Source organism: Gorilla gorilla, chromosome 4 (assembly GCF_029281585.2).
Source record: "Gorilla gorilla gorilla isolate KB3781 chromosome 4, NHGRI_mGorGor1-v2.1_pri, whole genome shotgun sequence".
Classification (NCBI taxonomy): domain Eukaryota; kingdom Metazoa; phylum Chordata; class Mammalia; order Primates; family Hominidae; genus Gorilla; species Gorilla gorilla.
This window is the reverse complement of record NC_073228.2, coordinates 195,160,545-195,304,723: the sequence shown is the minus strand read 5'-3', so window position 1 is coordinate 195,304,723 and position 144,179 is coordinate 195,160,545.

The window sequence follows — 144,179 nt, the reverse complement described above, 5'->3', positions numbered from 1 at the left end:
CTATCTCTATAAACAAGGAAATATCTACACCTCTATCTCTGTAAACATGGAAATATCTACACCTCCATCTCTATGAACATTGAAATACCTACACTGCCATCTGTATAAAGATGGAAATACCTACACCGCCATCTGTATAAACATGGAAATATCTACACCGCTATCTGTATAACGATGGAAATATCTACACCACCATCTGTATGAATCTTTAAATACCTACACCACTATCTGTATAAATTTGGAAATGTCTACACCGCTATCTCTATAAACATGGAACTATCTACACCGCTATCTGTATAAACAACAAAACTTCTACACCTCTGTCTCTATAAACATGGAAATATCTAAAGCGCTATGCAAATCAACATTGAAATAACTACACCGTTATCTCTATAAACATGGAAATATCTACACTGCCATCTCCATAAACATGGAAATATCTACAACGCCGTCTGTATAAACATGGAAATATCTGCACCGCTATCTGTATAAGGATGGAAATATCTACACCGCCATCTGTATGAACATGCATATATCTACACCACTTACTGTATAAACGTGGAAAGCTCTAAACCGCTATCTCTATAAACATGGAAATATCTACACCGCTATCTGTTTAAACTAGGAAATATCTACACGTCTATCTCTGTAAACATGGAAATATCTACACCGCTATGACTATTTACATGGAAATAACTACACCGCTATCTCTATAAACATGGAAATATCTACACCGCCATCTCTATAAACATGGAAATATCTACACTGCCATCTGTATAAACATGGAAATATCTACACCACCATCTGTATAAACATGGATACATCTACACTGCCATCTGTATAAAGATGGAAATATCTACACAGCTATCTGTATAAACATGAAAATAACAACACCGCCATCTCTATAAACATGGAAACACCTACACTGCCATCTGTATAAACATGGAAATATCTACACCGCCATCTGTATAAAGATGGAAATATCTACACCGCCGTGTGTATGAACATGGAAATATCAACACCGCCATCTTTATAAAAATGGAAATATCTAAACCGCCATCTGTATAAAGATGGAAATATCTACACCGCCACCTGTATAAGCATGGAAATATCTACACCGCCATCTCTATAAACATGGAAATATCTACACCGCCATCTGTATGAACATGGAAATATCTACACTGCCATCTGTATAAATATGGAAATATCTACACCGCCATCTGTATAAACATGGAAATATCTACACTGCTATCTGTATAAGGATGGAAATATCTACACCACCACCTGTATGAAGCTTTAAATATCTACACCGCCATCTGTATAAATTTGGAAATGTCTTCACCGCTATCTCTATAAACATGGAAATATCTACACCGCTATCTGTATAAACATGGAAATATCTACACCGCCACCTGTCTAAAGATGGAAATGTCTACACCGCCATCTGTATAAATATGGAAATATCTACACAGCTATCTGTATAAACATGGAAATTTCTACACCGCCATCTCTATAAACATGGAAATATCTACACCGATATCTGTATAAACGTGGCAATGTCTACACCGCTATCTCCATAAACATGGAAATATCTACACCGCTATTTGTATAAACAAGGAAATACCTACACCTCTATCTCTATAAACATGGAAATATCTACACCACTATGCCTATTAACATGGAAATAACCACAAAGCGATCTCTATAAACATGGAAATATTTACACCGCCATCTCTATAAACATGGAAATATCTACACTGCCATCTGTATGAATATGGAAATATCTACACCGCCATCTATATAAACATGGATATATCTACACCCCCATCTGTATAAAGATTTAAATATCTACACCGCCTTCTGTATAAACATGGAAATACCTACACCGCCATTTGTATAAAGATGGAAATATCTACACACCTATCTGTATAAACATGGAAATATCTACACCGCTATCTGTATTAACATGGAAATATCTACACCGCCATCTCTATAAACATGGAAATATCTACACCTCCATCCCTATAAGCATGGAAATATCTACATCGCCATTTGTATAAACAAGGAAATATCTACACCTCTATCTCTATAAACATGGAGATATCTACACCGCTATGCCTATTAACATGGAAATAACTGCAACGTGATCTCCATAAACATGGAAATATTTACACCACCATCTCTATAAACATGGAAATATCTACACTGCCATCTGTATAAACATGGAAATATCTACACCTCCATCTATATAAAGATGGATATATCTACACCGCCATCTGTATAAAGATGGAAATATCTACATCGCCTTCTGTATAAACATGGAAATATCTACAACAACATTTGTATAAAGATGGAAATATCTACACAGCTATCTGTATGAACATGGAAACATCTACACCGCCATCTCTATAAACATGGAAATATCTGCACCACCATCTGTATAAACATGGAAATATCTACACCGTCATCTGTATAAACATGGAAATATCTACACCGCCATCTGTATAAAGATGGAAATATCTACACCGCCTTGTGTATGAATATGGAAATATCTACGCCGCCATCTGTATAAAGATGGAATTATCTAAAACGCCATCTGTATAAAGATGGAAATATCTACACCGCCACCTGTATAAGCATGGAAATATCTACACCGCCATCTGTATAAACATGGATACTTCTACACTGCAATCTGTATAAAGATGGAAATATCTACACAGCTATCTGTATAAACATGAAAATATCTACACCGCCATCTCTATAAACATGGAAATAGCTACAATGCCATCTGTATAAACATGGAAATATCTACACCGCCATCTGTATAAAGATGGAAATACCTACACCGCCTTGTGTATGAACATGGAAATATCTACACCGCCATCCCTATAAAGATGGAAATATCTACAACGCCATCTGTATAAAGATGGAAATATCTACACCGCCAACTGTATAAGCACGGAAATATCTACACCGCCATCTCTATAAACATGGAAATATCTACACTGCCATTTGTAGAAAGATGTAAATATCTACACAGCTATCTCTGTAAACATGGAAATATCTACACAGCTATCTGTATAAACATGGAAATATCTACACCACCATCTCTATAAACATGGAAATATCAGCACTGCCATCTGTATAAACATGGAAATATCTACACCGTCATTTGTATAAACATGGAAATATCTACACCGCCATCTGTATGAACATGGGAATATCTACACCGCCATCTGTATAACGATGGAAATATCTACACAGCTAACTGTATGAACATGGAAATATGTACACCGCTATCTGTATAGAGATGGGAATATCTACACCGCCATCTGTATAAACATGTAAATATCTTCACCGCCATCTGTATAGAGATGGGAATATCTACACTGCCATCTGTATAAACATGTAAATATCTTCACCACCATCTCTATAAACAAGGAAATATCTACACCTCTATCTCTGTAAACATGGAAATATCTACACCGCCATCTCTATGAACATGGAAATATCTACACCGCTATCTGTATAAACGTGGCAATGTCTACACCGCTATCTCTATCAACATGGAAATATTTACACTGCTATTTGTATAAACAAGGAAATATCTACACCTCTATCTCTATAAACATGGAAATATCTACACCGCTATGCCTATAAACATGGAAATAACTACAACGTGATCTCTATAAACATGGAAATGTTTACACCGCCATCTCTATAAACATGGAAATATCTACACTACCATCTGTATAAACATGGAAATATCTACACCGCCATCTATATAAACGTGGATATATCTACACCCCCATCTGTATAAAGATGGAAATACCTACACCGCCTTCTGTAAAAACATGGAAATATCTACACCGCCATTTGTATAAATATGGAAATATCTACACAGCAATCTGAATAAACATGGCAATATCTACACCGCTATCTGTATAAACAAGGAAATATCTACACCTCTATCTCTATAAACATGGAAATATCTACACCGCTATGCCTATTAACATGTAAATAACTACACCGCTATCTCTATAAACATGGAAATATCTACACCGCCATCTCTATAAACATGGAAATACCTACACCACCATCTGTATCAAGATGGAAATATCTACACCGCCATCTATATAAACATGGAAATATCTACACCGCCATTTGTATAAAGATGTAAATATCTACACAGCTATCTGTATAAACATCGAAATATCTACACCGATATCTGTATAAGCATGGAAATATCTACACCGCCATCTCTATAAACATGGAAATATCTACACCGCCTTCTGTATAAACATGGAAATATCTACAACGTCATCTGTATAAACATGGAAATATCTACACCGCCATCTGTATGAACATGGGAATAACTACACCGCCATCTGTATAACGATGGAAATATCTACACAGCTAACTGTATGAATATGGAAATATGTACACCGCCATCTGTATAGAGATGGAAATATCTACACCGCCATCTGTATAAACATGTAAATATCTTCACCGCTATCTCTATAAACAAGGAAATATCTACACCTCTATCTCTGTAAACATGGAAATATCTACACCGCCATCTCTATGAACATGGAAATACCTACACTGCCATCTGTATAAAGATGGAAATACCTACACCGCCATCTGTATAAACATGGAAATATCTACACCGCTATCTGTATAACGATGGAAATATCTACACCACCATCTGTATGAATCTTTAAATACCTACACCGCTATCTGTATAAATTTGGAAATGTCTACACCGCTATCTCTATAAACATGGAACTATCTACACCGCTATCAGTATAAACAAGGAAACATCTACACCTCTGTCTCTATAAACATGGAAATATCTACACCGCTATGCCAATCAACATTGAAATAACTACACCGTTATCTCTATAAACATGGAAATATCTACACCGCCATCTCCATAAACATGGAAATATCTACAACGCCGTCTGTATATACATGGAAATATCTACACCGCTATCTGTATAAGGATGGAAATATCTACACCGCCATCTGTATGAACATGGATATATCTACACCACTTACTGTATAAACGTGGAAAGGTCTAAACCGCTATCTCTATAAACATGGAAATATCTACACCGCTATCTGTTTAAACTAGGAAATATCTACATGTCTATCTCTGTAAACATGGAAATATCTACACCGCTATGCCTATTTACATGGAAATAACTACACCGCTATCTCTATAAACATGGAAATATCTACACCGCCATCTCTATAAACATGGAAATATCTACACTGCCATCTGTATAAACATGGAAATATCTACACCACCATCTGTATAAACATAGATACATCTACACTGCCATCTGTATAAAGATGGAAATATCTACACAGCTATCTGTATAAACATGAAAATATCTACACCGCCATCTCTATAAACATGGAAACACCTACACTGCCATCTGTATAAACATGGAAATATCTACACCGCCATCTGTATAAAGATGGAAATATCTACACCGCCTTGTGTATGAACATGGAAATAACACCGCCATCTGTATAAAAATGGAAATATCTACACCGCCATCTGTATAAAGATGGAAATATCTACACCGCCACCTGTCTAAGCATGGAAATATCTACACCGCCATCTCTATAAACATGGAAATATCTACACCGCCATCTGTATGAACATGGAAATATCTACACTGCCATCTGTATAAATATGGAAATATCTACACCGCCATCTCTATAAACATGGAAATATCTACACCGCCATCTCTATAAACATGGAAATATCTACACTGCCATCTGTATAAACATGGAAATATCTACACCACCATCTGTATAAACATAGATACATCTACACTGCCATCTGTATAAAGATGGAAATATCTACACAGCTATCTGTATAAACATGAAAATATCTACACCGCCATCTCTATAAACATGGAAACACCTACACTGCCATCTGTATAAACATGGAAATATCTACACCGCCATCTGTATAAAGATGGAAATATCTACACCGCCTTGTGTATGAACATGGAAATAACACCGCCATCTGTATAAAAATGGAAATATCTACACCGCCATCTGTATAAAGATGGAAATATCTACACCGCCACCTGTCTAAGCATGGAAATATCTACACCGCCATCTCTATAAACATGGAAATATCTACACCGCCATCTGTATGAACATGGAAATATCTACACTGCCATCTGTATAAATATGGAAATATCTACACCGCCATCTGTATAAACATGGAAATATCTACACTGCTATCTGTATAAGGATGGAAATATCTACACCACCACCTGTATGAAGCTTTAAATATCTACACCGCTATCTGTATAAATTTGGAAATGTCTTCACCGCTATCTCTATAAACATGGAAATATCTACACCGCTATCTGTATAAACATGGAAATATCTACACCGATATCTGTGTAAACATGGAAAAATCTACACCGCTATCTCTGTAAACATGGAAATATCTACACCGCCACCTGTCTAAAGATGGAAATGTCTACACCGCCATCTGTATAAATATGGAAATATCTGCACAGCTATCTGTATAAACATGGAAATTTCTACACCGCCATCTCTATAAACATGGAAATATCTACACCGATATCTGTATAAACGTGGCAATGTCTACACCGCTATCTCCATAAACATGGAAATATCTAGACCGCTATTTGTATAAACAAGGAAATACCTACACCTCTATCTCTATAAACATGGAAATATCTACACCACTATGCCTATTAACATGGAAATAACCACAAAGCGATCTCTATAAACATGGAAATATTTACACCGCCATCCCTATAAACATGGAAATATCTACACTGCCATCTGTATGAATATGGAAATATCTACACCGCCATCTATATAAACATAGATATATCTACACCCCCATCTTTATAAAGATTTAAATATCTACACCGCCTTCTGTATAAACATGGAAATACCTACACCGCCATTTGTATAAAGATGGAAATATCTACACACCTATCTGTATAAACATGGAAATATCTACACAGCTATCTGTATTAACATGGAAATATCTACACCGCCATCTCTATAAACATGGAAATATCTACACCTCCATCCCTATAAGCATGGAAATATCTACATCGCCATTTGTATAAACAAGGAAATATCTACACCTCTATCTCTATAAACATGGAGATATCTACACCGCTATGCCTATTAACATGGAAATAACTGCAACGTGATCTCCATAAACATGGAAATATTTACACCACCATCTCTATAAACATGGAAATATCTACACTGCCATCTGTATAAACATGGAAATATCTACACCTCCATCTATATAATGATGGATATATCTACACCGCCATCCGTATAAAGATGGAAATATCTACATCGCCTTCTGTATAAACATGGAAATATCTACAACACCATTTGTATAAAGATGGAAATATCTACACAGCTATCTGTATGAACATGGAAACATCTACACCGCCATCTCTATAAACATGGAAATATCTGCACCACCATCTGTATAAACATGGAAATATCTACACCGTCATCTGTATAAACATGGAAATATCTACACCGCCATCTGTATAAAGATGGAAATATCTACACCGCCTTCTGTATGAATATGGAAATATCTACGCCGCCATCTGTATAAAGATGGAATTATCTAAAACGCCATCTGTATAAAGATGGAAATATCTACACCGCCACCTGTATAAGCATGGAAATATCTACACCGCCATCTGTATAAACATGGATACTTCTACACTGCAATCTGTATAAAGATGGAAATATCTACACAGCTATCTGTATAAACATGAAAATATCTACACCGCCATCTCTATAAACATGGAAATAGCTACAATGCCATCTGTATAAACATGGAAATATCTACACCGCCATCTGTATAAAGATGGAAATACCTACACCGCCTTGTGTATGAACATGGAAATATCTACACCGCCATCCCTATAAAGATGGAAATATCTACAACGCCATCTGTATAAAGATGGAAATATCTACACCGCCACCTGTATAAGCACGGAAATATCTACACCGCCATCTCTATAAACATGGAAATATCTACACTGCCATTTGTAGAAAGATGTAAATATCTACACAGCTATCTCTGTAAACATGGAAATATCTACACAGCTATCTGTATAAACATGGAAATATCTACACCGCCATCTCTATAAACATGGAAATATCAGCACTGCCATCTGTATAAACATGGAAATATCTACACCGTCATTTGTATAAACATGGAAATATCTACACCGCCATCTGTATGAACATGGGAATATCTACACCGCCATCTGTATAACGATGGAAATATCTACACAGCTAACTGTATGAACATGGAAATATGTACACCGCTATCTGTATAGAGATGGGAATATCTACACCGCCATCTGTATAAACATGTAAATATCTTCACCGCCATCTGTATAGAGATGGGAATATCTACACTGCCATCTGTATAAACATGTAAATATCTTCACCACCATCTCTATAAACAAGGAAATATCTACACCTCTATCTCTGTAAACATGGAAATATCTACACCGCCATCTCTATGAACATGGAAATATCTACACCGCTATCTGTATAAACGTGGCAATGTCTACACCGCTATCTCTATCAACATGGAAATATTTACACTGCTATTTGTATAAACAAGGAAATATCTACACCTCTATCTCTATAAACATGGAAATATCTACACCGCTATGCCTATAAACATGGAAATAACTACAACGTGATCTCTATAAACATGGAAATGTTTACACCGCCATCTCTATAAACATGGAAATATCTACACTACCATCTGTATAAACATGGAAATATCTACACCGCCATCTATATAAACATGGATATATCTATACCCCCATCTGTATAAAGATGGAAATACCTACACCGCCTTCTGTAAAAACATGGAAATATCTACACCGCCATCTGTATGAACATGGAAATATCTACACTGCCATCTGTATAAATATGGAAATATCTACACCGCCATCTGTATAAACATGGAAATATCTACACTGCTATCTGTATAAGGATGGAAATATCTACACCACCACCTGTATGAAGCTTTAAATATCTACACCGCTATCTGTATAAATTTGGAAATGTCTTCACCGCTATCTCTATAAACATGGAAATATCTACACCGCTATCTGTATAAACATGGAAATATCTACACCGATATCTGTGTAAACATGGAAAAATCTACACCGCTATCTCTGTAAACATGGAAATATCTACACCGCCACCTGTCTAAAGATGGAAATGTCTACGCCGCCATCTGTATAAATATGGAAATATCTGCACAGCTATCTGTATAAACATGGAAATTTCTACACCGCCATCTCTATAAACATGGAAATATCTACACCGATATCTGTATAAACGTGGCAATGTCTACACCGCTATCTCCATAAACATGGAAATATCTAGACCGCTATTTGTATAAACAAGGAAATACCTACACCTCTATCTCTATAAACATGGAAATATCTACACCACTATGCCTATTAACATGGAAATAACCACAAAGCGATCTCTATAAACATGGAAATATTTACACCGCCATCCCTATAAACATGGAAATATCTACACTGCCATCTGTATGAATATGGAAATATCTACACCGCCATCTATATAAACATAGATATATCTACACCCCCATCTTTATAAAGATTTAAATATCTACACCGCCTTCTGTATAAACATGGAAATACCTACACCGCCATTTGTATAAAGATGGAAATATCTACACACCTATCTGTATAAACATGGAAATATCTACACAGCTATCTGTATTAACATGGAAATATCTACACCGCCATCTCTATAAACATGGAAATATCTACACCTCCATCCCTATAAGCATGGAAATATCTACATCGCCATTTGTATAAACAAGGAAATATCTACACCTCTATCTCTATAAACATGGAGATATCTACACCGCTATGCCTATTAACATGGAAATAACTGCAACGTGATCTCCATAAACATGGAAATATTTACACCACCATCTCTATAAACATGGAAATATCTACACTGCCATCTGTATAAACATGGAAATATCTACACCTCCATCTATATAATGATGGATATATCTACACCGCCATCCGTATAAAGATGGAAATATCTACATCGCCTTCTGTATAAACATGGAAATATCTACAACACCATTTGTATAAAGATGGAAATATCTACACAGCTATCTGTATGAACATGGAAACATCTACACCGCCATCTCTATAAACATGGAAATATCTGCACCACCATCTGTATAAACATGGAAATATCTACACCGTCATCTGTATAAACATGGAAATATCTACACCGCCATCTGTATAAAGATGGAAATATCTACACCGCCTTGTGTATGAATATGGAAATATCTACGCCGCCATCTGTATAAAGATGGAATTATCTAAAACGCCATCTGTATAAAGATGGAAATATCTACACCGCCACCTGTATAAGCATGGAAATATCTACACCGCCATCTGTATAAACATGGATACTTCTACACTGCAATCTGTATAAAGATGGAAATATCTACACAGCTATCTGTATAAACATGAAAATATCTACACCGCCATCTCTATAAACATGGAAATAGCTACAATGCCATCTGTATAAACATGGAAATATCTACACCGCCATCTGTATAAAGATGGAAATACCTACACCGCCTTGTGTATGAACATGGAAATATCTACACCGCCATCCCTATAAAGATGGAAATATCTACAACGCCATCTGTATAAAGATGGAAATATCTACACCGCCACCTGTATAAGCACGGAAATATCTACACCGCCATCTCTATAAACATGGAAATATCTACACTGCCATTTGTAGAAAGATGTAAATATCTACACAGCTATCTCTGTAAACATGGAAATATCTACACAGCTATCTGTATAAACATGGAAATATCTACACCGCCATCTCTATAAACATGGAAATATCAGCACTGCCATCTGTATAAACATGGAAATATCTACACCGTCATTTGTATAAACATGGAAATATCTACACGGCCATCTGTATGAACATGGGAATATCTACACCGCCATCTGTATAACGATGGAAATATCTACACAGCTAACTGTATGAACATGGAAATATGTACACCGCTATCTGTATAGAGATGGGAATATCTACACCGCCATCTGTATAAACATGTAAATATCTTCACCGCCATCTGTATAGAGATGGGAATATCTACACTGCCATCTGTATAAACATGTAAATATCTTCACCACCATCTCTATAAACAAGGAAATATCTACACCTCTATCTCTGTAAACATGGAAATATCTACACCGCCATCTCTATGAACATGGAAATATCTACACCGCTATCTGTATAAACGTGGCAATGTCTACACCGCTATCTCTATCAACATGGAAATATTTACACTGCTATTTGTATAAACAAGGAAATATCTACACCTCTATCTCTATAAACATGGAAATATCTACACCGCTATGCCTAAAAACATGGAAATAACTACAACGTGATCTCTATAAACATGGAAATGTTTACACCGCCATCTCTATAAACATGGAAATATCTACACTACCATCTGTATAAACATGGAAATATCTACACCGCCATCTATATAAAGATGGATATATCTACACCCCCATCTGTATAAAGATGGAAATACCTACACCGCCTTCTGTAAAAACATGGAAATATCTACACCGCCATTTGTATAAATATGGAAATATCTACACAGCAATCTGAATAAACATGGCAATATCTACACCGCTATCTGTATAAACAAGGAAATATCTACACCTCTATCTCTATAAACATGGAAATATCTACACCGCTATGCCTATTAACATGTAAATAACTACACCGCTATCTCTATAAACATGGAAATATCTACACCGCCATCTCTATAAACATGGAAATACCTACACCACCATCTGTATCAAGATGGAAATATGTACACCGCCATCTATATAAACATGGAAATATCTACACCGCCATTTGTATAAAGATGTAAATATCTACACAGCTATCTGTATAAACATCGAAATATCTACACCGATATCTGTATAAGCATGGAAATATCTACACCGCCATCTCTATAAACATGGAAATATCTACACCGCCTTCTGTATAAACATGGAAATATCTACAACGTCATCTGTATAAACATGGAAATATCTACACCGCCATCTGTATGAACATGGGAATAACTACACCGCCATCTGTATAACGATGGAAATATCTACACAGCTAACTGTATGAATATGGAAATATGTACACCGCCATCTGTATAGAGATGGAAATATCTACACCGCCATCTGTATAAACATGTAAATATCTTCACCGCTATCTCTATAAACAAGGAAATATCTACACCTCTATCTCTGTAAACATGGAAATATCTACACCGCCATCTCTATGAACATGGAAATACCTACACTGCCATCTGTATAAAGATGGAAATACCTACACTGCCATCTGTATAAACATGGAAATATCTACACCGCTATCTGTATAACGATGGAAATATCTACACCACCATCTGTATGAATCTTTAAATACCTACACCGCTATCTGTATAAATTTGGAAATGTCTACACCGCTATCTCTATAAACATGGAACTATCTACACCGCTATCAGTATAAACAAGGAAACATCTACACCTCTGTCTCTATAAACATGGAAATATCTACACCGCTATGCCAATCAACATTGAAATAACTACACCGTTATCTCTATAAACATGGAAATATCTACACCGCCATCTCCATAAACATGGAAATATCTACAACGCCGTCTGTATATACATGGAAGTATCTACACCGCTATCTGTATAAGGATGGAAATATCTACACCGCCATCTGTATGAACATGGATATATCTACACCACTTACTGTATAAACGTGGAAAGGTCTAAACCGCTATCTCTATAAACATGGAAATATCTACACCGCTATCTGTTTAAACTAGGAAATATCTACATGTCTATCTCTGTAAACATGGAAATATCTACACCGCTATGCCTATTTACATGGAAATAACTACACCGCTATCGCTATAAACATGGAAATATCTACACCGCCATCTCTATAAACATGGAAATATCTACACTGCCATCTGTATAAACATGGAAATATCTACACCACCATCTGTATAAACATGGATACATCTACACTGCCATCTGTATAAAGATGGAAATATCTACACAGCTATCTGTATAAACATGAAAATATCTACACCGCCATCTCTATAAACATGGAAACACCTACACTGCCATCTGTATAAACATGGAAATATCTACACCGCCATCTGTATAAAGATGGAAATATCTACACCGCCTTGTGTATGAACATGGAAATAACAACACCGCCATCTGTATAAAAATGGAAATATCTACACCGCCATCTGTATAAAGATGGAAATATCTACACCGCCACCTGTCTAAGCATGGAAATATCTACACCGCCATCTCTATAAACATGGAAATATCTACACCGCCATCTGTATGAACAAGGAAATATCTACACTGCCATCTGTATAAATATGGAAATATCTACACCGCCATCTGTATAAACATGGAAATATCTACACTGCTATCTGTATAAGGATGGAAATATCTACACCACCACCTGTATGAAGCTTTAAATATCTACACCGCTATCTGTATAAATTTGGAAATGTCTTCACCGCTATCTCTATAAACATGGAAATATCTACACCGCTATCTGTATAAACATGGAAATATCTACACCGATATCTGTGTAAACATGGAAAAATCTACACCGCTATCTGTGTAAACATGGAAATATCTACACCGCCACCTGTCTAAAGATGGAAATGTCTACACCGCCATCTGTATAAATATGGAAATATCTGCACAGCTATCTGTATAAACATGGAAATTTCTACACCGCCATCTCTATAAACATGGAAATGTCTACACCGCCATCTGTATATATATGGAAATATCTGCACAGCTATCTGTATAAACATGGAAATTTCTACACCGCCATCTCTATAAACATGGAAATATCTACACCGATATCTGTATAAACGTGGCAATGTCTACACCGCTATCTCCATAAACATGGAAATATCTACACCGCTATTTGTATAAATAAGGAAATACCTACACTTCTATCTCTATAAACATGGAAATATCTACACCACTATGCCTATTAACATGGAAATAACCACAACGCGATCTCTATAAACATGGAAATGTTTACTCCGCCATCTCTATAAACATGGAAATATCTACACTGCCATCTGTATGAACATGGAAATATCTACACCGCCATCTATATAAACATGGATATCTCTACACCCCCATCTGTATAAAGATGGAAATATCTACACCGCCTTCTGTATAAACATGGAAATACCTACACCGCTATCTGTATAAACATGGAAATATCTACACCGCCATCTCTATAAACATGGAAATATCTACACCTCCATCCCTATAAGCATGGAAATATCTACATCGCTATTTGTATAAACAAGGAAATATCTACACCTCTATCTCTATAAACATGGAGATATCTACACCGCTATGCCTATTAACATGGAAATAACTGCAACGTGATCTCCATAAACATGGAAATATTTACACCACCATCTCTATAAACATGGAAATATCTACACTGCCATCTGTATAAACATGGAAATATCTACACCTCCCTCTATATAAACATGGATATATCTACACTGCCATCTGTATAAAGATGGAAATATCTACATCGCCTTCTGTATAAACATGGAAATATCTACAACACCATTTGTATAAAGATGGAAATATCTACACAGCTATCTGTATGAACATGTAAACATCTACACCGCCATCTCTATAAACATGGAAATATCTACACCGCTATCTGTATAAGGATGGAAATATCTACACCACAATCTGTATAAAGATGGAAATATCTACACAGCTATCTGTATAAACATCGAAATATCTACACCGATATCTGTATAAGCATGGAAATATCTACACCGCCATCTCTATAAACATGGAAATATCTACACCGCCTTCTGTATAAACATGGAAATATCTACAACGTCATCTGTATAAACATGGAAATATCTACACCGCCATCTGTATGAACATGGGAATAACTACACCGCCATCTGTATAACGATGGAAATATCTACACAGCTAACTGTATGAATATGGAAATATGTACACCGCCATCTGTATAGAGATGGAAATATCTACACCGCCATCTGTATAAACATGTAAATATCTTCACCGCTATCTCTATAAACAAGGAAATATCTACACCTCTATCTCTGTAAACATGGAAATATCTACACCGCCATCTCTATGAACATGGAAATACCTACACTGCCATCTGTATAAAGATGGAAATACCTACACCGCCATCTGTATAAACATGGAAATATCTACACCGCTATCTGTATAACGATGGAAATATCTACACCACCATCTGTATGAATCTTTAAATACCTACACCGCTATCTGTATAAATTTGGAAATGTCTACACCGCTATCTCTGTAAACATGGAACTATCTACACCGCTATCAGTATAAACAAGGAAACATCTACACCTCTGTCTCTATAAACATGGAAATATCTACACCGCTATGCCTATCAACATTGAAATAACTACACCGTTATCTCTATAAACATGGAAATATCTACACCGCCATCTCCATAAACATGGAAATATCTACAACGCCGTCTGTATATACATGGAAATATCTACACCGCTATCTGTATAAGGATGGAAATATCTACACCGCCATCTGTATGAACATGGATATATCTACACCACTTACTGTATAAACGTGGAAAGGTCTAAACCGCTATCTCTATAAACATGGAAATATCTACACCGCTATCTGTTTAAACTAGGAAATATCTACATGTCTATCTCTGTAAACATGGAAATATCTACACCGCTATGCCTATTTACATGGAAATAACTACACCGCTATCTCTATAAACATGGAAATATCTACACCGCCATCTCTATAAACATGGAAATATCTACACTGCCATCTGTATAAACATGGAAATATCTACACCACCATCTGTATAAACATGGATACATCTACACTGCCATCTGTATAAAGATGGAAATATCTACACAGCTATCTGTATAAACATGAAAATATCTACACCGCCATCTCTATAAACATGGAAACACCTACACTGCCATCTGTATAAACATGGAAATATCTACACCGCCATCTGTATAAAGATGGAAATATCTACACCGCCTTGTGTATGAACATGGAAATAACACCGCCATCTGTATAAAAATGGAAATATCTACACCGCCATCTGTATAAAGATGGAAATATCTACACCGCCACCTGTCTAAGCATGGAAATATCTACACCGCCATCTCTATAAACATGGAAATATCTACACCGCCATCTGTATGAACATGGAAATATCTACACTGCCATCTGTATAAATATGGAAATATCTACACCGCCATCTGTATAAACATGGAAATATCTACACTGCTATCTGTATAAGGATGGAAATATCTACACCACCACCTGTATGAAGCTTTAAATATCTACACCGCTATCTGTATAAATTTGGAAATGTCTTCACCGCTATCTCTATAAACATGGAAATATCTACACCGCTATCTGTATAAACATGGAAATATCTACACCGATATCTGTGTAAACATGGAAAAATCTACACCGCTATCTGTGTAAACATGGAAATATCTACACCACCACCTGTCTAAAGATGGAAATGTCTACACCGCCATCTGTATAAATATGGAAATATCTGCACAGCTATCTGTATAAACATGGAAATATCTGCACCGCTATCTGTATGAACATGGAAATATCTACAGCGTTATCTGTATGAACATGGAAATATCTACACAGATATCTGTATATCAATTGAAATATCTACACTGCTATCTCTATAAACATGGAAATAACTAAACCGCTATCTGTATGAACATGGAAATATCTACACTGCCATCTCTATGAACATGGAAATATCTACACCGCTATTTGTATGAACATGGAAACATCTACACCGCCATCTGTATGAACATGGAAATATCTTCACCGCCATCTGTATGAACATGGATATATCTACACCGCCATCTGTAGGAACATGGAAATATCTACACCGACATTTGTATGAACATGGAAATATCTACACTGCCATCTCTTTATACATGGAAATATCTACACCGCCATCTGTATGTACATGGAAATATCTACACTGCCATCTGTACAAACATGGAAATATCTTCACCGCCATCTCTATAAACATGGAAATATCTTCACCGCCATCTGTATAAACATGGAAATAACTACACCGCAATCTCTGTAAACTTTGAAATATCTACACCGCCATCTGTATGAACATGGAAATATCTACACCGCCATCTGTAGGAACATGGAAACATCTACACCGCCATCTGTATAAACATGGAAATATCTACACCGCCATCTCTATAAACATGGAAATATCTGCCCCGCCATCGGTATAAAGGTGGAAATATCTACACCTCCGTCTCTATAAACATGGAAATATCTACAATGCCATCTGTATGAACTAGGAAATATCTACACCGCCATCTCTAGAAACGTGGAAATATCTGCACCGCTATCTGTATGAACATGGAAATATCTACACTACTATCTGTATAAAATTGGGAACATCTACACCGCTATCTCTATAAACATGGAAATATCTACACCGCTATCTGTATAAACCAGAAAATATCTAGACCGCCATTTCTAATAAACATGTAAATATGTACACCGCTATCAGTATAAACATGGAAATACCTACACAGCTATGCGTATCAACATGGAAATACCTACACCGCTGTCTCTGTAAACATGGAAATATCGAAACCGCCCTCTGTATAAACATGGAAATATCTACACCGCCATCTCTATAAACATGGAAATATCTACAACGGAATCTGTATGAACATGGAAATATCTACACCGTCATCCGTATGAACATGGAAATATATACACTGCTATCTGTATATACATGGAAATATCTACACCGCTATCTGTATGAACATGCAAATACCTACACCGATATCTGTATGAACATGGAAATATCTACACTACCATATCTATGAACATGGAAGTATCTACACCGCCATTTGTATGAACATGGAAATGGAAATATCTACACCGCCATCAGTATGAACATGGAAATATCTTCACCGCCATCTGTATTAACATGGATATATCTACACCGCCAAGTGGATGAACATGGAAATATCTACACCGCTATCTGTATGAACTTGGAAATATCTACACAGCTATCTGCATATACATGGAAATATCTACACAGCTTTCTCTATAAACATGGAAATAACTACACCGCTATCTCTATAAACTTTGAAATTTCTACACTGTCATCTGCATGAACCTGGAAATATCTACACCGCCATCTGTAGGAACATGGAAACATCTACACCGCCATCTGTATTAAGATTGAAATATCTGCACCGCTATCTGAATAAACATGGAAATATCTACACCGCTATCTGTATAAACATGGAGATATCCACACCGCTATCTGTGTAAACATGGAAATATCTACACCGCCATCTGTATAAACTTATAAATATCTACACCGCCATCTATATAAACATGGAAATATCTGCACCGCCATCTGTATAAACATGGAAATATCTACACCTCCATCTCTATGAACATGGAAATATCTACAACGCCATCTGTATGAACATGGAAATATCTACACCGCCATCTCTATAAACGTGGAAATATGTACACCGCTATCTGTATGAACATGGAAATATCTACACTGCTATCTGTAAAAAATTGGGAATATCTACACCGCTATCTCTGTAAAGATGGAAATATCTACACCGTTATCTGTATAAACCAGAAAATATCTAGACCGCCATTTCTATAAACATGTAAATATCTACACCGCTATCTGTATAAACATGGAAATATCTACACAGCTATGCATATTAACATGGAAATATCTACACCGCTGTCTCTGTAAACATGGAAATAACTAAACAGCCCTCTGTAAAAACAAGGAAATATCTACGCCGCCATCTCTATGAACATGGAAATATCTACACCGCCATCTGTATGAACATGTATATATCTTCACCGCCATCTGAATGAACATGGAAATATCTACACCGCTATCTGTTTGAACATGGAAATATCAACACCGCTAACTGTATGAACATGGAAATACCTGCACCGCTATCTGTATGAACATGGAAATATCTAAAGCGCTATCTGTATGAACATGGAAATATCTACACAGCTATCTGTATATCAATGGAAATATCTACACTGCTATCTCTATAAACATGGAAATATCTACACAGCTATGCGTATCAACCTGGAAATATCTACACCGCTGTCTCTGTAAACATGGAAATATCTAGACCGCCCTCTCTATAAACATGGAAATATCTTCACCGCCATCTCTATAAACATGGAAATATCTACAACGCCATCTGTATGAACATGGAAATATCTACACCGCCATCTCTATAAACGTGGAAATATCTGTTCCTCTATCTGTATGAACATGGAAATATCTACACTGCTATCGGTATAAAATAGGGAATATCTACACTGCTATCTCTATAAACATGGAAATGTCTACACCGCCATCTGTATAAACCAGAAAATATCTAGACCGCCATTTCTATAAACATGTAAATATCTACACTGCTATCAGTATAAACATGGAAATATCTACACAGCTATGCATATCAACATGGAAATATCTACACCGCCATCTGTATGAACATGGAAATATCTTCACCGCCATCTGTATGAACATGGAAATATCTTCTCCGCCATCTGGATGTACATGGAAATATCTACACTGCTATCTATATGTACTTGGAAATATCTACACTGCTATCTGTATAAAAATGGAAATATCTACACAGCCATCACTGTAAGCATGTAAATATCTACACCGCTATCTGTATAAACATGGAAATATATACACCGCTATCTGTATAAACATGGAATTACATACACCGCTATCTCTATAAAGTTGGAAATAACTACACCACTATCTGTATAAACATGGAAATATCTAGACCGCCATCTCTATAAACTTGGAAATATCTACACCGCCATCTGTATAAACAAGGAAATATCGATACCGATTTCTGTATAAACATGGAAATATCTACACTGCTACCTCTATAAACTTGGAAATATCTACACCGTTATCTGTATAAACACGGCAATAACTACACCGCTATCTCTATAAACATGGAAATATCTACACCGCTATCTGATAAGCTTGGAAATCTCTACAGTGCTATCTGTAAAACAGGGAAATATCTACACCGCTATCTCTCTAAACATGGAAGTATCTACACTGCTATCTGTATAAACATAAAAATACCTACACCGCTATCTGTATGAATATGGAAAAATCTACAACTCTATCTCTATAAACATGGAAATAACTACACTGCCTTCTGCATAAACATGGAAATACTTAAAACGCCATCTCTATTAACATGGAAATAACTACACCTCTATCTTTATAAACTTGGAAATAACTACAGCGCGATCTGTATGAACATGGAAATATCTACACCGCTATCTGTATGAACATGGAAATATCTACACCACTATCTGTATGAACATGGAAATAGCTACACAGCCATCTTTATGAATATGGATATATCTACAGCGACATCTGTATAAACAAGGAAATATCTACACCGCCATCTATATAAACATGGAAATATCTCCACCACAATCTGCATAAACATGGAAATATCTACACCGCCATCTCTATAAACATGGAAATATCTACACCGCTATCTGGATAAACATGGAAATACCTACACCGCTATCTGTATTAACATCGAAATATCTACACCGCCATGTCTATGAACATGGAAATATCTACACCGCCATCTGTATGAACATGGAAATATCTACACTGCCATCTGTATAAAGATGGAAATATCTACACCGCCATCTGTGTAAACAGGGAAATATCTACACCACCATCTCTATAAACATTAAAATATCTACACTGCCTTCTGTATAAGCATGGAAATATCTACACTGACATCTGTATAAACATGGAAATATCTACACCACCATCTGTCTGAAGATGGAAATATCTACACCGCAATCTATTTAAACGTGGAAATGTCTACATCGCTATCTGTATAAACATGGAAACATCTACACCGCTATCCGTATAAACAAGGAAATATCTACATCTCTATCTCAATTAACATGGAAATATCTACACCGCTATGCCTATTAACATGTAAATAACTACACCGCTATCTGTATAAACATGGAAATATTTACACCGCCATCTGTATAAACATGGAAATATCTACAACGCCATCTGTATAAACATGGAAATATCTACACCGCCATCTGTAAAAACATTTAAATATCTACACCGCCATCTGTATAAAGATGGAAATGTCTACACATCCATCTGTATAAACATGGAAATATCTACACCGCCATCTGTATGAACATGGAAATATCTACACTGCCATCTGTATGAAGATGGAAACGTCTTCACCACCGTCTGTATAAACATTTAAATATCTACACTGTTATCTGTATAAGGATGGAAATATCTACACCACCATCTGTATGAACATGTAAATATCTACACCGCTGTCTGTATAAAAGTGGAAATGTCTACACCGCTATCTCTGTAAACATGGAAATATCTACACCACTGTCTGTATAAACAAGGAAATATCTACACCTCTGTCTCAATAAACATGGAAATATCTACAACGCTATGCCTATTAACATGGAAATAACTACACCGGTATCTCTATAAACATGGAAATATCTACACCACCATCTGTATCAACATGGAAATATCTACACTGCCATCTGTATAAACATGTAAATATCTACACAGCCATCTGTATAAACATGGAAGTATCTACACCACTATCTGTATAAACACGGAAATATCTACACCGCCATCTCTATAAAGATGGAAATAACTACACCGCGATCTCTATGTACATGGATATATCTACACCGCCATCTGTATAAAGATGGAAATATCTACACAGCTATCTGTATGAACATGGAAATACCTACACCGCTATCTGTATAAACATGGAAATATCTACACAGCCATCTGTATAAACATGGAAATATCTACACCGCCATATCTATAAACATGGAAATATCTACACCGCCATCTGTATGAACATGGAAATATCTACACTGCCATCTGTGTAAAGATGGAAATATCTACACAGCTATCTGTATAAACATGGAAATATCTACACCGCCATCTCTATAAACATGGAAATATCTACAACGCTGTCTGTATGAACATGGAAATATCTACACCGCCACCTGTGTAAAGATGGAAATATCTACACAGCTATCTGTATAAACATGGAAACATCTACACCTCTATCTGTATAAACAAGGAAATATCTACACCACAATCTCTATAAACATGGAAATATCTACACCGCCATCTGTATAAACATGGAAATATCTACACCGCCATCTCTAAAAACATGGAAATAACTACAGCGCCATCTGTATGAACATGGAAATATCTACACCGCCATCTGTATAAACATGGAAATATCTGCACCGCCATCTGTATAAACATGGCACTATCTACACCGCCATCTGTATAAAGATTTAAATACCTACACAGCTATCTGTATAAACATGGAAATATCTACACCGCTATCTGTATAAAAATGGTAATATCTACATCGTTATCTCTATAGACATGGAAATATCTACACCGCTATGCCCATTAACATTGAAATAACTACACTGCTATCTCTATAAACATGGAAATATCTACACCGCCATCTGTATGAACATGGAAATATCTACACTGCCATCTGTATAAACATGGAAATATCTACAAAGCCATGTGTATAAACATGGAAATATGTACACCGCCATCTGTAAAAACATGGAAATACCTCCACCACCATATCTATAAACATGGAAATATCTACAACGCCATCTGTATGAACATGGAATTATCTACACTGCCATCTGTATAAAGATGGAAACCTCTTCACCGCCGTCTGTATAAATATCAAAATATCTACACCGGTATCTGTATAAGGATGGAAATATCTACACCACCCTCTCTATGAACATGTAAATATCTACACCGCTGTCTGTATAAATGTGGAAATGTCTACACCGCTATCTCTCTAAACATGGAAATATCTACACCACTATCTGTATAAACAAGGAAATATCTACACCTCTGTCTCTATAAACATGGAAACATCTACACCGCTATGCCTATTAACATGGAAATAACTACACCGGTATCTCTATAAACATGGAAATATCTACACCGCCATCTGTATGAAGATGGAAATATCTACACCGCCATCTGTATAAACATGGAAACATCTACGCAGCCATCTGTATAAACATGGAAGTATCTACACCACTATCTGTATAAACATGGAAATATCTACACCGCCATCTCTATTGACATGGAAATACCTACACGACCAGCTGTATAAACACGGAAATATCTACACCGCCATCTCAATAAAGATGGAAATAACTACACCGCCATCTGTATGAACATGGAAATATCTACACCGCCATCTGTATAAGGATGGAAATATCTACACCGCCATCTGTATGAACACGGAAATATATACACCGCCATCTGTATAAAGATGGAAATATCTACACAGCTATCTGTATGAACATGGAAATACCTACACCGCTATCTGTATAAACATCAAAATATCTACACCGCTATCTGTATAAGGATGGAAATATCTACACCACCCTCTGTGTGAACATGTAAATATCTACACCGCTGTCTGTATAAACGTGGAAATGTCTACACCGCTATCTCTCTAAACATGGAAATATCTACACCACTATCTGTATAAAGAAGGAAATATCTACACCTCTGTCACTATAAACAAGGAAATATCTACACCGCTATGCCTATTAACATGGAAATAACTACACCGGTATCTCTATAAACATGGAAATATCTACTCCGCCATCTGTTTGTACATGGAAATATCTACACCGCTATCTGTATAAACATGGAAATACCTACACAGCCATCTGTATAAACATGGAAGTATCTACACCACTATCTGTATATACATGGAAATATCTACACCGCCATCTCTATTGACATGGAAATACCTACACCACCAGCTGTATAAACACAGAAATACCTGCACCGCCATCTCTATAAAGATGGAAATAACTACACCGCCATCTGAATGAACATGGAAATATCTACACCGCCATCTGTATAAGGATGGAAATATCTTCACCACCATCTGTATTAACATGGAAATATCTACACCGCTATCTCTATAAACGTTCAATTGTCTACACCGCTATCTCTGTAAACATGGAAATATCTACACCGATATCTGTATAAGCAAGGACATATCTACACCTCTATCTCTATAAACATGGAAATATTTACACCACCATCTCTATAAAAATGGAAATAGCTACACCGCCATCTATATAAACATGGAAATATCTACACCGCCATCTGTATAAACATGGAAATATCTACACCGTCATCTGTATAAACATGGAAATATCTACACCGCCATCTGTATAAAGATGGAAATGACTACACCGCCATCTGTATAAAGTTGGAAATATCTACACCGCCATCTGTATGAACATGGAAATATCTACACTGCCCTCTGTATAAAGATGGAAACGTCTTCACCGCCGTCTGCATAAACATGGAAATATCTACACCGCCATCTGTATAAAGATGGAAATGTCTACACAGCCATCTGTATAAACATGGAAATATCTACACCGCCATCTGTATGAACATGGAAATATCTACACTGCCATCTTTATAAAGATGGAAACCTCTTCACCGCAGTCTGCATAAACATGGAAATATCTACACTGCTATCTGTATAAACATGGAAATATCTACACCACAGTCTCTATAAACATGGAAATACCTACACCGCCATCTGTATAAACATGGAAATACCTAAACCGCCATCTCTAAAAACATGGAAATAACTACACCGCCATCTGTATGAACATGGAAATATCTACACCGCCATCTGTATAAACATGGAAATATCTGCACCGCCATCTGTATAAACATGGCACTATCTACACCGCCATCTGTACAAAGATTTAAATATCTACACAGCTATCTGTATAAACATGGAAATATCTACACCGCTATCTGTATAAACATGGAAATATCTACATCGCTATCTCTATAGACATGGAAGTATCTACACCGCTATGCCTATTAACATGGAAATAACTACACCGCTATCTCTGTAAACATGGAAATATCTACACCGCCATCTGTATGAACATGGAAATATCTACACTGCCATCTGTATAAACATGGAAATATCTACACAGCCATGTGTATAAACATGGAAATATCTACACCGTCATCTGTAAAGACATGGAAATATCTACACCGCCATCTCTGTAAACACGGAAATATCTACACCGCAATCTGTATGAACATGGAAATATGTACACTTCCATCTGTATGAAGATGGAAACGTCCTCACCGCCGTCTGTATAAACATCGAAATATCTACACCGCTATCTGTATAAGGATGGAAATATCTACACCACCGTCTGTATGAACATGGAAATACCTACACCGCTATCTGTATAGACATGGAAATACCTACACCGCCATCTGTATAAACAGGGAAATATCTACACCGCCATCTCTATAAACACAGAAATATCTACACCGCCATCTGTATGAACATGGAAATATCTACACCGCCATCTGTGTAAAGATGGACATATCTACACAACTATCTGTATAAACATGGAAATATCTACACCGCTATCTGTATAAACATGGAAATATCTACACCACAATCTCCATAAACATGGAAATATCTACACCGCCATCTGTATAAACATGGAAATATCTACACCGCCATCTCTAAAAACATGGAAATTACACCGCCATCTGTATGAACATGGAAATATCTACACCGCCATCTGTATAAACATGGAAATATCTGCACCCCCATCTGTATAAACATGGCACTATCTACACCGCCATCTGTACAAAGATTTAAATATCTACACAGCTATCTGTATAAACATGGAAATATCTACACTGCTATCTGTATAAATATGGAAATATCTACATCGCTATCTCTATAGACATGGAAGTATCTACACCGCTATGCCTATTAACATGTAAATAACTACACCGCTATCTCTATAAACATGGAAATATCTACACCGCCATCTGTATGAACATGGAAATAACTACACTGCCATCTGAATAAACATGGAAATATCTACACAGCCATGTGTAGAAACATGGAAATATCTACACCGTCATCTGTAAAAACATGGAAATATCTACACTGCCATCTCTATAAACATGGAAATATCTACACCGCCATCTGTATGAACATGGAAATATCTACACTGCTATCTGTATAAAGATGGAAACGTCTTCACCGCCGTCTGTATAAACATCGAAATATCTACACCGTTATCTGTATAAGGATGGAAATATCTACACCACCGTCTGTATGAACATGTAAATATCTACACCGCTGTCTGTATAACCGTGGAAACGTCTACACCGCTATATCTGTAAACATGGAAAATCTACACCACTATCTGTATAAACATGGAAATATCTACACCGCCATCTGTATAAAGATGGAAATGTCTACACAGCCATCTGTATAAACATGGAAATATCTACACCGCCATCTGTATGAACATGGAAATATCTACACTGCCATCTTTATAAAGATGGAAACCTCTTCACCGCAGTCTGCATAAACATGGAAATATCTACACCGCTATCTGTATAAGGATGGAAATATCTAAACCACCATCTGCATGAACTTGTAAATATCTACACCGCCGTCTGTATAAAGATGGAAATGTCTACACAGCCATCTGTATAAACATGGAAATATCTGCACCGCCATCTGTATGAACATGGAAATATCTACACTGCCATCTGTTTAAAGATGGAAACGTCTTCACCGCCGTCTGCATAAACATGGAAATACCTATACTGCTATCTGTATAAACAAGGAAATATCTACACCTCTGTCTCTATAAACATGGAAATATCTACACCACTATCTGTATAAACAAGGAAATATCTAGACCTCTGTCTCTATAAACATGGAATTATCTACACCGCTATGCCTATTAACATGGAAATAACTACACCAGTATCTCTATAAACATGGAAATATCTACACAGCCCTCTGAATGAACATGGAAATATCAACACCGCCATCTGTATAAACATGGAAATATCTACACAGCCATCTGTATAAACATGGAAGCATCTTCACCACTATCTGTATAAACATGGAAATATCTACACCGCCATCTCTATAAACATGGAAATACCTACACCACCAGCTGTATAAACTCGGAAATATCAACACCGCCATCTCTATAAAGATGGAAATAACTACACCGCCATCTGTATGTACATGGAATTATCTACACCGCCATCTGTATAAAGATGGAAATATCTACACAGCACTCTGTATAAACATTTAAATATCTACACCGCTATCTTTATAAACATGGAAATATCTACACTGCTACCTCTATAAACATGGAAATATCTGCACTGCAATCTGTATAAACATGGAAATATCTACACCACCATCAGTCTGAACATAGAAATATCTACACCGCTATCTATTTAAATGTGGAATTGTCTACACCGCTATCTGTATAAACATGGAAATGTCTACACCGCTATCTGTATAAACAAGGAAATATCTACACCTCTATCTCTATACACATGGAAATATCTACACCACTATGTCTATTAACATGTAAATAACTACACCGCTATCTCTATAAACATGGAAATATTTACACCGCCATCTCTATAAACATGGAAATATCTACACCGCCATCTGTATAAACATGGAAATATCTACACAGCCATCTGTATAAACATGGAAATATCTACACCACCATCTCTAAAATCCTGGAAATAACTACACCGCCATCTGTATGAACATGGAAATATCTACACCGCCATCTGTATAAACATGGAAATATCTACACTGTCATCTGTATAAACTTGGCACTATCTACACCGCCATCTGTATAAAGTTTTAAATACCTACACAGCTATCTGTATAAACGTAGAAATATCTACACCGCTCTCAGTATAAACATGGAAACATCTACATCACTATCACTATAGAGATGGAAATATCTACACCGCTATGCCTATTTACATGGAAATATCTACAGTGCTATCTCTATGAACATGGAAATATCTACACCGCCATCTGTATGAACATGGAAATATCTACACCGCCATCTGTATAAACATGGAAACATCTACACAGCCATGTGCATAAACACGGAAATATCTACACCGCTATCTGTATAAACATGGAAATAACTACACCTCCATCTCTATAAACATGGAAATATCTACACTGCCATCTGTATGAACATGGAAATATTTACACCGCCATCTGTATAAAGATGGAAATATCTAAACCGCCATCTGTATAAACATGGAAATATCTACACCGCTATCTGTATCAGGATGGAAATATCTACACCACCATCTGTATTAACATGGAAATATCTACACCGCTATCTGTATAAGCGTGGAAATGTCTTCACCGCTATCTCTATAAACATGGAAATATCTACACCGATATCTGTATAAGCAAGGAAATACCTACACCTCTATCTTTATAAACATGGAAATATCTACACCGTTATGCGTATTAACATGGAAATAACTACACAGATATCTCTATAATTTGGAAATACCTACACCGCCATCTCTATAAACATGGAAATATCTACACCGCCATCTGTATAAACATGGAAATATCTACAATGCCATCTGTATAAACATGGAAATATCTACACCGCCATCTGTATGAAGATTGAAATATCTACAAAGATATCTGTATAAAAATGGATATATCTACACCGCCATCTGTATAAACAAGGAAATATCTTCACCACCATCTATATAAACATGGAAATATCTCCACCACAATCTGCATAAACATGGAAATATCTACACCGCCATCTCTATAAACGTGGAAATATCTACACCACTATCTGTATAAACATGGAAATATCTACACCGCCGTCTATAAATACATGGAAATATCTACACCACCATCTGTATAAACATGGAAATATCTACACCGCCATCTCTATAAACATGGAAATATCTACACCGCCATCTGTATGAACATGGAAATCTCTACACCGCCATCTCTATAAACACGGAATTATCTACACAGCTATCTGTATAAACATAGAAATATCTATACCGCTATCTGTATAAACATGGAAATATCTACACCACAATCTCCATTAACATGGAAATATCTACACCGCCATCTGTATAAACATGGAAATATCTACACCGCCATCTCTAAAAACATGGAAATTACACCGCCATCTGTATGAACATGGAAATATCTACACTGCCATCTGTATAAACATGGAAATATCTGCACCCCCATCTGTATAAACATGGCACTATCTACACCCGCATCTGTACAAAGATTTAAATATCTACACAGCTATCTGTATAAACATGGAAATATCTACACTGCTATCTGTATAAATATGGAAATATCTACATCGCTATCTCTATAGACATGGAAGTATCTACACCGCTATGCCTATTAACATGTAAATAACTACAACGCTATCTTTATAAACATGGAAATATCTACACCGCCATCTGTATGAACATGGAAATAACTACACTGCCATCTGAATAAACATGGAAATATCTACACAGCCATGTGTAGAAACATGGAAATATCTACACCGTCATCTGTAAAAACATGGAAATATCTACACTGCCATCTCTATAAACATGGAAATATCTACACCGCCATCTGTATGAACATGGAAATATCTACACTGCTATCTGTATAAAGATGGAAACGTCTTCACCGCTGTCTGTATAAACATCGAAATATCTACACCGCCATGTCTATGAACATGGAAAAATCTACACCGCCGTCTGTATGAACATGGAAATATCTACACCGCTATCTGTATAAACGTGGAAATGTCTACACTGCTATCTCTATAAACATGGAATTATCTACACCGATATCTGTATAAGCAAGGAAATATCTACAACTCTGTCTATATAAACATGGAAATATCTACACCGTTATGCTTACTAAGATGGAAATAACTACACAGCTATCTCTATAAAGGTGGAAATATCTACACTGCCATCTCTATAAACCTGGAAATATCTACACCGCCATCTGTATAAACATGGAAATATCTACACCGCCATCTGTATAAAGATGGAAATATCTACACAGCTATCTGTTTAAACATGGATATATCTACACCGCCATCTGTATAAACAAGGAAGTATCTACACCGCCATCTATATAAACATAGAAATATCAACACCACCATCTGCATAAACATGGAAATATCTACAGCGCCATCTCTATAAACATGGAAATATCTACCCCTCTATCTGTATAAACATGGAAATATCTACACCGCCGTCTCTACAAACATGGAAATATCTACACCACCATCTGTATAAACATGGAAATATCTATACCGCCATCTCTATAAACATGGAAATATCTACACCACCATCTGTATGAACATGGAAATCTCTACACCGCCATCTCTATAAACATGGAAATATCTACACAGCTATCTGTATAAACATGGAAATATCTACACCGCTATCTGTATTAACATCAAAATATCTACACTGCCATGTCTATGAACATGAAAATATCTATACCGCCATCTGTATGAACATGGAAATATCTACACTGCATTCTGTATTAAGATGGAAATATCTACACCGCCATCTGTGTAGACATGGAAATATCTACACGGCCATCTCTATAAACATGAAAATATCTACACCGCCTTCTGTATAAGCATGGAAATATCTACACCGCCATCTGTATAAACATGGAACTAGCTACACCGCCATCTGTATAAAGATGGATATATCTACACAGCTATCTGCATAAACATTTAAATATCTACACCGCTATCTTTATAAACATGGAAATATCTACAGTGCTATCTCTATAAACATGGAAATATCTGCACTGCCATCTGTATAAACATGGAAATATCTACACCACCATCTGTCTGAACATTGAAATATCTACACCGCTATCTATTTAAATGAGGAAATGTCTACACCGCTATCTGTATAAACATGGAAATATCTACACCGCTATCTGTATAAACAAGGAAATATCTACACCTCTATCTCTATACACATGGAAATATCTACACCACTATGCCTATTAACATGTAAATAACTAGCCCGCTATCTCTATAAACATGGAAATATTTACACCGCCATCTCTATAAACATGGAAATATCTACACCACAATCTGAATAAACATGGCACTATCTACACTGCCATCTGAATAAAGATTTAAATATCTACACAGCAATCTGTATACACATGGAAATATCTACACCGCTATCTGTATAAACATGGAAATATCTACATCGCTATCTCTATAGACATGGAAATAACTACACCGCTATGCCTATTAACATGGAAATAACTACACCGCTATCTCTATAAACATGGAAATATCAACACCGCCATCTGTATGAACATGGAAATATCTACACCGCCATATGTATAAACATTGAAATATCTACACAGTCATGTGTATAAACATGGATATATCTACACTGCTATCTGTATAAAGATGGAAATATCTACACCTCCATCTCTATAAACATGGAAATATCTACACTGCCATCTGTATGAACATGGAAATCTTTACAACGCCATCTGTATAAAGACGGAAATATCTACACCGCCATCTGTATGAACATGGAAATATCTACACCGCTCTCTGTATCAGGATGGAAATATCTACAACACCATCTGTATTAACATGGAAATATCTACACCGCTATCTGTATAAACGTGGAAATGTCTACACCGCTATCTCTATAAACATGGAAATATCTACACCGATAGCTGTATAAGCAAGGAAATATCTACACCTCTATCTCTATAAACATGGAAATATCTACACCGTTATGCGTACTAACATGGAAATAACTACACAGATATCTCTATAAAGGTGGAAATATCTACACCGCCATCTCTATAAACATGGAAATATCTACACCGCCATCTGTATAAACATGGAAATATCTACACCGCCATCTGTATAAACATGGAAATGTCTACACCGCCATCTGTATGAAGATGGAAATATCTGCACAGCTATCTGTATAAACATGGATATATCTACACCGCCATCTGTATAAACAAGGAAATATCTACACCGCCATCTATATAAACATGGAAATATCTACACCACCATCTGCATAAACATGGAAATATCTACCCCGCTATCTGAATAAACATGGAAATATCTACACCGCCATCTCTACAAACATGGAAATATCTACACCACCATCTGTATAAACATGGAAATATCTATACCGCCATCTCTATAAACATGGAAATATCTACACCGCCGTCTGTATGAACATGGAAATCTCTACACCGCCATCTCTATAAACATGGAAATATCTAAACAGCTATCTGTATAAACTTGGAAATATCTACACCGCTATCTGTATTAACATCGAAATATCTACACTGCCATGTCTATGAACATGGAAATATCTACACCGCCATCTATATGAACGTGGAAATATCTACACTGCCATCTGTATTAAGATGGAAATATGTACACCGCCAACTGTGTAAACATGGAAATATCTAAACCACCATCTCTATAAACATGAAAATATCTACACCGCCTTCTGTATAAGCATGGAAATATCTACACGGCCATCTGTATAAACATGGAACTAGCTACACCGCCGTCTGTATAAAGATGGAAATATCTACACAGATATCTGTATAAACATTTAAATATCTACACCGCTATCTTTATAAACAAGGAAATATCTACACCGCTATCTCTATAAACATGGAAATACCTGCACTCCCATCTGTAAAAACATGGAAATATCTACAACACCATCTGTATGAACATTGAAATATCTACACCGCTATCTATTTAAACGTGGAAATGTCTACACCGCTATCTGTTTAAACATGGAAATATCTACACCGCTATCTCTATAAACAAGGACATATCTACACCTCTATCTCTATAAACATGGAAATATCTACACCACTATGCCTATTAACATGTAAATAACTACACCGCTATCTCTATAAACATGGAAATATTTACACCGCCATCTCTATAAACATGGAAATATCTACACCGCCATCTGTATAAACATGGCACTATCTACACCGCCATCTGAATAAAGATTTAAATATCTACACAGCTATCTGTATACACATGGAAATATCTACACCGCTATCTGTATAAACATGGAAATATCTACATCGCTATCTCTATAGACATGGAAATATCCACACCGCTATGCCTATTAACATGGAAATAACTACACCGCTATCTCTATAAACATGGAAATATCTACACCGCCATCTGTATGAACATGGAAATATCTACACCGCCATATGTATAAACATGGAAATATCTACACAGCCATGTGTATAAACATGGATATATCTACACTGCTATCTGTATAAACATGGAAATATCTACACCTCCATCTCTATAAACATGGAAATATCTACACTGCCATCTGTATGAATATGGAAATATTTACACCGCCATCTGTATAAAGATGGAAATATATACACCGCCATCTGTATAAACATGGAAATATCTACAACACTATCTGTTACAGGATGGAAATATCTACACCACCATCTGTATTAACATGGAAATATCTACACCGCTATCTGTATAAACGTGGAATTGTCTACACCGCTATCTCTATAAACATGGAAATATCTACACCGATACCTGTATAAGCAAGGAAATATCTACACCTCTATCTCTATAAACATGGAAATATCTACACCGTTATGCGTACTAACATGTAAATAACTACACAGCTATGTCTATAAAGGTGGAAATATCTACACCGCCATCTCTATAAACATGGAAATATCTATACCGCCATCTCTATAAACATGGAAATATCTACAACGCCATCTGTATGAACATGGAAATCTCTACACAGCCATCTCTATAAACATGGAAATACCTACACAGCTATCTGTATAAACATGGAAATATCTACACCGCTATCTGTATTAACATCGAAATATCTACACTGCCATGTCTTTGAACATGGAAATATCTACACCGCCATCTGTATGAACATGGAAATATCTACACTGCCATCTGTATTAAGATGGAAATATCTACACCGCCATCTGTGTAAACATGGAAATATCTACACCGCCATCTCTATAAACATGAAAATATCTACACCGCCTTCTGTATAAGCATGGAAATATCTACACCGCAATCTGTATAAACATGGAACTAGCTACACCGCCATGTGTATAAAGATGGAAATATCTACACAGATATCTGTATAAACATTTAAATATCTTCACCGCTATCTTTATAAACATGCAAATATCTACACCGCTATCTCTATAAACATGGAAATATCTGCACTGCCATCTGTACAAACATGTAAATATCTACACCACCATCTGTCTGAACATTGAAACATCTACACCGCTATCTATTTAAACGTGGAAATGTCTACACCGCTATCTGTATAAACATGGAAATATCTACACCGCTATCTGTATAAACAACGAAATATCTACACCTCTATCTCTATATACATGGAAATATCTACACCACTATGCCTATTAACATGTAAATAACTACACCGATATCTCTATAAACATGGAAATATTTACACTGCCATCTCTATAAACATGGAAATATCTCCACCGCCATCTGTATAAACATTGAAATATCTACACCGCCATCTGTATAAACATGGAAATATCTACACCGCCATCTCTAAAATCCTGGAAATCACTACACCGTCATCTGTATGAACATGGAAATATCTACACCGCCATCTGTATAAACATGGAAATATCTACACTGTCCTCTGTATAAACATGGCACTATCTACACCGCCATCTGTACAAAGTTTTAAATACCTACACAGCTATCTGTATAAACATGGAAATATCTACACCGCTATCTTTATAAACATGGAAACATCTACATCACTATCACTATAGAGATGGAAATATCTACACCGCTATGCCTATTTACATGGAAATAACTACAGAGCTATCTCTATAAACATGGAAATATCTACACCGCCATCTGTATGAACATTGAAATATCTACACCGCCATCTGTATAAACATAGAAACATCTACACAGCCATGTGCATAAACATGGAAATATCTACACCGCTATCTGTATAAACATGGAAATATCTACACCTCTATCTCTATAAACATGGAAATATCTACACCGTTATGCATACTAACATGGAAATAACTACACAGCTATCTCTATAAAGGTGGAAATATCTACACCGCCATCTCTATAAACATGGAAATATCTTTACCGCCATCTCTATAAACATGGAAATATCTACACCGCCATCTGTATGAACATGGAAATCTCTACACCGCCATCTCTATAAACATGGAAATATCTACACAGATATCTGTATAAACATGGAAATATCTACACCGCTATCTGTATTAACATCGAAATATCTACACTGCCATGTCTATGAACATGGAAATATCTACACCGCCATCTGTATGAACATGGAAATATCTACACTGCCATCTGTATTAAGATGGAAATATCTACACCGCCATCTGTGTAAACATGGAAATATCTACAGCGCCATCTCTATAAACATGAAAATATCTACACCGCCTTCTGTATAAGCATGGAAATATCTACAACGCCATCTGTATAAACATGGAACTAGCTACACCGCCATCTGTATAAAGATGGAAATATCTACACAGCTATCTGTATAAACATTTAAATATCTACACCGCTATCTTTATAAACATGGAAATATCTACCCCGCTATCTCAATAAACATGGAAATATCTGCACTGCCATCTGTATAAACATGGAAATATCTACACCGCCATCTGTCTGAACATTGAAATATCTACACCGCTATCTATTTAAACGTGGAAATGTCTACACCGCTATCTGTATAAACATGGAAATATCTACACCGCTATCTGTATAAACATGGAAATATCTACACCGCTATCTGTATTAACATCGAAATATCTACACTGCCAAGTCTATGAACATGGAAATATCTACACTGCCATCTGTATTAAGATGGAAATATCTACACCGCCATCTGTGTAAACATGGAAATATCTACACCGCCAATTCTATAAACATGGAAATATCTACACCGCCTTCTGTATAAGCATGGAAATATGTACACCGCAATCTGTATAAACATGGAACTAGCTACACCGCCATCTGTATAAAGATGGAAATATCTACACAGCTATCTGTATAAACATTTAAATATCTACACCGCTATCTTCATAAACATGGAAATATCTACACCGCTATCTCTATAAAGATGGAAATATCTGCACTGCCCTCTGTATAAACATGGAAATATCTACACCACCATCTGTCTGAACATTGAAATATCTACACCGCTATCTATTTAATCGTGGAAATGTCTACACCGCTATCTGTATAAACATGGAAATATCTACAACGCTATCTGTTTAAACAAGGAAATATCTACACCTCTATCTCTATACACATGGAAATATCTACACCACTATGCCCATTAACATGTTAATAACTACACCGCCATCTCTATAAACATGGAAATATTTACACCGCCATCTCTATAAACATGGAAATATCTACACCGCCATCTGTATAAACATGGAAATATCTACACCGCCATCTGTATAAACATGGAAATATCTACACCGCCATCTGTATAAAGATGGAAATATCTACACAGCCATCTGTATAAACATGGAAATATCTACACCACCGTCTGTATGAACATGTAAATATCTATACCGCTGTCTGTATAAACGTGGAAATGTCTACACCGCTATCTCTGTAAACATGAAAATGTCTACACCACTATCTGTATAAACAAGGAAATATCTACACCTCTGTCTCTATAAACATGGAAATATCTACACCGCTATGCCTATTAACATGGAAATATCTACACCGGTATCTCTATAAACACGGAAATATCTACACCGCCATCTGTATGAACATGGAAATATCTACACCGCCATCTGTATAAACATGGAAATATCTACACAGCCATCTGTATAATCATGGAAGTATCTACACCACTATCTGTATAAACATGGAAATATCTACACCGCCATCTCTATAAAGATGGAAATAACTACACCGCCATCTGTATGAACATGGAAATATCTACACCGCCATCTGTAAAAGGATGGAAATATCTGCACCGCCATCTGTCTGAACATGGAAATATCTACACCGCCATCTGTATAAAGATGGAAATACCTACACAGGTATCTGTATGAACATGGAAATAACTACACCACTATCTGTATAAACATGGAAATATCTACTCTGCCATCTGTATAAACATGGAAATACCTACACCGCCATCTCTATAAACATGGAAATATCTACACCGCCATCTGTTTGAGCATGGAAATATCTACACCGCCATCTGTATGAAGATGGAAATATCTACACAGCTATCTGTATAAACATGGAAATATCTACACCGCCATCTGTATAAATATGGAAATATCTACACCACAATCTCTATAAACATGGAAACATTTTCACCGCCATCTGTATAAACATGGAAATATCTACACCACAATTTCTATAAACATGGAAACATCTACACCGCCATCTGTATAAACATGGAAATATCTACACCGCCATCTCTAAAAACCTGAAAATAACTACGCCGCCATCTGTATGAACATGGAAATATCTACACCGTCATCTGTATAAACATGGAAATATCTACAATGCCATCTGTATAAACATGGCACTATCTACACCGCCATCTGTATAAAGTTTTAAATATCTACACAGCTATCTGTATAAACATGGAAATATCTACACCGGTATCTGTATAAACATGGAAAAATCTACATCACTATCTCTATAGAGATGGAAATATCTAAACCGCTATGCCTATTTACATGGAAATAACAACATTGCTATCTCTATGAACATTGAAATATCTACACCGCCATCTGTATGAACATGGAAATATCTACACCGCCATCTGTATAAACATGGAAATATCTACACAGCCATGTGTATAAAGATGGCAATATCTACACCGCTATCTGTATAAACCTGGTAATATCTACACCTCCATCTCTATAAACATGGAAATATCTACACTGCCATCTGTTTGAACATGGAAATATTTACACCGTAATCTGTATAAAGATGGAAATATCTACACCTCCATCTGTATAAACATGGAAATATCTACAACGCTATCTGTATCAGGTTGGAAATATCTACACCACCATCTGTATTAACATGGAAATATCTACACCGCTGCCTGTATAAACGTGGAAATGTCTACTCCGCTATCTCTTTAAACATGGAAATATCTACACCAATATCTGTATAAGCAAGGAAATATCTACACCTCTATCTCTATAAACATGGAAATATCTACACCGTTATGCGTATTAACATGGAAATAACTACACAACTATCTCTATAAAGGTGGAAATAGCTACACCGCCATCTCTATAAACATGGAAACATCTACACCACCATCTGTATAAACATGGAAATAGCTACACAGCCACCTGTATAAACATGGAAATATCTACACCGCCATCTGTATAAAGATGGAAATATCTACAAAGCTATCTGTATAAAAATGGATATATCTACACCGCCATCTGTATAAACAAGGAAATATCTACACCGCCATCTATATAAACATGGAAATATCTCCACCAGAATCTGCATAAACATGGAAATACCTACACCGACATCTCTATAAACATGGAAATATCTACACCGCTATCTGTATAAACATGGAAATATCTACACCGCCGTCTCTGAATACATGGAAATATCTACACCACCATCTGTATAAACATGGAAATATCTACACCGCCATCTCTATAAATATGGAAATATCTACACCGCCATCTGTATGAAGATGGAAATATCTTCACTGCCACCTGTATTAAGATGGAAATATTTACACCTCCATCTGTGTAAACATGGAAATATCTACACAGCCATCTCTATAAACATGGAAATATCTACACCGCCTTCTGTATAAGCATGGAAATATCTACACCGCCATCTGTATAAACATGGAACTAGCTACACCGCCATCTGTATAAAGATGGAAATATCTACACAGCTATCTGTATAAACATTTAAATATCTACACTGCTATCTTTATAAACATGGAAATATCTACACCGCTATCTCTACAAACATGGAAATATCTGCACTGCCATCTGTATAAACATGGAAACATCTACACCACCATCTGTATGAACATTGAAATATCTACACCGCTATCTATTTAAACGTGGAAATGTCTACACCGCTATCTGTATAAACATGGAAATATCTACACCGCTATCTGTATAAACAAGGAAATATCTACACCTCTATCTCTATACACATGGAAATATCTACACCACTATGCCTATTAACATGTAAATAACTACACCGCTATCTCTATAAACATGGAAATATTTACACCGCCATCTCTATAAACATGGAAATATCTACACCGCCATCTGTATAAACCTGGCACTATCTACACCGCCATCTGAATAAAGATTTAAATATCTACACAGCTATCTGTATACACATGGAAATATCTACACCGCTATCTGTATAAACATGGAAATATCTACATCGCTATCTCTATAGACATGGAAATATCTACACCGCTATGCCTATTAACATGGAAATAACTACACCGCTATCTCTATAAACATGGAAATATCTACACCGCCATCTGTATGAACATGGAAATATCTAAACCGCCATATGTATAAACATGGAAATATCTACAGAGCCATGTGTATAAGCAAGGATATATCTACACTGCTATCTGTATAAACATGGAAATATCTACACCTCAATCTCTATAAACATGGAAATATCTACACTGCCATCTGTATGAACATGGAAATATTTACACCGCCATCTGTATAAAGATGGAAATATCTACACCGCCATCTGTATAAACATGGAAATATCTACACCGCTATCTGTATCAGGATGGAAATATCTACACCACCATCTGTATTAACATGGAAATATCTACACCGCTATCTGTATAAACCTGGAAATGTCTACACAGCTATCTCTATAAACATGGAAATATCTACACCGATACCTGTATAAGCAAGGAAATATCTACACCTCTATCTCTATAAACTTGGAAATATCTACACCTTTATGGGTACTAACTTGGAAATAACTACACAGCTATCTCTATAAAGGTGGAAATATCTACACCGCCATCTCTCTATACATGGAAATATCTACACCGCCATCTGTATAAACATGGAAATATCTACACCGCCATCTGTATAAACATGGAAATATCTACACCGCCATCTGCATAAAGATGGAAATATCTACACAGCTATCTGTATAAACATGGATATATCTACACCGCCATCTGTATAAACAAGGAAATATCTACACCATCATCTATATAAACATGGAAATATCTCCAACACAATCTGCATAAACATGGAAATATCTACACCGCTATCTCTATAAACATGGAAATATCTACACAGCTGTATGTATAAACATGGAAATATCTACACCGCCGTCTATAAATACATGGAAATATCTACACCACCATCTGTATAAACATGGAAATATCTACACCGCCATCTCTATAAACATGGAAATATCTACACCGCCATCTGTATTAACATGAAAATCTCTACACCGCCATTTCTATAAACATGGAAATATCTACACAGCTATCTGTATAAACATGGAAATATCTTCACCGCTATCTGTATTAACATCGAAATATCAACACCGCCATGTCTATGAACATGGAAATATCTACACCGCCATTTGTAGGAACATGGAAATCTCTACAACGCCATCTCTAAAAGATGGAAATATCTACACCGCCGTCTGTATAAACATGGAAATACCTACACCGCCATCTCTATAAACATGGAAATATCTCCACCGCAATCTGTACGAACATGCAAATATCTACACTGCCATCTGTATAAAGATGGAAACGTCTTCACCGCCGTCTGTATAAACATCGAAATATCTACACCGCTATCTGTAGAAGGATGGAAATATCTACACCACCGTCTGTATGAACATGTAAATATCTGCACCGCTGTCTGTATAACTGTGGAAATGTCTACACCGCTATCTCTGTAAACATGGAAAATCTACACCACTATCTGTATAAACAAGGAAGTGTCTACACCGCCATCTGTATGAACATGGAAATATCTACACTGCCATCTGTATAAAGATGGAAATATCTACACCGCCATCTGCGTAAACATGGAAATATCTACCCCGCCATCTCTATAAACATGGAAATATCTACACCGCCTTCTGTATAAGCATGGAAATATCTACACCGGCGTGTGTATAAACATGGAAATATCTACACCGCTATCTGAATAAACATGGAAATAACTACACCGCCATCTCTATATACATGAAATTACCTACACCGCCATCTGTTTGAACATGGAAATATTTACACCGCCATCTGTATAAAGATGGAAATATCTACACTGCCATCAGTATAAACATGGAAATATCTACACCGCCATCTCTATAAACATGGAAATGTCTACACCGTCATCTGTATTAACATGGAAATATCTACACTGCCATCTGTGTAAAGATGGAAATATCTACACAGCTATCTGTATAAACATGGAAAAATCTACACCGCCGTCTATAAATACATGGAAATACCTACACCATCATCTGTATAAACATGGAAATATCTACACTTCCATCTCTATAAACATGGAAATATATACACCGCCATCTGTATGAACATAGAAATATCTACACTGCCATCTGTATTAAGATGGAAATATTTACACCTCCATCTGTGTAAACATGGAAATATCTACACAACCATCTCTATAAACCTGGAAATATCTACACCGCCTTCTGTATAAGCATGGAAATATCTACACCGCCATCTGTATAAACACGGAATTAGCTACACCGCTATCTGTATAAACATGGAAATATCTACACCATAATCTCTATAAACATGGAAATATCTACACCGCCATCTGTATAAACATGGAAATATCTACACCGCCATCTCCAAAAACATGGAAATAACTACACCGCCATCTGTATGAACATTGAAATATCTACACCGCCATCTGTATAAACATGGCGCTATCTACACTGCCATCTGTATAAAGATTTAAATATCTACACAGCTATCTGTAAAACCTTGGAAATATCTACATCGCTATCTCTATAGACATGGAAATATCTACAACTCTATGCCTATTAACATGGAAATAAGTACACGGATATCTCTATAAACATGGAAATATCTACACCGCCATCTGTATGAACATGGAAATATCTACACTGCCATCTGTATAAACATGGAAACATCTACACCGCTATCTGTATCAGGATGGAAATATCTACACCACTATCTGTATGAACATGGAAATATCTACACCGCTATCTATATAAACGTGGAAATGTCTACACCGCTATCTCTATAAACATGGAAATATCTACACCAATATCTGTATCAACAAGGAAATATCTACACCTCTATCTCTATAAACATGGAAATATCTACACTGCCATCTGTATAAAGATGGAAATATCTACACCGCCATCTCTGTAAACAGGGAAATATCTACACTGCCATCTCTATAAACATGGAAATATCTATACCGCCATCTGTATAAGAATGGAAATATCTACACCGACATCTGTATAAACATAGAACTAACTACACAGCCATCTGTATAAAGATGGAAATATCTACACAGCTGTCTGTATAAACATGGAAGTATCTACACCGCTATCTTTATAAACATGGAAATATCTACACCGCTATCTCTATAAACATGGAAATATCTGCACTGCCATCTGTATAAACATGGAAATATCTACACCACCATCTGTCTGAACATGGAAATATTTATACCGCTATCTATTTAAACGTGTAAATGTCTACGCCGCTATCTGTATAAACAAGGAAATATCAACACCTCTATCTCCATAAACATGGAAATATCTACACCGCTATGCCTATTAACATGTAAATATCTACACCGCTATCTCTATAAACATGGAAATATCTACACCGCCATCTCTATAAACATGGAAATATCTACACCGCCATCTGTATAAACATGGAAATATCTACACCGCCATCTCTATAAACATGGAAATATCTACACCGCCATCTGTATAAAGATGGAAATGTCTACACAGACATCTGTATAAACATGGATATATCTACACCGCCATCTGTATGAACATGGAAATATCTACACTGCCATCTGTATAAAGATGGAAACGTCTTCACCGCCGTCTGCATAAACATGGAAATATCTACACTGCTATCTGTATAAGGATGGAAATATCTACACCACCATCTGCATGAACATGTAATTATCTACACCGCTGTCTGTATAAACGTGGCAATGTCTACACCGCTATCTCTGTAAAAATGGAAATATCTACACCACTATCTGTACAAACAAGGAAATATCTACACCTCTGTCTCTATAAACATGGAAATATCTACACCGCTATGCCTATTAACATGGAAATAACTACACCGGTATCTCTATAAACATGGAAATATCTACACCGCCATCTGTATGAACATGGAAATATCTACACAGCCATCTGTATAAACATCTAAGTATCTACACCACTATCTGTATAAACATGGAAATATCTACACCGCCATCTCTATACACATGGAAATACCTACACCACCAGCTGTATAAACTCGGAAATATCTACACCGCCATCTCTATAAAGATGGAAATAACTACACCGCCATCTGTATGTACATGGAAATATCTACACCGCCGTCTGTATAAGGATGGATATATCTACACCGACATCTGTATGAACATGGAAATATCTACACCGCCACCTCTATACACATGGAAATACCTACACCACCAGCTGTATAAACACGGAAATATCTACACCGCCATCTCTATAAAGATGGAAATAACTACACCGCCATCTGTATGCACATGGAAATATCTACACTGCCATCTGTATAAGGATGGATTTATCTACACCGACATCTGTATGAACATGGAAATATCTACACCTCCATCTGTATAAAGATGGAAAATCTACACAGCTCTCTGTATGAACATGGAAATACCTACACTGCTATCTGTATAAACATGGAAATATCTACACCGCCATCTGTGAAAACATGGAAATATCTACACCGCCATCTCTATAAACACGGAAATATCTACACCGCCATCTGTATGAACATGGAAATATCTACACCGCCATCTGTGTAAAGATGGACATATCTTCACAGCTATCTGTATAAACATGGAAATATCTACACCGCTATCTGTATAAACATGGAAATATCTACACCACAATCTCTATAAACATCGAAATATCTACACCGCCATCTGTATAAACATGGAAATATCTTCACCGCCATCTCTAAAAACATGGAAATAACTACACCGCCATCTGTATGAACATGGAAATTTCTACACCGCCATCTGTATAAACATTGAAATATCTGCACCGCCATCTGTATAAACATGGCACTATCTACACCGCCATCTGTGCAAAGATTAAAATATCTACACAGCTATCTGAATAAACATGGAAATATCTACACCGCTATCTGTATAAACATGGAAATATCTACATCGCTATCTCTATAGACATGGAAGTATCTACACCGCTATGCCTATTAACATGGAAATAACTACACCGCTATCTCTATAAACATGGAAATATCTACACCGCCATCTGTATGAACATGGAAATATCTACACTGCCATCTGTATAAACATGGAAATATCTACACAGCCATGTGTATAAACATGGAAATATCTACACCGTCATCTGTAAAAACATGGAAATATCTACACCGCCATCTCTATAAACATGGAAATATCTACACCGCCATCTGTATGAACATGGAAATATCTACACTGCCATCTGTATAAAGATGGAAACGCCTTCACCGCCGTCTGTATAAACATCGAAATATCTACACCGCTATCTGTATAAGGATGGAAATATCTACACCACCATCTGTATGAACATGTAAATATCTACACCGCTGTCTGTATAACCGTGGAAATGTCTACACCGCTATCTCTGTAAACATGGAAAATCTACACCACTGTCTGTATAAACAAGGAAATATCTACACCTCTGTCTCTATAAACATGGAAATATCTACACCGCTATGCCTATTAACATGGAAATAACTACACCGGTATCTCTATAAACATGGAAATATCTACACCGCCATCTGTATGAACATGGAAATATCTACACCGCCATCAGTATAAACATGGAAATATCTACACAGCCATCTGTATAAACATGGAAGTATCTACACCACTATCTGTATATACATGGAAATATCTACACCGCCGTCTCTATAGACATGGAAATACCTACACCAGCAGCTGTATAAACACGGAAATATCTACACCGCCATCTCTATAAAGATGGAAATAACTACACCGCCATCTGTATGAACATGGAAATATCTACCCTGCCATCGGTATAAACTTGGCACTATCTACACCGCCATCTGTTTAAAGATTTAAATATCTACACAGCTATCTATATAAACATGGAAATATCTACACCGCTATCTGTATAAACATGGAAATATCTACACTGCCATCTGTATGAACATGGAAATATTTACACCGCCATCTGTATAAAGATGGAAATATCTACACCGCCTTCTGTATAAACATGGAAATATCTACACCACTATCTGTATCAGGATGGAAATATCTACACCACCATCTGTATTAACATGGAAATATCTACACCGCTAACTGTATAAACGTGGAAATATCTACACCGCTATCTCTATAAACATGGAAATATCTACACCGATATCTGTATAAGCATGGAAATATCTACACCGCTATCTCTATAAACATGGAAATATCTACACCGATATCTGTATAAGCATGGAAATATCTACACCTCTATCTCTATAAACATGGAAATATCTACACCGTTATGCGTTCAAACATGGAAATAACTACACAGCTATCTCCATAAAGGTGGAAATATCTACACCGCCATCTCTATAAACATGGAAATATCTACACCGCCATCTGTATAAACATGGAAATATCTACACCGCCATCTGTATAAACATGGAAATATCTACACCGCCATCTGTATAAAGATGGAAATATCTACACAGCTATCTGTATAAACGTGGATATATCTACACCGCCATCTGTATAAACAAGGAAATATCTACACCGCCATCTATATAAACTTGGAAATATCTACACCACCATCTGCATAACCATGGACATGTCTTCACCGCCATCTCTATAAACATGGAAATATCTACCCCGCTATCTGTATAAACATGGAAATATCTACACCGCCGTCTCTAAAAACATGGAAATATCTACACCACCATGTGTACAAACATGGAAATATCTACACCGCCATCTCTATAAACATGAAAATATCTACACCGCCATCTGTGTGAACATGGAAATATCTACACCGCCATCTCTATAAACATGGAAATATCTACACAGCAATCTGTATAAACATGGAAATATCTACACCGCTATCTGTATTAACATCGAAATATGTATAACGCCATGTCTATGAACATGGAAATATCTACACCGCCTTCTGTATGAACATGGAAATAACTACACTGCCATCAGTATAAAGACGGAAATATCTACACCGCCATCTGGTAAACATGGAAATATCTACCCCGCGATCTCTATAAACATGGAAATATCTACACCGCCTTCTGTATAAGCATGGAAATATCTACTCCGACATGTGTATAAACATGGAAATATCTACACCGCCTTCTGTATAAGCATGGAAATATCTACTCCGACATTTGTATAAACATGGAAATATCTACACCGCTATCTGAATAAACATGGAAATAACTACACCGCCATCTCTATAAACATGGAATTATCTACACCGCCATCTGTATGAACATGGAAATATTTACACCGCCATCTGGATAAAGATGGAAATATCTACACCGCCATCTGTATAAACATGGAAATATCTACACCGCCATCTGCGTAAGGATAGAAATATCTACACAGCTATCTGTATAAACATGGTAATATCTACACCGCTATCTGTATAAACATGGAAATATCTACACCACTATCTCTATAAACATGGAAATATCTACACCGCCATCTGTATAAACATGGAAATATCTACACCGCCATCTCCAAAAACATGGAAATAACTACACCGCCATCTGTATGAACGTGGAAATATCTACACCGCCATCTGTATGAACATGGAAATATCTACACCGCTATCTGCATAAACTTTTAAATATCTACACCACTATCTCTGTAAACATGGAAATATCTACAACACCAACTGTAGGAACACGGAAATATCTACACTGATATCTCTATAAACATGGAAATATCTTCACAGCCATCTGTAGGAACATGTAAATATCTACAACGCCATCTGTATAAACATGGAAATATCTACACCGCCATCTGTATAAACATGGAAATATCTACACCGCCATCTGTATAAAGATGGAAATATCTACACCGCCATCTCTGTAAACAGGGAAATATCTACACTGCCATCTCTATAAACGTGGAAATATCTATACCGCCTTCTGTATAAGAATGGAAATATCTACACAGACATCTGTATAAACATGGAACTAGCTACACCGCCATCTCTATAAAGATGGAAATATCTACACAGCAATCTGTATAAACATGGAAATATCGGCACCGCTATCTTTATAAACATGGAAATATCTACAGTGCTATCTCTATAAAGATGGAAATATCTGCACTGCCATCTGTATAAACATGGAAATATCTACACCACCATCTGTCTGAACATGGAAATACTTATACCGCTATCTATTTAACCGTGGAAATGTCTACACCGCTATCTGTATAAAGAAGGAAATATCTACACCTCTATCATCATAAACATGGAAATATCTACACCGCTATGCCTATTAACATGTAAATAACTACACCGCTTTCTCTATAGACATGGAAATATTTACACCGCCATCTCTATAAACATGGAAATATCTACACCGCCATCTGTATAAACATGGAAATATCTACACCGCCATCTCTATAAACATGGAAATATCTACACCGCCATCTGTATAAAGATGGAAATGTCTACACAGCCATCTGTATAAACTTGGAAATATCTACACCGCCATCTGTATGAACATGGAAATATCTACACTGCCTTCTGTATAAAGATGGAAACGTCTTCACCGCCATCTGCATAAACATGGAAATATCTACACTGCTATCTGTATAAGGATGGAAATATCTACACAACCATCTGCATGAACATGTAAATATCTACACCGCTGTCTGTATAAACGTGGAAATGTCTACACCGCTATCTCTGTAAACATGGAAATATCTACACCACTATCTGTATAAACAGGGAAATATCTACACCTCTGTCTCTATAAACATGGAAATATCTACACCGCTATGCCTATAAACATGGAAATAACTACACCGGTATCTCTATAAACATGGAAATATCTACACCGCCATCTGTATGAACATGGAAATATCTACACCGCCATCTCTATAAACACGGAAATATCTACACCGCCATCTTTATGAACATGGAAATATCTACACCGCCATCTGTGTAAAGATGGACATATCTACACAGCTATCTGTATAAACATGGAAATATCTACACCGCTATCTGTATAAACATGGAAATATCTACCCCACAATCTCTATAAACATGGAAATATCTACACCGCCATCTGTATAAACATGGAAATATCTACACCCCCATCCCTAAAAACATGGAAATAACTACACCGCCATCTGTATGAACATGGAAATATCTACACCGCCATCTGTATAAACATGGAAATATCTGCACCGCCATCTGTATAAACATGGCACTATCTACACCGCCATCTGTGCGAAGATTTAAATATCTACACAGCTATCTGTATAAACATGGATATATCTACACCGCTATCTGTATAAACATGGAAATATCTACATCGCTATCTCTATAGACATGGAAGTATCTACACCGCTATGCCTATTAACATGGAAATAACTACACCGCTATCTCTATAAACATGGAAATATCTACACCGCCATCTGTATGAACATGGAAATATCTACACTGCCATCTGTATAAACATGGAAATATCTACACAGCCATGTGTATAAACATGGAAATATCTACACCGTCATCTGTAAAAACATGGAAATATCTACACCGCCATCAGTATAAACATGGAAATATCTACACAGCCATCTGTATAAACATGGAAGTATCTACACCACTATCTGTATATACATGGAAATATCTACACCGCCGTCTCTATAGACATGGAAATACCTACACGAGCAGCTGTATAAACACGGAAATATCTACACCGCCATCTCTATAAAGATGGAAATAACTACACCGCCATCTGTATGAACATGGAAATATCTACCCTGCCATCGGTATAAACTTGGCACTATCTACACCTCCATCTGTTTAAAGATTTAAATATCTACACAGCTATCAATATAAACATGGAAATATCTACACTGCTATCTGTAAAAACATGGAAATATCTACACCTCCATCTCTATAAACATGGAAATATCTACACTGCCATCTGTATGAACATGGAAATATTTACACCGCCATCTGTATAAAGATGGAAATATCTACACCGCCTTCTGTATAAACATGGTAATATCTACACGGCTATCTGTATGAACATGGAAATATCTACACCACTATCTGTATAAACATGGAAATATCTACACGGCTATCTGTATGAACATGGAAATATCTACACAGATATCTGTATAAACATGGAAATATCTACACCACAATCCCTATAAACATGGAAATATCTACACCGCCATCTGTATAAACATGGAAATATCTACACCGCCATCTCCAAAAACATGGAAATAACTACACCGCCATCTGTATGAACATTGAAATATCTACACCGCCATCTGTATAAACATGGCGCTATCTACACTGCCATCTGTATAAAGATTTAAATATCTACACAGCTATCTGTAAAAACTTGGAAATATCTATATCGCTATCTCTATAGACATGGAAATATCTACACCTCTATGCCTATTAACATGGAAATAACTACACGGATATCTCTATAAACATGGAAATATCTACACCGCCATCTGTATGAACATGGAAATATCTACACTGCCATCTGTATAAACATGGAAACATCTACACCGCTATCTGTATCAGGATGGAAATATCTACACCACTATCTGTATGAACATGGAAATATCTACAACGCTATCTATATAAACGTTGAACTGTCTGCACCGCTATCTCTGTAAACATGGAAATATCTACACCAATATCTGTATCAACAAGGAAATATCTACACCTCTATCTCTATAAACATGGAAATATCTACACTGCCATCTGTATAAAGATGGAAATATGTACACCGCCATCTCTGTAAACAGGGAAATATCTACACTGCCATCTCTATAAACATGGAAATATCTATACCGCCTTCTGTATAAGAATGGAAATATCTACACCGACATCTGTATAAACATGGAACTAACTACACAGCCATCTGTATAAAGATGGAAATATCTACACAGCTGTCTGTATAAACATGGAAATATCTACACCGCTATCTTTATAAACATGGAAATATCTACACCGCTATCTCTATAAACATGGAAATATCTGCACTGCCATCTGTATAAACATGGAAATATCTACACAACCATCTGTCTGAACATGGAAATATTTATACCGCTATCTATTTAAATGTGGAAATGTCTACGCCGCTATCAGTATAAACAAGGAAATATCAACACCTCTATCTCCATAAACATATAAATATCTACACCGCTATGCCTATTAACATGTAAATATCTACACCGCTATCTCTATAAACATGGAAATATCTACACCGCTATCTCTATAAACATGGAAATATCTACACCGCCATCTGTATAAACATGGAAATATCTACACCGCCATCTCTATAAACATGGAAATATCTACACGGCCATCTGTATAAAGATGGAAATGTCTACACAGCCATCTGTATAAACATGGAGATATCTACACCGCCATCTGTATGAACATGGAAATATCTACACTGCCATCTGTATAAAGATGGAAACGTCTTCACCGCCGTCTGCATAAACATGGAAATATCTACACTGCTATCTGTATAAGGATGGAAATATCTACACCACCATCTGCACGAACATGTAAATATCTACACCGCTGTCTGTATAAAAGTGGCAATGTCTACACCGCTATCTCTGTAAAAATAGAAATATCTACACCACTATCTGTAGATACAAGGAAATATCTACACCTCTGTCTCTATAAACATGGAAATATCTACACCGCTATGCCTATTAACATGGAAATAACTACACTGGTATCTCTATAAACATGGAAATATCTACACCGCCATCTGTATGAACATGGAAACATCTACACAGCCATCTGTATAAACATCTAAGTATCTACACCACTATCTGTATAAACATGGAAATATCTACACCGCCATCTCTATACACATGGAAATACCTACACCACCAGCTGTATAAACTCGGAAATATCTACACCGCCATCTCTATAAACATGGAAATAACTACACCGCCATCTGTATGTACATGGAAATATCTACACCGCCATCTGTATAAGGATGGATTTATCTACACCGACATCTGTATGAACATGGAAATATCTACACCTCCATCTGTATAAAGATGGAAAATCTACACAGCTCTCTGTATGAACATGGAAATACCTACACCGCTATCTGTATAAACATGGAAATATCTACACCGCCATCTGTATGAACATGGAAATATCTACACCACCATCAGTATAAACATGGAAATATCTACACAGCCATCTGTATAAACATGGAAGTATCTACACCACTATCTGTATATACATGAAAATATCTACACCGCCGTCTCTATAAACATGGAAATACCTACACCAGCAGCTGTATAAACACGGAAATATCTACACCGCCATCTCTATAAAGATGGAAATAACTACACCGCAATCTGTATGAACATGGAAATATCTACCCTGCCATCGGTATAAACTTGGCACTATCTACACCGCCATCTGTTTAAAGATTTAAATATCTACACAGCTATCTATATAAACATGGAAATATCTACACCGCTATCTGTATAAACATGGAAATATCTACATCGCTATCTGTATAAACATGGAAATATCTACACCTCCATCTCTATAAACATGGAAATATCTACAGTGCCATCTGTATGAACATGGAAATATTTACACCGCCATCTGTATAAAGATGGAAATATCTACACCGCCTTCTGTATAAACATGGAAATATCTACACCACTATCTGTATCAGGATGGAAATATCTACACCACCATCTGTATTAACATGGAAATATCTAAACCGCTAACTGTATAAACGTGGAAATACCTACACCGCTATCTCTATAAACATGGAAATATCTACACCGATATCTGTATAAGCATGGAAATATCTACACCTCTATCTCTATAAACATGGAAATATCTACACCGTTATGCGTTCTAACATGGAAATAACTACACAGCTATCTCCATAAAGGTGGAAATATCTACACCGCCATCTCTATAAACATGGAAATATCTACACCGCCATCTGTATAAACATGGAAATATCTACACCGCCATCTGTATAAACATGGAAATATCTACACCGACATCTGTATGAAGATGGAAATATCTATCCAGCTATCTGTATAAACATGGATATATCTACACCGCCATCTGTATAAACAAGGAAATATCTACACCGCCATCTATATAAACATGGAAATATCTACACCACCATCTGCATAAACATGGACATATCTTCACCGCCATCACTATAAACATGGAAATATCTACCCCGCTATCTGTATAAACATGGAAATATCTACACCGCCGTCTCTAAAAACATGGAAATATCTACACCACCATGTGTATAAACGTGGAAATATCTACACCGCCATCTCTATAAACATGGAAATATCTACACCGCCATCTGTGTGAACATGGAAATATCTACACCGCCATCTCTATAAACATGGAAATATCTAGACAGCAATCTGTATAAACATGGAAATATCTACAACGCTATCTGTATTAACATCGAAATATGTACACCGCCATGTCTATGAACATGGAAATATCTACACCGCCATCTGTATGAACATGGAAATAACTACACTGCCATCTGTATAAAGACGGAAATATCTACACCGCCATCTGTGTAAACATGGAAATATCTACCCCGCGATCTCTATAAACATGGAAATATCTACACCGCCTTCTGTGTAAGCATGGAAATATCTACTCCGACATGTGTATAAACATGGAAATATCTACACCGCTATCTGAATAAACATGGAAATAACTACACCGCCATCTCTATAAACATGGAATTATCTACACCGCCATCTGTATGAACATGGAAATATTTACACCGCCATCTGGATAAAGATGGAAATATCTACACCGCCATCTGTATAAACATGGAAATATCTACACCGCCATCTGCGTAAGGATAGAAATATCTACACAGCTATCTGTATAAACATGGAAATATCTACACCGCTATCTGTATAAACATGGAAATATCTACACCACTATCTCTATAAACATGGAAATATCTACACCGCCATCTGTATAAACATGGAAATATCTACACCGCCATCTCCAAATACATGGAAATAACTACACCGCCATCTGTATGAACGTGGAAATATCTTCACCGCCATCTGTATGAACATGGAAATATCTACACCGCTATCTGCATAAACTTGGAAATATCTACACCACTATCTCTGTAAGCATGGAAATATCTACAACACCAACTGTAGGAACACGGAAATATCTACACTGATATCTCTATAAACATGGAAATATCTTCACAGCCATCTGTAGGAACATGTAAATATCTACAACGCCATCTGTATAAACATGGAAATATCTACACCGCCATCTGTATAAACATGGAAATATCTACACCGCCATCTGTATAAAGATGGAAATATCTACACCGCCATCTCTGTAAACAGGGAAATATCTACACTGCCATCTCTATAAACATGGAAATATCTATACCACCTTCTGTATAAGAATGGAAATATCTACACAGACATCTGTATAAACATGGAACTAGCTACACTGCCATCTCTATAAAGATGGAAATATCTACACAGCTATCTGTATAAACATGGAAATATCGGCACCGCTATCTTTATAAACATGGAAATATCTACACTGCTATCTCTATAAACATGGAAATATCTGCACTGCCATCTGTATAAACATGGAAATATCTACACCACCATCTGTCTGAACATGGGAATATTTATACTGCTATCTATTTAAGCGTGGAAATGTCTACGACGCTATCTGTATAAAGAAGGATATATCTACACCTCTATCATCATAAACATGGAAATATCTACACCGCTATGCCTATTAACATGTAAATAACTACACCGCTATCTCTATAAACATGGAAATATCTACACCGCCATCTCTATAAACATGGAAATAGCTACACTGCCATCTGTAAAAAGATGGACATATCTACACCGCCATCTGTATGAACATGGAAATATCTACACTGCCATCTGTTTAAAGATGGAAACGTCTTCACCGCCGTCTGCATAAACATGGAAATACCTATACTGCTATCTGTATAAACAAGGAAATATCTACACCTCTGTCTCTATAAACATGGAAATATCTACACCACTATCTGTATAAACAAGGAAATATCTACACCTCTGTCTCTATAAACATGGAAATATCTACAACGCTATGCCTATTAACATGGAAATAACTACACTGGTATCTCTATAAACATGGAAATATCTACACCGCCATCTGTATGAACATGGAAACATCTACACCGCCATCTGTATAAACATGGAAATATATACACAGCAATCAGTATAAACATGGAAGTATCTACACCACTATCTGTATAAACATGGAAATATCTACTCCGCCATCTCTATAAACATGGAAATACCTACAGCACCGGCTGTATAAACTCGGAAATATCTACACCACCATCTCTATAAAGATGGAAATAACTACACCGCCATCTTTACGTAGATGGAAATATCTACACCGCCATCTGTATAAGGATGGAAATATCTACACCGACATCTGTATGAACATGGAAATATCTACACCGCCATGTGTATAAAGATGGAAAATCTACACAGCTCTCTGTATGAACATGGAAATACCTACACCGCTATCTGTATAAACATGGAAATATCTACACCGCCATCTGTATATAACACGGAAATATCTACACCGCCACCTCTATAAACATGGAAATATCCACACCGCCATCTGTATAAAGATAGAAATATCTACACAGCTATCTGCATAAACATGGAAATATCTACACCGCCATCTGTGTAAAGATGGATATATCTACACAGCTATCTGTATAAACATGGAAATATCTACAACGCCATCTGTATAAACATGGAAATATCTACACCGCCATCTCTAAAAACCTGGAAATAACTACACCGCCATCTGTATGAACATGTAAATATCTACACCGCCATCAGTATAAACATGGAAATATCTGCACCGCCATCTGTATAAACATGGCACTATCTACACCGCCATCTGTACAAAGATTTAAATATCTACACAGCTATCTGTATAAACATGGAAATATCTACACCGCTATCTGTATAAACATGGAAATATCTACATCGCTATCTCTATAGACATGGAAGTATCTACACCGCTATGCCTATTAACATGGAAATAACTACACCGCTTTCTCTATAAACATGGAAATATCTACACCGCCATCTCTATGAACATGGAAATATCTACGCTGCCATCTGTATAAACATGGAAATATCTACACAGCCATGTGTATAAACATGGAAATATCTACACCGTCATCTGTAAAAACATGGAAATATCTACACCGCCATCTCTATAAACATGGAAATATCTACACCGCAATCTGTATGAACATGGAAATATCTACACTGCCATCTGTATAAAGATGGAAACGTCTTCACCGCCGTCTGTATAAACATCGAAATATCTACACCGCTATCTGTATAAGGATGGAAATATCTAAACCACCGTCTGTAAGAACATGTAAATATCTACACCGCAGTCTGTATAACAGTGGAAATGTCTACACCGGTATCTCTGTAAACATGGAAAATCTACACCACTATCTGTATAAACAAGTAAATATCTACACCGCCATCTGTATGAACATGGAAATATCTACACCGCCATCTGTGTAAACATGGGAATATCTACCCCGCCATCTCTATAAACATGGAAATATCTACACCGCCTTCTGTATAAGCATGGAAATATCTACACCGGCATGTGTATAAACATGGAAATATCTACACCGCTATCTGAATAAACATGGAAATAACTACACCGCCATCTCTATAAACATGAAATTATCTACACCGCCATCTGTATGAACATGAAAATATTTACACCGCCATCTGTATAAAGATGGAAATATCTACACTGCCATCTGTATAAACATGGAAACATCTACACCGGCATCTCTATAAACATGGAAATATCTACACCATCATCTGTATGAAAATGGAAATATCTACACCGCCATCTGTGTAAAGATTGAAATATCTACACAGCTATCTGTATAAACATGGAAATATCTACACCGCTATCTGTATAAACATGGAAATATCTACACCACAATCTCTATAAACATGGAAATATCTACACCGCCATCTGTATAAACATGGAAATATCTACACTGCCATCTCCAAAAACATGGAAATAACTACACCGCCATCTGTATGAACATGGAAATATCTACACCGCCATCTGTATAAACATGGCGCTATCTACACCGCCATCTGCATAAAGATTTAAATATCTACACAGCTATCTGTATAAACATGGAAATATCTACATCGCTATCTCTATTGACATGGAAATATCTACACCTCGATGCCTATTAACATGGAAATAACTACACCGATATCTCTATTAACATGGAAATATCTACACCGCCATCTGTATGAACTTGGAAATATCTACACTGCCATCTGTACAAACATGGAAATATCTACACCGCTATCTGTGTCAGGATGGAAATATCTACACCACCATCTGTATGAACATGGAAATATCTACACCGCTATCTATATAAACGTGGAAATGTCTACACCGCTATCTCTATAAACATGGAAATATCTACACCGATATCTGTATCAACAAGGAAATATCTGCACTTCTGTCTCTATAAACATGGAAATATCTACACTGCCATCTGTATAAAGATGGAAATATCTACACAGCCATCTTTGTAAACAGGGAAATATCTACACTGCCATCTCTATAAACATGGCAATATCTATACCGCCTTCTGTATAAGAATGGAAATATCTACACCGACATCTGTATAAACATGGAACTAGCTACACCGCCATCTGTATAAAGATGAAAATATCTACACAGCTATCTGTATATACATGGAAATATCTACACCGCTATCTTTATAAACATGGAAATATCTACACTGCTATCTCTATAAACATGGAAATATCTACACCACCATCTGTCTGAACATGGAAATATTTATACCGCTATCTATTTAAATGTGGAAATGTCTATGCCGCTATCTGTATAAAGAAGGAAATATCTACACCTCTATCTCCATAAACATGGAAATATCTACACTGCTATGCCTATTAACATGTAAATAACTACACTGCTATCTCTATAGACATGGAAATATTTACACCGCCATCTCTATAAACATGGAAATATCTACACCGCCATCTGTATAAACATGGAAATATCTACACCGCCATCTCTATAAAAATTGAAATATCTACACCGCCATCTGTATAAAGATGGAAATGTCTACACAGCCATCTGTATAAACATGGAAATATCTACACCGCCATCTTTATTAACATGGAAATATCTACACTGCCCTCTGTAAAAAGATGGAAACGTCTTCACAGCCGTCTGCATAAACATGGAAATATCTACACTGCTATCTGTATAAGGATGGAAATATCTACACCACCATCTGCATGAACATGTAAATATCTACACCGCTGTCTGTATAAACGTGGAAATGTCTACACCGCTATCTCTGTAAACATGGAAATATCTACACCACTATCTGCATAGACATGGAAATATCTACACTTCTGTCTCTATAAACATGGAAATATCTACACCGCTATGCCTATTAACATTGAAATAACTACACCGGTATGTCTATAAACATGGAAATATCTACACCGCCATCTGTATGAACATGGAAATAGCTACACCGCCATCTGTATAAACATGGAAGTATCTACACCACTATCTGTATAAACATGGAAATATCTACACCGCCATCTCTATACACATGGAAATACCTACACCACCAGCTGTATAAACTCGGAAATATCTACACCGCCAATTCTATAAAGATGGAAATAACTACACCGCCATCTGTATGTACATGGAAATATCCACACCGCCATCTGTATAAGGATGGATATATCTACACCGACATCTGTATAAACATGGAAATATCTACACCGCCATCTGTATAAAGATGGAAAATCTACACAGCTCTCTGTATGAACATGGAAATACCTACACCGCTATCTGTATAAACATGGAAATATCTACACCACCATCTGTATGAACATGGAAATATCTACACCGCCAACTCTATAAACACGGAAATATCTACACCGCCATCTGTATGAACATGGAAATATCTACACCGCCATCTCTGTAAAGATGGACATATCTACACAGCTATCTGTATAAACATGGAAATATCTACACCGCTATCCGTATAAACATGGAAATATCTACACCACTATCTCTATAAACATGGAAATATCTACACCGCCATCTGTATAAACATGGAAATATCTACACCGCCATCTCTAAAAATATGGAAATAACTACACCGCAATCTGTATGAACCTGGAAATATCTACACCGCCATCTGTATAAACATGGAAATATCTGCACCGCCATCTGTATAAACATGGCACTATCTACACCGCCATCTGTGCAAAGATTTAAATATCTACACAGCTATCTGTATAAACATGGAAATATCTACACCGCTATCTGTATAAACATGGAAATATCTACATCGCTATCTCTATAGACATGGAAGTATCTACACCGCTATGCCTATTAACATGGTAATAACTACACCGCTATCTCTATAAACATGGAAATATCTACACCTCCATCTGTCTGAACATGGAAATATCTACACCGCCATCTGTATAAAGATGGAAATATCTACACAGCTATCTGTATGAACATGGAAATACCTACACCGCTATCTGTATAAACATGGAAATATCTACACTGCCATCTGTATAAACATGGAAATATCTACACCACCATCTCTATAAACATGGAAATATCTACACCGCCATCTGTTTGAGCATGGAAATATCTACACCGCCATCTGTATAAAGATGGAAATATCTACACAGCTAACTGTATAAACATGGAAATATCTACATCACAATCTCTATAAACATGGAAATATCTACACCGCCATCTGTATAAACATTGAAATATCTACACCGCCATCTCTAAAAACCTGAAAATAACTACACCGCCATCTGTATGAACATGGAAATAACTTCACTGCCATCTGTATGAACATGGAAATATCTACACCGCCATCTGTACAAACATGGAAATATCTACACTGCCATCTGTATAAACATGGCACTATCTACACCGCCATCTGTATAAAGTTGTAAATATCTACACAGCTATCTGTATAAACATGGAAATATCTACACCGCTATCTGTATAAACATGGAAACATCTACATCAATATCTCTATAGAGATGGAAATATCTACACCGCTATGCCTATTTACATGGAAATAACTACAGTGCAATCTCTATAAACATGGAAATATCTACACTGCCATCTGTATGAACATGGAAATACCTTCACCGCCATCTGTATGAACATGGAATTATCTACAATGCCATCTGTATGAATATGGAAATATCTACACCGCCATCTGTATGAACATGGAAATATCTGCACTGCTATCTGTATCAAGATGGAATCGTCTTCACCGCCTTCTGTATAAACATGTAAATAACAACACCGCTATCTCTATAAGGATGGAAATATCTACACCACCAAATGCATGAACATGTATATATCTACACCGCTGTCTGTATAAACGTGGAAATGTCTACACCGCTATCTCTGTAAACATGGAAATATCTACACCACTATCTGTATAAAGAAGGAAATATCTACACCTCTGTCTCTATAAACATGGAAATATCTACACCGCTATGCCTATTAACATGGAAATAACTACGTTATCTCTATAAACATGGAAATATCTACACTGCCATCTCTATAAACATGGAAATCTCTACACCGCCATCTGTATAAACATGGAAATATCTACACCACCATCTGTATAAGGATGAAAATACCTACACAGCTATCTGTATTAACATCGAAATATGTATACCGCCATGTCTATGAACATGGAAATATGTACACCGCCATCTGTATGAACATGGAAATAACTACACTGCCATCTGTATAAAGACGGAAATATCTACACCGCCATCTGTGTAAACATGGAAATATCTACCCCGCGATCTCTATAAACATGGAAATATCTACAAAGCCTTCTGTATAAGCACGGAAATATCTTCTCCGACATGTGTATAAACATGGAAATATCTACACCGCTATCTCAATAAACATGGAAATAACTACACCGCCATCTCTATAAACATGGAATTATCTACACCGCCAACTGTATGAAAATGGAAAAATTTACACCGCCAACTGTATAAAGATGGAAATATCTACACCGCCATCTGTATAAACATGGAAATATCTACACCGCCATCTCTATAAACATGGAAATATCTACACCGCCATCTGTATGAACATGGAAATATCTACACCGCCATCTGTATAAGGATGGAAATATCTACACCGCCATCTGTATGAACATGGAAATATCTACACCGCCATCTGTATAAGGATGGAAATATCTACACCGCCATCTGTATGAACATGGAAATATCTACACCGCCATCTGTATGAACATGGAAATATTTACACCGCCATTTGTTTAAAGATGGAAATATCTACACCGCCATCTGTATAAACATGGAAATATCTACACCGCTATCTGTATCAGGATGGGAATGTCTACACCAACATCGGTATTAACATGGAAATATCTACACCGCTATCTGTATAAAGGTGGAAATGTCTACACCGCTATCTCTATAAACATGGAAATATCTACACCGATATCTGTATAAACAAGGAAATATCTACACCTCTATCTCCATAAACATGGAAATATCTACACCGTTATGCGTATTAACATGGAAATAACTACACAGCTATCTCTATAAAGGTGGAAATATCTACACTGCCATCTCTATAAACATGGAAATATCTACACAGCCATCTGTATAAACATGGAAATATCTACACCGCCATCTCTACAAACATGGAAATATCTACAACGCCATCTGTATAAACATGGAAATATCTATACCGCCATCTGTATAAACATGGAAATATATACACCGCCATCTGTATAAAGATGGAAATATCTACACAGCCATCTGTATAAACATGGAAATATCTACACCACCATCTGTATGAACATGTAAATATCTACACCGCTGTCTGTATAAACCTGGAAATGCCTACACCGCTATCTCTGTAAACATGGAAATATCTACACCACTATCTGTATAAACAAGGAAATATCTACACCTCTGTCTCTATAAACATGGAAATATCTACACCGCTATGCCTATTAACATGGAAATATCTACACTGGTATCTCTATAAACACGGAAGTATCTACACCGCCATCTGTATGAACATGGAAATATCTTCACCGCCATCTGTATAAACATGGAAATATCTACAAAGCCATCTGTATAATCATGGAAGTATCTACACCACTATCTGTATAAACATGGAAATATCTACACCGCCATCTCTATAAAGATGGAAATAACTACTCCACCATCTGTATGAACATGGAAATATCTACACTGCCATCTGTGTAAAGATGGAAATATCTACCCAGCTATCTGTATGAACATGGAAATACCTACACCGCTATCTGTATAAACATGGAAATATCTACACTGCCATCTGTATAAATATGGAAATATCTACACTGCCATCTCTATAAACATGGAAATATCTACACCACCATCTGTTTGAGCATGGAAATATCTACACCGCCATCTGTATAAACATGGAAACATCTACATCACTATCTCTATAGAGATGGAAATATCTACACCGCTATGCCTATTTACATGGAAATAACTACAGTGCAATCTCTATAAACATGGAAATATCTACACCGCCATCTGTATGAACATGGAAATATCTTCACCGCCATCTGTATGAACATGGAATTATCTACACTGCCATCTGTATGAATATGGAAATATCTACACCGCCATCTGTATGAACATGGAAATATCTGCACTGCTATCTGTATCAAGATGGAAACGTCTTCACCGACTTCTGTATAAACATGTAAATAACTACACCGCTATCTGTATAAGGATGGAAATATCTACACCACCAAATGCATGAACATGTAAATATCTACACCGCTGTCTGTATAAACGTGGAAATGTCTACACCGCTATCTCTGTAAACATGGAAATATCTACACCACTATCAGTATAAACAAGGAAATATCTACACCTCTGTCTCTATAAAAATGGAAATATCTACACCGCTATGCCTATTAAGATGGAAATAACTACACCGGTATCTCTATAAACGTGGAAATATCTACACCGTTATGCGTTCTAACATGGAAATAACTACACAGCTATCTCCATAAAGGTGGAAATATCTACACTGCCATCTCTATAAACATGGAAATAACTACACCGCCATCTGTATAAACATGGAAATATCTACACTGCCATCTGTATAAAGATGGAAATATCTACACAGCTATCTGTATAAACATGGAAATATCTACACCGCTATCTGTATTAACATCGAAATATGTATACCGCCATGTCTATGAACATGGAAATATCTACACCGCCATCTGTATGAACATGGAAATAACTACACTGCCATCTGTATAAAGACGGAAATATCTACACCGCCATCTGTGTAAACATGGAAATATCTACCCCGCGATCTCAATAAGCATGGAAATATCTACACTGCCATCTGTATTAACATGGAAATATTTACACCGCCATCTGTATAAACATGGATATATCTACACCGCCATCTGTATAAACAAGGAAATATCTACACCGCCATCTATATAAACATGGAAATATCTACACCACCATCTGCATAAACATGGACGTATCTTCACCACCATCTCTATAAACATGGAAATGTCTACCCCGCTATCTGTATAAACATGGAAATATCTACACCGCCGTCTCTAAAAACATGCAAATATCTACACCACCATGTGTATAAACATGTAAATATCTACACCGCCATCTCTATAAACATGGAAATATCTACACCGCCATCTGTATGAACATGGAAATATCTACACCGCCATCTGTATGAAGATGGAAATATCTACACAGCTATCTGTATAAACATGGAAATATCTACACCGCTATCTGTATTAACATCGAAATATGTATACCGCCATGTCTATGAACATGGAAATATCTACACCGCCATCTGTATGAACATGGAAATAACTACACTGCCATCTGTATAAAGACGGAAATATCTACACCGCCATCTGTGTAAACATGGAAATATCTACCCCGCGATCTCTATAAGCATGGAAATATCTACACCGCCATCTGTATAAGCATGGAAATATCTACTCCGACATGTGTATAAACATGGAAATATCTACACCGCTATCTGAATATACATGGAAATAACTACACCGCCATCTCTATAAACATGGAATTATCTACACCGCCAACTGTATGAACATGGAAATATTTACACCGCCAACTGTATAAAGATGGAAATATCTACACCGCCATCTGTATAAACATGGAAATATCTACACCATCTCTATAAACATGGAAATATCTACACCGCCATCTGTATGAACATGGAAATATCTACACCGCCATCAGTGTAAAGATGGAAATATCTACACAGCTATATGTATGAACATGGAAATACCTACACCGCTATCTGTATAAACATGGAAATATCTACACCGAAATCTGTATAAACATGGAAATATCTACACCGCCATCTGTATAAGCATGGAAATATCTACACCGCCATCTGTATAAACATGGAAATATCTACACAGCCATCTGTATAAACGTGGAAATATCTACACTGCCTTCTGTATAAACATGGAAATATGTACACTGCCAACTCTATAGACATGGAAATACCTACTCCACCAGCTGCATAAACACGGAAATATCTACACTGCCAACTCTATAAAGATGGAAATAACTACACCGCCATCTGTATGAACATGGAAATATCTACACCGCCATCTGTATAAGGATGGAAATGTCTACACCGCCATCTGTATGAACATGGAAATATGTACACCGCCATCTGTATAAAGATGGAAATATCTACACAGCTATCTGTATGAACATGGAAATACCTACACCGCTATCTGTATAAACTTGGAAATATCTACACAGCCATCTGTATAAATAAGGCACTATCTACACCGCCATCTGTATAAAGATTTAAATATCTACACAGCTATCTGAATAAACATGGAAATATCCACACCGCTATCTGTATAAACATGGAAACATCTACATCGCTATCTCTATAGAGATGGAAATATTTACACTGCTATGCCTAATAACATGGAAATATCTACACCGCCATATCTAAAAACATGGAAATAACTACACCGCCATCTGTATGAACATGGAGATATCTACACCGCCACCTGTATGAACATGGAAATATCTACACCGCCATCTGTATAAAGATTTAAATATCTACACCGCTATCTGTATAAACATGGAAATATCTACACCGCTATCTGTATAAACATGGAAATATCTACACCTCCATCTCTATAAACATGGAAATATCTACATTGCCATCTGTATGAACATGGAAATATTTACACCGCCATTTGTATAAAGATGGAAATATCTACACCGCCATCTGTATAAACATGGAAATATCTACACCGCTATCTGTATCAGGATGGAAATGTCTACACCACCATCGGTATTAACATGGAAATATCTACACCGCTATCTGTATAAAGGTGGAAATGTCTACACCGCTATCTCTGTAAACATGGAAATATCTACACCGATATCTGTATAAACAAGGAAATATCTTCACCTCTATCTCTATAAACATGGAAATATCTACACCGTTATGCGTATTAACATGGAAGTAACTACACAGCTATCTCTATAAAGGTGGAAATATCTACACCGCCATCTCTATAAACATGGAAATATCTACACCGCCATCTGTATAAACATGGAAATATCAACACGGACATCTCTATAAACATTTAAATATCTACACCGCCATCTGTATAAACATGGAAATATCTACACCGCCATCTGTATAAACATGGAAATATCTACAACGCCATCTGTATAAAGATGGAAATATCTACACAGCTATCTGTATAAACATGGATATATCTACACCGCCATCAGTATAAACAGCGAAATATCTACACCGCCATCTATATAAACATGGAAATATCTAAACCACCATCTGCATAAACATGGAAATATCTACACCGCCATCTCTATAAACATGGAAATAACTACTCCGCTATCTGTTTAAACATGGAAATATCTACACCGCTATCTGTATTAACATCGAAATATCTATACCGCCATGTCTATGAACATGGAGATATCTACACCGCCATCTGTATGAACATGGAAACATCTACACTGCCATCTGTATAAAGATGGAAATATCTACACCGCCATCTGCGTAAACATGGAAATATCTACACCGCCATCTGTATAAACATGGAAATATCTACACCGCCATCTCTATAAGCATGGAAATATCTACACCGCCATCTGTATAAACATGGAAATACTAACACAGCCATCTGTATAAACATGGAAGTATCTACTCCACTGTCTGTATAAACATGGAAATAACTACACCGCCATCTGTATGAACTTGGAAATATCTGCACCGCCAGCTGTATAAACATGGAAATATCTACACAGCCATCTGTATAAACATGGAAGTATCTACTCCACTGTCTGTATAAACATGGAAATAACTACACCGCCATCTGTATGAACAAGGAAATATCCACACCGCCATCTGTATGAGGATGGAAATATCTACACCGCCATCTGTATGAACATGGAAATATCTGCACAGCCATCTGTATGAACATGGAAATATCTACCCTGCCATCGGTATAAACATGGCACTATCTACACCGCCATCTGTTTAAATATTTAAATATCTACACAGCTAAATGTACAAACATGGAAATATCTACACCGCTATCTGTATAAACATGGAAATATCTACATCGCTATCTCTATAGACATGGAAATATCTACACCGCTATGCCTATTAACATGGAAATATCTACACCACTATCTCTATAAACATGGAAATAGCTACACCGCCATCTGTATGAACATGGAAATATCTACACCGCCATCTGTATAAACATGGAAATACCTACACAGCCATGTGTATAAACCTGGAAATATCTACACCGCTATCTGTATAAACATGGAAATATCTACACCTCCATCTCTATAAACATGGAAATATCTACACTGCCATCTGTATGAACATGGAAATATTTACACCGCCATCTGTATAAAGATGGAAATATCTACACCGCCTTCTGTATAAACATGGAAATATCTACACCGCTATCTGTATCAGGATGGAAATATCTACACCACCATCTGTATTAACATGGAAATGTCTACACCGCTATCTGTATAAACGTGGAAATGCCTACACTGCTATCTCTATAAACATGGAAATATCTACACCGATATCTGTATAAGCAAGGAAATATCTACACCTCTATATAAACATGGAAATATCTACACCGTTATGCATTCTAACATGGAAATAACTACACAGCTATCTCCATAAAGGTGGAAATATCTACACTGCCATCTCTATAAACATGGAAATATCTACACCGCCATCTGTATAAATATGGAAATATCCACACCGCCATCTGTATAAACATGGAAATATCTACACCGCCGTCTGTATGAAGATGGAAATATCTACACAGCTATTTGTAAACATGGATATGTCTACACCGCCATCTGTATAAACAAGGAAATATCTACACCGCCATCTATATAAATATGGAAATATCTACACCACCATCTGCATAAACATGCATATATCTACACCGCCATCTCTATAAACATGGAAATATCTACCACGCTATCTGTATAAACATGGAAATATCTACACCGCTGTCTCTAAAAACATGGAAATATCTACACCACCATCTGTATCAACATGGAAATATCTACACCGAAATCTCTATAAACATGGAAATATCTACACCGCCATCTGTATGAACATGGAAATATCTACACCGCCATCTCTATAAACATGGAAATATCTACACAGCTATCTGTATAAACATGGAAATATCTACACCGCTATCTGTATTAACGTCAAAATATGTATACCGCCATGTCTATGAACATGGAAATATCTACACCGCCATCTGTATGAACATGGAAATAACTACACTGCCATCTGTATAAAGTCGGAAATACCTACACTGCCATCTGTGTAAACATGGAAATATCTACCCCGCGATCTCTATAAACATGGAAATATCTACACCGCCTTCTCTATAAGCATGGAAATATCTACTCCGAAATGTGTATAAACATGGAAATATCTACACCGCTATCTGAATAAACATGGAAGTAACTACACCGCCATCTCTATAAACATGGAATTATCTACACCGCCAACTGTATGAACATGGAATTATTTACACCACCAACTGTATAAAGATGGAAATATCTACACCGCCATCTGTATAAAGATGGAAACGTCTTCTCCGCCGTCTGTATAAACATGGAAATATCTACACCGCTATGTGTATAAGGATGGAAATATCTACACCACCATCTGTATGAACATTTAAATATCTACACTGCTGTCTGTATAAACGGGGAAATGTCTACACCGCTATCTCTGTAAACATGGAAATATCTACACCACTATCTATATAAACTAGGAAATATCTACACCTATGTGTCAATAAAAATGAAAATACCTACACCGCTATGCCTATTAACATGGAAATAACTACACCAGTATCTCTATAAACACGGAAATATCTACACCGCCACCTGTATGAAAATGGAAATATCTACACCGCCATCTCTGTAAACATGGAAATATCAACACCGCCATCTGTATGAACATGGAAATAGCTACTCAGCCATCTGTATGAACATGGAAGTATCTACACCACTATCTGTATAAACATGGAAATATCTACACCGCCATCTCTATAGTCATGGAAATACCTACACCACCAGCTGTATAAACACGGAAATATCTACACCGCCATTTCTATAAAGATGGAAATAACTACACCGCCATCTGTATGAACACGGAAATATCCACACTGCCATCTGTATAAGGATGGAAATATCTACACAACCATCTGTATGAACATGGAAATATCTACACCGCCATCTGTATAAATATGGAAATATCTACACAGCTATCTGTATGAACATGGAAATACCTACACCGCTATCTGTACAAACATGGAAATATCTACACCGCTATCTGTACAAACATGGAAATATCTACACCGCTATCAGTATAAACATGGAAATATCTACACCGCTATCTCTATAAACATGGAAATATCTACACCACAATCTCTCTAAACATGGAAATATCTACACCGCCATCTGTATAAACATATAAATATCTACTCCGCCATCTCTAAAAACATGGAAATAACTACACCGCCATCTGTATGAACATGGAAATATCTACACCGCCATCTGTATGAACATGGAAATATCTACACTGCCATCAGTATAAACATGGCACTATCTACACCGCCATCTGTATAAAGATTTACATATCTACACAGCTATCTGTATAAACATGGAAATATCTACACCGCTATCTGTATAAACATGGAAATATCTTCAACGCTATCTCTATAGACATGGAAATATCTACACCGCTATGCCTATTAACATGGAAATAACTACACCACTATCTCTATAAACATGGAAATATCTACACAGCCATCTGTATGAACATGGGAATATCTAAAACGCCATCTGTATAAACATGGAAATATGTACACAGCCATGTGTATAAACATGGAAATATCTACACCGCTACCTGTATAAATATAGAAATATTTACACCTTCATCTCTATAAACATGGAAATATCTTCACCGCCATCTGTATGAACATGGATATATCTACACAGCCATCTGTGTGAACATGGAAATATCTACAGCACTATCTTTATGAACATGGAAATATCTACACCGCTATCTGTATGAACATGGATATATCTACACAGCCATCTGGATGAACATGGAAATATCAACACAGCAATCTGTATAAACATGGAAATACCTACACCGCTATCTGTATAAACATGGAAATATCTACACAGCTATCTGCATAAACATGGAAATATCTGCAACGCAATCTCTATAAACATGGAAATATCTACACCGCCATGTGTATAAACATGGAAATATCTACAACGCCATCTCTAAAAACATGGAAATACCTACACCGCCATCTGTATGAACATGGAAATATCTACACCGCCATCTGTATAAACATGGAAATATCTGCACCGCCATCTGTATAAACATGGCACTATCTACACTGCCATCTGTATAAAGCTTTAAATATCTACACAGCTATCTGTATAAACATGGAAATATCTACAACGCTATCTGTATCAACATGGAAATATCTACATTGCTATCTCTATAGACATGGAAATATCTACAAAGCTAGGCCTATTAACGTGGAAATAACACCGCTATCTCTATAAACAAGGAAATATCTACACCGCCATCTGTATGAACATGGAAATATCTACAATGTCATCTGTATAAACATGGAAATATCTACACAGCCATGTGTATAAACATGGTAATATCTACACCGTCATCTGTAAAAACATGGAAATATCTACACCGCCATCTCTATAAACATGGAAATATCTACACCGCCATCTCTACAATCATGGAAATATCTAAACCGCCATCCGTATGAACATGGAAATATCTACACCGCTATCTCTATAAAGATGGAAATATCTACACCACCATCTGTTTAATCATGGAAAGAGCTACACCGCTATCTGTATTAAGATGGAAATATCTACACCGCCATCTCTATAAAGATGGAAATATCTACACTGCCATCTGTGTGAACATGGAAATATCTACACCGCTATCTGTGTAAACATGGAAGTATCTTCACCGCTATCTGTATAAACATGGAAATATCTACACCGCTCTCTGTATAAATATGGAAATATCTACACCGCTATCTGTATAAACATGGAAATTTCTTTACCGCCATCTGTATAAACATGGAAATAGTTACACCGCTATCTCTATAAACATGAAAATATCTACAACGCTATCTGTGTAAACTTGGAAATGTCTACACCGCTTTCTGTGTAAACAAGGAAATATCTCCACGGCCATCTGTATAAACATGGAAATATCTACACCGCCATCTGCATAAACATGGAAATATCTACACCGCCACATGTATAAACATGGAAATATCTACACCGCTATGTGTATAAACATGGAAATATCTACACCGCCATCTGTATAAACATGGAAATATCTACACCGCCATCTCTATAAACATTGAAATATCTACACTGCCATCTGTATGCACATGGAAATATCTACACCGCCATGTGTATAAGGATGGAAATATGTACACCGCTATCTGTATGAACATGGAAATATCTACACCACCATCTGTATAAACAAGGAAATATCTATAATGCCATCTCCATAAACATGGAAATATCTACTCCGCTATCTGTATAAACATGGAAATACCTACACCGCTATCTGTATAACATGGAAATATCTACACCACTATCTGTATAATCATGGAAATATCTTCAGCACTACCTGTATAAAAATGGAAATATCTGCAGCGCTATCTGTAAATACAAGGAAATATCTACACCGCCATCTATATAAACATGTAAATGTCTACATTGCCATCTGTATAAACATGGGAATATCTACACCGCTATCTGTATATACATGGAAATATCTACACCGCTACTTGTATGAACATGGAAATATCTACACTGCTATCTGTAAAACAGGGAAATATCTTGACTGCTTTCTATATAAACATGGAAATACCTACACTGCTATCTGTATAAACACGGAAATATCTACACCGCTATCTGTACAGACATGGAAATATCTACACCGCCATCTGTATGAACATGGAAATGTCTTAACCGCCAACTCTATAAACATGTAAATATCTACACCGCCCTCTGTAGGAACATGGAAATATCTACACTGCTATCTGTATGAACATGGAAATATTTACACCGCCATCTGTATGAACATGGATATATCCACACAGCTATCTGCATGAACATGGAAATATCTACACAGTTATCTGCATATACATGGAAATATCTACACAGATATCTCTTTAAACATGGAAATAACTACACCGCTATCTGTATGAACATGGAAATATCTACACCGCCATCTGTATGAACATGGAAATATCTGCACCGCCATCTGTATGAACATATAAATATCTACACCGCCATCTGTATTAAGATGGAGATATCTACACCACTATCTGTATAAACATGGAAATATCTACACCGCTATCTGTATAAACATGGAAATATCTACACCGCTACCTGTATAAACATGGAAATATCAGCACCGCTATCTGTACGAACATGGAAATATCTACACTGCTATCTGTATGAACATGGATATATCTACACAGCCATCTGGATGAACATGGAAATATCTACACCGCTATCTGTGTAAACATGCATACATCTTCACCGCTATCTGTATAAACATGGAAATATCTACACCGCTATCTGTATGAACATGGAAATATCTACACCGCTATCTGTTTGAACATGGAAATATCTACACCGCTATCTGCCTGAAAATGGAAATATCTACACTTCTATCTGCATATACATGGAAATATCTACACAGCTAGCCCTTTACACATGGAAATAACTACACCGCTATCTGTATGAACATGGAAATACCTGCACCGCCATCTGTATGAACATATAAATACCTACACCGCCATCTGTATTAAGATGGAGATATCTACACCGCTATCTGTATAAACATGGAAATATGTACACCGCTATCTGTATGAACATGGAAATATTTGCACCGCCATCTGTATGAACATATAAATATCTACACCGCCATCTGTATTAAGATGGAGATATCTACACCGCTATCTGAATAAACATGGAAATATCTACACCGCTATCTGTAAGCATTGAAATATCTACACCGCTATCTGTATAAACATGGAAATATCTACACCGCTACCTGTATAAACATGGAAATATCAGCACCGCTATCTGTATGAACATGGAAATATCTACACCGCTATCTGTATGAACATGGAAATATCTACACCGCTATCTGTATGAACATGGAAATATCTACAAAGCTATCTGAATGAACATGGTAATATCTACACCGCTATCTGTTTGAACATGTAAATATCTACACCGCTATCTGCATGAAAATGGAAATATCTACAAAGCTATCTGCATATACATGGAAATATCTACACAGCTATCTCTTTACATATGGAGATAACTATACTGCTATATCTATAAACATGGAAATATCTACACTGCCATCTGTATGAACATGGAAATATCTGCACCGCCACCTATATGAACATATAAATATCTACACCGCCATCTGTATTAAGAAGGAAATATCTAAACCGCTATCTGTATAAACATGGAAATATCTACACCGCTGCGTGTATAAACATGGAAATATCAGCACCGCTATCTGTAGGAACATAGAAATAGCTACACAGCTATCTGTATGAGCATGGAAATATCTACACCACTATCTGTATGAACATGGAAATATCTACACCGCTATCTGTATGTACATGGATATATCTACACAGCCATCTGGATGAACATGGAAATATCTACACCGCTATCTGTGTAAACATGCATACATCTTCACTGCAATCTCTAGAAGCATGGAAATACCTACACCGCTATCTGTATGAACATGTAAATATCTACACCGCTATCTGTTTGAACATGGAAATATCTACACCGCTATCTGCATGAAAATGGAAATATCTACACAGCTATCTGCCTATTCATTGAAATATCTACACAGCTATCCCTTTACACATGGAAATAACTACACCGCTATCTGTATGAACATGGAAATATTTTCGCCGACATCTGTATGAACATGGATATATCTACACAGCCATCTGGATGAACATGGAAGTATCTACACCGCTATCTGTATGAACATGGAAATATCTACACCGCTATCTGTGTAAACATGCATACATTTTCACCGCTATCTGTATAAACCTGGAAATGTCTACACCGCTATCTGTATAAACATTCCAATATCTACACCGCTATCTGTATAAACATGGAAATATCTACACCGCTACCTGTATAAACATGGAAATATCAGCACCGCTATCTGTATGAACATGGAAATATCTACACCGCTATCTGTATGAACATGGAAATATCTACACCGCTATCTGCATGAACATGGAAATATCTACAACGCTATCTGTGTAAACATGCATACATCTTCACTGCAATCTCTATAAGCATGGAAATATCTGCACCGCTATCTGTTTGAACATGGAAATAACTACACCGCTATCTGCATGAAAATGGAAATATCTACACTGCTATCTGCATATACATGGAAATATCTACACAGCTATCCCTTTACACAAGGAAATAACTACACCGCTATCTGTATGAACATGGAAATATCTGCACTGCCATCTGTATGAACATATAAATACCTACACCGCCATCTGTATTAAGATGGAGATATCTACACCGCTATCTGTATAAACATGGAAATATATACACCGCTATCCGTATGAACATGGAAATATCTGCACCGCCATCTGTATTAAGATGGAGATATCTGCACCGCTATCTGAATAAACATGGAAATATCCACACCGCTATCTGTATAAACATTCAAATATCTACACCGCCATCTGTATAAACATTTAAATATCTACACCGCTACCTGTATAAACATGGAAATATCAGCACCGCTATCTGTATGAACATGGAAATATCTACACCGCTATCTGTATGAACATGGAAATATCTACAAAACTATCTGAATGAACATGGAAATATCTACACCGCTATCTGTTTGAACATGTAAATATCTACACCGCTATCTGCATGAAAATGGAAATATCTACAAAGCTATCTGCATATATATGGAAATATCTACACAGCTATCTCTTTACATATGGAAATAACTACACTGCTATATCTATAAACATGGAAATATCTAAACTGCCGTCTGTATGAACATGGAAATATCTGCACCGCCACCTATATGAACATATAAATATCTACACCGCCATCTGTATTAAGAAGGAAATATCTAAACCGCTATCTGTATAAAGATGGAAATATCTACACCGCTGCCTGTATAAACATGGAAATATCAGCACCGCTATCTGTATGAGCATGGAAATATCTACACCGCTATCTGTATGAACATGGAAATATCTACACCGCTATCTGTATAAACATGGAAATAACTACACCGCTATCTGTATGAACATGGAAATATCTACACCGCTATCTGTATGAACATGGAAATATCTACACGGCTATCTGTTTGAACATGGAAATATCTACACCGCTATCTGCATGAAAATGGAAATATCTACACTGCTATCTGCATATACATTTAAATATGTACACAGCTATCTCTTTACACATGGAAATAACTACACTGCTATCTGTATGAACATGGAAATATCTACACCGCCATCTGTATGAACATGGAAATATGTGCACCGCCATCTGTATGAACATATAATTATCTACACCGCCATCTGTATTAAGATGGAGATATCTACACTGATATCTGTATAAACATGGAAATATCTACAGCGCTCTCTGTATAAACATGGAAATATCTACACCGCTATCTGTATAAACATGGAAAAATCTACACCACTACCTGTATAAACATGGAAATATCAGCACCGCTATCTGTATGAACATGGAAATATCTACACCGCTATCAGTATGAACATGGAAATATCTACACCGCCATCTGTTTGAACATGGAAATATCTACACCGCTGTCTGCATGAAAATGGAAATGTCTACAAAGCTATCTGCATATACATGGAAATATCTACACAGCTATCTCTTTACACATGGAAATAACTACACCGCTATGTCTATAAACATAGAAATATCTACACGGCCATCTGTATGAACATGGAAATATCTACACCGCTATCTGTGTAAACATGCATACATCTTCACCGCTATCTGTATAAACATGGAAATATCTACACCGCTATCTGTATGAACATGGAAATATCTACACCGCTATCTGTTTGAACATGGAAATATCTAAACCGCAATCAGCATGTAAATGGAAATATCTACACAGCTATCTGCATATTCATTGAAATATCTACACAGCTATCTCTTTACACATGGAAATAACTACACCGCTATCTGTATGAACATGGAAATATCTTCACCGCCATCTGCATGAACTTGGATATTTCTACACAGCCATCTGGATGAACATGGAAATATCTACACCGCTATCTGTATGAACATGGAAATATCTACACCGCTATCTGTGTAAACATGCATACATCTTCACCGCTATCTGTATAAACCTGGAAATATCTACACCGCTAGCTGTATAAACATGGAAATATCAGCACCGCTATCTGTATGAACATGGAAATATCTACACCGTTATCTGTACGAACATGGAAATATCTACACTGCTATCTGTATGAACATGGAAATAGCTACACCGCTATCTGTATGAACATGGAAATATCTACACCGCCATCTGTATGAACATGGAAATATCTGCACTGCCATCTGCATGAACATATAAATATCTGCACCGCCATCTATATATAGATGGAGATATCTTCACCGCTATCTGTATAAACTTGGAAATATCTACACCGCTATCTCTATAAACATGGAAACATCTACACCGCTATCTGTATAAACATGGAAATATCTACACCGCTACCTGTATAAACATGGAAATATAAGCACCGCTATCAGTATGAACATGGAAATATCTACACCACTATCTCCATGAACATGGAAATATCTACACCGCTATCTGTTTGAACATGGAAATATCTACACCGCTATCTGCATGAAAATGGAAATATCTACAAAGCAATCTGCATACACATGGAAATATCTACACAGCTATCTCTTTACACATGAAAATAACTACACCGCTATATCTATAAACGTGGAAATATCTACACCGCCATCTGTATGAACATGGAAATATCTGCACCGCCATCTGTATGAACATATAAATATCTACACCGCCATCTGTATTAAGAAGGAAATATCTAAACCGCTATCTGTATAAACATGGAAATATCTACACCGCTGCCAGTATAAACATGCAAATATCAGCACCGCTATCTGTATGAACATGGAAATATCTACACCGCTATCGGTATGAACATGGAAATATCTACACCGCTATCTGTATAAACATGGAAATATCTACACCGCTATCTGTATGAACATGGAAATATCTAGACCGCTATCTGTATGAACATGGAAATATCTACACCGCTATCTGTTTGAACATGGAAATATCTACACCGCTATCTGCATGAAAATGGAAATATCTACACTGCTATCTGCATATACATTTAAATATCTACACAGCTATCTCTTTACACATGGAAATAACTACACCGCTATCTGTATGAACATGGAAATATCTACACCACCATCTGTATGAACATGGAAATATCTGCACCGCCATCTGTATGAACATATAAATATCTACACCGCCATCTGTATTAAGATGCAGATATCTACACTGCTATCTGTATAAACATGGAAATATCTACACCGCTATCTGTATAAAAATGGAAATATCTACACCGCTATCTGTATAAACATGGAAATATCTACACCGCTACCTGTATAAACATGAAAATATCAGCACCGCAATCTGTATGAACATGGAAATATCTACACCGCTATCTGTATGAACATGGAAATATCTACACCGCTATCTGTATGACCATGGAACTATCTACACCGCTATCTGTATGAACATGGAAATATCTACTCCGCTATCTCTTTGAACATGGAAATTTCCACACCGCTGTCTGCATGAAAATGGAAATATCTACGCAGCTATCTGCATATACATGGAAATATCTACACAGCTATCTCTTTACACATGGAAATAACTACACCGCTATCTGCATGAACATGGAAATATCTACACCGCCATATATATGAACTTGGAAATATCTGCACCGCCATCTGTATGAACATATAAATATCTACACCGCCATCTGTATTAACATGGAGATATCTACACCGCTATCTGTATAAACATGGAAATGTCTACACCGCTATCTGTATAAACATGGAAATATCTACACCGCTATCTGTATAAACATGGAAAGATCTACATCGCTACCTGTATAAACATGGAAATATCAGCACGGCTATCTGTATGAACATGGAAATATCTACACCGCTATCTGTATGAACATGGAAATATCTACACCGCTATCTGTATGAACATGGAAATATCTACACCGCTATCTGTATGAACAGTGATATATCTACACAGCCCTCTGGATGAACATGGAAATGTCCACACCGCTATCCGTGTAAACATGCATACATCTTCACCGCTATCTGTATAAACATGGAAATATCTACACCGCGATCTGCATGAACATGGGAACATCTACACCGCTATCTGTTTGAAGATGGAAATATATACACCGCTATCTGCATGAAAATGGAAATATCTACACTGCTATCTGCATATAGATGGAAATATCTACACAGCTATCTCTTTACGCATGGAAATAACTACACCGCCATCTGCATGACCATGGAAATATCTACACCGCCATCTTTATGAACATATAAATATCTACACCGCCATCTGTATTAAGATGGAGATATCTACACTGCTATCTGAATAAACATGGAAATATCTACTCCGTTATCTGTATAAACATGGAAACATCTACACCGCTATCTGTATAAACATGGAAATACCTACACCGCTACCTGTATAAACATGGAAATATCAGCACCGCTATCTGTATGAACATGGAAATATCTACACCGCTATCTGTATGAACATGGAAATATCTACACCGCTATCTCTATGAACATGGAAATATCTACACCGCTATCTGTATGAACATTGATATATCTACACAGCCCTCTGGATGAACATGGAAATGTCCACACCGCTATCTGTGTAAACATGCATACATCTTCACCGCTATCTGTATAAACATGGAAATATTTACACCGCTATCTGTATGAACATGGAAACATCTACACCGCTATCTGTTTGAAGATGGAAATATATACAACGCTATCTGCATGAAAATCGAAATATATACAGAGCTATCTGCATATAGATGGAAATATGTACACAGCTATCTCTTTACGCATGGAAATAACTACACCGCCATCTGCATGACCATGGAAATATCTACACCGCCATCTGTATGAACATGGAAATATCTGGACCGCCATCTGTATGAACATATAAATATCTACACCGCCATCTGTATTAAGATGGAGATATCTACACCGCTATCTGAATAAACATGGAAATATCTACACCGTTATCTGTATAAACATGGAAATATCTACACCGCTATCTGTATAAACATGGAAACACCTACACCGCTACCTGTATAAACATGGAAATATCAGGACCGCTATCTGTATCAACACGGAAATATCTACACCGCTATCTGTATGAACATGGAAATATCTACACCGCTATCTGTATGAACATGGAAATATCTACAAACCTATCTGAATGAACATGGAAATATCTACACCGCTATCTGTTTGAACATGGAAATATCTACACCGCTATCTGTATGAACGTGGAAATAACTTCACCGCCATGTGTATGAACATGGATATGTCTACAAAGCCATCTAGATGAACATGGAAATACCTACACCACAATCTGTATGAACATGGAAATATCTACAACGCGATCTGTATGAACATGGAAATATCTATACCGCTATCTGTGTAAACATGCGTACATCTTCACCACTATTTGTACAAACATGGAAATATCTACACCGCTATCTCTTTGAACATGGAAATATCTAAACCGCTATCTGCATAAAAATAGAAATATCTACACAGCTATCTGCATATACATGGAAATATCTACAAAGCTATCTCTTTACACATGGAAATAACTACACCGCTATCTCTATAAACATGGAAATACCTACACCGCCATCTGTATGAACATGGAAATATCTGCACCGCCATCTGTATGAAAATATAAATATCTACACCGCCATCTGTATTAAGATGGAGATATCTTCACCGCTATGTGTATAAACTTGGAAATATCTACACCGCTATCTGTATAAACATGGAAATATCTACACCGCTATCTGTATAAACATGGAAATATCTACACCGCTACCTGTATAAACATGGAAATATCAGCACCGCTATCTGTATGAATATGGAAATATCTACACCACTATCTCTAGGAACATGGAAATATCTACACCGCTATCAGTATGAACATGGAAATAGCTGCAGTGCTATCTGTATGAACATGGAAATATCTACACCACTATCTGTATGAACATGGAAATATCTAAACCGCCATCTGTATGAACATGGATATATCTACACAGCCATCTGGATGAACTTGGAAATATCTACACCGCTATCTGCATGAACATGGAAATATCTACACCGCTATCTGTGTAAACATGCATACATCTTCACCGCAATCTTTATAAGCATGGAAATATCTACACCGCTATCTGTATGAACATGGAAATATCTACAGCGCTATCTGTTTGAACATGGAAATATCTAAACCCCTATCAGCATGAAAATGGAAATATCTACACAGCTATCTGCAAATACATGGAAATATCTACACAGATATCTCTTTACACATGGAAATAACTACACCGCTATCTGTATGAACATGGAAATATCTACACCGCCATCTGTATGAACATGGAAATACCTGCACCGCAATCTGTATGAACATATAAATATCTACACCGCCATCTGTATTAAGATGGAGATATCTACACCGCTATCTGTATAAACATGGAAATATCTACACCGCTATCTGTATAAACATGGAAATATCTACACTGCTATCTGTATAAACTTGGAAATATCTACACCGCAACATGTATAAACATGGAAATATCAGCACCGCTATCTGTGTGAACATGGAATTATCAGCTCCTCTATCTGTATGAACATGGAAATATCTACACCACAATCTCTATGAACATGGAAATACCTACACCACTATCTGTTTGAACATGGAAATATCTAAACCGCTATCTGCATGAAAATGGAAATATCTGCACAGCTATCTGCATATACATGGAAATATCTACACAACTATCTCTTTACACATTGAAATAACTACAGAGCTATCTGTATGAACAAGGAAATATCTACACCGCTATCTGTTTGAACATGGAAATATCTACACCGCTATCTCTATGAACATGGAAATATCTTCACCGCCATCTGTATGAACATGGATATATCTACACAGCCATTTAGATGAACATGGAAATATCTACACCGCCACCTGTATGAACATGGAAATATCTACAAAGCCATCTGTATAAACATGGAAATATCTACACAGCCATCTGTATAAACATGGAAGTATCTACACCACTATCTGTATGAACGTGCAAATATCTACACCGCTATCTGTTTGAACATGGAAATATCTACACCGCTATCTGCATGAAAATGGAAATATCTACAGAGCTATCTGCATATACATGGAAATATCTACACAGCTATCTCTTTACACATGGAAATAACTACACCGCTATCTGTATGAACATGGAAATATCTACACCGCCATCTGTATGAACATGGAAATATCTGCACCGCCATCTGTATGAACATATAAATAACTACCCGGCCATCTGTATTAAGATGGAGATATCTACACCGCTATCTGTATAAACATGGAAATATCTACACCGCTATCTGTAGAAACATGGAAATATCTACACCGCTACCTGTATAAACTTGGAAATATCAGCACCGCTATCTGTATGAACATGGAAATATCTACACCGTTATTTGTATGAACATGGAAATATCTAAACGGCTATCTGTATAAACATGGAAATATCTACACCGCTATCTGTATGAACATGGAAATATCTACACCGCTATCTGGTTGAACATGGAAATATCTACACCGCTATCTCTATGAATGTGGAAATATCTTCACCGCCATCTGTATGAACACGGATATGTCTACACAGCCATCTATATGAACATGGAAATACCTACACCGCGATCTGTAAGAACATGGAAATATCTACACCGCTATCTGTGTAAACATGCATACACCTTCACCGCTATCTGTATAAACATGGAAATATCTACACTGCTATCTGTATGAACATGGAAATATCTACACCGCTATCTGTATGAACATGGAAATATCTAAACCGCTATCTGCATAAAAATAGAAATATCTACACAGCTATCTGCATATAAATGGAAATATCTACAAAGCTATCTTTTTACACATGGAAATATCTACACCGCTATCTGTATAAACATAGAAATATCTACACCGCTACCTGTATAAACATGGAAATATCAGCACCGCTATCTGTATGAACATGGAAATAGCTACACAGCAATCTCTATGAACATGGAAATACCTACACCGCCATCTGTATGAACATGGAAATAGCTACACCGCTATCTGTATGAACATGGAAATATCTACACCGCCATCTGTATGAACATGGAAATATGTACACCGCTATCTGTTTGAACATGGAAATATCTAAACCGCTATCAGAAAGAAGATGGAAATATCTCCACAGCTATCTGCATATACATGGAAATATCTACACATCTATCTCTTTACACATAGAAATAACTACACCGCTATCTGTATGAACACGGAAATATCTACACCGTCATCTGTATGAACATGGAAATATCTGCACCGCCATCTGTATGAACATATAAACAACTACACCGCCATCTGTATTAAGATGGAGATATCTTCACCGCTATCTGTAAAAACATGGAAATATCTACACCGCTATCTGTATAAACATGGAAATATCTACACTGCTATCTGTATAAACATGTAAATATCTACACCGCTACCTGTATAAACATGGAAATATCAGCACCGCTATCTGTAAGAACATGGAAATATCAGCCACTCTATCTGTATGAACATGGAAATATCTACACCGCTATCTCTATGAACATGGAAATATCTACACCGCTATCTGTTTGAACATGGAAATATCTAAACCGCTATCTGCATGAAAATGGAAATATCTACACAGCTATCTGCATATACATGGAAATATCTACACAGCTATCTCTTTACACATGGAAATAACCAAACCGCTATCTGTATGAACATGGAAATATCTTCACCGCCATCTGTATGAACATGGATATATCTACACAGCCATCTGGATGAACATGGAAATATCTACACCGCTATCTGTATGAACATGGAAATATCTACACCGCTATCTGTGTAAACATGCATAAATCTTCACCGCTATCTGTATATACATGGAAATATCTACACTGCTATCTGCATGAACATGGAAATATCCACACCGCTATCTGTATGAACATGGAAATATCTACACCGCTATCTCTATGAACATGGAAATATATACACCGCTATCTGTATGAACATGGAAATAGCTACACCGCTATCTGTATGAACATGGAAATATCTACACCACTATCTGTATGAACATGGAAATATCTACACCTCTATCTCCATGAACATGGATATATCTACACAGCCATCTGGATGAACATGGAAATATCTACACCGCTATCTGTATGAACATGGAAATATCTACACCACTATCTGTGTAAATATGCATACATCTTCACCGCAATCTGTATAAACATGGAAATATCTACACCGCTATCTGTATGAACATGGAAATATCTACACCGCTATCTGTTTGAACATGGAAATATCTACACCGCTATCTGCATGAAAATGGAAATATCTACAGAGCTATCTTTATATACATGGAAATATCTACAAAGATATCTCTTTACACATGGAAATAACTACACCGCTATCTGTATGAACATGGAAATATCTACACCGCCATCTGTATGAACATGGAAATATCTGCACCGCCATCTGTATGAACATATAAATAACTACACGGCCATCGGTATTAAGATGGAGATATCTACACTGCTATCTGTATAAACATGGAAATATCTATACCACTATCTGTATAAACAAGGAAATATCTACACCGCAACCTGTATAAACATGGAAATATCTACACCGCTACCTGTATAAACATGGAAATATCAGCACCGCTATCTGTATGAACATGGAAATATCAGCCCCTCTATCTGTATGAACATGGAAATATCTGCACCGCTATCTGTATGAACATGGAAATACCTACACCGCTATCTGTGTAAACATGCATACATCTTCACCGCTATCTGTATAAACATGGAAATATCTACACCAATATCTGTATGAACATGGAAGTATCTACACCGCTATCTGTTTGAACATGGAAATATCTAAACCGCAATCTGCATGAAAATGGAAATATCTTCACAGCTGTCTGCATATACATGGAAATATCTACACAGCTATCTCTTTACACATGGAAATAACTACACCGCTATCTGTATGAACATGGAAATATCTACACCACTATCTGTATGAACTTGGAAATATCTACACCGCTATCTGTATGAAAATGGAAATAACTTCACCGCCGTCTGTATGAACATGGATATATCTACACAGCCATATGGATGAACATGGAAATATCTGCACCGCTATCTGCATGAACATGGAAAAACTACACCGCTATCTGTATGAACATGGAAATAGCTACACCGCTATCTGTATGAACATGGAAATATCTACACCACTATCTGTATGAACTTGGAAATATCTACACCGCTATCTGTATGAACATGGAAATAACTTCACCGCCGTCTGTATGACCATGGATATATCTACACAGCCATATGGATGAACATGGAAATATCTACACCGCTATCTGCATGAACATGGAAATAGCTATACTGCTATCTGTATGAACATGGAAATAGCTACACCGCCATCTGTATGAACATGGAAATATCTGCACCGCCATCTGTACGAACATATAAATATCTACACCGCCATCCGTATTAAGATGGAGATATCTACACCGCTATCTTTATAAACCTGGAAATATCTACACCGCTATCTGTATAAACATGGAAATATCCACACCGCTATCTGTATAAACATGGAAATATCCACACCGCTACCTGTATAAACATGGAAATATCAGCACCGCTATCTGTATGGACATGGAAATAGCTACACCGCGATCTGTATGAACATGGAAATATCTACACCACTATCTGTATGAACATGGAAATATATACACCGCTATCTGTATGAAGATGGATATATCTACACAGCCATCTGGATGAACATGGAAATATCTACACCGCTATCTGTATGAACATGGAAATAGCTACACTGCTGTCTGTATGAACATGGAAATATCTACACCACTATCTGTATGAACATGGAAATATCTACACCGCTATCTGTATGAGTATGGAAATATCTTCACCGCCATCTGTATGAACATGGATATATCTACACAACCATATGGATGAACATGGAAATATCTACACCGCTATCTGCATGAACATGGAAATATCTACACCGCTATCTGTCTGAACATGGAAATATCTAAACCGCTATCTGCATGAAAATGGAAATATCTACACAGCTATCTGCATATACATGGAAATATCTACACAGCTATCTCTTTGCACATGGAAATAACTACACCGCTATCTGTATGATCATGGAAATATCTACACCGCCATCTGTATGAACATGGAAATATCTGCACGGCCATCTGTATGAACATATAAATATCTACACTGCCATCTGTATTAAGATGGAGATATCTACACCGCTATCTGTATAAACATGGAAATATCTACACCGCTATCTGTATAAACATGGAAATATCTACACCGCAGTCTGTATAAACATGGAAATATCTACACTGCAACCTGTATAAACATGGAAATATCAGCACCGCTATCTGTATGAACATGGATATATCAGCCCTTCCATCTGTATGAACATGGAAATATCTACACCACTATCTGTATGAACATGGAAATATCCACACCGCTATCTGTATGAGCATGGAAATATCATCACCGCCATCTGTATGAACATGGATATATCTACACAGCCATCTGTATGAACATGGAAATATCTACACCACTATCTGTATGAACATGGAAATATCTACACCGCTATCTGTTTTAACATGGATATATCTAAACCGCTATCTGCATGAAAACGGAAATATCTACACAGCTATCTGCATATACATGGAAATATCTACACAGCTATCTCTTTGCACATGGAAATAACTACACCGCTATCTGTATGAACATGGAAATATCTACACCGCCATCTGTATGAACATGGAAATATCTGCACGGCCATCTGTATGAACATATAAATATCTACACTGCCATCTGTATTAAGATGGAGATATCTACACCGCTATCTGTATAAACATGGAAATATCTACACCGCTATCTGTATAAACATGGAAATATCTACACCGCTACCTGTATAAACATGGAAATATCAGCACCGCTATCTGTATGAACATGGAAATATCAGCCCCTCTATCTGTATGAACATGGAAATATCTACACCACTATCTGTATGAACATGGAAATATCTACACCGCTATCTGTATGAACACGGAAATAGCTACACCACTATCTGTATGAACATGGAAATATCTACATCACTATCTGTATGAACATGGAAATATCTACACCGCTATCTGTATGAACATGGAAATATCTTCACCGCCATCTGTATGAACATGGAAATATCAACACCGCTACCTGTATAAACATGGAAATATAAGCACCGCTATCTGTATGACCATGGAAATATCTACACCGCTATCTGTTTGAACATGGAAATACCTACACCGCTATCTGTATGAACAAGGAAATAGCTACACCGCTATCTGCATGAACATGGAAATATCTACAGCACTATCTGTATGAACATGGAAATATCTACACCGCTATGTGTATGAATATGGATATATCTACACAGCCATCTGGATGATCATGGAAATATCTACACCGCAATCTGTATGAACATGGAAATATCTACACCGCTATCTGTGTAAACATGCATACATCTTCACCGCTATCTGTATAAACATGGAAATATCTACACCGCTATATGTATGAACATGGAAATATGTACACCGCTATCTGTTTTAACATGGAAATATCTAAACCGCAATCTGGATGAAAATGGAAATATCTTCACAGCTGTCTGCATATACATGGAAATATCTACACAGCTATCTCTTTACACATGGAAATAACTACACCGCTATCTGTATGAACATGGAAATATCTACACCACCATCTGAATGAACATGGAAATATCTGCACCGCCATCTGTATGAACATATAAATATCTACACCGCCATCTTTATTAAGTTGGAGATATCTACACCGCCATCTGTATAAACATGGAAATATCTACACAGCCATGTGTATAAACATGGAAGTATCTACACCACTATCTGTATGGACGTGGAAATATCTACACCGCTATCTGTTTGAACATGGAAATATCTACACCGCTATCTGCATGAAAATGGAAATATCTACAGAGCTATCTGCATATACATGGAAATATCTACACAGCTATCTCTTTACACATAGAAATAACTACACCGCTATCTGTATGAACATGGAAATATCTACACCGCCTTATGTATGAACATGGAAATATCTGCACCGCCATCTGTATGAACATATAAATATCTACACCGCCATCTGTATTAAGATGGAGATATCTACTCCGCTATCTGTATAAACATGGAAATATCTACACCGCTATCTCTATAAACATGGAAATATCTACACGGCAATCTGTATAAACATGGAAATATCTACACCGCTATCTGTATAAACATGGAAATATCTACACCGCTATCTGTATGAACATGGAAAATCTACACCGCTATCTGTTTGAACATGGAAATATCTACACCGCTATCTCTATGAACATGGAAATATCTTCACCGCCATCTGTATGAACACGGATATGTCTGCACAGCCTTCTAGATGAACATGGAAATATCTACACCGCGATCTGTAAGAACATGGAAATATCAACACCGCTATCTGCGTAAGCATGCATACACCTTCACCGCTATCTGTATAAACATGGAAATATCTACACCGCTATCTGTATGAACATGGAAATATCTACACCGCTGTCTGTTTGAACATGGAAATATCTAAACCGCTATGTGCATAAAAATAGAAATATCTACACAGCTATCTGCATATAAATGGAAATATCTACAAAGCTATCTTTTTACACATGGAAATAACTACACCGCTATCTCTATAAACATGGAAATATCTACACCGCCATCTGTATGAACATGGAAATATCTGCACCGCCATCTGTATGAACATATAAATATCTACACCGCCATCAGTATTAAGATGGAGATATCTTCACCGCTATCTGTATAAACTTGGATATATCTACACCGCTATCTGTATAAACATGGAAATATCTACACCTCTATCTGTATAAACATAGAAATATCTACACCGCTACCTGTAAAAACATGGAAATATCAGCACCGCTATCTGTATGAACATGGAAATATCTACACCGCTATCTGTATGAACATGGAAATATCTACACCGCCATCTGTATGAACATGGATATATCTACCCAGCCATCGGAATGAACATGGAAATATCTACACCGCTATCTGCATGAACATGAAAATATCTACACTGCTATCTGTGTAAACATGCATACATCTTCACCGCAATCTGTATAAGCATGGAAATATCTACACCGCTATCTGTATGAACATGGAAATATCTACACCGCTATCTGTTTGAACATGGAAATATCTAAACCGCTATCAGAATGAAAATGGAAATATCTACACAGCTATCTGCATATACATGGAAATATCTACACAGCTATCTGTTTACACATGGAAATAACTACACCGCTATCTGTATGAACATGGAAATATCTTCACCGCCATCTGTATGAACATGGATATATCTACACAGCCATCTGGATGAACATGGAAATATCTACACCGCTATCTGTATGAACATGGAAATATCTACACCGCTATCTGTGTAAACATGCATACATCTTCACCGCTATCTGTATAAACATGGAAATATCTACACTGCTATCTGCATGAACATGGAAATATCTACATCGCTATCTGTTTGAAGATGGAAATATCTACACCGCTATCTGCATGAAAATGGAAATATCTACACAGCGATCTGCATATAAATGGAAATATCTACAAAGCTATCTCTTTACACATGGAAATAACAACAGCGCTATCTCTATAAACATGGAAATATCTACACCACCATCTGTATGAACATGGAAATATCTGTACCGCCATCTGTATGAACATATAAATATCTACACCGCCATCAATATTAAGATGGAGATATCTACACCGCTATCTGTATAAACTTGGAAATATCTACACCGCTATCTGTATAAACATGGAAATATCTACGCCGCTATCTGTATAAACATGGAAATATCTACACCGCTACCTGTATAAACATTTAAATATCAGAACTGCTATCTGTATGAACATGGAAATATCTACACCGCTATCTCTATGAACATGGAAATATCTACACCGCTATCTGTATAAACATGGAAATAGCTACACCGCTATCTGTATGAACATGGAAATATCTACACCACTACCTGTATGAACATGGAAATATCTACACTTCTATCTCCATGAACATGGATATATCTACACAGCCATCTGGATGAACATGGAAATATCTACACCGCTATCTGTATGAACATGGAAATATCTACACCGCTATCTGTGTAAATACGCATACATCTTCACCGCAATCTGTATAAACATGGAAATATCTACACCACTATCTGTATGAACATGGAAATATCTACACCGCTATCTGTTTGAACATGGAAATATCTACACCGCTATCTGCATGAAAATGGAAATATCTACAGAGCTATCTGCATATACATGGAAATATCTACAAAGCTATCTCTTTACACATGGAAATAACTACACCGCTATCTGTATGAACATGGAAATATCTACACCGCCATCTGTATGAACATGGAAATATCTGCACCGCCATCTGTATGAACATATAAATAACTACACGGCCATCTGTATTAAGATGGAGATATCTACACCGCTATCTGTATAAACATGGAAATATCTGTACCGCTATCTGTATAAACATGGAAATATCTACACCGCTACCTGTATAAACATGGAAATATCTACACCGCTACCTGTATAAACATGGAAATATCAGCACCGCTATCTGTATGAACATGGAAATATCAGCCCCTCTATCTGTATGAACATGGAAATATCTACACCGCTATCTGTATGAACATGGAAATATCTACACCGCTATCTGTATGAACATGGAAATATCTACACCGCTATCTGTATGAAGATGGAAATATCTACACCGCTATCTGTTTGAACATGGAAATATCTACACCGCTGTCTGCATGAAAATGGAAATATCTACACAGCTATCTGCATATACATGGAAATATCTACAGAGCTATCTCTTTACACATGGAAATAACTACACCGCTATCTCCATAAACATGGAAATATCTACACCGCCATCTGTATGAACATGGAAATATATGCACCGCCAAGTGTATGAACATATAAATATCTGCACCGCCATCTGTATTAAGAAGGAGATATCTACACCGCTATCTGTATAAACATGGAAATATCAGCACCGCTATCTGTATGAACATGGAAATATCTACAAAGCTATCTGAATGAACATGGAAATATCTACACCGCTATCTGTTTGAACATGGAAATATCTACACCGCTATCTGCATGAAAATGGAAATATCTACAAAGGTATCTGCATATACATGGAAATATCTACACAGCTATCTCTTTACACATGGAAATAACTACACCGCTATATCTATAAACATGGAAATATCTACACCGCCATCTGTATGAACATGGAAATATCTGCACCGCCATATGTATGAACATACAAATATCTACACCGCCATCTGTATTAAGAAGGAAATATCTAAACCGCTATCTGTATAAACATGGAAATAACTACACCGCTGCATGTATAAACATGGAAATATCACCACCGCTATCTGTATGAACATGGAAATATGTACACAGCTATCTGTATGAACATGGAAATATCTACACCGCTATCTGTATGAACATGGAAATATCTACACCGCTATCTGTATGAACATGGAAATATCTACACCGCTATCTGTATGAACATGGAAATATCTACACCGCTATCTGTTTGATCATAGAAATATCTACACCGCTATCTGCATGAAAATGGAAATATCTACACTGCTATCTGCATATACATTTAAATATATACACAGCTATCTCTTTACACATGGAAATAACTACACCGCTATCTGTATGAATATGGAAATATCTACACCGCCATCTGTATGAACATGGAAATATCTGCACCGCCATCTGTATGAACATGGAAATATCTGCACCGCCATCTGTATTAAGATGGAGATATCTACACTGCTATCTGTATAAACATGGAAATATCTACACCACTATCTGTATAAACATGGAAATATCTGCACCGCTGTCTGTATAAACATGGAAATATCTACACCACTACCTGTATAAACATGGAAATATCAGCACCGCTAACTGTATGAACATGGAAATATCTTCACCACCATCTGTATGAACATGGATATGTCTACACAGCCATCTAGATGAACATGGAAATATCTACACCGCGATCTGTATGAACATGGAAATATCTACACCGCTATCTGTGTAAACTTGCAAACATCTTCACCGCTATCTGTATAAACATGGAAATATCTACACCGCTATCTGTATGAACATGGAAATATCTACACCGCTATGTGTTTGAACATGGAAATATCTAAACCGCTATCTGCATAAAAATAGAAATATCTACATAGCTATCTGCATATACATGGAAATATCTAAACAGCTATCTCTTTACACATGGAAATAACTACACCGCTATCTCTATAAACATGGAAATATCTACACTGCCATCTGTATGAACATGGAAATACCTGCACCGCCATCTGTATGAACATATAAATATCTACACCGCCATCTGTATATAAGATGGAGATATCTTCACCGCTATCTGTATAAACTTGGTAATATCTACACCGCTATCTGTATAAACATGAAAATATCTATACCGCTATCCGTATAAACATGGAAATATCTACACCGCTACCTGTATAAACATTTAAATATCAGCACCGCCATCTGTATGAACATGGAAATATCTTCACCGCAATCTCTATGAAAATGGAAATATCTACACCGCTATCTGTATGAACATGGAAATATCTACACTGCTATATGTATGAACATGGAAATATCTACACCTCTACCTGTATGAACATGGAAATATCTGCACCGCCATCTGTATGAACATATAAATATCTACGCCGCCATCTGTATTAAGATGGAAATATCTACACCGCTATCTGTAAAAACATGGAAATATCTACACCGCTATCTGTATAAACATGGAAATATCTACACTGCTATCTGTATAAACATGGAAATATCTACACCGCTACCTGTGTAAACATGGAAATACCAACAAAGCTATCTGTAAGAACATGGAAATATCAGCCCCTCTATCTGTATGAACATGGAAATATCTACACCGCTATCTCTATGAACATGGAAATATCTACACCGCTATCTGTTTGAACATGGAAATATCTAAACCGCTATCTGCATGAAAATGGAAACATATTCAGAGCTATCTGCATATACATGGAAATATCTACACATCTATCTCTTTACACCTGGAAATAACTACACCGCTATCTGTATGAACATGGAAATATCTTCACCGCCATCTGTATGAACATGGATATATCTACACAGCCATCTGGATGAACATGGAAATATCTACACCGCTATCTGTATGAACATGGAAATATCTACACCGCTATCTGTGTAAACATGCATACATATTCACCGCTATCTGTATAAACATGGAAATATCTACACTGCTATCTGCATGAACATGGAAATATCTACACCGCTATCTGTTTGAACATGGAAATATCTACACCGCTATCTGCATGAAAATGGAAATATCTACACAGCGATCTGCATATACATGGAAATATCTACAAAGCTATCTCTTTACACATGGAAATAACTACAGCGCTATCTCTATAAACATGCAAATATCTACACCACCATCTGTCTGAACATGGAAATATCTGCACCGCCATCTGTATGAAAATATAAATATCTACACCGCCATCTATATTAAGATGGACATATCTACACCGCTATCTGTATAAACTTGGAAATATCTACACCGCTATCTGTATAAACATGGAAATATCTACACCGCTATATGTATAAACATGGAAATACCTACACCGCTACCTGTATAAACATTTAAATACCAGCACAGCTATATGTATGAACATGGAAATATCTACACAGCTATCTGTATGAACATGGAAATATCTACACCGCTATCTGTATGAACATGGAAATAGCTACACCGCTATCTGTATGAACATGGAAATATCTACACCACTACCAGTATGAACATGGAAATATCTACACCTCTATCTCCATGAACATGGATATATCTACACAGCCATCTGGATGAACATTTAAATATCTACACCGCTATCTGTATGAACATGGAAATATCTACACCGCTATCTGAGTATATATGCATACATCTTCACCGCAATCTGTATAAACATGGAAATATCTACACCGCTATCTGTATGAACATGGAAATATCTACACGGCTATCTGTTTCAACTTGGAAATATCTACACCGCTATCTGTATAAACATGGAAATATCTACACCGCTATCTGTATAAACATGGAAATATCTACACCGCTACCTGTATAAACATGGAAATATCTACACCGCTACCTGTACAAACATGGAAATATCAGCACCGCTATCTGTATGAACATGGAAATATCAGCCCCTCTATCTGTATGAACATGGAAATATCTACACCGCTATCTCTATGAACATGGAAATATCTACACCACTATCTGTATGAACATGGAAATATCTACACCGCTACCTGTATGAACATGGATATATCTACACAGCCATCTGGATGAACATGGAAATATCTACACCGTTATCTGTACGAACATGGAAATATCTACACCGCTATCTGTGTAAACATGCATACATCTTCACCGCTATCTGTATGAACATGGAAATATCTACACCGCTATCTGTTTGAACATGGAAATATCTAAACCGCTATCTGCATGAAAATGGAAATATGTACACAGCTATCTGCATATACATGGAAATATCTACACAGCTATCTCTTTGCACATGGAAATAACTACACCGCTATCTGTATGAACATGGAAATATCTACACCGCCATCTGTATGAACATGGAAATATCTGCACGGCCATCTGTATGAACATATAAATATCTACACTGCCGTCTGTATTAAGATGGAGATATCTACACCGCTATCTGTATAAACATGGAAATATCTACACGGCTACCTGGATAAACATGGAAATATCTGCAACGCTATCTGTATGAACATGGAAATATCAGCCCCTCTATCTGTATGAACATGGAAATATCTACACCACTATCTGTATGAACATGGAAATATCTGCACCGCTATCTGTATGAACATGGAAATAGCTACACCGCTATCAGTATGAACATGGAAATATCTACATCCCTATCTGTATGAACATGGAAATATCTACACCGCTATCTGTATGATCATGGAAATATCTACACCGCTATCTGTATGAGCATGGAAATATCTTCACCGCCATCTGAATGAACATGGATATATCTACACAGCCATCTGGATGAACATGGAAATATCTACACCGCTATCTGTATGAACATGGAAATAGCTACACCGCTATCTGTAGGAACATGGAAATATCTACACCACTATCTGTATGAACTTGGAAATATATACACCGCCATCTGTATGAACATGGAAATATCTGCACCGCCATATATATGAACATACAAATATCTACACCGTCATCTGTATTAAGAAGGAAATATTTAAACCGCTATCTGTATAAACATGGAAATACCTACACCGCTGCATGTATAAACATGGAAATATCACCACCGCTATCTGTATGAACATGGAAATATCTACACCGCTATCTGTATGAACATGGAAATATCTACACCGCTATCTGTATGAACATGGAAATATCTACACCGCTATCTGTTTGATCATGGAAATATCTACACCGCTATCTGCATGAAAATGGAAATATCTACACTGCTATCTGCATATATATTTAAATGTCTACACAGCTATCTCTTTACACATGGAAATAACTACACCGCTATCTGTATGAATATGGAAATATCTACACCGCCATCTGTATGAACATGGAAATATCTGCACCGCCATCTGTATGAACATGGAAATATCTGCACCGCCATCTGTATGAACATATAAATATCTACACCGCAATCTGTATTAAGATGGAGATATCTACACTGCTATCTGTATAAACATGGAAATATCTACAACACTATCTGTATAAACATGGAAATATCTGCACCGCTATCTGTGTAAACATGGAAATATCTACACCACTACCTGTATTAACATGGAAATGTCAGCACCGCTATCTGTATGAACATGGAAATATCTTCACCACCATCTGCATGAACATGGATATGTCTACACAGCCATCTAGATGGACATGGAAATATCTGCTCCGCGATCTGTATGAACATGGAAATATCTACACCGCTATCTATGTAAACATGCATACATCATCACCGCTATCTGTATAAACATGGAAATATCTACACCGCTATGTGTTTGAACATGGAAATATCTAAACCGCTATCTGCATAAAAATAGAAATATCAACAGAGCTATCTGCATATACATGGAAATATCTACAAAGCTATCTCTTTACTTTTGGAAATAACTACACCGCTATCTGTATAAACATGGAAATATCTACACCGCTATCTGTATGAACTTGGAAATATCTGCACCGCCATCTGTATGAACATATAAATATCTACACCGACATCTGTATTAAGATGGAGATATCTGCACTGCTATCTGTATTAACATGGAAATATCTACACCGCTATCTGTATAAACATGGAAATATATACACCGCTATCTTTATAAACATGGAAATATCTACACCGCTACCTGTATGAACATGGAAATATCAGCACCGCTATCTGTATGAACATGGAAATATCTACACCACTATCTGTATGAACATGGAAATATCTACACCGCTATCTGTATGAACATGGCAATATCTACAACGCTATCTGTTTGAACATGGAAATATCTACACCGCTATCTGTATGAACATGGAAATATCTTCACCGCCATCTGTATGAACATGGATATGTCTACACAGCCATCTAGATGAACATGGAAATATCTACACCGCGATCTGTATGAACATGGAAATATCTACACCGCTATCTGTGTAAACTTGCAAACATCTTCACCGCTATCTGTATAAACATGGAAATATCTACACCGCTATCTGTATGAACATGGAAATATCTACACCGCTATGTGTTTGAACATGGAAATATCTAAACCGCTATCTGCATAAAAATAGAAATATCTACATAGCTATCTGCATATACATGGAAATACCTACAAAGCTATCTCTTTACACATGGAAATAACTACACCGCTATCTCTATAAACATGGAAATATCTACACTGCCATCTGTATGAACATGGAAATACCTGCACCGCCATCTGTATGAACATATAAATATCTACACCGCCATCTGTATTAAGATGGAGATATCTTCACCGCTATCTGTATAAACTTGGTAATATCTACACCGCTATCTGTATAAACATGGAAATATCTACACCGCTATCCGTATAGACATGGAAATATCTACACCGCTACCTGTATAAACATTTAAATATCAGCCCCGCCATCTGTATGAACATGGAAATATCTACACCGCAATCTCTATGAACATGGAAATATCTACACCGCTATCTGTATGAACATGGAAATATCTACACCGCTATATGTATGAACATGGAAATATCTACACCTCTACCTGTATGAACATGGAAATATCTGCACCGCCATGTGTATGAACATATAAATATCTACACCGCCATCTGTATTAAGATGGAAATATCTACACCGCTATCTGTAAAAACATGGAAATATCTACACCGCTATCTGTATAAACATGGAAATATCTACACTGCTATCTGTATAAACATGGAAATATCTACACCGCTACCTGTGTAAACATGGAAATACCAACAAAGCTATCTGTAAGAACATGGAAATATCAGCCCCTCTATCTGTATGAACATGGAAATATCTACACCGCTATCTCTATGAACATGGAAATATCTACACCGCTATCTGTTTGAACATGGAAATATCTAAACCGCTATCTGCATGAAAATGGAAATATAGACAGAGCTATCTGCATATACATGGAAATATCTACACATCTATCTCTTTACACCTGGAAATAACTACACCGCTATCTGTATGAACATGGAAATATCTTCACCACCATCTGTATGAACATGGATATATCTACACAGCCATCTGGATGAACATGGAAATATCTACACCGCTATCTGTATGAACATGGAAATATCTACACCGCTATCTGTGTAAACATGCATAAATCTTCACCGCTATCTGTATAAACATGGAAATATCTACACTGCTATCTGCATGAACTTGGAAATATCTACACCGCTATCTGTTTGAACATGGAAATATCTACACCGCTATCTGCATGAAAATGGAAATATCTACACAGCGATCTGCATATACATGGAAATATCTACAAAGCTATCTCTTTCACATGGAAATAACTACAGCGCTATCTCTATAAACATGCAAATATCTACACCACCATCTGTCTGAACATGGAAATATCTACACCGCTATATGTATAAACATGGAAATATCTACACCGCTACCTGTATAAACATTTAAATACCAGCACAGCTATCTGTATGAACATGGAAATATCTACACAGCTATCTGTATGAACATGGAAATATATACACCGCTATCTGTATGAACATGGAAATAGCTACACCGCTATCTGTATGAACATGGAAATATCTACACCACTACCTGTATGAACATGGGAATATCTACACCTCTATCTCCATGAACATGGATATATCTACACAGCCATCTGGATGAACATTTAAATATCTACACCGCTATCTGTATGAACATGGAAATATCTACACCGCTATCTGAGTATATATGCATACATCTTCACCGCAATCTGTATAAACATGGAAATATCTACACCGCTATCTGTATGAACATGGAAATATCTACACGGCTATCTGTTTCAACTTGGAAATATCTACACCGCTATCTGTATAAACATGGAAATATCTACACCGCTATCTGTATAAACATGGAAATATCTACACCGCTACCTGTATAAACATGGAAATATCTACACCGCTACCTGTACAAACATGGAAATATCAGCACCGCTATCTGTATGAACAAGGAAATATCAGCCCCTCTATCTGTATGAACATGGAAATATCTACACCGCTATCTGTATGAACATGGAAATATCTACACCACTATCTGTATGAACATGGAAATATCTACACCGCTACCTGTATGAACATGGATATATCTACACAGCCATCTGGATGAACATGGAAATATCTACACCGCTATCTGTATGAACATGGAAATATCTACACCGCTATCTGTGTAAACATGCATACATCTTCACCGCTATCTGTATGAACATGGAAATATCTACACCGCTATCTGTTTGAACATGGAAATATCTAAACCGCTATCTGCATGAAAATGGAAATATCTACACAGCTATCTGCATATACATGGAAATATCTACACAGCTATCTCTTTGCACATGGAAATAACTACACCGCTATCTGTATGAACATGGAAATATCTACACCGCCATCTGTATGAACATGGAAATATCTGCACGGCCATCTGTATGAACATATAAATATCTACACTGCCGTCTGTATTAAGATGGAGATATCTACACCGCTATCTGTATAAACATGGAAATATCTACACTGCTATCTGTATAAACATGGAAATATCTACACCGCTACCTGGATAAACATGGAAATATCTGCAACGCTATCTGTATGAACATGGAAATATCAGCCCCTCTATCTGTATGAACATGGAAATATCTACACCACTATCTGTATGAACATGGAAATATCTACACCGCTATCTGTATGAACATGGAAATAGCTACACCGCTATCTGTATGAACATGGAAATATCTACATCGCTATCTGTATGAACATGGAAATATCTACACTGCTATCTGTATGAACATGGAAATATCTACATCGCTATCTGTATGAAAATGGAAATATCTACACTGCTATCTGTATGAACATGGAAATATCTACATCGCTATCTGTATGAACATGGATATACCTACACAGCCATCTGGATGAACATGGAAATATCTACACCGCTATCTGTATGAACATGGAAATAGCTACACCGCTATCTGTAGGAACATGGAAATATCTACACCACTATCTGTATGAACTTGGAAATATATACACCGCTATCTGTATGAACATGGAAATAACTTCACCGCCATCTGTATGAACATGGATATATCTACACAGCCATATGGATGAACATGGAAATATCTACACCGCTATCTGCATGAACATGGAAATAGCTACACCGCTATCTGTATGAACATGGAAATAGCTACACCGCCATCTGTAGGAACATGGAAATATCTGCACCGCCATCTGTACGAACATATAAATATCTACACCGCCATCCGTATTAAGATGGAGATATCTACACCGCTATCTTTATAAACCTGGAAATATCTACACCGCTATCTGTATAAACATGGAAATATCCACACCGCTATCTGTATAAACATGGAAATATCCACACCGCTACCTGTATAAACATGGAAATATCAGCACCGCTATCTGTATGAACATGGAAATAGCTACACCGCTATCTGTATGAACATGGAAATATCTACACCACTATCTGTATGAACATGGAAATATATACACCGCTATCTGTGTGAAGATGGATATATCTACACAGCCATCTGGATGAACATGGAAATATCTACACCGCTATCTGTATGAACATGGAAATATCTACACCGCTATCTGTGTAAACATGCATACATCTTCACCGCTATCTGTATTAACATGGAAATATCTACACCGCTATCTGTATGAACATGGAAATATCTACACCGCTATCTGTTTGAACATGGAAATATCTAAACCGCTATCTGCATGAAAATGGAAATATCTACACAGCTATCTGCATATACATGGAAATATCTACACAGCTATCTCTTTGCACATGGAAATAACTACACCGCTATCTGTATGATCATGGAAATATCTACACCGCCATCTGTATGAACTTGGAAATACCTGCACCGCCATCTGTATGAACATATAAATATCTACACCGCCATCTGTATTAAGATGGAGATATCTACACTGCTATCTGTATTAACATGGAAATATCTACACCGCTATCTGTATAAACATGGAAATATATACACCGCTATCTTTATAAACATGGAAATATCTACACCGCTACCTGTATGAACATGGAAATATCAGCACCGCTATCTGTATGAACATGGAAATATCTACACCACTATCTGTATGAACATGGAAATATCTACACCGCTATCTGTATGAATATGGCAATATCTACACCGCTATATGTAAGAACATGGAAATATCTACACCTCTACCTGTATGAACATGGAAATATCTGCACCGCCATCTGTATGAACATATAAATATCTACACCGCCATCTGTATTAAGATGGAAATATCTACACCGCTATCTGTAAAAACATGGAAATATCTATACCGCTTTCTGTATAAACATGGAAATATCTACACTGCTATCTGTATAAACATGGAAATATCTACACCGCTACCTGTGTAAACATGGAAATACCAACAAAGCTATCTGTAAGAACTTGGAAATATCAGCCCCTCTATCTGTATGAACATGGAAATATCTACACCGCTATCTCTATGAACATGGAAATACCTACACCGCTATCTGTTTGAACATGGAAATATCTAAACCGCTATCTGCATGAAAATGGAAATATATACAGAGCTATCTGCATATACATGGAAATATCTACACATCTATCTCTTTACACCTGGAAATAACTACACCGCTATCTGTATGAACATGGAAATATCTTCACCGCCATCTGTATGAACATGGATATATCTACACAGCCATCTGGATGAACATGGAAATATCTACACCGCTATCTGTATGAACATGGAAATATCTACACCGCTATCTGTGTAAACATGCATACATCTTCACCGCTATCTGTATAAACATGGAAATATCTACACTGCTATCTGTATGAACATGGAAATATCTACACCGCTATCTGTTTGAACATGGAAATATCTACACCGCTATCTGCCTGAAAATGGAAATATCTACACAGCGATCTGCATATACATGGAAATATCTACAAAGCTATCTCTTTGCACATGGAAATAATTACAGCGCTATCTCTATAAACATGCAAATATCTACACCACCATCTGTCTGAACATGGAAATATCTGCACCGCCATCTGTATGAACATATAAATATCTACACCGCCATCTATATTTAGATGGACATATCTACACCGCTATCTGTATAAACTTGGAAATATCTAAACCGCTATCTGTATAAACATGGAAATATCTACACCGCTATATGTATAAACATGGAAATATCTACACCGCTACCTGTATAAACATTTAAATACCAGCACAGCTATCTGTACGAACATCGAAATATCTACACAGCTATCTGTATGAACATGGAAATATCTACACCGCTATCTGTATGAACATGGAAATAGCAACACCGCTATCTGTATGAACATGGAAATATCTACACCACTACCTGTATGAACATGGAAATATCTACACCTCTATCTCCATGAACATGGATATATCTACACAGCCATCTGGATGAACATTTAAATATCTACACCGCTATCTGTATGAACATGGAAATACCTACACCGCTATCTGAGTATATATGCATACATCTTCACCGCAATCTGTATAAACATGGAAATATCTACACCGCTATCTGTATGAACATGGAAATATCTACACGGCTATCTGTTTCAACTTGGAAATATCTACACCGCTATCTGTATAAACATGGAAATATCTACACCGCTATCTGTATAAACATGGAAATATCTACACCGCTATCTGTATAAACATGGAAATATCTACACCGCTACCTGTACAAACATGGAAATATCAGCACCGCTATCTGTATGAACATGGAAATATCAGCCCCTCTATCTGTATGAACATGGAAATATCTACACCGCTATCTGTATGAACACGGAAATATCTACACCACTATCTGTATGAACATGGAAATATCTACACCGCTACCTGTATGAACATGGATATATCTACACAGCCATCTGGATGAACATGGAAATATCTACACCGCTATCTGTATGAACATGGAAATATCTACACCGCTATCTGTGTAAACATGCATACATCTTCACCGCTATCTGTATGAACATGGAAATATCTACACCGCTATCTGTTTGAACATGGAAATATCTAAACCGCTATCTGCATGAAAATGGAAATATCTACACAGCTATGTGCATATACATGGAAATATCTACACATCTATCTCTTTGCACATGGAAATAACTACACCGCTATCTGTATGAACATGGAAATATCTACACCGCCATCTGTATGAACATGGAAATATCTGCACGGCCATCTGTATGAACATATAAATATCTACACTGCCGTCTGTATTAAGATGGAGATATCTACACCGCAATCTGTATAAACATGGAAATATCTACACTGCAACCTGTATAAACATGGAAATATCAGCACCGCTATCTGTATGAACATGGATATATCAGCCCCTCCATCTGTATGAACATGGAAATATCTACACCACTATCTGTATGAACATGGAAATATCCACACCGCTATCTGTATGAGCATGGAAATATCATCACCGCCATCTGTATGAACATGGATATATCTACACAGCTATCTGGATGAACATGGAAATATCAACACCACTATCTGTATGAACATGGAAATATCTACACCGCTATCTGTTTGAACATGGAAATATCTAAACCGCTATCTGCATGAAAATTGAAATATCTACACACATATCTGAATATACATGGAAATATCTACACAGCTATCTCTTTGCACATGGAAATAACTACACCGCTATCTGTATGAACATGGAAATATCTACACCGCCATCTGTATGAACATGGAAATATCTGCACGGCCATCTGTATGAACATATAAATATCTACACTGCCATCTGTATTAAGATGGAGTTATCTACATGGCTATCTGTACAAACATGGAAATATCTACACCGCTATCTGTATAAACATGGAAATATCTACACCGCTACCTGTATAAACATGGAAATATAAGCACCGCTATCTGTATGAACATGGAAATATCAGCCCCTCTATCTGTGTGAACATGGAAATATCTACACCACTATCTGTATGAACATGGAAATATCTACACCGCTATCTGTATGAACATGGAAATAGCTACACCGCTATCTGTATGAACATGGAAATATCTACATCACTATCTGTATGAACATGGAAATATCTACACCGCTATCTGTATGAACATGGAAATATCTTCACCGCCATCTGTATGAACATGGAAATATCTACACCGCTACCTGTATAAACATGGAAATATAAGCACCGCTATCTGTATGAACATGGAAATATCTACAACGCTATCTGTTTGAACATGGAAATATCTACACCGCTATCTGTATGAACATGGAAATAGCTACACCGCTATCTGCATGAACATGGAAATATCTACAGCACTATCTGTATGAACATGGAAATATCTACACCGCTATCTGTATGAACATGGATATATCTACACAGCCATCTGGATGATCATGGAAATATCTACACCGCAATCTGTTTGAACATGGAAATATCTACACCGCTATCCGTATAAACATGGAAATATCTACACCTCTACCTGTATGAACATGGAAATGTCTGCACCGCCATCTGTATGAACATATAAATATCTACACCGCCATCTGTATTAAGATGGAGATATCTTCACCGCTATCTGTATAAACTTGGATATATCTACACCGCTATCTGTATAAAGATGGAAATATCAGCACCGCTATCTGTAAGAACATGGAAATATCAGCCACTCTATCTGTATGAACATGGAAATATCCACACCGCTATCTCTATGAACATGGAAATATCTACACCACTATCTGTTTGAACATGGAAATATCTAAACCGCTATCTGCATAAAAATGGAAATATCTACACAGCTATCTGCATATACATGGAAATATCTACACAGCTATCTCTTTACACATGGAAATAACTACACCGCTATCTGTATGAACATGGAAATATCTACACGGCCATCTGTATGAACATGGATATATCTACACAGCCATCTGGATGAACATGGAAATATCTACACCGCTATCTGTATGAACATGGAAATATCTTCACCGCTATCTGTGTAAACATGCATACATCTTCACCGCTATCTGTATAAACATGGAAATATCCACACTGCTTTCTGCATGAACATGGAAATATCTACATAGCTATCTGTTTGAAGATGGAAATATCTGCACCGCTATCTGCATGAAAATGGAAATATCTACACAGCGATCTGCATATACATGGAAATATCTACAAAGCTATCTCTTTACTCATGGAAATAACAACAGCGCTATCTCTTTAAACATGGAAATATCTACACCACCATCTGTATGAACATGGAAATATCTGCACCGCCATCTGTATGAACATATAAATATCTACACAGCCATCTATATTAAGATGGAGATATATACACCGCTATCTGTATAAACTTGGAAATATCTACACCGCTATCTGTATAAACATGGAAATATCTACACCGCTATCTGTATAAACATGGAAATATCTACACCGCTACCTGTATAAACATTTAAATATCAGCACCGCTATCTGTATGAACATGGAAATATCTACACCGCTATCTGTATGAACATGGAAATATATACACCGCTATCTGTGTGAAGATGGATATATCTACACAGCCATCTGGATGAACATGGAAATATCTACACCGCTATCTTTATGAACATGGAAATATCTACACCGCTATCTGTGTAAACATGCATACATCTTCACCGCTATCTGTATTAACATGGAAATATCTACACCGCTATCTGTATGAACATGGAAATATCTACACCGCTATCTGTTTGAACATGGAAATATCAAAACCGCTATCTGCATGAAAATGGAAATATCTACACAGCTATCTGCATATACATGGAAATATCTACACAGCTATCTCTTTGCACATGGAAATAACTACACCGCTATCTGTATTATCATGGAAATATCTACACCGCCATCTGTATGAACATGGAAATATCTGCACGGCCATCTGTATGAACATATAAATATCTACACTGCCATCTGTATTAAGATGGAGATATCTACACCGCTATCTGTATAAACATGGAAATATCTACACCGCTATCTGTATAAACATGGAAATATCTACACCGCAATCTGTATAAACATGGAAATATCTACACCGCAACCCGTATAAACATGGAAATATCAGCACCGCTATCTGTATGAACATGGATATATCAGCCCCTCCATCTGTATGAACATGGAATTATCTACATGACTATCTGTATGAACATGGAAATATCCACACCGCTATCTGCATGAGCATGGAAATATCATCACCGCCATCTGTATGAACATGGATATATCTACACAGCCATCTGGATGAACATGGAAATATCAACACCACTAACTGTATGAACATGGAAATATCTACACCGCTATCTGTTTGAACATGGAAATATATAAACCGCTATCTGCATGAAAATGGAAATATCTACACACTTATCTGCATATACATGGAAATATCTACACAGCTATCTCTTTGCACATGGAAATAACTACACCGCTATCTGTATGAACATGGAAATATCTACACCGCCATCTGTATGAACATGGAAATATCTGCACGGCCATCTGTATGAACATATAAGTATCTACACTGCCATCTGTATTAAGATGGAGATATCTACATGGCTATCTGTATAAACATGGAAATATCTACACCGCTATCTGTATAAACATGGAAATATCTACACCGCTACCTGTATAAACATGGAAATATAAGCACCGCTATCTGTATGAACATGGAAATATCAGCCCCTCTATCTGTGTGAACATGGAAATATCTACACCACTATCTGTATGAACATGGAAATATCTACACCGCTATCTGTATGAACACGGAAATAGCTACACCGCTATCTGTATGAACATGGAAATATCTACATCACTATCTGTATGAACATGGAAATATCTACACCGCTATCTGTATGAACATGGAAATATCTTCACCGCCATGTGTATGAACATGGAAATATCTACACCGCTACCTGTATAAACATGGAAATATAAGCACCGCTATCTGTATGAACATGGAAATATCTACACCGCTATCTGTTTGAACATGGAAATATCTACACCGCTATCTGTATGAACATGGAAATAGCTACACCGCTATCTGCATGAACATGGAAATATCTACAGCACTATCTGTATGAACATGGAAATATCTACACCGCTATCTGTATGAACATGGATATATCTACACAGCCATCAGGATGATCATGGAAATATCTACACCGCAATCTGTTTGAACATGGAAATATCTACACCGCTATCCGTATAAACATGGAAATATCTACACCGCTACCTGTATAAACATTTAAATATCAGCACCGCCATCTGTATGAACATGGAAATATCTACACCGCAATCTCTATGAACATGGAAATATCTACACCGCTATCTGTATGAACATGGAAATAGCTACACCGCTATATGTATGAACATGGAAATATCTACACCTCTACCTGTATGAACATGGAAATGTCTGCACCGCCATCTGTATGAACATATAAATATCTACACCGCCATCTGTATTAAGATGGAGATATCTTCACCGCCATCTGTATAAACTTGGATATGTCTACACCGCTATCTGTATAAACATGGAAATATCTACACCGCCATCTGTATGAACATGGAAATATCTGCACCGCCATCTGTATGAACATGGAAATATCTACACCGCTATCTGTATGAACATGGAAATATCTACACCGCTATCTGTTTGATCATGGAAATATCTACACCGCTATCTGCATGAAAATGGAAATATCTACACTGCTATCTGCATATACATTTAAATGTCTACACAGCTATCTCTTTACACATGGAAATAACTACACCGCTATCTGTATGAATATGGAAATATCTACACCGCCATCTGTATGAACATGGAAATATCTGCACCGCCATCTGTATGAACATGGAAATATCTGCACCGCCATCTGTATGAACATATAAATATCTACACCGCAATCTGTATTAATATGGAGATATCTACACTGCTATCTGTATAAACATGGAAATATCTACAACACTATCTGTATAAACATGGAAATATCTGCACCGCTATCTGTATAAACATGGAAATATCTACACCACTACCTGTATTAACATGGAAATATCAGCACCGCTATCTGTATGAACATGGAAATATCTTCACCACCATCTGCATGAACATGGATATGTCTACACAGCCATCTAGATGGACATGGAAATATCTGCTCCGCGATCTGTATGAACATGGAAATATCTACACCGCTATCTATGTAAACATGCATACATCATCACCGCTATCTGTATAAACATGGAAATATCTACACCGCTATGTGTTTGAACATGGAAATATCTAAACCGCTATCTGCATAAAAATAGAAATATCAACAGAGCTATCTGCATATACATGGAAATATCTACAAAGCTATCTCTTTACTCTTGGAAATAACTACACCGCTATCTGTATAAACATGGAAATATCTACACCGCCATCTGTATGAACTTGGAAATATCTGCACCGCCATCTGTATGAACATATAAATATCTACACCGACATCTGTATTAAGATGGAGATATCTGCACTGCTATCTGTATTAACATGGAAATATCTACACCGCTATCTGTATAAACATGGAAATATATACACCGCTATCTTTATAAACATGGAAATATCTACACCGCTACCTGTATGAACATGGAAATATCACCACCGCTATCTGTATGAACATGGAAATATCTACACCACTATCTGTATGAACATGGAAATATCTACACCGCTATCTGTATGAACATGGCAATATCTACACCGCTACCTGTTTGAACATGGAAATATCTACACCGCTATCTGTATGAACATGGAAATATCTTCACCGCCATCTGTATGAACATGGATATGTCTACACAGCCATCTAGATGAACATGGAAATATCTACACCGCGATCTGTATGAACATGGAAATATCTACACCGCTATCTGTGTAAACTTGCAAACATCTTCACCGCTATCTGTATAAACATGGAAATATCTACACCGCTATCTGTATGAACATGGAAATATCTACACCGCTATGTGTTTGAACATGGAAATATCTAAACCGCTATCTGCATAAAAATAGAAATATCTACATAGCTATCTGCATATACTTGGAAATATCTACAAAGCTATCTCTTTACACATGGAAATAACTACACCGCTATCTCTATAAACATGGAAATATCTACACTGCCATCTGTATGAACATGGAAATACCTGCACCGCCATCTGTATGAACATATAAATATCTACACCGCCATCTGTATTAAGATGGAGATATCTTCACCGCTATCTGTATAAACTTGGTAATATCTACACCGCTATCTGTATAAACATGGAAATATCTACACCGCTATCCGTATAAACATGGAAATATCTACACCGCTACCTGTATAAACATTTAAATATCAGCCCCGCCATCTGTATGAACATGGAAATATCTACACCGCAATCTCTATGAACATGGAAATATCTACACCGCTATCTGTATGAACATGGAAATATCTACACCGCTATATGTATGAACATGGAAATATCTACACTTCTACCTGTATGAACATGGAAATATCTGCACCGCCATGTGTATGAACATATAAATATCTACACCGCCATCTGTATTAAGATGGAAATATCTACACCGCTATCTGTAAAAACATGGAAATATCTACACCGCTATCTGTATAAACATGGAAATATCTACACTGCTATCTGTATAAACATGGAAATATCTACACCGCTACCTGTGTAAACATGGAAATACCAACAAAGCTATCTGTAAGAACATGGAAATATCAGCCCCTCTATCTGTATGAACATGGAAATATCTACACCGCTATCTCTATGAACATGGAAATATCTACACCGCTATCTGTTTGAACATGGAAATATTTAAACCGCTATCTGCATGAAAATGGAAATATATACAGAGCTATCTGCATATACATGGAAATATCTACACATCTATCTCTTTACACCTGGAAATAACTACACCGCTATCTGTATGAACATGGAAATATCTTCACCACCATCTGTATGAACATGGATATATCTACACAGCCATCTGGATGAACATGGAAATATCTACACCGCTATCTGTATGAACATGGAAATATCTACACCGCTATCTGTGTAAACATGCATAAATCTTCACCGCTATCTGTATAAACATGGAAATATCTACACTGCTATCTGCATGAACTTGGAAATATCTACACCGCTATCTGTTTGAACATGGAAATATCTACACCGCTATCTGCATGAAAATGGAAATATCTACACAGCGATCTGCATATACATGGAAATATCTACAAAGCTATCTCTTTCACATGGAAATAACTACAGCGCTATCTCTATAAACATGCAAATATCTACACCACCATCTGTCTGAACATGGAAATATCTGCACCGCCATCTGTATGAACATATAAATATCTACACCGCCAACTATATTAAGATGGACATATCTACACCGCTATCTGTATAAACTTGGAAATAACTAAACCGCTATCTGTATAAACATGGAAATATCTACACCGCTATATGTATAAACATGGAAATATCTACACCGCTACCTGTATAAACATTTAAATACCAGCACAGCTATCTGTATGAACATGGAAATACCTACACAGCTATCTGTATGAACATGGAAATATATACACCGCTATCTGTATGAACATGGAAATAGCTACACCGCTATCTGTATGAACATGGAAATATCTACACCACTACCTGTATGAACATGGGAATATCTACACCTCTATCTCCATGAACATGGATATATCTACACAGCCATCTGGATGAACATTTAAATATCTACACCGCTATCTGTATGAACATGGAAATATCTACACCGCTATCTGAGTATATATGCATACATCTTCACCGCAATCTGTATAAACATGGAAATATCTACACCGCTATCTGTATGAACATGGAAATATCTACACGGCTATCTGTTTCAACTTGGAAATATCTACACCGCTATCTGTATAAACATGGAAATATCTACACCGCTATCTGTATAAACATGGAAATATCTACACCGCTACCTGTATAAACATGGAAATATCTACACCGCTACCTGTACAAACATGGAAATATCAGCACCGCTATCTGTATGAACATGGAAATATCAGCCCCTCTATCTGTATGAACATGGAAATATCTACACCGCTATCTGTATGAACATGGAAATATCTACACCACTATCTGTATGAACATGGAAATATCTACACCGCTACCTGTATGAACATGGATATATCTACACAGCCATCTGGATGAACATGGAAATATCTACACCGCTATCTGTATGAACATGGAAATATCTACACCGCTATCTGTGTAAACATGCATACATCTTCACCGCTGTCTGTATGAACATGGAAATATCTACACCGCTATCTGTTTGAACATGGAAATATCTAAACCGCTATCTGCATGAAAATGGAAATATCTACACAGCTATCTGCATATACATGGAAATATCTACACAGCTATCTCTTTGCACATGGAAATAACTACACCGCTATCTGTATGAACATGGAAATATCTACACCGCCATCTGTATGAACATGGAAATATCTGCACGGCCATCTGTATGAACATATAAATATCTACACTGCCGTCTGTATTAAGATGGAGATATCTACACCGCTATCTGTATAAACATGGAAATATCTACACCGCTATCTGTATAAACATGGAAATATCTACACCGCTACCTGGATAAACATGGAAATATCTGCAACGCTATCCGTATGAACATGGAAATATCAGCCCCTCTATCTGTATGAACATGGAAATATCTACACCACTATCTGTATGAACATGGAAATATCTACACCGCTATCTGTATGAACATGGAAATAGCTACACCGCTATCTGTATGAACATGGAAATATCTACATCGCTATCTGTATGAACATGGAAATATCTACAATGCTATCTGTATGAACATGGAAATATCTACACCGCTATCTGTATGAGCATGGAAATATCTTCACCGCTATCTGTATGAACATGGATATATCTACACAGCCATCTGGATGAACATGGAAATATCTACACCGCTATCTGTATGAACATGGAAATAGCTACACCGCTATCTGTAGGAACATGGAAATATCTACACCACTATCTGTATGAACTTGGAAATATATACACCGCTATCTGTATGAACATGGAAATAACTTCACCGCCATCTGTATGAACATGGATATATCTACACAGCCATATGGATGAACATGGAAATATCTACACCGCTATCTGCATGAACATGGAAATAGCTACACCGCTATCTGTATGAACATGGAAATAGCTACACCGCCATCTGTAGGGACATGGAAATATCTGCACCGCCATCTGTACGAACATATAAATATCTACACCGCCATCCGTATTAAGATGGAGATATCTACACCGCTATCTTTATAAACCTGGAAATATCTACACCGCTATCTGTATAAACATGGAAATATCCACACCGCTATCTGTATAAACATGGAAATATCCACACCGCTACCTGTATAAACATGGAAATATCAGCACCGCTATCTGTATGAACATGGAAATAGCTACACCGCTATCTGTATGAACATGGAAATATCTACACCACTATCTGTATGAACATGGAAATATAAACACCGCTCTCTGTGTAGATGGATATATCTACACAGCCATCTGGATGAACATGGAAATATCTACACCGCTATCTGTATGAACATGGAAATATCTACACCGCTATCTGTGTAAACATGCATACATCTTCACCGCTATCTGTATTAACATGGAAATATCTACACCGCTATCTGTATGAACATGGAAATATCTACACCGCTATCTGTTTGAACATGGAAATATCTAAACCGCTATCTGCATGAAAATGGAAATATCTACACAGCTATCTGCATATACATGGAAATATCTACACAGCTATCTCTTTGCACATGGAAATAACTACACCGCTATCTGTATGATCATGGAAATATCTACACCGCCATCTGTATGAACTTGGAAATATCTGCACCGCCATCTGTATGAACATATAAATATCTACACCGCCATCTGTATTAAGATGGAGATATCTACACTGCTATCTGTATTAACATGGAAATATCTACACCGCTATCTGTATAAACATGGAAATATATACACCGCTATCTTTATAAACATGGAAATATCTACACCGCTACCTGTATGAACATGGAAATATCAGCACCGCTATCTGTATGAACATGGAAATATCTACACCACTATCTGTATGAACATGGAAATATCTACACCGCTATCTGTATGAATATGGCAATATCTACACCGCTATATGTAAGAACATGGAAATATCTACACCTCTACCTGTATGAACATGGAAATATCTGCACCGCCATCTGTATGAACATATAAATATCTACACCGCCATCTGTATTAAGATGGAAATATCTACACCGCTATCTGTAAAAACATGGAAATATCTATACCGCTATCTGTATAAACATGGAAATATCTACACTGCTATCTGTATAAACATGGAAATATCTACACCGCTACCTGTGTAAACATGGAAATACCAACAAAGCTATCTGTAAGAACATGGAAATATCAGCCCCTCTATCTGTATGAACATGGAAATATCTACACCGCTATCTCTATGAACATGGAAATACCTACACCGCTATCTGTTTGAACATGGAAATATCTAAACCGCTATCTGCATGAAAATGGAAATATATACAGAGCTATCTGCATATACATGGAAATATCTACACATCTATCTCTTTACACCTGGAAATAACTACACCGCTATCTGTATGAACATGGAAATATCTTCACCGCCATCTGTATGAACATGGATATACCTACACAGCCATCTGGATGAACATGGAAATATCTACACCGCTATCTGTATGAACATGGAAATATCTACACCGCTATCTGTGTAAACATGCATACATCTTCACCGCTATCTGTATAAACATGGAAATATCTACACTGCTATCTGTATGAACATGGAAATATCTACACCGCTATCTGTTTGAACATGGAAATATCTACACCGCTATCTGCATGAAAATGGAAATATCTACACAGCGATCTGCATATACATGGAAATATCTACAAAGCTATCTCTTTGCACATGGAAATAACTACAGCGCTATCTCTATAAACATGCAAATATCTACACCACCATCTGTCTGAACATGGAAATATCTGCACCGCCATCTGTATGAACATATAAATATCTACACCGCCATCTATATTTAGATGGACATATCTACACCGCTATCTGTATAAACTTGGAAATATCTAAACCGCTATCTGTATAAACATGGAAATATCTACACCGCTATATGTATAAACATGGAAATATCTACACCGCTACCTGTATAAACATTTAAATACCAGCACAGCTATCTGTACGAACATCGAAATATCTACACAGCTATCTGTATGAACATGGAAATATCTACACCGCTATCTGTATGAACATGGAAATAGCAACACCGCTATCTGTATGAACATGGAAATATCTACACCACTACCTGTATGAACATGGAAATATCTACACCTCTATCTCCATGAACATGGATATATCTACACAGCCATCTGGATGAACATTTAAATATCTACACCGCTATCTGTATGAACATGGAAATATCTACACCGCTATCTGAGTATATATGCATACATCTTCACCGCAATCTGTATAAACATGGAAATATCTACACCGCTATCTGTATGAACATGGAAATATCTACACGGCTATCTGTTTCAACTTGGAAATATCTACACCGCTATCTGTATAAACATGGAAATATCTACACCGCTATCTGTATAAACATGGAAATATCTACACCGCTATCTGTATAAACATGGAAATATCTACACCGCTACCTGTACAAACATGGAAATATCAGCACCGCTATCTGTATGAACATGGAAATATCAGCCCCTCTATCTGTATGAACATGGAAATATCTACACCGCTATCTGTATGAACACGGAAATATCTACACCACTATCTGTATGAACATGGAAATATCTACACCGCTACCTGTATGAACATGGATATATCTACACAGCCATCTGGATGAACATGGAAATATCTACACCGCTATCTGTATGAACATGGAAATATCTACACCGCTAGCTGTGTAAACATGCATACATCTTCACCGCTATCTGTATGAACATGGAAATATCTACACCGCTATCTGTTTGAACATGGAAATATCTAAACCGCTATCTGCATGAAAATGGAAATATCTACACAGCTATCTGCATATACATGGAAATATCTACACAGCTATCTCTTTGCACATGGAAATAACTACACCGCTATCTGTATGAACATGGAAATATCTACACCGCCATCTGTATGAACATGGAAATATCTGCACGGCCATCTGTATAAACATATAAATATCTACACTGCCGTCTGTATTAAGATGGAGATATCTACACCGCTATCTGTATAAACATGGAAATATCTACACCGCTATCTGTATAAACATGGAAATATCTACACCGCTACCTGGATAAACATGGAAATATCTGCAAAGCTATCTGTATGAACATGGAAATATCAGACACTCTATCTGTATGAACATGGAAATATCTACACCGCTATCTGTATGAACATGGAAATATCTACACCGCTATTTCTATGAGCATGGAAATAGCTACACCGCTATCTGTATGAACATGGAAATATCTACATCACTATCTGTATGAACATGGAAATATCTACACCGCTATCTGTATGAACATGGAAATATCTACACCGCTATCTGTATGAGCATGGAAATATCTTCACCGCTATCTGTATGAACATGGATATATCTACACAGCCATCTGGATGAACATGGAAATATCTACACCGCTATCTGTATGAACATGGAAATAGCTACACCGCTATCTGTATGAACATGGAAATATCTACACCACTATCTGTATGAACTTGGAAATATATACACCGCTATCTGTATGAACATGGAAATAACTTCACCGCCATCTGTATGAACATGGATATATCTACACAGCCATATGGATGAACATGGAAATATCTACACCGCTATCTGCATGAACATGGAAATAGCTACACCGCTATCTGTATGAACATGGAAATATCTACACCGCCATCTGTATGAACATGGAAATATCTGCACCGCCATCTGTACGAACATATAAATATCTACACCGCCATCCGTATTAAGATGGAGATATCTACACCGCTACCTTTATAAACCTGGAAATATCTACACCGCTATCTGTATAAACATGGAAATATCCACACCGCTATCTGTATAAACATGGAAATATCCACACCGCTACCTGTATAAACATGGAAATATCAGCACCGCTATCTGTATGAACATGGAAATAGCTACACCTCTATCTGTAAGAACATGGAAATATCTACACCACTATCTGTATGAACATGGAAATATATACACCGCTATCTGTGTGAAGATGGATATATCTACAGAGCCATCTGGATGAACAAGGAAATATCTACACCGCTATCTTTATGAACATGGAAATATCTACACCGCTATCTGTGTAAACATGCATACATCTTCACCGCTATCTGTATTAACATGGAAATATCTACACCGCTATCTGTATGAACATGGAAATATCTACACCGCTATCTGTTTGAACATGGAAATATCTAAACCGCTATCTGCATGAAAATGGAAATATCTACACAGCTATCTGCATATACATGGAAATATCTACACAGCTATCTCTTTGCACATGGAAATAACTACACCGCTATCTGTATTATCATGGAAATATCTTCACCGCCATCTGTATGAACATGGAAATATCTGCACGGCCATCTGTATGAACATATAAATATCTACACTGCCATCTGTATTAAGATGGAGATATCTACACCGCTATCTGTATAAACATGGAAATATCTACACCGCTATCTGTATAAACATGGAAATATCTACACCGCAATCTGTATAAACATGGAAATATCTACACTGCAACCTGTATAAACATGGAAATATCAGCACCGCTATCTGTATGAACATGGATATATCAGCCCCTCCATCTGTATGAACATGGAAATATCTACACCACTATCTGTATGAACATGGAAATATCCACACCGCTATCTGTATGAGCATGGAAATATCATCACCGCCATCTGTATGAACATGGATATATCTACACAGCTATCTGGATGAACATGGAAATATCAACACCACTATCTGTATGAACATGGAAATATCTACACCGCTATCTGTTTGAACATGGAAATATCTAAACCGCTATCTGCATGAAAATTGAAATATCTACACACATATCTGAATATACATGGAAATATCTACACAGCTATCTCTTTGCACATGGAAATAACTACACCGCTATCTGTATGAACATGGAAATATCTACACCGCCATCTGTATGAACATGGAAATATCTGCACGGCCATCTGTATGAACTTATAAATATCTACACTGCCATCTGTATTAAGATGGAGATATCTACATGGCTATCTGTATAAACATGGAAATATCTACACCGCTATCTGTATAAACATGGAAATATCTACACCGCTACCTGTATAAACATGGAAATATAAGCACCGCTATCTGTATGAACATGGAAATATCAGCCCCTCTATCTGTGTGAACATGGAAATATCTACACCACTATCTGTATGAACATGGAAATATCTACACCGCTATCTGTATGAACATGGAAATAGCTACACCGCTATCTGTATGAACATGGAAATATCTACATCACTATCTGTATGAACATGGAAATATCTACACCGCTATCTGTATGAACATGGAAATATCTTCACCGCCATCTGTATGAACATGGAAATATCTACACCGCTACCTGTATAAACATGGAAATATAAGCACCGCTATCTGTATGAACATGGAAATATCTACAACGCTATCTGTTTGAACATGGAAATATCTACACCGCTATCTGTATGAACATGGAAATAGCTACACCGCTATCTGCATGAACATGGAAATATCTACAGCACTATCTGTATGAACATGGAAATATCTACACCGCTATCTGTATGAACATGGATATATCTACACAGCCATCTGGATGATCATGGAAATATCTACACCGCAATCTGTTTGAACATGGAAATATCTACACCGCTATCCGTATAAACATGGAAATATCTACACCTCTACCTGTATGAACATGGAAATGTCTGCACCGCCATCTGTATGAACATATAAATATCTACACCGCCATCTGTATTAAGATGGAGATATCTTCACCGCTATCTGTATAAACTTGGATATATCTACACCGCTATCTGTATAAAGATGGAAATATCAGCACCGCTATCTGTAAGAACATGGAAATATCAGCCACTCTATCTGTATGAACATGGAAATATCCACACCGCTATCTCTATGAACATGGAAATATCTACACCACTATCTGTTTGAACATGGAAATATCTAAACCGCTATCTGCATAAAAATGGAAATATCTACACAGCTATCTGCATATACATGGAAATATCTACACAGCTATCTCTTTACACATGGAAATAACTACACCGCTATCTGTATGAACATGGAAATATCTTCACGGCCATCTGTAAGAACATGGATATATCTACACAGCCATCTGGATGAACATGGAAATATCTACACCGCTATCTGTATGAACATGGAAATATCTTCACCGCTATCTGTGTAAACATGCATACATCTTCACCGCTATCTGTATAAACATGGAAATATCCACACTGCTTTCTGCATGAACATGGAAATATCTACATAGCTATCTGTTTGAAGATGGAAATATCTTCACCGCTATCTGCATGAAAATGGAAATATCTACACAGCGATCTGCATATACATGGAAATATCTACAAAGCTATCTCTTTACTCATGGAAATAACAACAGCGCTATCTCTTTAAACATGGAAATATCTACACCACCATCTGTATGAACATGGAAATATCTGCACCGCCATCTGTATGAACATATAAATATCTACACCGCCATCTATATTAAGATGGAGATATCTACACCGCTATCTGTATAAACTTGGAAATATCTACACCGCTATCTGTATAAACATGGAAATATCTACACCGCTATCTGTATAAACATGGAAATATCTACACCGCTACCTGTATAAACATTTAAATATCAGCACCGCTATCTGTATGAACATGGAAATATCTACACCGCTATCTGTATGAACATGGAAATATATACACCGCTATCTGTGTGAAGATGGATATATCTACACAGCCATCTGGATGAACATGGAAATATCTACACCGCTATCTTTATGAACATGGAAATATCTACACCGCTATCTGTGTAAACATGCATACATCTTCACCGCTATCTGTATTAACATGGAAATATCTACACCGCTATCTGTATGAACATGGAAATATCTACACCGCTATCTGTTTGAACATGGAAATATCAAAACCGCTATCTGCATGAAAATGGAAATATCTACACAGCTATCTGCATATACATGGAAATATCTACACAGCTATCTCTTTGCACATGGAAATAACTACACCGCTATCTGTATTATCATGGAAATATCTTCACCGCCATCTGTATGAACATGGAAATATCTGCACGGCCATCTGTATGAACATATAAATATCTACACTGCCATCTGTATTAAGATGGAGATATCTACACCGCTATCTGTATAAACATGGAAATATCTACACCGCTATCTGTATAAACATGGAAATATCTACACCGCAATCTGTATAAACATGGAAATATCTACACTGCAACCTGTATAAACATGGAAATATCAGCACCGCTATCTGTATGAACATGGATATATCAGCCCCTCCATCTGTATGAACATGGAAATATCTACACCACTATCTGTATGAACATGGAAATATCCACACCGCTATCTGTATGAGCATGGAAATATCATCACCGCCATCTGTATGAACATGGATATATCTACACAGCTATCTGGATGAACATGGAAATATCAACACCACTATCTGTATGAACATGGAAATATCTACACCGCTATCTGTTTGAACATGGAAATATCTAAACCGCTATCTGCATGAAAATTGAAATATCTACACACATATCTGAATATACATGGAAATATCTACACAGCTATCTCTTTGCACATGGAAATAACTACACCGCTATCTGTATGAACATGGAAATATCTACACCGCCATCTGTATGAACATGGAAATATCTGCACGGCCATCTGTATGAACATATAAATATCTACACTGCCATCTGTATTAAGATGGAGATATCTACATGGCTATCTGTATAAACATGGAAATATCTACACCGCTATCTGTATAAACATGGAAATATCTACACCGCTACCTGTATAAACATGGAAATATAAGCACCGCTATCTGTATGAACATGGAAATATCAGCCCCTCTATCTGTGTGAACATGGAAATATCTACACCACTATCTGTATGAACATGGAAATATCTACACCGCTATCTGTATGAACATGGAAATAGCTACACCGCTATCTGTATGAACATGGAAATATCTACATCACTATCTGTATGAACATGGAAATATCTACACCGCTATCTGTATGAACATGGAAATATCTTCACCGCCATCTGTATGAACATGGAAATATCTACACCGCTACCTGTATAAACATGGAAATATAAGCACCGCTATCTGTATGAACATGGAAATATCTACAACGCTATCTGTTTGAACATGGAAATATCTACACCGCTATCTGTATGAACATGGAAATAGCTACACCGCTATCTGCATGAACATGGAAATATCTACAGCACTATCTGTATGAACATGGAAATATCTACACCGCTATCTGTATGAACATGGATATATCTACACAGCCATCTGGATGATCATGGAAATATCTACACCGCAATCTGTTTGAACATGGAAATATCTACACCGCTATCCGTATAAACATGGAAATATCTACACCTCTACCTGTATGAACATGGAAATGTCTGCACCGCCATCTGTATGAACATATAAATATCTACACCGCCATCTGTATTAAGATGGAGATATCTTCACCGCTATCTGTATAAACTTGGATATATCTACACCGCTATCTGTATAAAGATGGAAATATCAGCACCGCTATCTGTAAGAACATGGAAATATCAGCCACTCTATCTGTATGAACATGGAAATATCCACACCGCTATCTCTATGAACATGGAAATATCTACACCACTATCTGTTTGAACATGGAAATATCTAAACCGCTATCTGCATAAAAATGGAAATATCTACACAGCTATCTGCATATACATGGAAATATCTACACAGCTATCTCTTTACACATGGAAATAACTACACCGCTATCTGTATGAACATGGAAATATCTTCACGGCCATCTGTATGAACATGGATATATCTACACAGCCATCTGGATGAACATGGAAATATCTACACCGCTATCTGTATGAACATGGAAATATCTTCACCGCTATCTGTGTAAACATGCATACATCTTCACCGCTATCTGTATAAACATGGAAATATCCACACTGCTTTCTGCATGAACATGGAAATATCTACATAGCTATCTGTTTGAAGATGGAAATATCTTCACCGCTATCTGCATGAAAATGGAAATATCTACACAGCGATCTGCATATACATGGAAATATCTACAAAGCTATCTCTTTACTCATGGAAATAACAACAGCGCTATCTCTTTAAAGATGGAAATATCTACACCACCATCTGTATGAACATGGAAATATCTGCACCGCCATCTGTATGAACATATAAATATCTACACCGCCATCTATATTAAGATGGAGATATCTACACCGCTATCTGTATAAACTTGGAAATATCTACACCGCTATCTGTATAAACATGGAAATATCTACACCGCTATCTGTATAAACATGGAAATATCTACACCGCTACCTGTATAAACATTTAAATATCAGCACCGCTATCTGTATGAACATGGAAATATCTACACCGCTATCTGTATGAACATGGAAATATATACACCGCTATCTGTGTGAAGATGGATATATCTACACAGCCATCTGGATGAACATGGAAATATCTACACCGCTATCTTTATGAACATGGAAATATCTACACCGCTATCTGTGTAAACATGCATACATCTTCACCGCTATCTGTATTAACATGGAAATATCTACACCGCTATCTGTATGAACATGGAAATATCTACACCGCTATCTGTTTGAACATGGAAATATCAAAACCGCTATCTGCATGAAAATGGAAATATCTACACAGCTATCTGCATATACATGGAAATATCTACACAGCTATCTCTTTGCACATGGAAATAACTACACCGCTATCTGTATTATCATGGAAATATCTACACCGCCATCTGTATGAACATGGAAATATCTGCACGGCCATCTGTATGAACATATAAATATCTACACTGCCATCTGTATTAAGATGGAGATATCTACACCGCTATCTGTTTGAACATGGAAATATCTACACCGCTATCTGTATGAACATGGAAATAGCTACACCGCTATCTGCATGAACATGGAAATATCTACAGCACTATCTGTATGAACATGGAAATATCTACACCGCTATCTGTATGAACATGGATATATCTACACAGCCATCAGGATGATCATGGAAATATCTACACCGCAATCTGTTTGAACATGGAAATATCTACACCGCTATCCATATAAACATGGAAATATCTACACCGCTACCTGTATAAACATTTAAATATCAGCACCGCCATCTGTATGAACATGGAAATATCTACACCGCAATCTCTATGAACATGGAAATATCTACACCGCTATCTGTATGAACATGGAAATAGCTACACCGCTATATGTATGAACATGGAAATATCTACACCTCTACCTGTATGAACATGGAAATGTCTGCACCGCCATCTGTATGAACATATAAATATCTACACCGCCATCTGTATTAAGATGGAGATATCTTCACCGCCATCTGTATAAACTTGGATATGTCTACACCGCTATCTGTATAAACATGGAAATATCTACACCGCTATCTGTATAAACATAGAAATATCTACACCGCTACCTGTATAAACATGGAAATATCAGCACCGCTATCTGTATGAACATGGAAATATCTACACCACTATCTGTATGAACATGGAAATATCTACACCGCCATCTGTATGAACATGGATATATCTACACAGCCATCTGAATGAACATGGAAATATCTACACCGCTATCTGCATGAACATGGAAATATCTACACTGCTATCTGTGTAAACATGCATACATCTTCACCGCAATCTGTATAAGCATGGAAATATCTACACCGCTATCTGTATGAACATGGAAATATCTACACCGCTATCTGTTTGAACATGGAAATATCTAAACCGCTATCAGAATGAAAATGGAAATATCTACACAGCTATCAGCATATACATGGAAATATCTACACAGCTATCTCTTTACACATAGAAATAACTACACCGCTATCTGTATGAACACGGAAATATCTACACCGCCATCTGTATGAACATGGAAATATCTGCACGGCCATCTGTATGAACATATAAATAACTACACCGCCATCTGTATTAAGATGGAGATATCTTCACCGCTATCTGTAAAAACATGGAAATATCTACACCGCTATCTGTATAAACATGTAAATATCTACACGGCTACCTGTATAAACATGGAAATATCAGCACCGCTATCTGTAAGAACATGGAAATATCAGCCACTCTATCTGTATGAACATGGATATATCAGCCCCTCCATCTGTATGAACATGGAAATATCTACACCACTATCTGTATGAACATGGAAATATCCACACCGCTATCTGTATGAGCATGGAAATATCATCACCGCCATCTGTATGAACATGGATATATCTACACAGCCATCTGGATGAACATGGAAATATCAACAACACTATCTGTATGAACATGGAAATATCTACACCGCTATCTGTTTGAACATGGAAATATCTAAACCGCTATCTGCATGAAAATGGAAATATTTACACACATATCTGCATATACATGGAAATATCTACACAGCTATCTCTTTGCACATGGAAATAACTACACCGCTATCTGTATGAACATGGAAATATCTACACCGCCATCTGTATGAACATGGAAATATCTGCACGGCCATCTGTATGAACATATAAATATCTACACTGCCATCTGTATTAAGATGGAGATATCTACACGGCTATCTGTATAAACATGGAAATATCTACACCGCTACCTGTATAAACATGGAAATATAAGCACCACTATCTGTATGAACATGGAAATATCAGCCCCTCTATCTGTGTGAACATGGAAATATCTACACCACTATCTGTATGAACATGGAAATATCTACACCGCTATCTGTATGAACACGGAAATAGCTACACCGCTATCTGTATGAACATGGAAATATCTACATCACTATCTGTATGAACATGGAAATATCTACACCGCTATCTGTATGAACATGGAAATATCTTCACCGCCATCTGTATGAACATGGAAATATCTACACCGCTACCTGTATAAACATGGAAATATAAGCACCGCTATCTGTATGAACATGGAAATATCTACACCGCTATCTGTTTGAACATGGAAATATCCACACCGCTATCTGTATGAACATGGAAATAGCTACACCGCTATCTGCATGAACATGGAAATATCTACAGCACTATCTGTATGAACATGGAAATATCTACACCGCTATCTGTATGAACATGGATATATCTACACAGCCATCTGGATGATCATGGAAATATCTACAGCACTATCTGTATGAACATGGAAATATCTACACCGCTATCTGTGTAAACATGCATACATCTTCACCGCTATCTGTATAAACATGGAAATATCTACACCGCTACCTGTATAAACATGGAAATATCAGCACCGCTCTCTGTATGAACATGGAAATATCAGCCCCTCTATCTGTATGAACATGGAAATATCTACACCACTATCTGTATGAACATGGAAATATCTACACCGTTATCCGTATGAACATGGAAACATCTTCAACGCCATCTGTATGAACACAGATATATCTACCCAGCCATCTGGATGAACATGGAAATATCTACACCACTATCTGTATGAACATGGAAATAGCTACACTGCTGTCTGTATGAACATGGAAATATCTACACCACTATCTGTATGAACATGGAAATATCTACACCGCTATCTGTATGAACATGGAAATATCTTCACCGCCATCTGTATGAACATGGATATATCTACACAACCATATGGATGAACATGGAAATATCTACACCGCTATCTGCATGAACATGGAAATAGCTACACCGCTATCTGTATGAACATGGAAATAGCTACACCGCCATCTGTATGAACATGGAAATATCTGCATCGCCATCTGTATGAACATATAAATATCTACACCGCCATCTGTATTAAGATCGAGATATCTACACAGCTATTTTTATAAACCTTTAAATATCTACACCGCTATCTGTATAAACATGGAAATATCCACACCGCTATCTGTATAAACATGGAAATATCCACACCGCTACCTGTACAAACATGGAAATATCTACACCGCCATCTGTATGAACATGGAAATGCCCAAACCGCCAACTCTATAAACATGGAAATATCTACAGCGCCTAGTGTAGGAACATGGAAATATCTACACTGCTTTCTGTTTAAACATGGAAATATCTACACTGCTATCTGCATAAAAGTGGAAATATCTACACCGCTATCAGCATAAACTTGGAAATATCTACACCGCTATCTGTGTAAACATGGAAATATCTACCCCACCAACTGTAGGAACATGGAAATACCTACACCGCTATCTCCGTAATCATCGCAATATCTACACTGCTATCTGTATAAACATGGAAATACCTACACAGCCATCTGTATGAACATGTAAATATCTACACCATTATCTGTATACACATGTAAATATCTACACCGCTATCTGTATACACATGGAAATATCTGCACCGCTATCTCTTAAAACTTGGAAATATCTACTCAGTTATGTGTATAAACATTGAAATATCTTCACCGCCATCTGTATGAACATGGAAATATCTCCGCTGCCAACTATATAAACATGGAAATATCTACACCGCCAACTCTATAAACATGGAAATATCTACACCACTATCTGTATAAACATGGAAACATCTACAACGCTATCTGTGTAAACATGGAAATATCTACACCGCTATCTGTGTAAACATGGAAATGTCTACACCGCTATCTGTGTAAACATGGAAATAACTACACCACCAATTGTAGGAACATGGAAATATCTACACGGCTATCTCTGTAAACATGGAAATATCTACACTGCTATCTGTATAAACATGGAAATATCTACACAGCCACTTGTAGGAATATGTAAATGTCTACAACGTTATCTGTGTACACATGGAATTATCTACACTGCTATCTGTATAAACATGGAAATATCTACAATGCTATCTGTGTAATCATGGAAATATCTACACCGCTATCACTTAAAACTTGGAAATATCTACACAATTATGTGTATAAAGATGGACATACCTTTACCGCCTTCTGCATGAACATGGAAATATCTCCACTGCCAACTATATAAACATGGAAATATCTACACCGCTATCTATATATACATGCAAATATCTACACCGCTATCTGTGTAAACATGGAAATATCTACACAAATATCTGTGTAAACATGGAAATATCTACAACGCTATCTCTGTAAACATGGAAATATCTACACAGCCATCTGTAGGAACATGTAAGTATCTACACCACTATCTCTATAAACATGGAAATATCTACACTGCTAGCTGTATGATCATGGAAATATCTACACCGCTATCTGTATAAACATGGAAATATCTACACCGCTATCTCTATAACCATTGAAATATCTACACCGCTATCTGTATAAACATGGAAATATCCACACTGCTATCTGTATAGACATGGAAATATCTACACCGCTATCTGTATAAACATGTAAATATCTACACCGCTATCTGTGTAAACATGGAAATATCTACAAAACTATCTGTGTAAACATGGAAATATCTACACCGCTCTCTGTACAAACATGGAAATATCTAAACCGCTATCAGCATGAAAATGGAAATATCTACACAGCTATCTGCATATACATGGAAATATTTACACAGCTATCTCTTTACACATGGAAATATCTACACCGCTATCTGTATGAACATGGAAATATCTACACCACCATCTGAAAGAACATGGAAATATCTACACCGCGATCTGTATTAACATGGAAACATCTACACCGCTATCTGTGTAAACTTGCATACATCATCACCGCTATCTGTATAAACATGGAAATATCTATACCGCTATCTGAATGAACATGGAAATATCTACACCGCTATCTGTTTGAACATGGATATATCTAAACCGCTATCTGCATAAAAATAGAAATATCTACACAGCTATCTGCATCTACATGGAAATATCTACAAAGCTGTTTCTTTACACATGGAAATAACTACACCGCTATCTGTATGAACATGGAAATATCTACACCGCCATCTTATGAACATGGAAATATCTGCACCGCCATCTGTATGAACATATAAATAACTACACCGCCATCTGTATTAAGATGGAGCTTTCTACACTGCTATCTGTATAAACATGGAAATATCTACACCGCTACCTGTATAAACATGGAAATATGTACACCGCTATCTGTATAAACATGGAAATATCTACACCACTACCTGTATAAACATGGAAATATCAGCACCGCTATCTGTATGAACATGGAAATATCTACACCGCTATCTGTATGAACATGGAAATATCTACACCGCTATCTGTATGAACATGGAAATATTTACACCGCTATCTGTATGAAAATGGAAATATCTACACAGCTATCTGTTTGAACATGGAAATATCTACACCGCTATCTCTATGAACATGGAAATATCTTCACCGCCATCTGTATGAACATGGATATGTCTACACAGCCATCTAGATGAACATGGAAATATCTACACCGCCACCTGTATGAACATGGAAATATCTACACCGCCATCTGTATAAACATGGAAATATCTACACAGCCATCTGTATAAACATGGAAGTATCTACACCACTATCTGTATGGACGTGGAAATAACTACACCGCTATCTGTTTGAACATGGAAATATCTACACCGCTATCTGCATGAAAATGGAAATATCTACAGAGCTATCTGCATATACATGGAAATATCTACACAGCTATCTGAATGAACATGGGAATAGCTACACCGCGATCTGCATGAACATGGAAATATCTACACTGCTATCTGTGTAAACATGCATACATCTTCACCGCAATCTGTATGAGCATGGAAATATCTACACCGCTATCTGTTTGAACATGGAAATATCTAAACCGCTATCAGAATGAAAATGGAAATATCTACACAGCTATCAGCATATACATGGAAATATCTACAAAGCTGTCTCTTTACACATAGAAATAACTACACCGCTATCTGTATAAACATGGAAATATCTACACCGCTATCTGTATAAACATGGAAATATCTACACCGCTATCTGTGTAAACATGCATACATCATCACCGCTATCTGTATAAACATGGAAATCTCTACACCGCTATGTGTTTGAACATGGAAATATCTAAACAGCTATCTGCATAAAAATAGAAATATCAACAGAGCTATCTGCATATACATGGAAATATCTACAAAGCTATCTCTTTACACTTAGAAATAACTACACCGCTATCTGTATAAACATGGAAATATCTACACGGCCATCTGTATGAACTTGGAAATATCTGCACCGCCATCTGTATGAACATATAAATATCTACACCGCCATCTGTATTAAGATGGAGATATCTACACCGCTATCTGTATAAACATGGAAATATCTACACCGCTATCTGTATAAACATGGAAATATCTACACCGCTACCTGTATAAACATTTAAATATCAGCACCGCTATCTGTATGAACATGGAAATAGCTACACCGCTATCTCTATGAACATGGAAATATCTACACCGCTATCTGTATGAACATGGAAATAGCTACACCGCTATCTGTATGAACATGGAAATATCTACACCACTACCTGTATGAACATGGAAATATCTACACCTCTATCTCCATGAACATGGATATATCTACACAGCCATCTGGATGAACATGGAAATATCTACACCGCTATCAGCATATGCATGGAAATATCTACAAAGCTATCTCTTTACACATAGAAATAACTACACCGCTATCTGTATGAACACGGAAATATCTACACCGCCATCTGTATGAACATGGAAATATCTCCACCGCCATCTGAATGAACATATAAATAACTACACCGCCATCTGTATTAAGATGGAGATATCTTCACCGCTATCTGTAAAAACATGGAAATATCTACACCGCTATCTGTATAAACATGGAAATATCTACACTGCTATCTGTATAAACATGTAAATATCTACACCGCTACCTGTATAAACATGGAAATATCAGCACCGCTATCTGTAAGAACATGGAAATATCAGCCACTCTATCTGTATGAACATGGAAATATCTACACCGCTATCTCTATGAACATGGAAATATCTACACCACTATCTGTTTGAACATGGAAATATCTAAACCACTATCTGCATGAAAATGGAAATATCTACACAGCTATCTGCATATACATGGAAATATCTACACAGCTATCTCTTTACACATGGAAATAACTACACCGCTATCTGTATGAACATGGAAATATCTTCACCGCCATCTGTATGAACATGGATATATCTACACAGCCATCTGGATGAACATGGAAATATCTACACCGCTATCTGTATGAACATGGAAATATCTACACCGCTATCTGTGTAAACATGCATACATCTTCACCGCTATCTTTATAAACATGGAAATATCTACACTGCTATCTGCATGAACATGGAAATATCTACATCGCTATCTGTTTGAAGATGGAAATATCTACACCGCTATCTGCATGAAAATGGAAATATCTACACAGCGATCTGCATATACATGGAAATATCTACAAAGCTATCTCTTTACACATGGAAATAACAACAGCGCTATCTCTATAAACATGGAAATATCTACACCACCATCTGTATGAACATGGAAATATCTGCACCGCCATCTGTATGAACATATAAATATCTACACCGCCATCTATATTAAGATGGAGATATCTACACCGCTACCTGTATAAACTTGGAAATATCTACACCGCTATCTGTATAAACATGGAAATATCTACACCGCTATCTGTATAAACATGGAAATATCTACACCGCTACCTGTATAAACATTTAAATATCAGCACCGCTATCTGTATGAACATGGAAATAGCTACACCGCTATCTCTATGAACATGGAAATATCTACACCGCTATCTGTATGAACATGGAAATAGCTACACCGCTATCTGTATGAACATGGAAATATCTACACCACTACCTGTATGAACATGGAAATATCTACACCTCTATCTCCATGAACATGGATATATCTACACAGCCATCTGGATGAACATGGAAATATCTACACCGCTATCTGTATGAACATGGAAATATCTACACCGCTATCTGCATGAAAATGGAAATATCTACAGAGCTATCTGCATATACATGGAAATATCTACAAAGCTATCTCTTTACAGATGGAAATAACTACACCGCTATCTGTATGAACATGGAAATATCTACACCGCCATCTGTATGAACATGGAAATATCTGCACTGCCATCTGTATGAACATATAAATAACTACACGGCCATCTGTATTAAGATGGAGATATCTACACCGCTATCTGTATAAACATGGAAATATCTATACCGCTATCTGTATAAAAATGGAAATATCTACACCGCTATCTGTATAAACATGGAAATATCTACACCGCTACGTGTATAAACATGGAAATATCAGCACCACTATCTGTATGAACATGGAAATATCTACACCGTTATCTGTATGAACATGGAAATATCTACACCGCTATCTGTATAAACATGGAAATATCTACACCGCTATCTGTATGAACATGGAAAATCTACACCGCTATCTGTTTGAACATGGAAATATCTACACCGCTATCTCTATGAACATGGAAATATCTTCACCGCCATCTGTATGAACACGGATATGTCTACACAGCCATCTAGAAGAACATGGAAATATCTACACCGCGATCTGTAAGAACATGGAAATATCTACACCGCTATCTGTGTAAACATGCATACACCTTCACCGCTATCTGTATAAACATGGAAATATCTACACCGCTATCTGTATGAACATGGAAATATCTACACCGCTATCTGTTTGAACATGGAAATTTCTAAACCGCTATGTGCATAAAAATAGAAATATCTACACAGCTATCTGCATATAAATGGAAATATCTACAAAGCTATCTTTTTACACATGGAAATAACTACACCGCTATTTCTATAAACATGGAAATATCTACACCGCCATCTGTATGAACATGAAAATATCTGTACCGCCATCTGTATGAACATATAAATATCTACACCACTATCTGTATGAACATGGAAATATCTACACCACCATCTGTATGAACATGGATATATCTACACAGCCATCTGAATGAACATGGGAATAGCTACACCGCGATCTGCATGAACATGGAAATATCTACACTGCTATCTGTGTAAACATGCATACATCTTCACCGCAATCTGTATAAGCATGGAAATATCTACACCGCTATCTGTATGAACATGGAAATATCTACACCGCCATCTGTTTGAACATGGAAATATCTAAACCGCTATCAGAATGAAAATGGAAATATCTACACAGCTATCAGCATATACATGGAAATATCTACAAAGCTATCTCTTTACACGTAGAAATAACTACACCGCTATCTGTATGAACACGGAAATATCTACACCGCCATCTGTATGAACATGGAAATATCTCCACCGCCATCTGTATGAACATATAAATAACTACACCGCCATCTGTATTAAGATGGAGATATCTTCACCGCTATCTGTAAAAACATGGAAATATCTACACCGCTATCTGTATAAACATGGAAATATCTACACTGCTATCTGTATAAACATGTAAATATCTACACCGCTACCTGTATAAACATGGAAATATCAGCACCGCTATCTGTAAGAACATGGAAATATCAGCCACTCTATCTGTATGAACATGGAAATATCTACACCGCTATCTCTATGAACATGGAAATATCTGCACCACTATCTGTTTGAACATGGAAATATGTAAACCGCTATCTGCATGAAAATGGAAATATCTACACAGCTATCTGCAAATACATGGAAATATCTACACAGCTATCTCTTTACACATGGAAATAACTACACCGCTATCTGTATGAACATGGAAATATCTTCACCGCCATCTGTATGAACATGGATATATCTACACAGCCATCTGGATGAACATGGAAATATATACACCGCTATCTGTATGAACATGGAAATATCTACACCGCTATCTGTGTAAACACGCATACATCTTCACCGCTATCTGTATAAACATGGAAATATCTACACTGCTATCTGCATGAACATGGAAATATCTACATCGCTATCTGTTTGAAGATGGAAATATCTACACCGCTATCTGCATGAAAATGGAAATATCTACACAGCGATCTGCATATACATGGAAATATCTACAAAGCTATCTCTTTACACATGGAAATAACAACAGCGCTATCTCTATAAACATGGAAATATCTACACCACCATCTGTATGAACATGGAAATATCTGCACCGCCATCTGTATGAACATATAAATATCTACACCGCCATCTATATTAAGATGGAGATATCTACACCGCTATCTGTATAAACATGGAAATATCTATACCGCTACCTGTATAAACATTAAAATATCAGCACCGCTATCTGTATGAACATGGAAATAGCTACACCGCTATCTCTATGAACATGGAAATATCTATACCGCTATCTGTATGAACATGGAAATAGCTACACCGCTATCTGTATGAACATGGAAATATCTACACCACTTCCTGTATGAACATGGAAATATCTACACCTCTATCTCCATGAACATGGATATATCTACACAGCCATCTGCATGAACATGGCAATATCTACACCGCTATCTGTATGAACATGGAAATACCTACACCGCTATCTGCATGAAAATGGAAATATCTACAGATCTATCTGCATATACATGGAAATATCTACAAAGCTATCTCTTTACACATGGAAATAACTACACCGCTATCTGTATGAACATGGAAATATCTACACCGCCATCTGTATGAACATGGAAATATCTGCACTGCCATCTGTATGAACATATAAATAACTACACGGCCATCTGTATTAAGATGGAGATATCTACACCGCTATCTGTATAAACATGGAAATATCTATACCGCTATCTGTATAAACATGGAAATATCTACACCGCTACCTGTATAAACATGGAAATATCTACACCGCTACCTGTATAAACATGGAAATATCAGCACCGCTATCTGTATGAACATGGAAATATCAGCCCCTCTATCTGTATGAACATGGAAATATCTACACCGGTATCTGTATGAACATGGATATATCTACACCGCTATCTGTATGAACATGGAAATATCTACACCGCTATATGTATGAATATGGAAACAGCTACACCGCTATCTGTATGAACATGGAAATATCTACACCGCTATCTGTATGAACATGGAAATATCTACACCGCTATCTGTATGAACATGGAAATATCTTCACCGCCATCTGTATGAACATGGATATATCTACACAGCCATCTGGATGAACATGGAAATATCTACACCGCTATCTGTATGAACATTGAAATATCTACACCGCTATCTGTATAAACATGGAAATATCTACACCGCTACCTGTATAAACATGGAAATATCAGCACCGCTATCTGTATGAACATGGAAATATCTACACCGCTATCTGTATGAACATGGAAATATCTACACCGCTATCTGTATGAACATGGAAATATCTACAAAGATATCTGAATGAACATGGAAATATCTACACCGCTATCTCTTTGAACATGGAAATAGCTACACCGCTATCTGCATGAAAATGAAAATATCTACAAAGGTATCTGTATATACATGCAAATATCTACACAGCTATCTCTTTACACATGGAAATAACTACACCGCTATATCTATAAACATGGAAATATCTACACCGCCATCTGTATGAACATGGAAATATCTGCACCGCCATATGTATGAACATACAAATAAGTACACCGCCATCTGTATTAAGAAGGAAATATCTAAACCGCTATCTGTATAAACATGGAAATACCTACACCGCTGCATGTATAAACATGGAAATATCACCACCGCTATCTGTATGAACATGGAAATATCTACACCGCTATCTGTATGAACATGGAAATATCTACACCGCTATCTGTATGAACATGGAAATATCTACACCGCTATCTGTATGAACATGGAAATATCTACACCGCTATCTGTATGAACATGGAAATATCTACACCGCTATCTGTTTGATCATGGAAATATCTACACCGCTATCTGCATGAAAATGGAAATATCTACACTGCTATCTGCATATACATTTAAATATCTACACAGCTATCTCTTTACACATGGAAATAACTACACCGCTATCTGTATGAATATGGAAATATCTACACCGCCATCTGTATGAACATGGAAATATCTGCACCGCCATCTGTATGAACATGGAAATATCTGCACCGCCATCTGTATTAACATATAAATATCTACACCGCCATCTGTATTAGGATGGAGATATCTACACTGCTATCTGTATAAACATGGATATATCTACACCACTATCTGTATAAACATGGAAATATCTACACCGCTATCTGTATAAACATGGAAATATCTACACCACTATCTGTATAAACATGGAAATATCTACACCGCTATCTGTATAAACATGGAAATATCTACACCGCTATCTGTGTAAACATGCATACATCATCACCGCTATCTGTATAAACATGGAAATCTCTACACCGCTATGTGTTTGAACATGGAAATATCTAAACAGCTATCTGCATAAAAATAGAAATATCAACAGAGCTATCTGCATATACATGGAAATATCTACAAAGCTATCTCTTTACACTTAGAAATAACTACACCGCTATCTGTATAAACATGGAAATATCTACACCGCCATCTGTATGAACTTGGAAATATCTGCACCGCCATCTGTATGAACATATAAATATCTACACCGACATCTGTATTAAGATGGAGATATCTACACCGCTATCTGTATAAACATGGAAATATCTACACCGCTATCTGTATAAACATGGAAATATCTACACCGCTACCTGTATAAACATTTAAATATCAGCACCGCTATCTGTATGAACATGGAAATAGCTACACCGCTATCTCTATGAACATGGAAATATCTACACCGCTATCTGTATGAACATGGAAATAGCTACACCGCTATCTGTATGAACATGGAAATATCTACACCACTACCTGTATGAACATGGAAATATCTACACCTCTATCTCCATGAACATGGATATATCTACACAGCCATCTGGATGAACATGGAAATATCTACACCGCTATCTGTATGAACATGGAAATATCTACACCGCTATCTGCATGAAAATGGAAATATCTACAGAGCTATCTGCATATACATGGAAATATCTACAAAGCTATCTCTTTACAGATGGAAATAACTACACCGCTATCTGTATGAACATGGAAATATCTACACCGCCATCTGTATGAACATGGAAATATCTGCACTGCCATCTGTATGAACATATAAATAACTACACGGCCATCTGTATTAAGATGGAGATATCTACACCGCTATCTGTATAAACATGGAAATATCTATTCCGCTATCTGTATAAAAATGGAAATATCTACACCGCTATCTGTATAAACATGGAAATATCTACACCGCTACCTGTATAAACATGGAAATATCAGCACCACTATCTGTATGAACATTGAAATATCTACACCGTTATCTGTATGAACATGGAAATATCTACACCGCTATCTGTATAAACATGGAAATATCAACACCGCTATCTGTATGAACATGGAAAATCTACACCGCTATCTGTTTGAACATGGAAATATCTACACCGCTATCTCTATGAACATGGAAATATCTTCACCGCCATCTGTATGAACACGGATATGTCTACACAGCCATCTAGAAGAACATGGAAATATCTACACCGCGATCTGTAAGAACATGGAAATATCTACACCGCTTTCTGTGTAAACATGCATACACCTTCACCGCTATCTGTATAAACATGGAAATATCTACACCGCTATCTGTATGAACATGGAAATATCTACACCGCTATCTGTTTGAACATGGAAATTTCTAAATCGCTATGTGCATAAAAATAGAAATATCTACACAGCTATCTGCATATAAATGGAAATATCTACAAAGCTATCTTTTTACACATGGAAATAACTACACCGCTATTTCTATAAACATGGAAATATCTACACCGCCATCTGTATGAACATGGAAATATCTGCACCGCCATCTGTATGAACATATAAATATCTACACCGCCATCTGTATTAAGATGGAGATATCTACACCGCTATCTGTATAAACATGGAAATATCTACACAGCTGTCTGTATAAACATAGAAATATCTACACCGCTACCTGTATAAACATGGAAATATCAGCACCGCTATCTGCATGAACATGGAAATATCTACACCACTATCTGTATGAACATGGAAATATCTACACCACCATCTGTATGAACATGGATATATCTACACAGCCATCTGAATGAACATGGGAATAGCTACACCGCGATCTGCATGAACATGGAAATATCTACACTGCTATCTGTGTAAACATGCATACATCTTCACCGCAATCTGTATAAGCATGGAAATATCTACACCGCTATCTGTATGAACATGGAAATATCTACTCCGCCATCTGTTTGAACATGGAAGTATCTAAACCGCTATCAGAATGAAAATGGAAATATCTACACAGCTATCAGCATATACATGGAAATATCTACAAAGCTATCTCTTTACACATAGAAATAACTACACCGCTATCTGTATGAACACGGAAATATCTACACCGCCCTCTGTATGAACATGGAAATATCTCCACCGCCATCTGTATGAACATATAAATAACTACACCGCCATCTGTATTAAGATGGAGATATCTTCACCGCTATCTGTAAAAACATGGAAATATCTACACCGCTATCTGTATAAACATGGAAATATCTACACTGCTATCTGTATAAACATGAAATTTCTACACCGCTACCTGTATAAACATGGAAATATCAGCACCGCTATCTGTAAGAACATGGAAATATCAGCCACTCTATCTGTATGAACATGGAAATATCTACACTGCTATCTCTATGAACATGGAAATATCTGCACCACTATCTGTTTGAACATGGAAATATCTAAACCGCTATCTGCATGAAAATGGAAATATCTACACAGCTATCTGCAAATACATGGAAATATCTACACAGCTATCTCTTTACACATGGAAATAACTACACCGCTATCTGTATGAACATGGAAATATCTTCACCGCCATCTGTATGAACATGGATATATCTACACAGCCATCTGGATGAACATGGAAATATCTACACCGCTATCTGTATGAACATGGAAATATCTACACCGCTATCTGTGTAAACACGCATACATCTTCACCGCTATCTGTATAAACATGGAAATATCTACACTGCTATCTGCATGAACATGGAAATATCTACATCGCTATCTGTTTGAAGATGGAAATATCTACACCGCTATCTGCATGAAAATGGAAATATCTACACAGCGATCTGCATATACATGGAAATATCTACAAAGCTATCTCTTTACACATGGAAATAACAACAGCGCTATCTCTATAAACATGGAAATATCTACACCACCATCTGTATGAACATGGAAATATCTGCACCGCCATCTGTATGAACATATAAATATCTACACCGCCATCTATATTAAGATGGAGATATCTACACCGCTATCTGTATAAACTTGGAAATATCTACACCGCTATCTGTATAAACATGGAAATATCTACACCGCTATCTGTATAAACATGGAAATATCTATACCGCTACCTGTATAAACATTTAAATATCAGCACCGCTATCTGTATGAACATGGAAATAGCTACACCGCTATCTCTATGAACATGGAAATATCTATACCGCTATCTGTATGAACATGGAAATAGCTACACCGCTATCTGTATGAACATGGAAATATCTACACCACTTCCTGTATGAACATGGAAATATCTACACCTCTATCTCCATGAACATGGATATATCTACACAGCCATCTGCATGAACATGGAAATATCTACACCGCTATCTGTATGAATATGGAAATACCTACACCGCTATCTGCATGAAAATGGAAATATCTACAGATCTATCTGCATATACATGGAAATATCTACAAAGCTATCTCTTTACACATGGAAATAACTACACCGCTATCTGTATGAACATGGAAATATCTACACCGCCATCTGTATGAACATGGAAATATCTGCACTGCCATCTGTATGAACATATAAATAACTACACGGCCATCTGTATTAAGATGGAGATATCTACACCGCTATCTGTATAAACATGGAAATATCTATACCGCTATCTGTATAAACATGGAAATATCTACACCGCTACCTGTATAAACATGGAAATATCTACACCGCTACCTGTATAAACATGGAAATATCAGCACCGCTATCTGTATGAACATGGAAATATCAGCCCCTCTATCTGTATGAACATGGAAATGTCTACACCGGTATCTGTATGAACATGGAAATATCTACACCGCTATCTGTATGAACATGGAAATATCTACACCGCTATATGTATGAATATGGAAACAGCTACACCGCTATCTGTATGAACATGGAAATATCTACACCACTATCTGTATGAACATGGAAATATCTACACCGCTATCTGTATGAACATGGAAATATCTTCACCGCCATCTGTATGAACATGGATATATCTACACAGCCATCTGGATGAACATGGAAATATCTACACCGCTATCTGTATGAGCATTGAAATATCTACACCGCTATCTGTATAAACATGGAAATATCTACACCGCTACCTGTATAAACATGGAAATATCAGCACCGCTATCTGTATGAACATGGAAATATCTACACCGCTATCTGTATGAACATGGAAATATCTACACCGCTATCTGTATGAACATGGAAATATCTACAAAGCTATCTGAATGAACATGGAAATATCTACACCGCTATCTCTTTGAACATGTAAATATCTACACCACTATCTGCATGAAAATGAAAATATCTACAAAGGTATCTGTATATACATGCAAATATCTACACAGCTATCTCTTTACACATGGAAATAACTACACCGCTATATCTATAAACATGGAAATATCTACACCGCCATCTGTATGAACATGGAAATATCTGCACCGCCATATGTATGAACATACAAATAAGTACACCGCCATCTGTATTAAGAAGGAAATATCTAAACCGCTATCTGTATAAACATGGAAATACCTACACCGCTGCATGTATAAACATGGAAATATCACCACTGCTATCTGTATGAACATGGAAATATCTACACCGCTATCTGTATGAACATGGAAATATCTACACCGCTATCTGTATGAACATGGAAACATCTACACCGCTATCTGTATGAACATGGAAATATCTACACCGCTATCTGTATGAACATGGAAATATCTACACCGCTATCTGTTTGATCATGGAAATATCTACACCGCTATCTGCATGAAAATGGAAATATCTACACTGCTATCTGCATATACATTTAAATATCTACACAGCTATCTCTTTACACATGGAAATAACTACACCGCTATCTGTATGAATATGGAAATATCTACACCGCCATCTGTATGAACATGGAAATATCTGCACCGCCATCTGTATGAACATGGAAATATCTGCACCGCCATCTGTATTAACATATAAATATCTACACCGCCATCTGTATTAGGATGGAGATATCTACACTGCTATCTGTATAAACATGGATATATCTACACCACTATCTGTATAAACATGGAAATATCTACACCGCTATCTGTATAAACATGGAAATATCTACACCACTATCTGTATAAACATGGAAATATCTACACCGCTATCTGTATAAACATGGAAATATCTACACCGCTATCTGTGTAAACATGCATACATCATCACCGCTATCTGTATAAACATGGAAATCTCTACACCGCTATGTGTTTGAACATGGAAATATCTAAACAGCTATCTGCATAAAAATAGAAATATCAACAGAGCTATCTGCATATACATGGAAATATCTACAAAGCTATCTCTTTACACTTAGAAATAACTACACCGCTATCTGTATAAACATGGAAATATCTACACCGCCATCAGTATGTACTTGGAAATATCTGCACCGCCATCTGTATGAACATATAAATATCTACACCGCCATCTGTATTAAGATGGAGATATCTACACTGCTATCTGTATTAACATGGAAATATCTACACCGCTATCTGTATAAACATGGAAATATATACACCGCTATCTTTATAAACATTTAAATATCTACACCGCTACCTGTATGAACATGGAAATATCAGCACTGCTATCTGTATGAACATGGAAATATCTACACCGCTATCTGTATGAACATGGAAATATCTACACCGCTATCAGTATGAACATGGCAATATCTACACCGCTATCTGTTTGAACATGGAAATATCTACACCGCTATCTCTGTGAACATGGAAATATCTTCACCACCATCTGTATGAACATGGATATGTCTACACAGCCATCAAGATGAAGATGGAAATATCTACACTGCGATCTGTATGAACATGGAAATATCTACACCGCTATCTGTGTAAACTTGCAAACATCTACACCGCTATCTGTATAAACATGGAAATATCTACACCGCTATCTGTATGAACATGGAAATATCTACACCGCTATCTGTTTGAACATGGAAATATCTAAACCGCTATCTGCATAAAAATAGAAATATCTACATAGCTATCTGCATATACATGGAAATATCTACAATGCTATCTCTTTACACATGGAAATAACTACACCGCTATCTCTATAAACATGGAAATATCTACACCGCCATCTGTATGAACATGGAAATACCTGCACCGCCATCTGTATGAACATATCAATATCTACACCGCCATCTGTATTAAGATGGAGATACCTTCACCGCTATCTGTATAAACTTGGTAATATCTACACCGCTATCTGTATAAACATGGAAATATCTACACCGCTATCCGTATAAACATGGAAATATCTACACCGCTACCTGTATAAACATTTAAATATCAGCACCGCCGTCTGTATGAACATGGAAATATCTACACCGCAATCTCTATGAACATGGAAATATCTACACCGCTATCTGTATGAACATGGAAATAGCTACACCGCTATATGTATGAACATGGAAATATGTACACCTCTACCTGTATGAACATGGAAATATCTGCACCGCCATCTGTATGGACATATAAATATCTACACCGCCATCTGTATTAAGATGGAGATATCTACACCGCTATCTGTAAAAACATGGAAATATCTACACCGCTATCTGTATAAACATGGAAATATCTACACTGCTATCTGTATAAACATGGAAATATCTACACCGCTACCTGTGTAAACATGGAAATACCAACAAAGCTATCTGTAAGAACATGGAAATATCAGCCCCTCTATCTGTATGAACATGGAAATATATACACCGCTATCTCTATGAACATGGAAATATCTACACCGCTATCTGTTTGAACATGGAAATATCTAAAACACTATCTGCATGAAAATGGAAATATATACAGAGCTATCTGCATATACATGGATATATCTACACATCTATCTCTTTACACATGGAAATAACTACACCGCTATCTGTATGAACATGGAAATATCTTCACCGCCATCTGTATGAACATGGAAATATCTACACCACTATCTGTATGAACATGGAAATATATACACCGCTATCTGTATGAAGATGGATATATCTACACAGCCATCTGGATGAACATGGAAATATCTACACCGCTATCTGTATGAACATGGAAATATATACACCGCTATCTGTGTAAACATGCATACATCTTCACTGCTATCTGTATAAACATGGAAATATCTACACCGCTATCTGTATGAACATGGAAATATCTACACCGCGATCTGTTTCAACATGGAAATATCTAAAACGCTATCTGCATGAAAATGGAAATATCTACACAGCTATCTGCATATTCATGGAAATATCTACACAGCTATCTCTTTGCACATGGAAATAACTACACTGCTATCTGTATGATCATGGAAATATCTACACCGCCATCTGTATGAACATGGAAATATCTGCACGGCCATCTGTATGAACATATAAATATCTACACTGCCATCTGTATTAAGATGGAGATATCTACACCGCTATCTGTATAAACATGGAAATATCTACACCGCTATCTGTATAAACATGGAAATATCTACACGGCAATCTGTATAAACATGGAAATATCTACACCGCAACCTGTATAAACATGGAAATATCAGCACCGATATCTGTATGAACATGGATATATCAGCCCCTCCATCTGTATGAACATGGAAATATCTACACCACTATCTGTATGAACATGGAAATATCCACACCGCTATCTGTATCAGCATGGAAATATCATCACCGCCATCTGTATGAACATGGATATATCTACACAGCCTTCTGGATGAACATGGAAATATCTACACCACTATCTGTATGAACATGGAAATATCTACACCGCTATCTGTTTGAACATGGAAATATCTAAACCGCTATCTGCATGAAAATGTAAATATCTACACAGCTATCTGCATATACATGGAAATATCTACACAGCTATCTCTTTGCACATGGAAATAACTACACCGCTATCTGTATGAACATGGAAATATCTGCACGGCCATCTGTATGAACATATAAATATCTACACTGCCATCTGTATTAAGATGGAGATATCTACACCGCTATCTGTATAAACATGGAAATATCTACACCGCTATCTGCATAAACATGGAAATATCTACACCGCTACCTGTATAAACATGGAAATATTAGCACCGCTATCTGTATGAACATGGAAATATCAGCCCCTCTATCTGTATGAACACGGAAATATCTACACCACTATCTGTATGAACATGGAAATATCTACACCACTATCTGTATGAACACGGAAATAGCTACACCGCTATCTGTATGAACATGGAAATATCTACATCACTATCTGTATGAACATGGAAATATCTACACCGCTATCTGTATGAACATGGAAATATCTTCAACGCCATCTGTATGAACATGGAAATATCTACACCGCTACCTGTATAAACATGGAAATATAAGCACCGCTATCTGTATGAACATGGAAATATCTACACCGCTATCTGTTTGAACATGGAAATATCTACACCGCTATCTGTATGAACATGGATATAGCTGCACCGCTATCTGCATGAACATGGAAATATCTACAGCAATATCTGTATGAACATGGAAATAACTACACCGCTATCTGTATGAACATGGATATATCTACACAGCCATCTGGATGATCATGGAAATATCTACACCGCAATCTGTATGAACATGGAAATATCTGCACCGCCATATGTATGAACATACAAATAAGTACACCGCCATCTGTATTAAGAAGGAAATATCTAAACCGCTATCTGTATAAACATGGAAATACCTACACCGCTGCATGTATAAACATGGAAATATCACCACCGCTATCTGTATGAACATGGAAATATCTACACCGCTATCTGTATGAACATGGAAATATCTACACCGCTATCTGTATGAACATGGAAATCTCTACACCGCTATCTGTATGAACATGGAAATATCTACACCGCTATCTGTATGAACATGGAAATATCTACACCGCTATCTGTTTGATCATGGAAATATCTACACCGCTATCTGCATGAAAATGGAAATATCTACACTGCTATCTGCATATACATTTAAATATCTACACAGCTATCTCTTTACACATGGAAATAACTACACCGCTATCTGTATGAATATGGAAATATCTACACCGCCATCTGTATGAACATGGAAATATCTGCACCGCCATCTGTATGAACATGGAAATATCTGCACCGCCATCTGTATTAACATATAAATATCTACACCGCCATCTGTATTAGGATGGAGATATCTACACTGCTATCTGTATAAACATGGATATATCTACACCACTATCTGTATAAACATGGAAATATCTACACCGCTATCTGTATAAACATGGAAATATCTACACCACTATCTGTATAAACATGGAAATATCTACACCGCTATCTGTATAAACATGGAAATATCTACACCGCTATCTGTGTAAACATGCATACATCATCACCGCTA